The sequence below is a fragment of the Colletes gigas genome, unplaced genomic scaffold (assembly GCF_013123115.1).
Source record: "Colletes gigas isolate AHSC1104 unplaced genomic scaffold, ASM1312311v1 Colletes_gigas_Sc00012, whole genome shotgun sequence".
Lineage (NCBI taxonomy): Eukaryota > Metazoa > Arthropoda > Insecta > Hymenoptera > Colletidae > Colletes > Colletes gigas.
In genome coordinates, this window is record NW_025106641.1 from 9015583 (window position 1) to 9122986 (window position 107404).

The 107404-nt window shown below is 36.3% G+C and overlaps 5 protein-coding genes across 11 annotated transcripts; all 5 read left to right on the top strand.

Moving 5' to 3' along the window:
- Positions 1 to 11521: 11521 nt before the first annotated feature.
- On the top strand, positions 11522 to 71486 carry LOC122398780 (serine/arginine repetitive matrix protein 2-like). 4 transcript variants are annotated; one of them, XM_043398962.1, is made up of 10 exons: positions 11522 to 11643; positions 24585 to 24677; positions 54537 to 54737; positions 55724 to 56062; positions 57271 to 57599; positions 60891 to 66306; positions 67641 to 67952; positions 69143 to 69333; positions 69598 to 69784; positions 70178 to 71486. In XM_043398962.1, exons 2-10 carry the CDS (start codon positions 24636 to 24638, stop codon positions 70448 to 70450), a joined length of 7290 nt encoding a protein of 2429 aa, XP_043254897.1. In that variant the 5' UTR covers positions 11522 to 11643; positions 24585 to 24635; the 3' UTR covers positions 70451 to 71486. The 4 variants fall into 4 exon arrangements, with proteins under 4 accessions (XP_043254897.1, XP_043254898.1, XP_043254896.1 ...); XM_043398963.1 differs by lacking the exon at positions 11522 to 11643 and adding an exon at positions 23467 to 23566; XM_043398961.1 differs by lacking the exons at positions 11522 to 11643; positions 24585 to 24677 and adding an exon at positions 45208 to 45443.
- A 317-nt stretch (positions 71487 to 71803) lies between these two features.
- Positions 71804 to 76917, top strand: LOC122398797 (probable Dol-P-Man:Man(7)GlcNAc(2)-PP-Dol alpha-1,6-mannosyltransferase). The gene is made up of 8 exons (XM_043398997.1): positions 71804 to 72069; positions 72512 to 72644; positions 72793 to 72966; positions 73240 to 73393; positions 73725 to 73869; positions 74142 to 74368; positions 74468 to 74716; positions 74831 to 76917. Exons 1-8 carry the CDS (start codon positions 71944 to 71946, stop codon positions 76593 to 76595), a joined length of 2973 nt encoding a protein of 990 aa, XP_043254932.1. The 5' UTR covers positions 71804 to 71943; the 3' UTR covers positions 76596 to 76917.
- A 1377-nt stretch (positions 76918 to 78294) lies between these two features.
- On the top strand, positions 78295 to 89808 carry LOC122398799 (transcriptional adapter 2B). 4 transcript variants are annotated; one of them, XM_043399001.1, is made up of 10 exons: positions 78295 to 78616; positions 78707 to 78804; positions 79121 to 79180; positions 79257 to 79398; positions 79744 to 79961; positions 80898 to 81127; positions 81217 to 81439; positions 82353 to 82402; positions 82561 to 82924; positions 83159 to 89808. In XM_043399001.1, the coding sequence occupies exons 1-10, from the start codon at positions 78610 to 78612 to the stop codon at positions 83261 to 83263; spliced, it is 1497 nt and encodes a 498-aa protein (XP_043254936.1). In that variant the 5' UTR covers positions 78295 to 78609; the 3' UTR covers positions 83264 to 89808. The 4 variants fall into 4 exon arrangements, with proteins under 4 accessions (XP_043254936.1, XP_043254935.1, XP_043254937.1 ...); XM_043399000.1 differs by having other exon boundaries at positions 78297 to 78616; positions 81208 to 81439; XM_043399002.1 differs by lacking the exon at positions 83159 to 89808 and having other exon boundaries at positions 78298 to 78616; positions 81208 to 81439; positions 82313 to 82402; positions 82561 to 82827.
- Positions 89809 to 92858: 3050 nt separating this feature from the next.
- LOC122398956 (protein sneaky-like) lies at positions 92859 to 104496 on the top strand. Its single transcript, XM_043399226.1, has 10 exons — positions 92859 to 93010; positions 93319 to 93522; positions 94829 to 95019; positions 97982 to 98197; positions 98714 to 99015; positions 99274 to 99461; positions 99706 to 100232; positions 101018 to 101654; positions 103446 to 103727; positions 104285 to 104496. The coding sequence occupies exons 2-10, from the start codon at positions 93324 to 93326 to the stop codon at positions 104479 to 104481; spliced, it is 2739 nt and encodes a 912-aa protein (XP_043255161.1). The 5' UTR covers positions 92859 to 93010; positions 93319 to 93323; the 3' UTR covers positions 104482 to 104496.
- On the top strand, positions 95930 to 101995 carry LOC122398798 (protein sneaky-like). The gene is made up of 6 exons (XM_043398999.1): positions 95930 to 96518; positions 97982 to 98197; positions 98714 to 99015; positions 99274 to 99461; positions 99706 to 100232; positions 101018 to 101995. Exons 1-6 carry the CDS (start codon positions 96237 to 96239, stop codon positions 101663 to 101665), a joined length of 2163 nt encoding a protein of 720 aa, XP_043254934.1. The 5' UTR covers positions 95930 to 96236; the 3' UTR covers positions 101666 to 101995.
- Positions 104497 to 107404: the final 2908 nt, after the last annotated feature.

Below are 107404 nucleotides of genomic sequence, written 5' to 3' on the forward strand. Positions count from 1 at the left end.
CTATGTGTTTGTTTTTATAGAAAATACTTATAAAAAAGGTGTAAATTGTTAGACTTGCTTGATGGCTAAAAAGAATCATTTATACTCGGTTACGTGATATGAAATCGAAGTCTTATTGATCTTCGATTTCACTAATTCCGCGTGAATAATTGATCAGCTTTGAAGCTTTCGATTTCCAATTATCTTCCCAAATAGAGTCTTCTCGGGGCTCGAGGAGGTGCTCGCAGGGGCTGAAAGTTTTCCGCGATTTATTTTGTGTTGCGCACTTTGCCCCAGCCATCGTTTTCTCGAAGATTGCTCCTCCCGTTCATTCTGATGGCGGATTTAAATCTCCATTAAGGAGGCTGGCCAGTGAAATCGTTCCCAAATAAAGTCTTCTTCGAAAATGAATTCCAAGGGAATTAATGTAACTTCAAACTTTGCACATTGTACATTTCTATCTTCTTTATTAAATCAAGATAAATTTTCTATAGTCTACTTATGCTTGTGAAGCAAGTTTTCAACTTGAATATCTCCTCCATTTTTAATAATATTCGCAAGAAAGAACGAGTTTGTAGACTGGATATTTCAAATATTATTTTAAAACGACTTTCCAATATCGTACTGTATAATTCTACGTCGGAATAGGAAGAAAAATGCGAAAGAAACGCAATTTTGTTCGTTTTAAGGAGTATGGCCAAGCGTTTGCTCGGACGTAAGTAGAATAAGTGGAAGAAACACGTCTATGGTCAGACGTCATCACTTACCGCCATCTGAACAGCGAATGACGAACTACAAAGACCGTCTGTCAGAGCACGAACTGTTTCCACTGTTCTATCGACTTTACATAGATGAAAAATTAATGTTAAAAATTAGTTACTACCTTTGGACAATTTCAATATGTGTAAACACGATTACTTGACGAGCATCTTCTATTTGTTGTTGAAATAATTATTTTATGTACAATCGTCATCGTTAACGGTAGAAGAGAATATTTTCTTTTTTCTTTTTTTAATTTCTAGCGATTAATCGCTTTTTAATTTCCCGTTTTTCTGCTGAAGTTGTCATATTTTGTTTTTATTTACAGAGGTAGACATCACGAATTGATACTTAAAGCATATACGATTTTACTAAATATTCATTCACTTTTTCGTATTTATTTTATAACAGTACGAAAATATAATTCTCATTATCAGTAAAACTGGTGTATAAACGCAATTTAGAAGCAGAACACTGCAACATAAATCTATCGCGAACTGAATAAAATATATTTATAAATCGCATTACTTATCGAATACAAATAGAAAATACGTTTTCGATGATCCTACTTTCATGCGTCGAGCGTTGATAAAAATCGACATATAAATCGGACCAAATAAAAAAGGAATTATCGTTTATCTCTCGTACGGGATATTCTAAATACATTTTCCTCTGTCGGTCTATGCTAGCTTAGAAAACAGTTTGTCCCAGTTTCGAAAATCACTCCGTTGTATTATGCTTTCGGAAACTATTGGCTCTAAAGCATCGTGTACGCGTATGGTCGTGCCGTGGGGGTCCGGAAAGGTTAGAAAAGTTTATCGAAAACTGGCGAACCGTGGCGTCGGGGCGCCCCTTATACGGTTTTTCTCGTATCGCGCGCCGCGGCCCCGATATCGAGTAACATTTTCGTAAGTTCCGAAGAAATTTCGGAACAATGTATCCCCCGGACCTATTCACGGAAGATCAGAGATGGCCCAGTTTCCACGATTTCGATCGTCAGGACTCCGGAAAGCTGATTCGAGGCGACACGGTTCGTTCCACAAAGGCCCTCTCTCCGTGCCTCGACTTCGTTTTCGGCCCCCGGGATCGAATAACGCGCGACGTGACTCCGAAGATTGCATTTTCGCGAGATGAAAACTGCAGAAATAGGGATAAGCGGACGTCATTCGTGCGAATAAACCGTCGGGGCGTGCGTGAATTCAAATAAACCTCGCCGAGAAAGCGATATGACGTGCTCGAATGGGATCCCGATGATATTACCGTAGTTTTTCTCGCGGGCTACGGAACGATTGAAAATAAAGTCAGTCCTGCGACAGAGGCGTTACGATTCCCGCCTGAAACCGTACAACCACCATCGTAACCTATGGCGACGCGATATGCTTCTCTAAAAGAGATTTCGATACGACAAATGTAAAAATTACGAGCTGAGGTGAGAATAACTAGAAACTACAATTTCCTTTCGCTCTAAAATTATCAATTTTTATGTGCTGTTAAAGTAATGAAAAACAAAGTGTACCATATTTGAAATTGCGTTGAGAAACGATATTGAAAGCTGAAAGCTGATTTATTCTTAAACATTATTAACTAAATTAATATTAGCACATTTCCAACACACTAGACAAAACAAAACTGGCAAAATATCGACAGAAAACAGCATTCGAATGGTTCTATGGCAATAAATCAGTTTTCTGTAGTTCATTTTTTTAGAATAAATATAATTCAACTGTTTTTAAGGAAATATAAGTTACTAACGTGATTTCAAATATGGTATGTTCCATTTCTTCAAATTTCAACGTGTATATAAAATTGAAAATTTTAGGATGTTTCTATAGATATGAAACAGTAACAAATCAGTTTTCTGTGGTTCATTCTTCTAGAATAAATACAATTCAACTGTTTCTAAGGAAACATAGGTTGCTAGATCTCAAATATGGTAAATTCCATTTCTTCAAATTTCAACAAGAGTACATATAAAATTGAAAATTTTAGAATGGTTCTATAGATATGAAATCAGTTTTCTCTACTTCTTTTTTTTTTAAATAAATATAATTCTACTGTTTTTAAGGAAACATAGATTGCAAGATCTCAAATATGGTATATTCCATTTCTTCAAATTTCAACAAGAATACATATAAAATTGAAAATTTTAGGGTGGTTTTATAATTACGACACTGTAGTTTACTCGTCAAAATGAGTAACGTTTACTCTATGAAAATGCATCCAACTTGGGCTGACCTAAACAATCATGAAAACTAGATTTAAATCGAAAGCATTACAAGTTTCACTCTGATAAGGTTACTAACGATCTATCGATAAAAGATGAAATAAAATAACATTGACATTTTAACGTTTCTTAAAAGTTCTTGGCCCTTCTGACGTAATGGATGTTTCAAAGATGGCGCGTTCCGAGCGATTCATGCGTACGACTCGTTACGCAGAGCGATTCTTTAACGGTCAATTTGTCTCTAATTGCCGGTCAAGTCCAGCAACCAAGCACGACGACTCCGTGGGCGTAAAATAGTAGCAAAACCATCCAATTATCCAGCGCATTTGCATACGTTTCCAATCGCGAAACACGACGCGGTGGAAATCGAACTTTTGATCGGCTCGTAATCAGACACGAGCGCGCGTTTATAATATAACGAGCTGAAAACACTGCAGTTCGAATCGGCAGCGAAGTGAAATCCACTCAGCGTCGATTACGTAAAACGGTAACCATTATATAAGACGTCGAAACGAACGAGTCGCTCGACTCGCGTTTCCTGCCACCCACGAAACACGTAAATTAGAATTTTACGAAGACGATGAAATAAGCGCGAAGCCTCATTTGTTATTGTAATTTTACTCAAAGGAGACGCATTAAACACACGCTATTTATACACAAAGCTGTTCAAACACTCGAAACGTTCGAGCATTTCGGTGGCTTCTGATATGTATTTGCTCTCTAGTACATGTGGACAAATTAAATTGCAATTTCTAAATGTGAAAGACACTAAACAAATAAACAAATAAGTCAGTAGTGGATCTGGAAGAGCTCGAAGGGTCAACGAGAAATTAGAGAACTGCACTCCCTCCCAGAAATTATAATTAGAGATAGAAGTATTTAAGTTTCGAATCATGAATTTTCAAACTTTTTGGATAGTACACTCCTAAAATAAATAGACACATTTATCATAACTCTATTAACTCGATTAAATACAGTTTTTTATAAGACAATTTTAGTTTCTAAAAAGAACAAAAACAAGTCGAACAACAAGAACCATTTATTGATTATAGGATTGATTGCAATTTATAAATATTAAAGACTACTCTAAACAAATAAACAAATAATTCAGTAATGGATCTGGAAGAGCTCGAAGGGTAGAGTCAACGAGAAATCTAAGAATTGCACCCCCTTCCAGAAATTCTAATTAGAAATAGAAGTATTTAAGTTTCGAATCATAAATTGTCAAATTTTTTGAAATATTTTTGATAAATTTTCAATTTTAGTTTCTAAGAAGAAGGAAAACAAGTCGAACAGCAAGAACTATTCAGTGATTATAGGATTATTATACGAATTGTAAAAGGTAATACTTTCCAACGAATCGTGATCTAGTTTGGTTTAAGCATTTTTAGATTTTTGAAAACGGGAGTTCGGTAAACCCTCGACTTCTTTTACCGTTTTCCGATGAATGACTTTTCGGTACGCTCGAGCACAAAACGCACCAACATCCGGCGCTTTTAAAAAGCGAGAATTTTGTAATCAGGAAATGGACCTTTTCTCTTCTTTCCCGTTCGAATGGATTCGTTTCTTCGGTAAAAAAAAAAGAGAGAGAAGCGAGGTATACTCGGGGGGTTCTCGTTAAATAGATGTGTTACCATTAACGTCGTACTGCGAGCGAGGAAAGTATTCCTCTCGGACTACGGTACAGATTAATAATGAAATAAAGTTTGAGCAAACAGTTTTGAAAGCGTTCAGCAGCCTGGAAACATGGAGTCAACGTAATGTACAAGTTCGTGACAAACTCTTTCGAGCGTACTAACATTTTGTTTGAATAAAAAAAATTCTTGGAACAAATATTTGCATCGCAGAAAAACTACTCAGTTTCGAAAAATTGAAAGAGTACTCTGTATGCACGGAGTATTTACATGTATCGATCACGATACTGATATTCCACGGAATAAACCAATAACTTCATATTCAATTGTTTAAATTTCCATACACGCTGCGTAAAATAATTAAAGAACCGCCACCTGGAAATATACCAATCGATACTGCGAAAGTCCCTCTGCCACGATTCCAATAAGAATCCTGGATGCTAAATTTATATTTTTGATTCATTCTTCAGGGCGTAAATATTTAATACGTTAAAAATTCCGATGGTCCAAAGCTATAACAAGTAAGTCAAGTTTAAATATAAATTGTTATTTTAATGTTTCAATATTATTCGAGTCGTTTGATATTCTAAAGTTGTATTTGATAAATCATGAAAGTAAATTACATATTACTGTGTGATAAAAAATGCAGGGAAATTAATTTGGTTATATTTCTTTATCGTTTATTATAAACGAACCTTAAAAATTTCCTTAGTCGAACAGTTCTACTCTATTTGAAATTGAAGGTTTCAACATTTTCTTTAAATACAAATAGAAACATATACAAAATCCAAAAAGTCTTCGCGGTTTTCTCTGCGTGACTTAGTTCGAAATAAAAAATTGTAGCTCCTTCACGTATGAATATATTATTATAGAAAAATAATTAAATTGTTATTTTAAAGTGTCAACGTCATATTATTCGAGTCGTTCGATATTCTGAAGTTGTATTCGATAAATCATGAAAGTAAAATACATATTACTGTGTGATAAAAAATTAATTTGATTATGTTTCTTTATCGTTTATTTTTTAATACGAGTGTCTCGTGTTTCTGGCTGCTGGAAGAGCCTGGAAAGTTACGCGAGCGCTTCTCGTCGGTTTACAGGGGGCACGAAAGTCTCGAGACTTGCGCCGTCTTTGAAACGGGACAGTGGGCGGAGCCAAGGGACGCGAAACGACGCGAGTGGGGGGGTCGGAGCGAGTGGTGGGGACAGTCCCGCAGTAACCTTGAGAGGCCAATTGATTCTCTTTTGGCTGTCAGCATCCTCAAAACGGTCTACGTGTGTGCGTCTCGTTAGCCTGCGTGCGAGCTCGCTTTCACGTGCACGGACGTGCGATTACTGGGAGCGCTGCAGCTACAGAATGTCTCGATTTCCCCTAAATAGAGACTTCGAGCACCGTAAGCTCTTACCGCAGGAGCGTTAATTCGATTCCCTTTAATTAACGGCCCTCCGCCATCTGCGCTTAGAGCTCTTTCTTCCGCGTCCTGGGATGTTTCTAGCTGGAAACACTGTACTCGATGGCAGGTCATTTCGTTTCATTTGAAGCGTCTTTTACTTTACGTTGGAACAAAAACCGATGAAAGGAAGATCAACTGTGTATTACACAACTCCTAAATATCTTTATTATATTTCTTTTACGGTTCGATTTGAATTTTTGTTCTAAATTTTTCCACCCCCTTTTTCTCGAATCTCGTTAATTTCACTTTGAACGATGGTTCTATAATTCTGATGGAACATTGAAACAAAAACAGATGAAAGGAAGATCAATTTTATATTATACAACTCCATCGTCTTCTTGTCGTATTCTAAGTATCATTATTATATTTCTTTTACGGTTTGATTTGAATTTTTCTTCAAAATTTTTCCACCCCCTTTTCTCGAATCTCGTTAATTTCACTTTGGACGATGGTTCTATAATTCTGATAGACACAATAACAAATTTTCATATAAGCATATGTTCTATTTGACCCCATTTTCAAGTTATAGCAAGTTCTGTGTTGTGGAATAATTCTTTCGAAAAATGAGGATAGTTGGACTGATTTCACTCAACTATTTGGGAATAGAGCCCAGTATTTGACGATCAATCTTGTATTTTAACTCTGTAAATACATCCTGTAAACATTAGTGTACTGTGTATCAGATTATTGGAATAAATCATGTGTGAAAATGGAAGTCTAGTCAATAAATAGCAGGTATGAACCATGAGTATGGGTTTATTATTATAAATAATACCTTGAGAAGAGGGTAAGACAGCCAATTATAGAATGTCTCCAGACTTATGTTTAGCTGCAAGGAGGTCACTTTGAACACCCATTGTGAAGGTAAACAGGTAACAGGGCACATGTTTATATGAACTTTTGCTTTTGTCTTCTTGTGTACGTTTTTTATTTTGAATCGTTGTATTAAAAATGTACACAGTCGTTATTATTTTATAATTAACCTATCGCTGTGCGTAAAGTCGATCTGCGTCGTCTGGTGGCTCATGAAATTATTAAACGACAGTAACGGATATCCTTGGCGGATTAAAGTAACCGTAATCCATCCAACGGCGTGGGTGGACAGGCGCAAGGAAAGTGACTTATTTCACCGAAGGAAGGGAAGATTATCTCGAGCATGTCCTGAGCAGAAACCTCCGGTTTCCTGATTCATAGGCTTGCTTCGTGTTACAACCACTCCCCCCCGTTCTACGAGCGAGCATCTTACGCCGCGCTAATTAAAATTACGCTCGGCTGAACTCGTCGCGCACCTATGGCTATCACGATGATTCCGCTTATGTACGAAAGGATATCGTAATTCGTCCTCGTTATGGGGGATCGTAAACGTGTCATTATGCTGCTGATTCGTGGCCTAGTCTTCTTTAATCCCACGGTGAAAATACATCCAGTTCGTCAACTCTATGTCCGCGCCATATTTGACTCGATCGAACGATCATCCTTTGTTTTATTTATTTTTTTTGGCGACTTTTCATCAAGTACAAATCCAACTGTACTTTAGGTGTCATTACGTTTGTAAATCCTTGAGGATCTTCATTTAAATCATAATTTAGGAATTTTAATTGTTTAAACAGGTTAATTTTTACTGAGAAGCTCGACGTTTCTATTCTTCTTGGAAATCTGTTTTTGCAGTTTCTTCTTCTGGAAAATAATGATATTACAATGATTTCATTGTGTACTATATGAATTTTACACAGGAAGGTACACACTTTATTTTAGAATGAAAATTATAATTTTAAATACAAGTAATCGAAGAGATTTTTTGAATTGAAGTTATCAGATTGGTACGTATTGCTCAAAATTCCACCACGAGGTTGTAGTTTATGTTCATTTCTTTGGTTTCTCTGAAAATCAGCTTTTTTAATAATGTAACTTTAAAGTTAGCAAATCTCATCCTTATTATTCCTATTTTCTTCATTATTTACACACATTATATAATTAAAAATTTCATGCAGCAGTGAAACTTTCATAATGAATACATTTCATTTTCTTCTTTAATTAACATAAAATAATATAAAAATTATTAAACAAAATTACTGTTAACAGTATTAATAATCGTTCAAAAACTTATTTTTAAGGATTTGTGTACTCTTAAGGTGTTTTTCAAGCACTGTGCAATGCTTAAAATTAGGGGAGAGTCACTAAAAATAAATACAAAAAATGTTGGACGTAACGTAACACGATTTTAATTTGCCTAATGGAATTGCTTCTTAAATTATTATTTTTATACTAGTTTTAACTATTACCATCTCAATTAGGACTCCCTTGGTAATTTTAAGTTTTTCGAGTTGGAGAAAACGAAAGACAGAGGTTTGCTAATTCAACGCCCATAATTACCAATCAAAAGCAATAATCGTCACCGACATTGACTGTCGATCTGACGCCACAGAGGTGGGTGTACGTTAAGCGAATTAGAAATGGAAGCTGCTCGATGACTCGCATGCTTAGTCACCTGATGAATATTATAGCTGAATATTAAAACGACATCGACGAAGCACATGTCAACAAGACCATTGTCGTGGCATTTTTTCTCCTATAGGGACGCCTCGTTTCTTCGCCGTTATTATTTCCAGGAAATTTCCAGATGCATGCTGCTACCTCTCGTTAATCATTCTCATTATTATCAATTGTATTTCGTTTGAAAAATTAGTCGAAACGCAGTAAGCACGGTTCTTTGAGATACACTTACTCACTGTAGCTAGAAATTTGTTCCATTATTCCCGCAAAAATTTCAACCTCGTTTAACAATCCAACGCCTTCTCGATCATTTTTTTTCTGACACAACGTAAACGTGCGTAACTTTAGTTCTAGCAGACCGTGAGACGTCCAACACTACTTTATATTCGATATTTCACCCAGTCGTTGAACGAGTTTGGCCAAAGCGGTTGACATTTTTCGCGTAAAAATAAACGCAAGAAACATTCGTTTTCTAACGTTATATAACTTATGCATCTAAAATCGTGTGCCTGCAAATAAAAAGAATGGCTACACTAAAAAAGGTACTTATAATTTTTAGATCGTAAACAAATGGAATTGGGAAGTTCTGATAAAGAGGAGTCGAAAAATTAATGTTTGCAAAGTTACAGTTTGTTGTATCCGTGAAAGTTATTTACCATGGCTTACATTTATTATTAAATTATCAAAAGTAAGAAAACTGGTTATATTCCAAAACTAATACGATCCATGGATACTCTTTGAAGGATACCGTCTGATGAAATATTGAAGAAGCATCAAAGAAAGGGCGTAGAAAAAGAAACGCCCGTTTTTAGAATCCTTTTTCCTTTCGACGGAAAAAGAGACTGAAGCTTCTGGATTCCCTTTGAATCCGTTTCTCGTCGCGAACGAAAATTAGACGAGCCTTTAAATCGTTAATAATATAATACACTTAACTGCTTGAACGCTCAACAGCTTTTCGCCAATTAAAATGGTATTGCCTGCTGATTCTAAACCGACGTCGCACAATAACCGATGAAAGAATGAACAAATAAAAATTTCTCCGACGTGAATCACGGCTAGCAATAACCGAAGATTTGACGACTCCTTATTTAGGCTGGAATATCGTGATTTTAAAATTCTCCGCGTCGAGTTTCGCGGTTTTGCTTCCATAAATAATCGTTCGTCCAAACAACGAAGATCTATCCGTAAATATTTATATGTTGCGTATCTCCATTTTTTTCGAACAAGAAAAAAAAAATACGTAGGAACACGGATGGGGGGCCATTTAAACCGAAACAATGTAAAAATATTAATTCTCTCGCTCGTTCTTTGTTCCGGCTCCCCCAATTCTTCCAACAATGAGATACAAATTCGGTGCTTGTTAAAATATAATTATTTCCGTGAAAATACTTTCTCCTCGTTGTTGATTCTTATTGTTCGGGAAATCCGTAATTCGTAAATTATTTCGAAACCATCGTTTGCGTACATAATTATTTTCTGGTTGATATTTTTAATTATAAGGGCGAAATAAGAGTGATCGACAGCTGATATCAAAGTTCGAAGAATAAATTATTCTTACTGTTGAAAAAAATTAAATTTAAATGTGGCTACATTTAAACTGGAAAGAGACAGTTGGTGTATGAAACAATTATTTTCTGTTTAATATTTTTAATTATAAGGGTGAAATTAGAACGATCGACAGCAGATATCAAAATTCGAGGAATAAATTATTCTTACTGTTGAAAAGAATTAAATTTAAATGTGGCTATATTTAAACTGGAAAGAGACAATTGGTGTATGAAACAATTATTTTCTGTATAATATTTTTAATTATAAAGGCGACATTAGAGCGATTGATAGCAGATATCCAAGTTCGAAGAATAAATCATAACTTTCTGACGAAAAGAATTAAATTTAAATGTGGCTATATTTAAACTGGAAAGAGACAGTTGGTGTATGAGCTCGTTACACGTGGAATCCGTTGCAGATTCGCAATCGATCATTTCGACGAACAACCTGTCCGTCTCTTACACTTGAGTTCCTAGACGAAGCCTTATAGGAATCGTAGTGTGATTTATGTCATAAGTCTCTGTGGGACTTTAAGTCGCATTCACGACTCCAGTTCTGCTCTGTTTTATCAGATACAATTTTCTTGCACTTTAACAAAATTTTGTGTTTTTAAAAATACATTCACTATTTGGAACAGATAATTTTCTATTCTTAACTGCACAATCAATTGGATGGTTTAAAATAATTTTGAAAATATTCTTGTTACTGTCGTGCATTGATAACATAAGAATATGAATTTTCTAATAGATGGATATTCAAGGGAAAATCGTAATATAATTTGTAGTTATTTTTAACCCTCTGTAATCCAAATTATAGCTATTGATGGATAGGTATCATGAATCAGAAGGTGTATTAAAAGTGATTCAAAAAGAAAAAATTTGACTTTAGATGGAGGCTTCGAGTTAATTTCCTAAAAATAGTAAACACCTACATTTTAACTACTTTTCATTTCGAATTCAACACACTATGAGCCAAGGCCAAACGACCAAATTTAAGCTTCGATGACCTTGATTCGTAGTACCTCAGGTTTCGTTTAACCTCGAAGCTTCTAAGATCAAAATTTGTTGAAACCCCTGAGAGCAAAAATGTCCAATATTTACGATTGAACATATATTTTTTTTTTTTAAGTAAATTTTGTTGACCTTTTCGCGCGAGAGTGGCTTTTAAAGGAAGTGTGGGAAAGAGCAGCGGATCATCGACGTGAGACTTAAAAGGCTCGGAAGTCCATCATCGTCGGTGTAAGGTGACCGCGAGGAACGTTTGACAGTGTTTGGCGAGACGTGACGTAAACTTTGCACCCCGATACCCGTTCCTGTTTCTCTGTTTTGATTCCATTTGACAGACGCTCGATCCTCGTCCCGCCGTTCGCGTCGAATTGGTGGGAGAAGGACGGAGAGAGGGAGACGTAGGGCTAAGCAGAGTGGGATTTGGTGCCGGCGAGGAGAGAGGGATGGCGGAACTGTCAGTGCTACATCGGTTCTCTTCACGTAAGGACGAGCCACGAGGGATCACCTGCGAATTATCTCTCGTCGAGACACCTTTCCTCAGCCAGGTGAGTGTACTTTTAAGCTGCCCGGCGGTTGTTAGCCGCCGGCTCTGCTCTGATCGATAACTCGCGGCTGGATTGTGCAACTGCTGCTTTGTAAACACCCACCATCCCCCTACGACGCGAATCCTTCGAACAATTTTTATTATTATTATATATACGCACGAAGGAAATTTTTAGTTGCTATTGGACGTTTGATGTATTTACAAGTTCGAGTAAAAATATTGTATCTGTGGGTATGGGATGTGACATGTGGCGCATTAAGTTGTTTACATTCAAATTGGCGTGGATTAGGATTTTATTTTGGCAAACCTGTCGAACTTTGGTGAAATTTTTTAGTGATACAATGTACACTACAATCTGTTCTTTAAATTGGGATAGTTTTGTTTACGTAAATCAATTTGTGTTATTGTTCTGCATATTGAACAAGCTGTGGCCATTGACACGAAAGAGTATTTCATTAAACAAAATTACATATTGATAAATTTAAATGTTATATATTGATGAATGATCTATTTATGGAGAAGAATGATTTGAATTTTTGAAAATTAAAATCAAAACAAATTGAGGGTGTATATCTGCTTCGTAAATTGAAAATATAATAGGTCGAGAAATAAAAAATAAAATTAATCGTAAAGTATCACGTTTTGGGTAATCGTAACACTTTTATATGAAGAATTGTGACAAGCTTGAATTTATGTAAACAAAATTGCATTTTTTCCAGTTTCTAGAATCCTGTGATTCTTCTAGTGTTTTTAATTGTTTCTAGACGCTACGAGTGACAAGGCACGAAACTATTTTTTAAACAATACACTCGCCACTCTGTCTAATAACTGGAGTTGCCATGTTTCGAGAATCTATCGGGTTTAGAAGCAGACTAGAACAAAACACCATCGAACGAGACAGCATTAAGCTGATTGCGAGTCTCACTGTTCAGAGATCATTTATAACAATAGTTTCTGAGTGCAGCACGATTTGCAACAGGTCCTAAGACCAACGATCGAGGAATCACGTGATCTGTACCTGGCTCACAGAATCAGAATTGATCCTCGATTATGCAATTTTTATTTTATTGATTAGCAATTAATCAACACGTTGATTGTCAGTCTAAAACGGTAAAATTGTTTACGAGACCAAGAAACTTTGATTTTAGACAATTATAAAATACATAATTTAAAACTTGTCATAGTACTTATATTCGTAACTTCACTAAAATTTATGAAGCCTATTAAAATTTATTTTCTTTAACATTTCAACTTGAGAATTAATTGTTTTAGACAATCAAAGTGTATTTTCCAAATTTTAGCTCATCGATTTCACGAACGATCATTCAAAGTTAATATTTCCATTTCCAGTTCTGTTTATAATTTCTAAAAGGTACAATTTTTGAGTTCTCAACATTTTGTTGTTAACCAGGTCCTAAAGCTAACAATCAAAGAATTACGTGAACTGTACCTGGCCCACATAATCAGAATTATTCCTCGATTATGCAGTTCTTAAATCAAAGTGCAATTTTACAAGCAATTAATTAACACGTTGACTAAAACGGTAAAATTGTTTACGAGACCAAAACTTTGATTTTAGACAATTGTAAATTACATTACCTTAAAACTTACCATACTACTTATTTTCGTAACTTCAGTAAAATTTATGAAGCCTATTAAAATTTATTTTCTTCAACATTTCAACTTGAGAATCAATTATTTTAGTCAAAGTGTTAACAAAGTGTGTTTTCCAAATTTTAGCCCATCGATTTCACAAACGAGCATTTCCATTTCCAGTTCTATAATTTCTAAAAGGAGCAATTTTTGTGAATTCTCAAAATTTCATTGTCAACCACGAACGACAGTGATAAAAAAAAAGATCGAATGAAACGTAGACCAAGAAAGGGTTGGTAATTATTGTCTAAACAAATCTGAATCACCGCGTAATGCGCCAATATTTTCTAAATTTCATTCACGAACGATTGTCAAAACTTTGATATTTCCATTTCCAGTTCTATAATTTCTAAAAGGAGCAATTTTCGAGTTCTAAAAATTTGATTGTCAACCACGAATGACAGTGATAAAAAAAAAACGATGAAATAAAACATAGACCAAGAAAGGGTTGGTAATTATTGTCTAAACAAATCTGAATCACCGCGTAATGCGCCAATATTTTCTAAATTTCATTCACGAACGATTGTCAAAACTTTGATATTTCCATTTCCAGTTCTATAATTTCTAAAAGGAGCAATTTTCGAGTTCTAAAAATTTTGTTGTCAACCATGAATGACAGTGATAAAAAAAAGATCGAGTGAAACGTAGACCAAGAAAGGGTTGGTAATTATTGTTGAAACAAATCTGAGTCAGCGCGTAATGCGCCGATGGCGTCGTTTCTCTGGCCGAGTTCGCCTAAGCGATTCTCTCGAACGCACATCGTAAATACACTCGCTACGATATGCGCCCACGAGGACGTACTTACTCGAGTGCATCGTTCGCACGCGTTGCGCCTCTCAAGAATACCTGGCCGCGGTTCATACATCATATCATGATCGCCCGCAGACGCGTTTAATTGCCCGAGTCGACGAAACAGCCGCGAGTTTTACTATCGCATCGCGGTTAATTAACCCCTTCGTTCCACGATCGTTAAAAAAAAAAAATCACAGGGAAAACTATTTACCTGCGTTTCCGTGCACGCCAGGCGACGAATAAACATTCTAAACTCTCAACATCTTATTTTTTAGGCATCGAATCTTTTCATGGGACTTGTAACAATATTTCAAGCAAAGTTCTTTGATTTTTGATACGATGATACTTTAAAATTTTATTTTTATCTACCCTTTGACATCAAGAACTTGACACGAGTCACATTGTATGACAAATTTCACAATCATGAGGCTACTCACTCGTCATCAAGTCCCACATATTAAAATCAACACATTGTTACATTCAATTTATTATTCCTAAAACAAATCTATTCTTCTTTGCGGCCATTCCTTTTAACCTTTTAATTTAAACAAAATTAAATAGTATACGAATTATTTGGAATTAAATCGTACGTCAAGGGGTTAAGAGTATGCTTCCGTTTGACGACCAAGTTTCCCATTTTCTGTTGGTCGCCCTGAATCAGTATGCCTTCCCGACAAACGGGAGGAATCTCCACAACAACTTCGAAACATGTTATTCGACGCATTCTCTAGGTGCAAAGGTCGGTTTCCCGCAAAGTCCACCCGCTAGCTAGTCGCTAAGGGCTGGGATTAACCCTTTCCCAACAAATATTCCAGTGTACGTACAACCCAGGAACAGCAACAAAGAGGGAGATTCGGTACAAATTCTGCAAGCCCTTAATTCGCGTCATTTCTCTGTTATGATCAAAACTCTCGTTGCGAACAGTGTAACAAACCTGTTCGAACAGGTAATTATTCGATTACAGGGTTAATTAGTCGAATTCTTTCCATGATAGTAGGAATTAATTCTCGGAATCTTTGGTGTAAATAATAATTATGTAATGGGAATTCGAGTATTACAGGTACTTTATTGACAATCTTTGAAGCAGTCGTAATATTAAATAAAGGCACAAGAATTTTGAATTTTTTAAAAAATCGTTTGTTCTTACATTTTTTGATCATTGTACTTTAGAGTCACATCAACCTAGATATTAGCCAATGTTAATTATTTTACACTATTTTGAACATTGATGTAACTGTCGTTATATTATTTCTTCATTTCCAAGAGTATCGTCTTTGTCATTTGACTCCAATATGAAATAATTAATGTAAGAGAAATAAGTATTATATTTCCTATTTCTATTTAAGAATTACAATGGAGTATCAATCATACATATTTCTAACGTTTCAACATTTTTGTTTAAATACAAATGGAAACATATACCAAATCCAAAAAGTCACCTTTTGTCAATCTCGAATCTCTTTGCTAAAAATTGAAGCTATTTTACACATGAACATATTAATGTACAAAAAAGATTAAAGTACATTTCGATAGATATTTTGCATTTATTCCGTAAAATGAAGGGTGAGAGATTCAGTTTTGAGCCATAATTCCGTGATTAAAAATTATAATTCGTCCATCGTGTAACCCAGAGCGTTCCCCGTGCGACTGTCACCTTTCCCGAGCAATGGCACACTTTTTGAGTGGGAGATGATTCAACAAGTATGAAGACATCAAACGTGGATGTGCGTAATTTTTTGCGGCCAAAGAACCGGCATGGTGATGCAGAGGAATGCAATTGCTTTCAGAACGATGGCAGAAGGCCACAGGTCGACGTGCTTGAAATTATACTCTGCTATACTTGTCGTTTAGTAAACCTTCCAAACACGCAATTTTTGGGAACACCCTGAATCTCGTAAACAAAAACACAAACAAAGCGATTCTAATGATTCCAGTGATGATTCTTTCAAATCTCTGCGTACCCTAATCAAACATATTTTTTCATTTTAACGAATTTGTCAGAGGATGTATAATACATTCGATACATTTGTAAATAATTATCAGACAATTTCTTTGCACGATCTCACCAACTTTTGCATAAATCTAATACAATTTTAGCTTCCTCGACGTTTCCTTAATTATTGTAAAAATCGTTCCCTGGATCAATCGTTGTATCAACATCGAGGCAAACAAAATATTTTCAAAGATTGCAATGGTTCTCCAAGTTGATAGATCTTGTTTTCAAACATAGACACACTGCATAAAGATGCATATAAGGAACAAGAAGTATAAACTATAAAATGTTTATATCCGCCACTGGAGGGAACCTCGATGTGGAGAATTAAGTACAGTGGAAAATGGGAATGATCTCAAAGTGTAAAAACGTCCTAACTTGGGTCTAGCTAGCGTCGAGGAGGATTCTCCGTTGATGCACGCGAACAGAAAAAGAGACAGTGACGCGGAACCGTAGAAAACTCTCGGTTGAAAAGAAGCGCGGACTGCACTCGAGGTATGCAAAGCCCGGACAATGAGGGACGCGGAGGCCCGTAGAGAATCGCGTCTGCCACGCGTCTGGTTTATGCGAATCAAGATGAAAGATTGCAAGCCCGAGGACCGGTCTCCGAACGACCGAGCGTTCTCGAAATGCAGCTACCTAATTGCACCGTTACGCGCGCACCGAACCAACCGTTAAATCATCCTGCACTGTGTTTCTGGGATTCATAAACAATCCCACAGAATTTTAACTGGCCTAAAAAATCCGCTTTATCGCCAACTGTTACGGTCAACGTGTCCAAAGAAGTTAATTTTAAAGTAACGACTACGCCTAGCGATCTTAATTAATTTTGAAACAGTCGCAAAGTGGTAAATGATGAATCTTCTTGTTTTTTTTTAATACTGGAACTATCGAAGTGGTCAAAATGACCCACTCGTAATTTGTAATAAATATTGTGCAAGATTTACTGAACTGAATTTTCCATAAGAGAATGAATAGACACTTGAAGTATATATCGTTTTAAAATACACCATAATTGATTGACCATAATGATTGTAATGATTTTGTGGTGATTTGTATGTATATTTATTATGGTACTCGTTGATTTAAGCAACTCGATGCGTTCTTTTGGTCTTGAAATATATTTTGTTTCTTGATAATCTAGTCTTTCTGATTATTTTGAAACAATCGCAAAGTGGTAGATGACGAATCTACGTCTTGTTCTTTTTTAACACTAGAATTACTGAAATAGTCAAAATGATCCATTCGTAATTTCTAATAAAAATTGTACTAAATTTACTCGACCAAATTTTCTATAAGAGAATGAATAAACACTTTAATATCTTTGGAATAAATAAATATACCATAATTGTCAGTAGTTCTAGTGTTAAATATTTCACAATGATTTTGTGGTGATTGGTATCTATGTTTCTTGTGGTACACGTTGATTTAAGCAACTCAATGCGTTCTTTGGATCTTGGGTTGACTGAAATTATATTTTCCTTCTTGATAATCTATTGTTACTGGGATTCATAAACAATTCCTCAGAATTTTAACTGGTTGAAGACTTTATCGTGGATTGTTACGGTCAACCTGTCCAAAAAAGTTCATTTTAAATTAACCATCATCTATCTAGTAATTTTAATTAATCACGAGAGGAATTTTGTAATATTTTGAAACAATTGCAGATAAATGACGAATCTCTCTAAACGTTTCAGAATGATGTTAAAAATAGTGTAAAATAATTTGTAGTCGCCTAACATCTAGAAACCTGATGTGACTTTAAAGTACAGCGATCAAATGATATAAACAAACGTGTTTTTCTCACAAATTTGTGAATTTTTGGGCTCTTATTTAAACCTATGACTACTTGAAGCACACAACCTTTTATTTTTAATATACGAATTCTCAAATTCCATGATCATTATTCATACCAAAGATTGTGTGAATCTCTACTATTATTTATAGTATTTTTCTTGATAGAAGAAAATACTTATGATCAAAAGGTTAACTTCCACTTCCACTCTGCTTTCTACTCCGTTGCAGCTGGGTTCGCGACTCCATGCAAATTCTTACCTCACTTTCTCCGCGATGAATCGATCATTTTTTTTTTACACATTCTGGTGCAAAGGAACAATGGATCCTACGGTATTTCGATGGTTATCGAGTAACCTTTCGAGGAATTAATTAGACTAATTGGGTGAGAAGTGGGAACCCGACGAGACTAACGTATCAATTAAGAGTGGGGGTAGAGTAAGATTAACGACTCTGCGAGGCGACAGCAACGTTTTCTGGCTGCTTTGGGCAAACACGTGCGTGCCATATGCGAATGCGTGGTTAATTGCACACGCGATGCACGAACGTTGCGTTTACAGTGTTTACGCGTACGTGCCTTCAGTAGTCGTCGTTGGGAACGGCGAACGGTTCGTAGACCGTCGTTTTGTGTCTTTTCCAAGTTTCCTTCGGCGAACGGTGAGTTGTCTACGAAACACAGTGACCTTTAGTAAAGAAACTGGCTCTAAAATAAAACTCCACTGTGCCTGCATTTCGAATACAGAGCTTCGAAACTCTTAAATTTCAAATCGTGTCGTAAATATCTGTGCTGTAAATGAAAAGATAAGTTAGATACTTCAACCCCTTTACGTACGATTTAATTTCAAATAATTCGTCAAAACGTATACCGTTTAATTTTGTTTAAATTTGTTCCTACAATGAACACGAAAAAGAATTTGATTCACGAATACGTTGTAAATCTAAAAATGTGTTGATTTTATAAGGAACTTGATGTCAAGGGTTAAGTTAGTTTCATCCCTCCAATTGTATTCTACAGACCAGCAGACACAAGTATTATCAATGTATAATTGTTACAAATTTTACATTAAATATTCCCACAGAGAACTGTACAGATCCAATTGAAAATTACATTAATCTTGCTCTTACTTAGACTTGTTTACATCGTTTAATCAAAAACAAAGATGAATCTTTCAAAATAAAGCACTCGTATCGTATTTATTTTCGAAGTCGCGAGATCGTACGCAGGAATTGTGATATCGAAAACCGATGGATCGATAAAGCAACGAAACAACGAATCAATATCACGAGTACACCTGAGAATCGGGGAAGCATCGAATTCCGTTAGGAATGGACCGCGCGTGTTGCACGTATAATTATAGAAACGAAGTCGTGTACCTGAGGTGACCAAACTCATGGGAGCAGCGTATGGTAATCCTGGCGAAGTAAATTTTAGTTAAACTATAAATAATCCCGGCAATAAGAAGAGACGAACACGGTCGAATACCTGGGTCAGCGAACGTTCTGGTTTAGGCGACCGGATTCAAACCCGGTGGGCTAGCTTCGCGTTAAATTTCATCGAATTTATGGTCGAAAATGCATCGATCGTCGAATTTTAAATTAAAAATTTGAGACTTTAATTGCAGAATAATTTGAGGCTTTATCGATTCGATCTTGACTCTTGGTTTTTTTGCAATACCATCTTGAAGTATCGCTCGTGAGATTTTAATTCGACGAATCGATCATGCTACAGGTGTCTGTGTTTCTGTCAATTTTCTATGAATATAGGAACGTAAGTAATTTGAAAAAATTAAAAATAAACCGATCATTAAGTATGGATTATCGTTCGGGTGTAATGCAGAATATTTTAAAGGAAAATTTACAATCAGCTATTCGTCGCTAAATCTTTTAGAACGCCTAAGAATCGGGGAACGAGAAATGCATTATTTACGAAGGAAAAATATTAATTCGTTCGGTTCACCTGAAACTTTTCTCAATACTTCAATGAATGGAATTTATACGAATGGAGAACATTAATAACGTATCATAAATAATTCTCGACTCTTGTTATATTTCCTGGAATATTCAGTCTAATGATGGAAAAACTGCAATATATGCAACCATGGAAAATAGAAAGATTTGGGTATTCAACTCCATTTTCAAGAAACTCGAAAAATGTGTTATTAGGTTAAAACACTGTTTAATTCGTGAATGAAACGAAGACAAATTCTTTCGTAAATGATTACTATAAACTAATAATAACAACAGGTGTTTAAATATTTAAATATCGTTTATTTGCCCCAAACAATCTTGTCGCTTCTAACGACTAGAAAAAATTAAATTTAATAGGGAGAATATTTTAAACGATAATATTTACAATTACAGGAAATTTTCACTTACGAATTCGCGTTGATACAATAATTTTAAAGTGTGTAGGGATCGTTGTACACAGAAAATCTGACGGTAGAGCAGGTCTCGCGAACGACAAGTTGCAATCAGATTTTCTGTACGACTTTAGCCTCGAAACAGAAGGGAAATTATTTCTTTTTACGGTCGAGCGTGTGCTACTTTTCGGTACAATTCGTTAAACAACAGTTCGTTACGTTCACGGAGGGGAGGGGAAAGCAACGTACGAAACTGTCTTTGAGCCTCGGGGTTTCGACTCATTGAATAATAAATCGCGTATTCGGGCTCTATAATACAGTCGGAATCAGCTTTCCAGCTGAATAAATAAATAGCGTGGAAGGAAATACGCGTGGCTATTTAGCATTGATCGCCTGGATGCGCTCGGTACTTTCTCCGTAAACGACTCTAGGAGCTCTAATTCCGCCGCTGATGACAGAAACGAGTTTCCAGCGTTCGGGGAATATTGAAAACGAGTAGCAGAAAAGTCGTGTCGCGCGGCTCTTAACCATAGAAGACCGTAGTGATTGCATCACGGAACGTGACTCACGATAGCCGTTGGCCTAAAAACGCTGCTGCGACGACAAACGATATGCCGAGTTAATAATTTCCTGCGGGGACCATCGGCCAAGGACAGGCACGGATTTGAATTTTAATCGTTCGATTTCGCGCCAAGACAGCTTATTACGCGCTTCAAATCGAATCAGAAAGTGTATTGGTATAGATAAGATAGAAACATTTGAAATCAAAATAGCTTCAAAATTAGTAACAATTTTCCTTGCTTTTATTTTTTAAAAACGTTAATTATTCTCGTCCTTATAGATTTTGAGTGATGAAGAAATGTATACAGTTAAAATTAAGTTGTTCGAAATCGTCTAATAAACAAAAATTTTTATTTTTTAAAAACTATCAATTATTCTCGTTCTTATATTTTACGATTTTCTGTGATTATATTTTGAGTGATAAAGAAATATATACAGTTAAAATTAAGTTGTTCGAAATCGTCTAATAAACAAACATTTTTATTTTTTTAAAACTATCAATTATTCTCGTCCTTATATTTTACGATTTTCTGTGATTATATATTGAGTGTTAAAGAAATATATACAGTTAAAATTAAGTTGTTCAAAATCATCTAATAAATACAGATAAGTAGAACGAAAGATTTGAAATCAAAATAGCTTCTAAATTAGTAGCAATTTTCCTTGCTTTTATTTTTTAGAAACGTTAATTATTCTCGTCCTTATAGATTTTCTGTGATTATATTTTGAGTGATAAAGAAATATATACAGTTAAAATTAAGTTGTTCGAAATCGTCTAATAAACAAACATTTTTATTTTTTAAAAACTATCAATTATTCTCGTCCTTATATTTTACGATTTTCTGTGATCATATTTTGAGTGTTAAAGAAATATATACAGTTAAAATTAAGTTGTTCAAAATCATCTAATAAATACAGATAAGTAGAACGAAAGATTTGAAATCAAAATAGCTTCTAAATTAGTAGCAATTTTCCTTGCTTTTATTTTTTAAAAACGTTAATTATTCTCGTCCTTATAGATTTTCTGTGATTATATTTTGAGTGATAAAGAAATATATACAGTTAAAATTAAGTTGTTCGAAATCGTCTAATAAACAAACATTTTTATTTTTTAAAAACTATCAATTATTCTCGTCCTTATATTTTACGATTTTCTGTGATTATATATTGAGTGTTAAAGAAATATATACAGTTAAAATTAAGTTGTTCAAAATCATCTAATAAATACAGATAAGTAGAACGAAAGATTTGAAATCAAAATAGCTTCTAAATTAGTAGCAATTTTCCTTGCTTTTATTTTTTAAAAACGTTAATTATTCTCGTCCTTATAGATTTTCTGTGATTATATTTTGAGTGATAAAGAAATATATACAGTTAAAATTAAGTTGTTCGAAATCGTCTAATAAACAAACATTTTTATTTTTTAAAAACTATCAATTATTCTCGTCCTTATATTTTACGATTTTCTGTGATCATATTTTGAGTGTTAAAGAAATATATACAGTTAAAATTAAGTTGTTCAAAATCATCTAATAAATACAGATAAGTAGAACGAAAGATTTGAAATCAAAATAGCTTCTAAATTAGTAGCAATTTTCCTTGCTTTTATTTTTTAAAAACGTTAATTATTCTCGTCCTTATAGATTTTCTGTGATTATATTTTGAGTGATAAAGAAATATATACAGTTAAAATTAAGTTGTTCGAAATCATCTAATAAACAAACATTTTTATTTTTTAAAAACTATCAATTATTCTCGTCCTTATATTTTACGATTTTCTGTGATTATATATTGAGTGTTAAAGAAATATATACAGTTAAAATTAAGTTGTTCAAAATCATCTAATAAATACAGATAAGTAGAACGAAAGATTTGAAATCAAAATAGCTTCTAAATTAGTAGCAATTTTCCTTGCTTTTATTTTTTAAAAACGTTAATTATTCTCGTCCTTATAGATTTTCTGTGATTATATTTTGAGTGATAAAGAAATATATACAGTTAAAATTAAGCTGTTCGAAATCATCTAATAAACACTTTATTTTCGTTTTAAATACTCTGCCCATTCAAAATATCCTTCGAAATATTTACGTTGCTTGTAATTATTTCTTTTTAGATTCTATATGTCCTCGTTTGAACCACGTGAGTTTAAACCTAAGAAGATTCGAGTTTACTTTAGAAAAATCGATCTTTTCTTGGGAAGATTCAGGTGGATATTCGACATATGCAATGCTAAATAAATAGAAGAGCGATTAAGTAGTATAAGGAGTTACGGAGCCATACTAGGTCAGACGTTTCAGTCAGCCTTCGCGAGACTTGGAAAATACCAATATTTCACATTCGTACCTTCATAATCCTTATAGAAATGTCATCCATTTTAAAACTTATTTTCCCCGCGAAAATCACGAAGTACCTAATAGTCATTTTTATTTTCCTTTCGTAGAACGTGGATCGAGTAAGTGATTTTTCGATTGATTTTAACGCGTAATCGGCCCGCGCGCGGGTTACCAAATATTGTAATTGCAGTCGTTGTAGGTGGAACGGCGTCGTGGGTGGAAAGATCGCGCGAATCGTGACCGTTGTTTCTCTTTCGAGCGTACCATCCGGACAAAGATCGAATGTTCCCAGCCCGGTGGGTGGATCGGGAACGAGTGGGCGCATTCAACTTTACCGCAATTACGTTTCCTCGTCCGAACGTTTTCGTGCTTCCTTCGTCCACGGTCATTCGAGTACTTGACCCCGGAGATAGTTGGAATATCCGGTAAATGTTGCAGGTAGCGTTGCTTAGTCCCATAGGTATTCGGAATGTTTGAAACTGTCGTGGCATCGGAGGAGCTCGATTACGCGAAATTGTTTCGCCTTTTTCTTTTTACGGATTTTTACGGAAACACGCGACTTTGGGTCGCATACCAAGTTCGAATAATCGAAAGATCTCTAAGTGAATTTATATTCCAATGATACCATGAATTATTGGAATCATAAAAATTACTTGGTTAGAAAATCCTTAAAATGTCATTACTGTATTTTACTCGAAACTAAATGCCTATACTCAACTATTTTTATTATTTTATTTAATTTTCGTTCTGTAAAAAAGTTTTACAACTTTACTAATATAGATATGCAATAATAGATTCATAAAATGCTATAAATAGATACATTTTCTGGCTGTGAAACATAATTAATAAGCAAATGATCTGAACAGAAATTGTGGGCTAACGAAATATAGGATACGAGAAGCCTTCTGAAGAGTTAATTAAATAAAACTAAGAAACGTCGTTGCAAGGTTAAATATTTTTGTGGCTCCTCTCATTGTATATTTTACGAATTATCACGGGTGATGAATTTCTTATAAATTTTTGGCAAATAAAAAAGACATCGTCAGTATTTTAACGATTGCAGGAGTCTTCTGGCTCCGGATTTGCGTGCACCCGGACGCACTAGACTGTATCCAAGTAATAATAAGCGTTCAGGTAGTGGTACGTGTGTGCTGATGTTACAGGAACTCCGTTCGAAAGAGTCGCTGCAACAATATTTTGATTCGCCAAAATATCAATTCTCTTGAAATTGAATTTTAATCGTTTTTTTTACGCAGAAAAATGTTTCATTTTTTTTATCGTCGGGATAGAAAGAAGTTAACATTAATAGAAATTACAATTAAAAATTTTCTTTTATTTAATAAAAGCTCCAACCCTCTGATGGACCTAACACGTTATGTTTTAAAAATACTGACTTTCAAGTGTCTTGAAAATATGTAAAATTGTGGAATCATTCCGTATTCTCGACTTGTTTCAGAAAACACGGAGCATCAGCGATTGGTCACAGAAGAATCAGAGTTAATCAACCATGGCAGCACCACAGGCCTCCTCACGCCTCGAGTTGTTGCAGGTATTTGCAAATGTTCAGCTTCTAGTGTATTTTATTAGAACCATTCAGTTTACAAAAGTAGTATACAAAGTACAGAAATTGTATATAATACTCAGGATACAAAATTCCTCAAACATACGAGGCACTAAAAATATTAAATTTCATGCAGAGCAATTTAAAAAAAAAACAACAAAGTTGGACAAAATCTTTCAAATCAAACATTATTTTTCGAATAACTTCTCTCGTACAAATATTTAGAATAATTTTTATTTTTTATCCCTGGTTTCAAATTAAATCGTGGTTAGCTTAATTTAGTAACACTGAAACAAAAATAAGTAGACATAAATTAATAATTAAAAAAGCTAGGAATACAAGAGTCGAAAGATATAGAACCACAGTCGTGATCTATAATCGATCTACGTGGTCTTCGATGACCCAGCAGAAAATGGAGATCGACAGATTATTGTGAAATTAGGTTCTAGCTATACGTCAACGGAACGCTCGTGATTCAAACGTTCCGTAGAAAAAGATATCCACTCGCATCTTGCCATATTTGATCGATTGGAAACGCAACTTCTGATCTACGCAGCCTACTTAAACATTGCTTCCAAATTTCAGCCATACACTGTTTCGATATTGCTATTCTCATATCGAACATGTACGATCGACTCTCCTGACCTGTTAGCAATCAACGTTTCGATCCATTTAAGTTCGTATGACTCTCAATTGCCAATTCTACGAAATGTTCATTATGTTAGTAAACATCAATTACAATTAAAATGTGTTTTTTGAATTAAATTAAATTTTTTTTAAATTTCGTATATGAATTATCGTCTTTGTAACGTAACAAATATTTTTATTTTTCATTTCAATCGATACTTGGTTTCTTTTTGCACAAAATATTGATGTGATAAAGACATATTATTATTATGTGCCCAAGCCCTTAAAACGTTCACTGGAGGTACCTTTTCTCGAGGACTTTAATATTTGGCGATTTAGGTCAGTTACATTCCACGCTGGACTTTCACGCACAGCGATACGAGGCGAATAAGCATATAGATTTTTCAGTCAAACTCAGTGAATTTGGAGAAGAATAATGGAAAAATTATAAACGTGCTCGTAAACTAGGTTAGAAATACAAGTCGTACAGTTAAAAGTTAGAAATTCCATTTCTTTCGAAGACTCAAAACAGAAGTACGCAATTTTATTCGAGAAATCGATCTTTTTACCTCAATTTGAGGCTCAAAGCTCAAATATTGCCTGACAAGGAAAGTGAAAGGGTGTCGAAAGTGAAAAATCTCATGAAAATATTATAAAAAATTTTGCAAATAATATATAAATATCCAAGAATAATACTCTTGCAAAATTCCATTGAAAAACCCAAAACTTTTCATTCATAAACAGACATAAATCGCAAAGATGATCTTGATACCTTTATCGAGGTAAAAATTCTGACTTTTAACGGGGACTTGCTATATTCTAATAATTCTAACATATAAAACCAAAAGAAACATTGTATTTACAAAATTTAGGTACCTTTTAAAGCAGACAGGTTCCAAAATATTTGCAAACTGCTGACCCATGACATATTTATTTTACTCGATAATAGACAGTCGTAGAAAAAAATTTTACTCCACGTTTTCGATTCATTTTTTCCGAGTTAAAATCATTGAGACACCCCGTGGATGGAATCAGTTTCTGAAATCTCGTTGAAGTGCGTTACCATCTTGGCCCCCCGCCGTTTTTATAACCTTCCTATATTTCTTCCACCGGGTGCATAACAGGCAGCTCGCGGTTTAAGACTCGCGCCTAGAGATCAATGATCGGACGTCTATAGGCTCGCATTGAGATGGAAGGTGGTTATATTTAGCGCTCGATGGGAGGATAAGCAAACGAACGTTGCTCGGGCGCGAAACAAAGCGAAACAAACTATCTGTAATACAACTAAAATAGGTTAACGGGACCAACAGGCGTCCTACGCGATCTCGTCTTACGCGAAATTTCGCGCGACGAGTCTCCGTTGCGGCAGGAAGCGTTAAAAACCAGGATATATATTTATTTATGGTGCAACGCAGGTAGCGAAATACGTGGGACTTTCTTCCACATGGGAGATTAAAGTGATGCACTAATGAAAGGAACTTGCGTCGCATTCCACGCGACTAGTTCACAACGTGGCATGAACTTAGCCTCTAATTATGTGGGAACGCAAAGTTTCTCAAACATCCGTTTCTTCGCGACAGGCTATAGCGTGTGCAATTAAGTCTCACGACAATAATTATCGATACTGGTATTAGGGGTATACCGACCGCTGTAAATTTTTGGAATACAAAAGAATCTTGAATTTGAAATTCGTCAGTCACTGGCTCTTTGTGCATACGACTATTGCTAATAGGTGACGTCAGAAAGTGAATGCCTCGCTATTATTTCAATTTACATATCGAGACAAGAGTATTAGTGTTCTCTTGACAATGCTGCTCAAATTCGAATTGAGGAAGTTATAAATAGGACTTGTGGTCGTATGGAGTCATTTGATAATCGTTTCCAACAATTTATTGGTAAATAAATGTTACCAGACTATTCGAGCCTCTTAAAATTGTACAAAAGGTGAAACAAAGAAATTAATAGCAGACTTCATTGGAAAATTATATTATGGGGGCATAATAGTTTCTTTCCTCGTGTTTTGATCACAGAAATATGACATATCTTCAATTCCAGTTCTTCTCTAATTTAAGTAATTTAGAAGCATTCATAAATCAGATTTTATAATCGTTCGAACGTTATAGAATTTTAGTAAAATAAATAATGCATTTGCTTTTGGAGCAAAGTTTGGAATGTTCAATAAAGCAAAGGAATGAAGACGTCAGATAATTTGTGAATAAATTTAAAATTGTGGAAGAGTGTTTAAAAATAACAGTTGCTAGTTGAAGCACGAAGAAATATTTTTAACGTAGAATTATGTGGATAACATTTCTTTATCAGAGTTTAGTTTCTATCGTTTCAGAGTGTTTTAGATTCTATCGTTTGTTGTCATAAAATTTTGAACTGTCGTTCAAGTTTATGTTGAGTAAATTGAAGAGAAACTCACGATATCGAATGCAAAAGATTGATTTTATTTTATCATAAATTGTTCTTTTTATTTTAATGTCCTGAATCTGAACCGAGTTTCACAGTTCATATTTTTGTTACAACTTCTTAACAAAGCATTTATGGATTTTTTGTTATATAACATATTGGTCTTAGTTTTACTTGTAGAACACACTGCTGAATGTTTTCGTGCGAATAACAGTTTTCTTGGAGTTTGATGGGAGGGATGCTCGCGTAAAAGCGGGAGAGTGGAGGAATATTCGTTTCGATTACCTAACCGCGTTCACGGAGCACACGATCGCCTCGTAAGAGTCCTTGCCAGTCCGGTAATCTTGAAATGCTCGCGCGAGCTGGTTAAGGCGGTGTTGTATCGCGTTCTCCTTTGGCCCACGTACCTTGCGCGCCGACCGGACGCATATATGGCATCTTGTTCTTGGCTCGTGTACACGTAGCTAACGACCCACGTACAGATGTACCCAAAATCGACAAGCACGGACCATATGTTCGCAAGTGGCCATGCTTGTCTCCGGCCTCTCGCACAGGTGATTTGTCAACGTGTAGTTTAGGACAACCGCACTACTCGACATCGAACCTTCACGCGAAAATCGAAAACTGACTTCAAATCGAACGTATCACTCGATCGTTTCTCGGATCAAACTATTCGAAACGCCAAAATATCTGGTAAATTTCAAGCGTCACAAATCGAGGACAACGCTCGAAATTGGAATAATTCGTGCAATTTGGTTATCAGAAAAAAAAAGATTTATTAAGTCATCAAGGTACAGAGATTATTCTAAACTTTTGAAGTCACGTGGAAGAAAAAATTATCTAAATGTACAGAATTTAAAAGAATTTTCAGAATTTTCGTAAATTATCGTACCTTATGCATCATTTAAAATTGCCTCAAATCTTGACTAGCGTAGAACTTAATATTCCAAGGTACAGGGATTATTCTAAACTTTTGAAATCACATGATGCATGAAAAATTATCTGAATCTACAGAATTTCAAGAATTTTCAGAATTTTCATAAACTATCGTACCTTATGCATCATTTAAAATGGCCTCAAATCTAAACCAGCATAGAACTTAATATTCCAACTAGATTTTCTCGAAGAGATAGTCTCAGAAAAGCCCCTTGAACCACGATTTCTGAATCACTTAGTATTTCATCCAGAGTATGCATCTTGACTTTTGCAAGGATCCGAATGAGGAAAATAAATGGAGGGTTTCGACAAAGGGATCGCCAGCTTGCAGTTTCGGTTCCGGCAAATAGAATGACGGCGAACGGGCAACGTAAGCGCGCGTAATTAATCCGAGTTGGCCAAAGGGAGGGACGCGTGGGTGAAAAACCGCTGCAGCCCCAATTATCGTTCCGCGTATCGCGACCGGAATTCCAGTTTCGAGTACCACGGAGACGAAAGCGAAATCTCGAGTAACACAGAGGCTGCTCGGGTTCGAAAGAGAGAGGGGAAGGGCTTGAATCGAGGGAAGAATGGAGCCGGACATCGCGGTAAAGCGAGGGAAGAGTATCAAAAGGGATCGAAAGAGTACGGTGGACGCTTGGCTTGTCAACCGCGACCGGCTACCAAGACCCGTAACTATAATAATGTGACGTCATTTCCTTCGTCTTCGAACCGTAATTCGACCGACGGTCCCTGCACCTTCTTCTAGCCGCAGATAGCGATCATCCTCTTTGTTCTTGACCCCGGTGAACGTCGCTCCAAAGGAAACGCGCTCAACTTAACCCTCCGTTGCATACTATTACACGTCCACTACAATCAAACTTGTCTTTTTAAAAATAGAACTACGCTAGTAACAGTACGCTAGAAACTTGAAAATATTAATTCCAAGGGCCACATCGAAGAAAATAAATTTAAACATGGTTTGTGAATTTCGACATAGTCGCTTGTATTCGATCTTAGAATATCAATTGAAAAATATACTGGGAAATACCTGGAGAAAATTGTAATGGAAGATTCTAGAGGCTAAAATAAGACGAAACTCAAGAATACCAATTTGTTGATGGAGGCTTCGTTAAAAAGTTATTAACGTTTAAAGTTCCGTCCTTACTGAATTTTTTTCTAGAAAATGCGCAGGAATTCGGGGCAATGTCTATTCACCAAAAATGATTGTAATTGACCCCTGCAACCAAACATAATTTTTCCAGAACGATTTGAAATTTTTTTTTCGTCGAAAAATTTCAGCACATATCCGAATTTTTTTCTCGAAAGTGGGTAGGATTTCGAGGATATGTCTAATGATAAAAAATTATTGTAATTGACCCCTGCAACCAACCATAATTTTTCCAGAACGATTTGAAAAACTTTTTTCGCCGAAAAATTTCAGCACCTATCCGAATTTTTTTCACGAAAGTGGGTAGGATTTCGAGAATATGTCTAATGATAAAAAATGATTATAATTGACTCCTGCAACCAACCATAATTTTTCCAGAACGATTTGACATTTTTTTTTTCGTCGAAAAATTTCAACACCTATCCGAATTTTTTTCTCGAAAGTGGGTAGGATTTCAAGGGTATATCTAATGATAAAAAATGATTGTAATTGACCCCTGCAACCAACCATAATTTTTCCAGAACGATTTGAAATTATTTTTCGCCGAAAAATTTCAGCACCTATCCGAATTTTTTTCTCGAAAGTGAGTAGGATTTCGAGGGTATGTGTAATGACCAGAAATGAATGTAATCGACCCTCGCAAACGAAAAATAATTTTTTCTGAATGATTTGAAATTTTTTAATAACTTTTCAACGAAGCCTCAGTCGAGAATTTGATATTCCTGATTTTCGTCTTATTTTGGCCTCTAAATATTTCCCAGGGGTGGTTGAACACCCTGTATATTTGAATATTATCGTACGAAGCGTGGAACGTATGTAAGTATGTAATTACATGTTATTGTAACCATACAGAGATATGTTTCTGTTTCAGAAGTCAAATCGATTACGTCTGCTCGCACATAATTTGTTATTTTATCGGTGCACCGCGTGACGTTATTCGTCACAGTCTTAACTTATCGATGAAACGATAACTCGTTTAGAATTCAATAGATTCTGGAAGTGTTATGGAATGATTTTCGTGGGTGGACAAGTAGGAAAGGATTTTCTCCGTTCTTTCGATACATAAATAACGTGCAAAACGTCTGCATATCGAGAGCCAAGCGAACGTGGGCCGTTTCTTACCGTTTTTCAGCTACCCACGTTGGCCTAAATTTCATGGCACGTTCCTTTTATCCTTTAATCCTTGTCATCGACTTCTCGACGGATACTCCGATACGAAATCGACACGAGTGACGTCAGTCTGCGAAAATAGTGCACTCGAACCGATAGCGTGCAACAATCGTGTCATTAACGTTCCGTGTAATTGCACGATTACGTCGACTGTACAATCGAGAAGGATATTTCTACAGGATTCCGAAATCTGTAACAAAATACAAAGAAACAAATTATATAATAAATATAACCATCTTCACTGTGAATCATGTAATACTAAAAAGTGTTTTTAAAACTATTAATTATAATTTTCTTGAATCTTGAATCTTAGTTTCGATAGTTACTTTAACATCGAACAGTGTTGTTCGAAAGACGTTTTTATGAAAAATGATACGGCGAAAAAATTTTTTTCCCCAAAGCAATTTCGAGAAAAGATAACGCGTTTGAAACTCATCAAATTTTTGATCGACTAAATAATTTATTCATACAAAACCAACCGTCCGTTATTAATTCGAACGATACTGGTATATTCTATATGGGTATGTATGTATGTACAAGGGGTATGTACACTGGGAATACCGAACAAGGAATAATTTGTTGTGCAACCACATGTGTTGTAAATCACACAAAAGAAGCGTTCATTTAAATGCAACCTTCTGCTGGTTTCCTCAATGAATTTCCGACATGTTCGAAACTGACACGTTGATCTGTCAAGATATCGTCCTACAAAGTGCGAATCTGAATGCCTCTGGCGGAATTAGTCACATAACCATTATAAACTAAAACTATTCGCAACTAAACGTATATTTGTTAAATCTTTCCATTCTTTTTGCAATAAGTAATATTTACAGGTACAATAGACATACGAGCCTCTCAAAACGTTACATTTTTCCAAAATATAGTTGAATTTGAGACATTTATAAATTCATCAAACAGAAGAAAAGTAACCACTGATTGCATATATTTTAAGAAACTACAGAACTATGATAATTGTCTATCGTAACAATTTTTATATTTTTCATTGTATTTCCATGAAAATATTAGAAACGATTTTTCAAGTAGTATATAAACATCCAGGAATAATCTTGCAAAATTCCATTGAAGAACAAAACTTTTTATCCTAAGAATTATTAATATATTATCTTAATGTCTACATCTACAATAAACATACGAGCCTCTCAAAAATCAAACTATCGTTATATTTTTCTAACATTTTTTCTCAAAATATAGTTGAATTTGAGACATTTATAAATTCATCAAACTGTAGAAAAATGGCCCCTGATTGCATATATTTTAAGAAACTATAGAACTATGATAATTGTCTATCGTAACAATTTTTATATTTTTCATTATATTTCCATGAAAATAATAGAAACGATTTTTCAAGTAATATATAAACATTCAGGAATAATCTTGCAAAATTCCATTGAAGAACAAAATTTTGTATTCTGACAATTATTAATATATTATCTTAATGTCTGCACCTACAATAAACATACGAGCCTCTCAAAAATCAAATTAACGTTATATTTTTCTAATATTGCTTCTCAGAATATAGTTATATAGACATTTATAAATTCATAAAAATCGTTGCAATATCAAAGTAAAGAAAAATGGCCATTGATTGCAGATATTTTAGGAAACTCTAGAACTGTGGTAATCGTCTATTGTAAAATATCGCCTGAAAGGACTTTTTAAGCCAGAAGAGTCCTCCATTCTTCTGGACCATCATCCTCCGAGCGATGCATCGAACCTTGGGGAGGGGGAAACATCGTCGAGGAAAGTTAATTTTCGAAGCGGACAGGTGCGATGGATCGCTGTCTCGGGTTTCATTCGATGTCGCGTTCCCTCCATAAAAAGAAAATAGCATCTCGAAAATAGACAGCTCGCGTCCCTGTAAGTCGCGTCGCGATGGCAGCAACGGGCTGCTCGATAACGAGTCCACGCCGTAATTACGTTGCTTAACTGGCCAAGTATCCCGCGAAATTACAATTACAAATCCGCGCGATCCTCCACCGTGTGCCGTCTCATCAATTATTTATACGGGATCACCGTTAACAACGGCCCGGGGAGGACCTCGTTGCTCCAAACCCACATTTCAGATTTATTATCAAAATTCTGCGTGAGTCAATGGAAAATCATTCGCAGTTTTCACTCATTTCGATTTAAAATTCTAACAATTTTATTAGAAAATCCTATGCGTTGTGGGAGGAGTCGTGAAAACGTTTTCGAATGATGATAATTTTTTGTGAGTCAGTGGAAAATCATTCGTAGTTTTCACTCATTTCAGAATTCTTTTGTGAGTCAGTGGAAAATCATTCGTTGTTTTCATTCGATTTCGATTTAAAGTTCTGTTAGTTTTCTTAGAAAATCCTATAAGTTGTGGGAGGAGTCGTGAAAACGTTTTCGAATGATGGAAATTCTTTCTGAGTCAGTGGAAAATCATTCGTAGTTTTCACTCATTTCAGAATTCTTTTGTGAGTCAGTGGGAAATCATTCATAATTTTCATTTCGAGTCAAAATTGTCAGTGTTGTTAGAAGATTCTATGTGTCGTCTGAGGTGGAAACATTTTCCAACGATGGAAATTCTTTTCTTCCCAGGTAATTAACAAGGGAAGTTCCCATGGTGAAAGTCTGCCTTTTTAACGAGGTTTTTCACAGTGTTAAAGCATGATATCGCCAATGCTATTACGGTTTGATGATCGTACGCTTAGCGGTTTACGAGATATTTAATATTAAAATCTTGTGGCCGCTATTCTGGCGAAGTACAGTCATTTCGGAGTCAACTTTTTTTCAAATGGGAATCATAGTTCTTAACTAGATTTTAAGCACAATGTAAAGTTTGAAAGTTGAATTAAGAATTCTTCAAAAGTCACACGCGTTCTATAAACGAAGGTTTCCATCGACACGATTCGCCCACGCGTTAAATTGAACGCTAAATTGCAGCATAGCTCTTAACATACGTTCGCAACCGTAGCCATTGCAATGGAAATCCCAACCCTGAGAGATGTTATCTCCACGCTGGAGGTGGTGAAGTCAGTGGAAAATGGGGCTACGCTATCGAGAAAGCGCGCGGATCCTAAGAACTTAATCGTAGATCACGGACTCGCGGTTTCTCCTTCCATTCTGAAATATCTGGGCGAGCAGCTTCCAACGAGCCAGGGAGCCGAACACAGCTTCTTTTCAACTTGTTCCGTACAAATGGTCGATGTGAAGAATCCTCTTAGAAACGCGAAAGCGCCGTCGGAAAGGAAAACATCTTTACTTTCCACTCGTTTCACGGGAACGTAAGAAAAGACTTACTACGGGGTTGTTCGGATCGTTAGTGGCTCTCTGTAAAGCATAATGTAACAATCAACCGTACTTCGAGTCCACTTCAATTTCTGGCTGCTATTTTCGTTCACCGTAACGCGCGTTGTAATTCTTTATACACGGAAATGGTCGAGTACTTGCGAGAGATGTACAAGTTGATCGTATCCCTCTGCTGGCGAGTACAGAAAGTGTCATCATAATATAAAAAAAGCACAGAAACTTTACACGCATACAGTTCCAAAATTACTGATGTTTTCTGCATAAGTCAGCCATCATTGGAAGCGGTAAAGCCTCCCCTTTAAAGTGGTTTTTGGTTTTTGTCGATTGGACTTTCCGTTTTCGAGATATCGTAATTTATGTAAAAGACAATTTTTAAAATTCCGCTGTCTGCCTTAGAAAAGTCTATTAACGCGCATTAAAAATACTAAAACTTTGGACGCGTGTAGTTTCAAAACTACTAGCGTTTTACTGATTATTAAACTACTGTTGGCAGCGGTGAAGCTTCCCCTTTAAAATGGTTTTTGGTTTTTGTCGATCGGACTTTCCGTTTTTGAGATATCGTAATTTATATGAAAGGGTAATTTTTTAATTTCCGCTATCTCTGTCTCCGTCTGACGCGTCGGACCTCTCTCTCGCGCGTGCGTCGTGCTGACCTACCCCAAAACACTACGAGTGCGTGAGGTCAGTGACCTCGCGCGACGTCAACAATGGAATGTAAACAAAAACTTTGAAGCCTCATATCTCCGGAACTAATAACGCTATCGACTGGTTTGAACGCTCATTTTAAAGGGCATTTCATCCTCTATCCGATGAACATATCAACTATTATAATTTATGCTGTCTTCTATGTTTATTTTGAAATTTTCTAAATTCTTAAAATTGAATTTACTTAAAATTGAAATAACTTTATTGCATAATTAAATTCCATTATAAAGTCAAATCTATTTCGAGAAATCTCAAGCACTTCTGGGGTTCTTTTATTAGAAAGTCTATTTTCAAAAATGTTAACTATATCTGGAAAAGGTTACTAAGAAATTGATCGCCAATAAGTATTATATTTAAACATAGATTTCTGTGGCTTTATAACAATACTTCAATTCTTATATATTTGTTGTTTTATATATGGAACGTATTATTATACAGGGTGGTCCATTAGAGACAGAACAATTTAATACTTTAACTATTTTAAATAAAAGTTGTTTAAGCTAGGATTTTAAATAATAGTGGAAGTATAATATTTCAAAGGAACTGATGTCTTTCATGTCACCTCGTTGATACCCATTCAAAGCAATTAAATTGGCGACGCTATACGTATCGCGCGTTTGCATAATTGCATGTATTCCCGAGCAACAATGACGTAACGAGCTCTCCAGGCAGTTTTTTTGTTCCCTCACACCTTCCAGCCCGGGAAGGTCAAGCGTGGGCATCGAGAAGTAAACGTATCGTGCTTATGGTCAAGCAATTTTGCGCCGTTCCACGCGAGAATACGCGTCCAACTTCCTAGAAACGAACCACCTGCTCACATTAGGTGCGAATTATCAATCGAAACTGTTTTCCACGCAATTATCGCATCAATTTGATTTGCAAAATATTTTCATTCCACAAATCAAGAAGTTAATTGTGAAAAAGAAATCCTAAAACGTTCGTTCCAATTACAATTTTTATTAAATTCGAACAACTTCTTTTAAAATCGATGCACATTTAATCCCATAATATAACAAATCAAGAAGTTACATTTAAAAAAAAAAACAAACTTTAAACGTTCGTTCCAATTGCAATTTTTATTAAATTCGAACAACTTCTTTTAAAATCGATGCACATTTAATTTCATAATATAACCAAGCATATCAAATTCGACGCGTGCAAGAACCTTGTTTTATCTGAAATACGTTTAAATCGCCAAAAATTATGCTGTCGATGTGTGCTATTGCGCATCTCGGTGTTATGAGTCGATGTTAAGGTGAAATAAATATTCAGAAACGATTAGATAGGATAAGGACGCGCCTCCCTGACGAATGGAGATATCAATTTCGTATTCTATTTGCCCGATAACGTGCCGAAGCTTACGATATCTCGGATGCATTATGAAACTTCCGCCTCGCGCCGGGGCTCGGTTTCAATGAAGAGTCGTGGAACTTTCTAAGAGCGAGCCACTTTGCTTGCGTGCACGATAAGCAGAGTCGATAAAATTACTTTGCGTCCCTGCATGCGCCATTGCCCGTGCACGTCGGTGAATCGCGAGGCAAGAGCGCGACTGGGAACTCCGTTAGAGACGCTCCCTCGATCCTCCGGGTTTCCCTTATTTACGGTAACGTGCCGCGAAATTGCGTTCGACTACGTTACAACGCACGGCGATGTCCCTGTTTTGCATGCGAACGCGCTGCCTCCCCGTACGCCATCGCGAATCGACGACTGGTTTCGAGCACGCGTAACGATTCGCTCGCGTGCACATTAGTCGGGAATCGATGATGTTGACTCGTGCCACGGATACACCTATGCTGGACGATTAATAAAATATCGCCTCAACGTTGGTCTCGAGAGAACACGGAGCCTTCGATCTTGGAAGCTTAGGTGTTTCGTAACGCGTGACACCTATAACTCGATCGCACGCGAAAGGAATGGGAACGTATTTGACCCATTCGACTCGACCTAATTTGCTGATTTCTTCGTTGGAAACCGTGCAAGTCCAAATATCGGAGGTATCGAACTTTGTAAATGTTTTCGTGTTTGTGATATTTATTTAGGAACCTTCATTTAGGAAATAATAACTCGTGAGAATCGTAAGAGGTCAGAAAAGGAAAGGAGGGAGCGCTAGTGGATCGTCAGTAAGGCTTTCTAGCAGGCCCTGCCTTAGACGACTGGGATATTGGGAAATTTTGTTTTTTATCTCGTTCTCATGTTTCTTCTGCAGTACCCTGAGCTGGAGCCCTATAACCTGCACTTAAAATGTTTGTTAATGTCTGTAATGTATATGAGGATGTGTTATTGTTGTTTTCCTTGGGTTAGGGCTCGAGGGAAAAGTTTCAAAAACCTCGTTTACATGCACCATGCGATGAGTGTGGGTGCTGTGGATGGTTAGTTGATGATTAGTCTAGGAGTTTGTATTAGTATCTTTAATCTTCGGGGTCATAATTCCCTAGTGTCGCTACTAGGGGGTTTGGATGCTGGGAGTTAGTAGTAGCTTGAGTCAATTTCATGACATGCTCGCGGATATACTCGATTTTTGCTTCCTCATGCAACGAAGCGATTGTATGATAGCGCGTTTTGTTTAAAATGATACGGAGGTATTTTGGTTTTGTACAATTTGGATTTTGGATATGTGTGATGTTTTGATTGTGTGATTTGGATATGTGTGCACCATACTGAAGCGCCGTACGTAAGAATCATATTGAGAAGTCGGTCGAGGAGTGTATATATAGCAACCAAGGCGTCGATCGAGCGCTTGTGAGAGCGCGACCCCTCTGGTGGCGAGCATGAGAAGCAACAAAGTATCTCGTGGACTTAAATGAGGTTTAAATTAAGAGTGTACCATCGGAGGAATCGATGCAATTAATAAAATACTGCTTGGACGTCTGTGATACTCTCGAGGGAACACGTTTCTTTTATAGTATGACTTTTAGGGTCATTCGAAATCTTGCGTACACCAGCGTGCAACTGGAACATTTGTAATTTTGTGTCACTTAATTGCTTGTCAGTTTTGCATCGCGTGCTTAATAATTACACCGTGAATAAACATTAAATTATATCGATAATAAAGCCTTTTGCATTTTTCGAAATGGAAAAACATTTTTTGGAGCTTGTTAAATCTCTATTTATCCGTGAACTCGACTGTACTGAATTTAATGATTTTGTATCCTCGTCCGCGGATGCCTTCAGTAATCGTTGTTGCGCAAACAAAACTTACTGATGTGTAATAAAATAAAAGGGTCACGCGATTCTCATTAATTCTGTAAATTCATTTGCCTGACCCGACGTTTCGTGCAACTTTTATCTAAAATAGAAGGCATTCGGAAACAATATTCATATGTAGGAAAGTCACGACACGTAACAAATACTTGTTGCAAATTTCTTACTTTTGTTTCTGTGGATTGTAAGAAATATTTCTACTCGAATTCTAATTATTTATTTACGTTACATTGAATCGTATTTCCCGAGAAACGCGCACCAAAACGCGGTGGCAATTTTATGAAAATTCCTGAAACGTTCGAAAACATCGAGCAACCGCTTCGCGCGACAAAATGGAAGGGAATACCGCGTGGGGAAATATTCTGACCACTTTTACTAATTTACTTTTATCGTAATTACTTTTTCATTTCCCCGTCACACAAGCTGCACCGGCGGAATTTCTCCTAGGAGTCAGTCGCGTGTCGCCAAAGCGTTCCGTAAGATCAACGTGCTCGTTACTTCATCGCCAGCGACATAATTAAACAATCTGACAAAAGCTATTATTTTACAACATAAATTATTACTCGAAATTGGTGTTCTTTATACAAGGTGTTCGGCCACCCTTGGGAACAATTTTAATGGGAGATTCTAGGGGCCAAAATAAGACGAAAATCAAGGATACTAATTTGTTGATTGAGGCTTCGTTAAAAAGTTATTAAAAAATTAAATTGAAAAATTTCAAATCGTTCTGGGAAAATTATTTTTAATTGCGGGGGTCAATTACAATCACTTTTGGTGAATAGACATATCCCCGAAATCCTAGGCATTTTCGAGAAAAAAATTCGAGAATGTGTGGAATTTTTCGACAAAATTAAAAGACTTCAAATCGTTCTGAAAAAATTATTTTTAATTGCAGAGGTCAATTACAATAATTTTTGGTGAATAGACATACCCCCGAAATCCTAGGCATTTTTGAGAAAAAAATTCGAGAATGTGTGAAATTTTTCGACAAAATTGAGAAATTTCAAATCGTTCTGAAAAAATTATTTTTAATTGCAGGGGTCGATTACAAACATTTTTGGTGAATAGACATACCCCCGAATTCCTACGCCCTTTCGAGAAAAAAATTCGAGAATGTATGAAATTTTTCGATAAAATTGAAAAATTTCAAATCGTTCTAAAAAAATTATTTTTAATTGCAGAGGTCAATTACAATCATTTTTTGTGAATAGACATACCCCCGAAATCCTAGGCATTTTTGAGAAAAAAATTCGAGAATGTGTGGAATTTTTCGACAAAATTAAAAAATTTCAAATCGTTTTAAAAAAATTATGTTTGTTTGTAGGGATCAATTTCAATCATTTTTGGTGAATAGACATACCCCCGAAATCCTACATACTTTCGAGAAAAAAAATTCTTTACCGAAAATATACTGTATTTTCGTCTTATTTTGGCCTCTAGAATCTCCCATTAGAATTTTTCTCTGTATATGAGATTTCTGAGTTGTTTCAACGCGTAGATTCACCCCCCGGAGCACGGTAATGTGCTTTTAAGACATGCTGTACATCGTTAAAATCGCGACGAACGACGAGCCTCGCTCGTAACTAGAAACGGTATTAGTTCCGATCTATTTATCCGCGAGTTGCACGCGAAAGATTAAATTGTCTGTATCTTTCGTCTTAATCGACCCACGCGTGTATTCATTAACGCGTACTGTACATATCTGCGGCACACTGATGAATTACAGCTACAATTTAGCAGACTTTTCAATCGAGGCCCATGCAACTCGGTGAAATTGCTCGTCGAGCTTTCTATGTCGTGCCTTTAGTGACCGTATTTAGGAACCGTTTTTGTGGAACTAAATAGTCAACGCTTTAACAAGAAATCTAATCGGTCTTTGTTAACATTTTTATAACACAATTTCATACTAAAAAAAATAATTTTGGTAGATGAATTATGAATGAAACTATAAACAAACTTTAAACAATGTTGTAATGGGGAAAGATTCGGTCAAAAAATTAAAATTTCATTTCGTTTGGAAAGTTGCCACAGGACTGCACGGTGGAAAGATTAAAAGTGAACTGCGAAGTTGCTCGATTGCTTATCGAAAAGTTTTAGAAGACAAGCTGAGAGCACCTTCATCGTCTAACACTAACTCAATTAGACTACTTGTTGAGAAGCAATATCGAGCGACGGAGACCAGCAGAAAAGAAGAAAAGTTGATCCAGTAACATCTTTGAGCGAAACTGCTGGCAAAAATTGCCAAGAAATTCTAAAAAGAAACTGAATTTGAAGTGTCTGAGCGCGAAAGTTACAAGTTCGAAGTGATAATTTTCTTCTTCCTTTGTTTAAACGTAATTTCCACTACTGCGTGTGTCTGCAAATAAATTTAGAGAATCGCCTAAACTCGAGCAATTTGATTCAAAGTTCTGATCCTCGAATCCCGAATCTTTCTATCAATTTAATAAACTCTTTTAATATATCTTTCACGCTTTCTCGGTTAACCAGTTGCATTTATTTGCAATACCACCGCGGAATAACGGAACACACAGTGCATCGATGCCTCTAAAAAAAATTACATTTTTACGTTTCTCGAGACGGGACTGAATCTTCCAGCAGAAAAATACACAAATTTCGAGAGCGAAGGATCGACTTTCGTCTCGTTACACGATCGAAGAATGTCTGGGAGTACGAAAAGCGAGAGAATTAATATCGGCGAAAGTCTCGGAGCGTAGTTTCCAACGTTTCTTGATATTTTCTGACAAAACACGTGTCGGTCTCGCGACTTCTCGATGCTCGGTGGGCTCCTATCGATCACACACGACTCGTTGACTGAGCAATTCAGAAAATAACTTTCGTGCCTCGGGAGTGCTGCGATATCCCCCCATTGTTCATCGCGGTGGTAAACGAAAATGCAGAAATCCGAGTGCACGCGCATCACGAGAAGCCGGGGCTCCGTAGGAGTCGTTACGATGGTCGACAGACCGAAAACCAATCATCTCGCACGACCGACGACGCTCTCGAGGAACCTTGAACTCTGCACTCGGCTGACAAAGTTGGTATTTCTACGTTCCCGGGGACGAATGCCTCGAATTCCCTTCGAATTCATTCGTGGATTGCAGTCGCGAACAAAATGGCGCTCCGTTCGAATGGAACAGGATGTACAGTGGGTCACGACGCTCGAACATTCTCAGTTATGATGATGCATGTAGCTGAGCCCACCATATACACACAGTAATTAATAAAATTATTGCTAATATGAGCATTCAGAAATTTCAGGCTCAAAAAATTGTAAAAAATTTCTTCAAGAGGTTAGAAGTTTCAGTTAGGATGATACACGTAGCTGAGCCCACCGTATACACACAGTAATTAGTAAAATTATTGCTAATTTGAGTATTCAGAAATTTCAGGCTCAAAAAATTGTAACATTTCTTCAAGACAATAGAGTTAGATGTAGCTGAACCCACCATATATACACAGTAATTGATAAAACTATCATTAATTTGAGTATTCAGAAATTTCAGGCTCAAAAAATTGTAAAATTTCTTCAAGACAATAGAAGTTTCAGTTAGGATGCTACATGTAGCTAAGTCCACCATATACATATACACAGTAATTAATAAAATTATCACTATTTTGAGTATTCAGAAATTTCAGGCTCAAAAAATTGTAACATTTCTTGAAGACGATAGAAGTTTCAGTTACGATGATACACATGGCTTAGCCCACCATATACACACAGTAATTAATAAAACTATCACTAATTTGAGCAGTCAGAAATTGCAGGATTAAAAAATTGTAACATTTCTTCAAGACAATAGAGCTTGACGTAGCTGAACCCACCATGTACACACAGTAATTGATAAAACTATCATTAATTTGAGTATTCAGAAATTTCAGGCTCAAAAAATTGTAACATTTCTTCAAGACAATAGAGCTAGATGTAGCTGAACCCACCATATACACACAGTAATTGATAAAACTATCATTAATTTGAGTATTCAGAAATTTCGAGCTCATAAAATTGTAATATTTCTTCGAAGCGATGGAAGAAGAGAAAATATCTTTTCAAGAAATATTCTTCGAATGTCAGACGGAATTAGTTTGATAGGCCATTATGTTTTCTTATCGACGATCTTGATTTCCCTCGAGTTTGATACAATTTCGATACGTCACGTTACTAGGAGTATCGACGTGGCTTCGCCAAAGCCTTGGCGCGTTATCCTTGATGTCCTCGAACCTATAAAACACTTGAGGATCCATCTATATTATTAAAACGCTCCCTGACACGACTTGAGCATCGAATATTGACGGAGTAGCTGGTCCCTACATGTTGAATGTCAAGGTTTAAAGAGAGGCAAATACTAAATACTTTCTGAAGACGTTAATAGTCTTATAGAATAATATACAAACGCTTGAGAAAGATTGTTTCGTTTTGAAACGAGTAAAAATTCAAACATTGGCTCCTGAACGTTATATCGTCGAGAAATTTATTTATTAATATTCGTTCATCGTCTCGGTGACTTTCACTAATCATGTTAATGTAATATTTGAATCTAAATGTAATAATAAAGAAAAGGAACGCTGACAAAAGAAGATCGTCGTTATCAGAGTGTGAACTAAAAGCAGACGTGTTTCCATATAGAAAAGAATAGAAATCCACAGTCCCTTCACGTCTGCTGTCAATTAAAAATCTTATGAAAATAGTAAATAACGTTTTAATTTCTCAAGATAGAATCAAGCTGTTTCTAAAATCAAAACCAATCCAAACAAGGTTTACTTGCGTGTATTAAAAAATATTACTGAATTTACGAAACGTGCAACGCTGAAATTAAAATCAACGTGAAGTTGTTAATTGAATACCAGTGAAATGTAACTTGCGAATAAAAACAGTGTTTCGATTAAATCAAAGTGTTTCTAAGTTTTGAATAATGTAAGCACGGACAGAACGTAGACAAAGTATAAATTTCTTGATTTTCTGGAGATTGATATCTCTACGAATAAATAATAGCAACAAAAGCTGAATGAAAAATAGCGATAGCATTGGAATAAAGAATACAATAATTCTTCGATGGCAATGTTAAAATTGAAATATAGCAAATATTTCATTTCTACGCTTTTGAGATCGTCCGTATAATAAAACGTTCATCTTCTTTGCAAAGTAATTCTTTGCAAAAGCATTCTTTGCAAAATATATAAAATTGCAAATAATTATAGGTATGATATATAAATTATCAAAAATAGCATTATTAATGTAAAAACGTTTGATAGTGTTAATTCTTTATATTTCTCTGTGAAACAAACTTTTATTGTTTTATCGCATAATTATAAATATATTAGAATTGAATTAATCTTTCAAGTAATACATTCTTTAAAAAATATATAAAATTGCAAACAACTATAGGTGTGATATATAAATTATAAAAAATAGCATTATCAATGTAGAAACGTTTGATAGTGTTAATGCTTTATATTTCTCTGTGAAACAAACTTTTATTGTTTTATCGCATAATTATAAATATATTAGAATTGAATTAATCTTTCAAGTAATACATTCTTTAAAAAATATATAAAATTGCAAACAACTATAGGTGTGATATATAAATTATAAAAAATAGCATTATCAATGTAGAAACGTTTGATAGTGTTAATGCTTTATATTTGTCTGTGAAACAAACTTTTATTGTTTTATCGCATAATTATAAATATATTAGAATTGAATTAATCTTTCAAGTAATACATTCTTTAAAAAATATATAAAATTGCAAACAACTATAGGTGTGATATATAAATTATAAAAAATAGCATTATCAATGTAGAAACGTTTGATAGTGTTAATGCTTTATATTTGTCTGTGAAAGAAATTTTTGTTGTTTTATCGTGTAATTGTAAGTACATTAGAATTGAAAAATTGATATTATGACGAAACTAGGCCACGAATGCCAACAGAAACATTCCGTCGACGTAGTTTTCTTCACTCGATAATCGCAATTCGTAGTGGATACACTGTCAACATGATAAGGGTAGGAACGTCGCACATGCGCGTCGATGAAACACGAGCAAACTGACGTCGGTAGCAACGCAGTTGTGACAGTGACCCTCGTAGCGTAGCTGTCAATTGATAGTGAGTTGACAAATTACCCTCGTATTCGTCGTCGATGAATTATTGTCGTTACCAGTGAATTGTTGCTCACAAGAGAGGTCTCAAGAAATCGTTCACCACCAATCATTTATCAATTATCACGGAGAATTCACGTGCTACGAAGAAGATTTAATAAACACTCTACTTCGTCGAAAAGTTTTCGAATAAATTCTATAAACGATGCACTAAAAAGATTCGAACAATTCTCCAGTAAATTTTATAAATGAAATTTTAAATGAATTTATAAATGAAATTAGCGAGTTGTAGAAACACGACTCTATTTTGGTTGCTTTGAACGTTACTCGACAAATATGTGAACATTTTATCGATGGAAATACTTCTCGAAACTCTTCTTTTTAAATATACTGAAATTCTTCTCGCGCAAAGTGAATCTATTTGCAGGATGCAATCGAAAGAAATAGTTCCTAAAATTATACGAGACAAAGAATTTCTTGAATTGAGAATCAAAGGATTTGAAATTAAAATAGACGTATAATTGTGAATCGTTAATTTCTCGTCAAGAGGGTTGTTCGAAGAACGATCAAGGAGATTTTGCATATTTATTCAAAAGCATAGCTAATTTACGAAGGATTAATATCTCGAAGGCTGGTTCGCCGAATCCTCAAGTTCTCGCGAACTTTCACGTCGGCTAAGAGTATGAACTTGACACCCAGAAGGCCGACCTTCGAACAAGCGACGTAATAACGTGTCTCGTGTTGCGCGACAGCGGCTCTGTACTTATCAGAAGAAAGATACGAGGTCGCCATTTTAACGAAGTTTGACGTTACGCGAGTGCAAAGTTTCGACGATGAATTATCGCGTCGAGCGTACGATGAACCGCTAAACGGGAAGCAGCGTTGGATTTTATTTTCTTCGAGCGTAGAGTAGAAAATAGAAAGGTTGCAAGAGGCGATATCCTCTCTCCGAAAGGTCACGAAGTAGCATGATTCGTTGATGCAAGCAGACGCGCCGAGAGCCAACGATGAAACGCAAGGAAGCGACGACAAAACGAAAGATGCAAATCAAAAACGGATCCGTCCGATCGAAGGAACTGGAAGCCCACGGAGTCTCTATGGATATGGAAACGTCCTGGGCAGCTCAAGAGCTGACGTCCACGTACTCCAATCTGAACGACACGGTACTGTTTCTCTGAAGCTCCTTCTTACGCGAGACTTTTATTTCGAGCGACTCTAAGAACGTATCGAATGGCATATCGTGCATTTTCTTACGTTTTTATTTCGTTCTGGGATCCTACGGTGGACTCACAGATTTGTTTATGCGAAACTAGCATTTGGAGACGGAGCTTTATCGAAACCCTTCGCTTCTATTCGTGTTCAAATATTAGTCGTTTCGATAGCATGGATTTAAATATTTTGTTAGAATTTTAGGAGATTGTTTTCACTGAGTTGGACAGATTCTCGAGATTAAAATGAATAGAAGTACGACCTTAATTTTATATTTCGAGGTAGATGTAATTAAAAATGGTCTGAACGAGATCGTGTTTGGCTCTATTTTCGTTAAAAGTGTTTTCGCGTAGATACAATATTCAAATTTCGTTTTCCAATTTTCAAGTTTGTATATATGAAATTGAATATTTTTAACGTCGAAGAGTAACGTGTTTACTAAATTATTTTTTCCTAATTTAATACGATGATAAATATTATAATGTCGTGAATTTTTGTACTTGAAACAACGCAAGTTCAAATTTTTCTTGTTTCAAGACACGTTTCGAAGTAAAAATGTTAATAACTTGAAATACATTCGTACAATATATTTATGGTCTTGGATATATTCATATTTATCGCGTAAGTAATTAGTTTTATATACCACTTACAAACACATTTATAACTGTGATATCTACACTCATATTGATTAATTTATAAGAATATTGACAGATTATCTCTTATCCGTAGATTGTTTAAACATAGAGCATAATAATATAATATCTCGATCCAAACTTGAATTCAATTTTTTTAAAGAATTTCAATACAATTATGTTTAATTTGTTTGAACATAAGTACAGCTATTTTGATAAAGAATGCACTTTCAATGGAAACATTTTCACATACACTCCTGTGTAATACCTTCTATTAATTTATTCATACGAATATAGACTGTAATTTGTTCGAACATAAGTACAGCTGTTTCTTTAAAAAATGTACTTCCAATGCAGACATTTTTATATACACTTCTGTGTAATGCCTTCTATTAATTAATTCATACGAATATTGACAGTAAATTGTTTGAGCATAAGTATAGTGTATCAGTTTGCAACTGAAATTAGAGCAAAACTTGCTCGTTTGAATATCGACCTAGATTCTCGAGCTATAACGCCGACCTTCGTGAACGTATCGCGAGGCTCGATAACGTTTCGAATTAAATATGACGAGACGACCTTTGAAGGAGAAATTAAAAAATTCAGTGGACCAGTTCGCGTAGGAAGGAACACGCCAGCTGATCGTTCGTGATTCGCACTTGATCCCAGCATGGATGCCGACGGAGCATCGCGCTTCTGACACACATGACCATCTACAGAGCTGGCTGCGCTGTTCCTTTTGCTTTCCAAAACGCTGTTCGAGCATCGTTCGTGTGTCATTCACGCTCCGTGCAGCCAAGTCTCTCCTTTTCTGTTACACGATATTCATGACACTTCTCGAAACAACAGCGCTGGGATTTTCGACTTGTTCCATTCAGGATCGTTCTTATTCTCCCTGGTTTCACCTCCAACTTACGTTTCTCTAATTACTTCGTGCATCGAAGCATCTGCATCCTCGAACGCGCGATCCAAAGTATTTATTTAGTTATTAACCGTGTTATTCCCATTGCTTTGGGAACTGTTTTGTATTCAATATTTATTCGACTTTCATCGCTATTAATGCAAATCATCAAATTATTCCAGAGGTTGAAAATTTTTGAATAGGTTCAATTTGAACAGTTTAAAGGGCGCTTTTAACGAATAAAAGTTTCGATGCAAATGGGAATTTATAAAAAATAAATATAGACGCTTTTGTAGAATAAAAACACATATTTCGTTCAACGATAATATACTGTTACCAATACTCAATACGTTTCAGTTAATATTTACGATGTTAATGTGCGATATAATAAATATTCTGAAACAATTGTTTCCTGGGAAATTTCTATTAAAAAATCTATTAAAAAAGAAAATTAATTAAATTTGCAGGAGCAGGATTTTCGACTCGTTCTCCCTAGTTTCACTCTAACTTAGAGTTTCTCTAATTACTTGGTGCATCGAAGCATTTGCATCCTCGATTAAACTATTTATTTAGTTATTAACCATTTCCATTGCTTTGAGAACTGTTTCTGAATTTAATATTTATTCGACAGTTTATTTCTCGTTGTAACGAACTGTACGCCTTGTATACCGGCATTTCGTATGCCCCCTCTGTGTTTGTTTCGTTATTTTTGCTCCTCTCGTTGACCGTATCCCCGATATCAACCAAATTGCAGGGCATCGTGCGGTTTCTTGCGAAACATTCAGCGTTGACCTCCTTTTCGCCTTTTCTCCGCTGCTTCTTGTTTCTTTAATGTACCTGCAATTTTTCCTCTCCCCCTGTTCCCCATCTGCCTCCGCTCGAAGACTTACGCGGTAACCCAGCGTCTTATTTAAGAGCAAGTTGAACGTACTTATCCTGCGCGTCGTGTTTTCATCTCCACCCACGCGCGATCCCTTCCAAACGGAGCCGCTATTTTCGGACACAAAAATATCTTTACATCTGTTTTCGACCCCCTGCTTCGCCTTTGTCCTCCGTTTAGCGACGTTTATGCTACCTTTATCGTTCCCTTCAGTACTTGAGGATCCTTATACTATTTATTGAATCCCACGAGGGTTATCCAAACGGAAAATTAACTTTAAAAAAAAATAATTGTTTCGAGTTACAATGTGCTGCCTCCTAATAGCTAAAACGAGTGCCTAGAAAATTTATTTAAACTATTTTTAACCCAACATCGATGTCTACTATAATATTTTTAAGTGGCGTTTTGATGGAGGCTCTCGAGCATTTTTTATGGGGAGATATATGACTTCCATCGTGATAAACTTTAGTTATATTGATAATTGCATTTAAATTCGTCGAGAAATAATTTTTTTTAACCCAATATTGATGTCTACTATAATATTTTTAAGTGTCATTTTGATGGAGGCTTTCGAGCATTTTTTATGGGGAGATATATGACTTCCATCGTGATAAACTTTAGTTATATTGATAATTGCATTTAAATTCGTCGAGAAATAATTTTTTTTAACCCAATATTGATGTCTACTATAATATTTTTAAGTGTCATTTTGATGGAGGCTTTCGAGCATTTTTTATGGGGAGATATATGACTTCCATCGAGATAAACTTTAGCTATATTGATAATTGCATTTAATTACATCGAGAAATAATATTTTTTAACCCAATATACATGTCTAATAAAATATTTTTAAGTGTCGTTTTGATGGAGCCTCTCGAGCATTTTTTATGGGAAGATATGTGACTTCCATCGTGATAAACTTTGGTTATGTTGATAATTACGTTTAAATACGTCGAGAAATATATTTTTATAGCAAAGTAGCATGTGATGAGTGGTTAGATCGAGAAGTAGGCGATCCTGTATGCATAAATAAACCGAAAACGCGGAGGAAAATTCTTCCTTGCGTGGCTTCGTGTATCGTGAAAATCGATCTTGCAACTTATTGCCTTTCAAAGCCCGCCCTTGACTGATTTTCTGTCTTACGTTACTTACGACTGACCGAGGACACGCATTAAAGAAACTTTAATCAATAAGATACGTCGCCAATTAAGCGACAAATGTCATAGCTGCACAAGCCTTTCTAGACGATGTTTCCTTTAAGAATTTCTGAAAGATCACCATAAATTAAAATTAATTTATTTAATCATATAGAACTAATTTATTTAATTATATATAATTAATTTATTTAATTTATATAATTAATTAATATAATTTAATCGATCTGATTACACATTTTATCGTTTTTACGGGAAATATCAGTCGCGTTTTATTTACGCTAAAAAATTGCCAATAAAAAGCACCGAAAAATAATTATTCCAGTAAAAGTAAATTGTGTTATGAACGTGACTATTTTACGGTCTAAAAATAACAAAAATTCTTTTGCGCGAACACGCTATACTACGATTGCGTGCTGGTAATTTCGATCGATTTTTAACATTAGGTGCAATGTCGACGGTTTGTAAACGATTTTGTAATTGCGTCAGGAAATCACCACTCAACGTTAATTATAATTTAATAACAGTGCATAGCTCTGACTCTTTGCTTACATTCTTTTCACGCGATGTCCAACATCTCAATGGTCATTTTTGTTCAACGAACACACTTTCTTGCGAAATACAAACTATTTTTTAAATTTATAACGCTGGAACTACCACAGTCGAAATGACCCATTCGTAATTTCTGGTAAAAATTGTACAAAATTTAGTCGACTGAGTTTTCTATAGAAGACTAAAAAGATAACTCACGTATCTATCGTTTTAATTTCTTTGGTACAAATAAATACACTATAATTGTTAGTGTTAAACATTTCACAATGATTTTGGGGTGATTTATACAGGGTGTTCGACCACCCCTGGGAAAAATTTTATTGGGGGATTCTAGAAGCCAAAATAAGACGAAAATCAAGAATACCAATTTGTTGATGGAGGCTTCGTTAAAAAGTTATTAACGTTTAAAGTTCCAGCCGTAATGAATTTTTTTCTCGAAAATGCGCAGGATTTCGGGAGTATATCTATTGACCAAAAATGATTGTAATTGACCCTCGCAATTGAAAATAATTTTTGCAAAACGATTTGAAATTTTTTTTTCCGTCGAAAAATTTCACACCTTCTCGAATTTTTTTCTAGAAAGTGGATAGAATTTCGTGGGTATGTGTATTCACCAAAAATGATTGTAATTGACTCTCGTAACCAAATATAATTTTTTTTAAACGATTTGAAATTTTTTAATTTTATCGACAAATTTCACACATTCTCGAATTTTTTTCTCGAAAATGCGTAGGATTTCGGGGGTATGTCTATTCACCAAACATGATTGTAATTGACCCCCAAAACCGAAAATAATTTTTCCAGAACGATTTGAAATTTTTGAATTTAATTGTTAATAACTTTTTAACGAAGCCTCCATCAACAAATTGGTATTCTTGATTTTCGTCTTATCTGTATCTATGTTTCTTGTGGCACACGTTGATTTAAGCAACTCAATGTGTTCTTTGGATCTTGTAAAAAAAACTCGAATTTTTGAGAATTTTCTATAATTTTCTATAAGAGAACGAACAAACACTTATTTCCATTGCATTAAACATTCCTTCGCGTGTCCATCGTTTTAATTTCTTTGGTACAAATAAATACACTATTGTTGATAGTTCCAGTGATACTTAACATTGATTAAAGCAATAATCTCTTTGTATACCTTCAGATAGAACATTCGAATCGTTCGCTGGATTTTAGTGCAAAAAATCAATAATTATTCGATATCCACAATATTATTAATCTTGTGTAGATTTATAGAAAGGTTCAGATCGACAGATTTCCGACTTGCAGCTTCATTCTTGTTGCCAAACTGTCCCTTCCCACTTGAAAACAGACTGCACCGAACCTCGTGTTCGAGCAACGACGAAGAATGGGAAGTTCGAAATCGGTGGTCAGTCGGGCGACTAACGCGAAAATAATTGTGACGGATAAAATATTTGATCCCCCCTCCCCGTCGTTAATGCGTCCAATCAACGTCTCGTTATCATTACAAATTACGCACTCCGCGCTCAGTCTCGTCTCGAAATCGTACGCGTACGGGACACGTGTGTGTACAAAGCAAAGCGCCGGCGGTACGTGCTCATTAGGAATAAATCAATTAGCAGGCCGCCTGATTGCCGCCTCGCCGATTCGACGGATATCCAATTAGCAGTTTCCTCTTGATTATCAAACAATGCCTGATCTTTCGGTGAAGATGGATCCTCCTCGTTGACTGCTGCGCCCGATAAACGTAATTGTTGCGTAAACGCGATGCAATAGTCTACGATCGCGTCCGATAGCTTTCCGCGCCTTCTTGTTTCGAACTAATTTTTACTCGAGGGCCAATTTGCATTTCGCTGTTGCAATTATTTTACCGCGGTCGAAAATATTCTAAGGGCCCTTTCATTGTGTCGCGAGCGTGTGCAGGATCGACGAATAGAAAATGATCATTTTCGGCGAAATAAATAAAAAGATTCTAAAGCATGGAAATCGTTAACTTTTGGAGACTAGAGACATTTAGAAGTATGATTTGTAAAAACAATTCCACAGAAAAGAGAATTTATGAAAGGGTGCAGAATATATTGAAAAAAGATCATTTAAAACCTTTTAAGGAGATAAAAACATGGAAATCTTTAACTTTTGGAGACTATAGACATTTAGAAGTATGATTTGGAAAAACAATTGCACAGAAAGGAAAAGATAATTTATGAAAGGGTGCAGGATATATTGAAGAAAGATCTTTGTATTGTTTGTGACATCGTTTTGCAGGAAGAAAATAATATCGAGAATACAGAATAGTAATTTAAGATTTATTAGGAAACACACGGGGCATGGAAATTGCATTTTTAATTAGTCTTCTCAGATTCGAATTCCGGTACGATATACATCGGACGATTACTTTGCCGTGTAAAATATTCATTAAAATTATTATCAGGAGGAAGACACGCTTTGAAGGAATATTCAAAGAAACGGGGTCAAATTAATTTACTTAGACTTTTAATTAAATTTGTATTTGCCCAATGATCAAACGGTCTGACTTTCAAAGAGTATATTCGAACTGCAAAAGGAGCAACAATTATGCAAAACTAGAAACTGAAAATTTCGTATTTTTATACGTGCAATTTTCAATATTCATTATTACTCTTACTGTTTGCTTTCTGAGAGAAATATGTTTCTTTGTAAAAAAAACTGGATAAAATTTAGTATCAAATTCTGGTTAACTTCCGATGTAAATAGGAAATATATGAATAGCAAAGACGAAAGGAGAGAATCTTCAGTTTCCACTGTCTTAAAACGCGTATTAAAAATAGTTAAACTTTAGACGCATGTAGTTTCAAAACTACTGGTGTTTTATTGATTATTACACCACTGTTGGCAGCGGTGAAGCTTCCCCTTTAAAGTGGTTTTTGGTTTTTGTCGATCGGACCTTCCGTTTTCGAGATATCGTAAGTTAAGTAAAAGACAATTTTTAAAATTCCGCTCTCTGCCTTAGAAAAGGCTATTAACGCGCATTAAAAATACTAAAACTTTAGACACATGTAGTTTCAAATCTACTAGCGTTTTATTGATTATTACACCACTGTTGGCAGCGGTGAAGCTTCCCCTTTAAAGTGGTTTTTGGTTTTTGTCGATCGGACTTTCCGTTTTCGAGATATCGTAATTTATGTAAAAGGGTATTTTTCTGAATTTGACTATCTCTGTCTCCGTCTGACGCGTCGCGTTGGACCTCTCTCTCGCGCGTGAGTCGAGACAGTCACGTGACCAGGAAGTCGTAGTATTTCCAAGAATTTACTACGCACTGTTTACTACTGTCGCGCGCGCGAGTTCATTGATCTCAATGAAACGTAAACAAACGCTTCGGACCCTCGTATCTCTGAAACTAGCCACCGCATCGACTTGAAACTAAAATCCTCATATCTCCGGAACTAATTGAGCTATCGACTGGTACGAACGCTCATTTTAAAGGGCATTTCATCCCCTATCCAATGTACGTAACTACTTTTAGAATTTATTTTGTCTTCTATGTTTATTTTGCAATTTACTTTGACGCGATCGACTTGAAACTAAAATCCTCATATCTCCGGAACTAATAACGCTATCAACTTCTACAAACGCTCGTTTTAAAGGGCATTTCATCCCCTATCCGATGACTGGGCTAACTACTATAATTTATGCTGTCTTCTATGTTTATTTTGAAATTTACTTAAACTTTATACACCCAAAGAAGTTTCAACGACTCCTATTGATTATACGACCTGTGATGCGATAAAACTGTATCATAAATTATTTATTTAATTGAAAATGAATATAAACTTCTATACAGGATGTTTACGTAATTACTAGCCAGCATTTTTTTGTAAATAATTGTTTTCTCTGAAGGCAAGTAATGGGAATAATCAGTGGACTCCTATCGTACGAACTGTTCGTCCCTCGTCGAGCGTGAATAGAGTTCGTACGTTTAGATAAAATAGCAATCAGTCGTTGAAAATTTATTTTGACCGTTTCGAGGACCGGAACCCGCTAACAAGTAGGTAACAGCTATTCCGTTCGAGAGGACTGTTCGTGCAGTTCGATGGAAACTGGACACCCCGTACGTTTCGCGCAATCGAACGTAGAAAAAACGATCGGACGAAGGTTCGAACGATCCGTCGATACGTTCGTCGAATAAACGAAAAAGTCGTGGAAAAGCACCGCGCGTAATCGTATTGCGGGTGTCAAATTAACGGAGGAACGATCCGCTTTAGCGTGGCAACGAGTTTACTAACCCCTTCGTATGTAGGTTAAAACGAATCGATGAGATTGCACGTCGGGCAGCGTACGAGCCCCGCGTATGCCATTGCAACTATAGCGCGCGTGACTATGGTCGTATGAGACGCGATTAACCAGGAGTCGCGAGCCGACTCGCGTTAACTACGGTTGCGGATCTCGACTTCCTTTAATTAGAAAAATACTTTTCCCCTAACGAGTGGTCTGCCGATAATCGGAGATCGACAAATTCAGAACCCAAAGAACGATAATAGAAATCTGAAATCAACTTCCTTAAACGCTTCCACGCTCGAGTAAACTTAAATGGTAGACTGTGCGTTCCGAAAAAATTATTTTTGGAAACTCTACGAACTGTGTTTGTTCGTTTCGTGGACGATCTACGGTGAAGGAATAGGAGTGCATGATTGGATACACGAAGAATCTGTGTGGTTTTTTTTTTTAGATTAGAAACGAATCATTGAAATTCAAAATTCAGATATCGCGTATTAAATAAATTTATTTTAACATTGAACTACTGGACAATTTCAATCGTTTGAATCATCAGGGAGATCTATTATTCGTATCTCGACTAACTAAACTATCGAACAATTTTAATTTGTCTTAATTTGGATCCTCAAGTTTGAAGAATTCTAAATAAGAAGACATCGTTCGTGGAGAGTGTGATGATAAAAATAAAAGGAAATTTGCGCCTGTCGCAGGCCCGATTCCAGCAGAAGCAGCTTCAGGAGAAGGAACAGAAGCTGCTGCAGCTGTACGACCAGCAACAGCAGAGGGCTTATCAGGTGGTGCAACGAGGCAGCGCCGGTTCCAATAACTCGAATCATGGTTCCTCTGTCAGTCATACCGTCACAAGGACTTCGACCAGCAGCCACTCAACCTCGACCTCGCAAGGTGGTAAGGTGGGTGATTCATCGCAATGAAACGCGTTTTCACTGAAATTTCTACGAACCTAAACATTACTCACCATTCACAATTTATAAGTCACTCGAATCTCATCCTGAATTGCAATTGATAGATTAATTAAATTTTAATACTGGATAATTGAAATTCACATTATTGGTATATTGGTCACAAATTATGAACTTGCAATTTATCATGAGTCTCGTTAAATTTATCGTGAACTAAAAAAATTGTATTTTAGATTTATGTAATACAAACTGCCCCTTCAATATACAGTTTATGGAACTCTGCAGAGAGAATAAACAATTTTAAGTAATTCACAATTTATAAGTCACTTGAAATCTATCCTGAATCAGTTGCAATTGATAGACTACTTGAATTTTAATATTGAAATTCTTGAACACTTGAAATTCACATTGTGTATTGGTCAAAATTTATTATAGGCCAACTTGCAGTTAAAAAATCGTATTTTTGACTTATATAACGAAAACTACCCCATGAAAGTACAGTTTATGGAACTCTGCAGATAGAATGAACAGTTTCGATTAATTCACAATTTATAAATCGTTCGAAATTTATCCTGAATCAGTTGCAATTGATAGACTGCTTGAATTTTAATGTTGGACACTTGAAATTCATATTGTGCATCGATCACAATTCATTAAAATTATATTTACAGAGAGAATAAACAGTTTTGAGTAATTCATAATTTATAAACAGCTCAAAACTCATCCTAAATTGCAATTGATAAATATTTTAATTTCAATGCTGGACACTTGAAACTCACATTGGATATCAGTCAAAATTTATTTTTAGCCAACTTGCAGTTTACTGTGAGTCTCATAAAATTTATCATGTATTTAAAAAATCATATTTTTAATTTACATAACGCAAACTGTTCCCCCAAAGTGCAGTTTATTGAACTCTGCAGTTCTCATAAAGAGTTTTGGGTAATCGCGGGTATGTGTGGTTTCGTGGTGTTAAGGTGAGGCAGATGTTCGACGAAAGACGCCAGACGACCGTAAAGGGCATCGACAGGAGCTACCCGCTGGAACCGCTGGAGAACAAACCACGGAAACAAACGAACGGAAACGCGGTGCAGAAGAACGGAAATTTGACGGTGAACCGACACTCCGTGACTGTGAAGCGTGTGGCGCGGGCTGACGTGAACAGTAATTTGAATGGCGGCAAACCGGTCGTCTCGTATCACGAGGAAATCACTCGTGAATCGTTTGGACCTTCTGGACAGCAACACCCGGACGACGACGAGTTCGGGAACGAGAACCATGTGGCGCAATATGCAAATGGGAACCACCGAGACGAGGTATTTCGCTACAGGCCACGGTGATTTTCTTCGACGAGATAAAAACCGTCGGGATATCTGCTTGACGCGATTTCAAACTTACTAATTCATAAATTACGAGCAGATTTAATATTTTAGAATTTTACAAACGAAATTCAAAATTACAAACAACATCGGTCTTGCTCTAAAAAAATAGGGAAAATATGGAAATGACAGGGAATTAGTTAGATACGAATGAATAATGTAAACTCTTAGTTACTATGAAAAATCTTTTGTTGATGGAGGCTTCGTTAAAAAGTTATTAACAATTAAATTCAAAAATTTCTAATCGTTCTGGAAAAATTATTCTCCGTTGCGGGGGTCAATTATAATCATTTTTGGTCATTACATATACCCCTGAAATTCTACCCACTTTCTAGAAAAAAATTCAAGAAGGTGTAAAATTTTTCAGCGAAAAAGAAATTTTCAAATCGTTCTAAAAAAATTATTTCCGGTTGCGAAGGTCAATTACAATCATTTTTGGTGAATAGACATACCCCCGAAATCCTACCCACTTTCTAGAAAAAAATTCAAGAAGATGTGAAATTTTTCGATGAAATAAAAAATTTCAAATCGTTCTGGAAAAATTATTTTCGATTGCAGGGGTCAATTACAATCATTTTTGGTCATTACATATACCCCCGAAATCCTACCCACTTTCTAGAAAAAAATTTAAGAAGGTGTGAAATTTTTCAGCGAAAAAGAAATTTTCAAATCATTCTAAAAAAATTATTTCCGGTTGCGAAGGTCAATTACAATCATTTTTGGTGAATAGACATACCCCCGAAATCCTATGCATTTTCGAGAAAAAAATTCAAGAATGTGTGAAATTTTTCGACGGGAAAAAAAATTTCAAATGGTTCTAAAAAAATTATTTTCGGTTGTGGGGGTCGATTACAATAATTTTTGGTGAATAGACATACCCCCGAAATCCTGCGCATTTTCGAGAAAAAAATTCAGTACTGGTGGAACTTTAAACGTTAATAACTTTTTAACGAGGCCTCCATCAACAAATTGGTATTCTTGATTTTCGTCTTATTTTGGCCTTTAGAATCCCCCATTAAAATTTTGTCCAGGGATGGTCGAACACCCTGTATATTCAGCGTCTTTTAGTACTCTCTTTCAAGTAAATTTTAATTCTAAAAAACACTGTGTTTGTGGAATAAACTTGGTCTGAAATATTCGTAAAGACACACATCGAGGAGGTTCTGAATGATGACACGATAGAGAGGAATCGCATGATGGCGAAACTTCACTTGATGCAGTACGACGAAACGCTGAAACACCGCGTTAAAAACGATCTCGAAAGCGAGGAATTCCCGGAGGACTTTATGGTGGATGTTCCCGACAAGCTTCCGAAACAAAGTGTTACCAAGAAGCTGTCTCAAGCGGAAGCTAGGTTGGAGCGTTTCAGGAACGCGAACGCGAAACGAAATAACAGCATCGCGAAAAATACAAACACGATCGGCGCCCCGAAGAAACGGTTCGACCCGATATATCCGGTAAAGTCTACTCCCAGGTACGTAAAACAAAAGAAATTTTACCAAAGGACATCTCAAATATATTAAAACTAAAGTTAAGAACTCAATTTCCCATTTCGACTTTCATCGCTGCTAATGCAAATCATCAGATTATTCCAGAGGTTGGAAACAGTCGCGAACATTTTTTAACAGGTTCCATTTAAACAGTTTAAAGGGAGCTTTTGACGAATAAAAGTTTTAATGCAAATGGAATTTATGAAAAGTAAATAAATTCAGTTAATATTTACAATGTTAATAATGCAATATGCTATAATAAATGGTTCTGAAACAATTGTTTCCTGGGGAAATTTCATTGTACGAAATTTCTAAATACTTGTCCCAGAAGAATAGTTTTTAAAAAAGCTTCTGATACTAAGCATGTTCGCTGCAAAATTATCAAGAGAATATTCTATTAAAAAAGAAAATTAATTTGCTATGTTAATTCCTTTTTTCGACCTCTGGATCATTTATTCGTTTCAGCTAAAATGCACGCATCGCGTGTTGCAACTATTTTTCTGTTCTTTTCTTGGTAGTATGCAGAAATATACCTTTGAAGTGTTTAGAAATATTTGACTATTCATCGAGAAAGTATTAACGAGTTGAAAATATCGAGTAATAAGTTCGTTCGTATGTTGGGATGATGGTCAATCTCAAGTGTATTTCATTTACCTTCTTAAACTCCATTGAAATGTCTATAATTAATAATTTTACAAGAAATTTCGAATCTAGTGAATTAGATCACATAAGAAGCTTGAAAAGTCAGTCCAAAAAATTATTTTTGCCACTGATGTAATTCTTCAAATACATTTACAGCAAAAAAAGCAAATAAAAGTAATATTAATGGCTCTAGAAAAAGAAAATTGATAAATCGTTAGCCGATTCGAGCAATTTATTGTAGTAAAACGTTGTCGACCCGCTTTTTCGAGACATTTTCAGAACAATGTTATTTATTAGGAACCTGAAACAAGATCGACTTTCAATTTGTTAGTTCAAAGACGAATGTTCTTGTCACTGCTTATAGCAATCAACGAAAACTCAATTTTTCGTTTATTCTACATTTCGATCGTTATAATCACGCGTACTTTAACGTAATATTTATTATATTTATATTTAAAAAAATATACTCCTCTAAAGGATCTGTAAATCAAACGAGAACTCACAAATAACATTGCTGTTTATATTTACAAACAAGCCTCCAATTATTTATCGCGTACGAATTAATTTTAATAATACGAGCAAATAAATTAACTCTTATTGTAGTCAAAGCGCTATAAAAACAAGGTAAGGAATACATTAATGATTATACGTCGTATATATAAATAATAATCGTCGTTCCGCCACAAAATCCGAACAAACTTATTACTCAGACTCCAGTAAACATCGAATACATCGTGGGTGTCTCAGAAAATATTTCGTGCATCGAAGCCTCAATTGTCCAAACAATAATTACAACGAGACGTTGGAGCTCCATATTTAAATATTTCTTAATTCAATTCTAAACAATTTTCTTGCATGAAACTGCAAAACAAAAATTCTTGACAATACGTCAAATAAATTCTAATCTCAATCATGGAATTTTTTATTAAAATTTATTTGGCGTACTGTCCAGAATTTTTTATCGAATATTGAAAATTCTATGATTGAGACTAAATTTTATTTGATGTATTGTTTAGAATTTTTTTAGAAAATTCTATGATTGAGTCTAAAATTGATTTGATGTATTGTCTAGAATTTTGTTAGAAAATTCTATGATTGATTCTATGATTATAATTTTATAATAATTTTATTCTATGAATTCTATGAATTATATTATTTAATAATTTTATAATTTTGTTTCAAATAACGATCTAAAATTTATTTGACGTATTGTCTAGAATTTGCTTAGAAGATTCTATGATTGATTCTATGAATTATAATTTTATAATAATTTTATTCTATGAACTATAATTTTATAATTTTGTTTGCAATAACGATCTAAAATTTATTTGACGTATTGTCTAGAATTTTATTTAGAAAATTCTATGATTGTTTCTATAAATTATAATTTTATTTTATGAATTATATTATTAAATAACTTTATTCTATGAATTCTATGAATTATATTATTAAATAATTTTAATCCATGAATTATAATTTTATAATTTTGTTTGCATTAACGATCTAAAATTTATTTGACGTATTGACTAGAATTTTGTTTAGAAAATTCTGTGATTGATTCCATGAATTATAATTTTATAATTTTGTTTCCAATAACAATCTGAAAGCATCAAAGCTTCGATTGGTATAAAAGATATATTTTCGTAATCATCTGTCTAAAGAACCTTTCCAACAAAATACATCGCCATGGACAGTGTAAAAATAACCAGGAAACGAAACGCAATATTTTCTGGGACACCGTAATACTTTAAAACGCAAGTAGGTTAACAGTCCCGATGATCGCATCGAACCTTGACAAACGCAAACTCTCTGGTCGCTAATTGGCAATCAATGCTAACAATCTGTCGCTGCTTTCACCCTCCCCCTCCCAACCCTTGTTCTTCAACCAGCCCCCCTTCAGTCCCCCCTCTTGATTAATTTCTCGTCGCATAATTGCAATCGCTGACTAGACTCGACTCGTTTAAACCCACGCAACCGTAGTAGCCTAACAATACACGCTCCCTGGAAGCGATCGCCTTGAAAGAGCAACTAAACGACGCGTTTCCGGCAAAGCAGAGGCGCAGCGTCTCCGGTTTGTCACGAGGAGGAAGACGCTCTAATTTACGTCCGCCTAACCGCTATCGGAGAAAGGATAATCGGTCGAAGGACATTAAACACTCCATCAGCATAACAATTACTCGCCAAGCATGAAGCGTCATTAGCCCGAGGAGCCGTGAGAAAAAATAAAAGAAAAGAAACGAGGTACCCGCGAGGCATTAATCACGCATACGCGGCCAATAAACACCAGTCTCTTTTATGCCAACCAGACGAGAAGCACCGCGGTGGCTTTTCACGAGGCTTGAAGCTACCCTTTGTAACGCCGTACTTAACAAAATCGTTGATTCCGAGGATCGAGGATCGAGGAAGCTTTTATCCCGCTGCCAGAGGAGGAATCATGCAAAAATCATTTATTCTCGGCTCGCTTCTTCCTCATCTATCCTGTACACTTAACAGCAACGATCAGGCAGGATTAACACCGTCGAAGGGGGCGTCGTGGGGGCAAAGAAAAGAATAGAAAGATAAGGTTAACCACGGAATTTTTGTTACGATTGTTTTCGATCGAAAGTTAGGATATATTGGTTGTGATTTCGTAGCAACAGAGGCAACGACGGTAGGACGAGGATTGGTGAGAACAGAAGAAGGAAAGGATTCGCGATCGAGAACGTGGAAGAGACCGTGTCGTCGTCGGAGTCTGAGAAAACTCGAATGAGCGAGAGTCCAAAATTCTTTTGCAGAGAGTCTGAAAAATCTGCCACTACTTACGCGATAGATTCGAGAGCTGTTGGGAAATCTTCGAAGGATGTTAAACGTAACGTGGTGAAAATAGGACCAAAGAGAAACGAAGATTGGTTTTCAGAACCCAATGAAAACGAGACAGAGAGATCTGTGATTGTTGGTATCGATACAGTTGACAGGGATATTAAATCTCCTGGGCCTGGAAGAATCAGCGGAAGTTCTTCTCCGGATAGTTTGAAACACGACACAATGAGTTGCAAGAATATTGAAAGCAAAAGTCGCTTGAAATCGGTCAGTGTTTTCGAACGATTAACGAGGGACCGTGGTGCTAGTCCTCGATACGAATCTGGAACTGTGAATTTAAAAAGCGCGTTTAAATCTCCGGATCCTCCTGAGAAGATTGTAAGAAAACGCAGCAACAGTCCGATAGTTCTTCGAAAACACGATCGTCGAAGTGTTCGTACTGCTGCACCAAAATCGCCAGTTTTCAGAAAGTCCAGTCCTCGGTTCTTTTCCAGTGACGCGGATAGATCAGCCACCATTATGCTGGTGACGCCAGAAACGATAACAAAAATGAAGACAAGATCGCCAACGCCTGCAAGCAAAGATGGTCAAAGATCCTTTGGCAATAGGTCTGACTTGGCAGTCAAGGATAGAATTACTTGGCCAAGTAGAAGATCGTCCAAGGAGAACATCGACGAAAGCTCTAGATTTAATATACGAAGTTCGGTATCGCGATTCTTCGCTGAACAATGTGAAAAAGCTTCGAGAAATATCGATGCAGAAAACAGTATTCGATCGTTGCAAACTGATAGATGCTCCGACATGTCACGTAGTTCTTCGCCAGTGTCGTTAAAAGACGTAAACATTGTTACTCCAGGAAACAGAAATTTATCATTTTTAAACATTGAAAATGGAAAACCTACCAGGACGATGAAAGTAGGTGAGAAGCCTGGGACAACTGTTAGTTTCAAACCGAGGTCTTCTATAGATAAAAGTGATTTACGTCCTAAAAGTCCTCGATCAGGATCGAGAAGCAAGAGTCCAGAATTCTTTTGTTACGAGACAGAGAAATCTGGAACGACTGTTAGTCTCAAACCAAAGTCGACGATGAGTTCAATGGACGAACGTTCTAAAAGTCCTCGATCAAGACCAAGCAGCTCTACAGATGTTCATCTTAAAGGTAGATCATCAAAGAGTAGTCCTGACACGTTCAGTATACCTAAAGATGTAGAAGTAACTGGTAGTATCAGTAGGAAGAACAGTCGCGAGTCGTCACCAAGGTTACAGAAGATCGTAGACATCAGAAGCAAGAGTCCAGAATTCTTTTGTTATGAAACAGAGAAGTCTGGAACAACTGTTAGTCTCAAGCCAGGATCCTCTATAGACATAACTGAGGAACGTTCTAAAAGTCCTCGATCGAGACCAAGTAGCTCTTCAAGTGTTCCTCCTAAAGGTAGATCATTAAAGAGCTCTGATATGTTGAGTATCCCCAAAGATGTAGAAGTAACTGGAAGTATGAGTAGGAGGAACAGTCGTGAATTGGATTCCAGAAGCAGATCACCAGAATTCTTTTGTTACGAGACAGAAAAGTCTGGTACAACTGTTAGTCTCAAGCCAAGATCCTCTATAGACAAAACTGACGAACGTTCTAAGAATTCTGGATCAAGACCAAGTAGCTCTACAAGTGTTCATTCTAGAGGCAGATCATCAAAGAACCCTGACATCTTCATTACTCCTAAAGATGTAGAAGTAACTAAAAGTATGAGTAGAAAGGACAGTCGTGAGTCGTCACCGAGATTACAAAAGATCGTAGACATCAGAAGAAAGAGTCCAGAATTCTTTTGTTACGAGACAGAAAAGTCTGGAACAACTGTTAGTCTCAAACCAAGATCCTCTATAGACAAAACTGATGAACGTTCTAAAAGTCCTCGATCGAGACCAAGTAGCTCTCCAAGTGTTCCTCCTAAAGGTAGATCATCAAAGAGCCCTGACATCTTCAGTATCCCTAAAGATATCAAAGTAACTGGAAGTATGAGCAGGAGAAACAGTGATGAATCATCACCAAAATTACACAAAATCGTAGACATCAGAAGCAAGAGTCCAGAATTCTTTTGTTACGAGTCAGAAAAGTCTGGAACAACTGTTAGTCTCAAACCAAGATCCTCTATAGACAAAACTGATGAACGTTCTAAAAGTCCTCGATCAAGACCAAGTAGCTCTCCAAGTGTTCCTCCTAAAGGTAGATCATCAAAGAGCCCTGACATGTTCAGTATTCCCAAAGATATTAAAGTAACTGGAACTATGAGTAGGAGGAACAGTCGTGAATTGGATTCCAGAAGCAGATCACCAGAATTCTTCTGTTACGAAACAGAAAAGTCTGGCACGACTATAAGCTTCAAACCAAAATCCACGATGAATTCAATGGATGAACGTACTAAAAGTCCTCGATCAAGACCAAGTAGCTCTCCAAGTGTTCCTTCTAAAGGTAGATCATCAAAGAGCCCTGAAATCTTCAGTATCCCTAAAGATATCAAAGTAACTGGAAGTATGAGTAGGAGAAACAGTGGTGAATCTTCACCAAAATTACACAAAATCGTAGACATCAGAAGCAAGAGTCCAGAATTCTTTTGTTACGAGACAGAGAAGTCTGGAACAACTGTTAGTCTCAAACCAAGATCCTCTATAGACAAAACTGAACGTTCTAAAAGTCCTCGATCAAGACCAAGTAGCTCTCCAAGTTTTCATCCTAAAGGTAGATCATCAAAGAGCCCTGACATGCTCAGTATCCCAAAAGATATCAAAGTAACTGGAACTATGAGTAGGAGGAACAGCAGTGAATTAGATGCCAGAAGCAAATCACCAGAATTTTTTTGCTACGAGACAGTAAAGTCTGGCACAACTATGAGCTTCAAACCAAAATCCACGATGAATTCAATGGATGAACGTTCTAAAAGTCCTCGATCAAGACCAAGTAGCTCTCCAAGTGTTCATCCCAAAGGTAGATCATCAAAGATCCCTGACATCTTCAGTATCCCTAAAGATATCAAAGTAACTGGAAGTATGAGTAGGAGAAACAGTGATGAATCATCACCAAAGTTACACAAAATCGTAGACATCAGAAGCAAGAGTCCAGAATTCTTTTGTTACGAGACAGAGAAGTCTGGTACAACTGTTACTCTCAAACCAAGATCCTCTATAGACAAAACTGAACGTTCTAAAAGTCCTCGATCAAGACCAACTAGCTCTCCAAGTGTTCCTTCTAAAGCTAGATCATCAAAGAGCCCTGACATGCTCAATATTCCCAAAGATATCAAAGTAACTGGAACTATGAGTAGGAGGAACAGTAGTGAATTGGATGCCAGAAGCAAATCACCAGAATCTTTTTGCTACGAGACAGAAAAGTCCGCCACAACCATAAGCTTCAAACCAAAATCCACGAAAGATTCGATGTACAAACGTTTCAATAGTCCTCGACCAGGCTCCACGGGTGTTCAGTCTGGTAGATCGTCAAAGAGCCCTGACGTATTCTCTGCGCCCAAAGACACCAAAGTAGCCTCTCGAAGAGGATCTGGCAATGTCCTACGGTCGACCAAACTCATTCGTGACATTATAAAACACCAAAAACATAAGGATCACGGTGATCGTACTTTGGGAAAAGATACAAAAACTTCGCGTAGATCTTCCGTTGCGTTCGAAGACACGACAGAAGGAAGACACCATGCAATGGAGGTCGAAACTGTTGAACTCGGGGCGAATAGAAACCTAGAATACGAAACTCTCGCTCCGGAATCGAGTCCTAAGAGCTCGCTTTCCGTGGAGGTGGACGCGGAGATTCAAGAAATCACGATGCCCGATCAATACGTGGAACGAGGGAAACTTCAACAGGAGCAGCTTCGAACTTATTCGAGATCCTCCGATAAAACAACGCAAAATTTCGCGGAGACAAAGGCTGAGAACGCGTCCACGTATTCCGTGCGTAAACCGGGCAAAAAGAGAGGATCCCTTTTCGAGTCGAATATCTTCGAGCCGTCGAAGAAGCATCAGCAGACAACCGAGCATCGAAGAGTCTCCAAATCGAGCACGACTGTCAATTCGAAGCGTCTGGAACAAAATACAACAAGGAACGAACGCTCCAGTCCTTCTCCCACGAGCGAATCTGGATTTCGTGGCAGGAAACGTCAAGAGAAAACGTCCCAAAAGCGAGCTCAAGCTTTAGGGTCCATAGAACTGGTTCGAAGGATCATGAGAGAAACGCACTCGGAGCAGGAGGACGCAAGAAATATCGTGGGTGAGTTTATCAAATACGATGGAGACTCCGACAGGAATTATGAGAGAACGGATTCCGTGGAGTCGGCACTCAGACGTTTCGATTCTATTGGCAAAGAACTTGGCGCAGCGTCCGCTCAAAGTACGCTGGAACGAGGGAAAGAATCGGTAGCGGAGAAAAGACAAACGCTGGACGAATCGAGCGGGATTGAAGGCTCAGCGGGTGGCTCGAGGACGATTTCTCTGAAAGCACTCGATCGTACGAATGTAAATTTTCCGCGGAGCCCGGAGACGTCGAGGACGTCTTTAAAGAGGATTCCAATGACGATCGAGACCCAAGAAGGAGGACAGAAGAAGCTTGCGAGGGCCAGGGACTCGATAGAGATCGCTGAAATCGTCGTAAGATCGAAATCGCCCGCGTGCAGACGAAGGCTCTTCCGGGGCGAGGATTTGGGGGAGGGAACCGGAAACGGAAGCTCGAGGTCGACGAAAACTGCGGAACGTGTTTCGAAGCCCGGTAAACGCGACGCGATTGATTCCGTGAAAGTAACCTCGAAATTCGTGAAAACCGCCGCGGGCGACGGAACGTCGATGAAAAAGTCGGACGAAAGAAAAGAGGAGGCATCAACGGGTGAATTCACGTCCGTGAAACAGCTGAGATCGATCGAGGATATTCGGAAATCTATCGAGAACGAGAGTCCAGGTCGCAAAGCGCGGGAATCGTGGTCTAGGTCAGCCATTGCGAACGACGTTTCAAAATGGTCGAGCGCGGGCGAAACGCGTCGGGAAAATGGCGTACGCGTTGGAAACAGAAAGGAAGCATCCTTGCCAAAACGATCAGAGAATCTTAGCGCGGGCAATTGTTTAAGGGACTGGGATCGTTCTTTCTCCAGGGTTGCGAAAAGTCCGAGTCCAGATTCGAGCAGAGCGACGGAAACGCCGGGCAACCGTACAAGAAGAAATGTTCCACCATCGCCGTCGAAAAGCCCGGACACGGTGTCGAGGGTAAGCAGAATTCCATGGAAATGTTTACGAAATATTGTTATTTGTGTCCGGAAAATTTAACTGAATTATTTTGCCACTTTTTTAGTCGTTTTGCTAAGAATTTATTGTATACAAAAATAGGGAGACATAAGTATAGAATATATGTAAATATGAAATCATATGAAGTTATAAAGTATGTAACAATGAGTGATGACATGACAAATTGCAATTAAACGTAACTATAAGAGATGTCATACTTAGGTGTATTACTTATAAAATTATGTAAATTGTCTTAATCTAGCAGTATTATCTAATTTCTGTATGAATGCGGTGTGAGAGGAGAAGAAGTCTATATGTTCGCAGAATTTATTGGCATTGATTGTTAAATTTATATATTGCGAATATTAAACAAAATTGTGGAATTAATTTTCGTCTTTGTTTACGAAGTTTCAATTACTAGATAGCATGATTCACCAATTAAGTATACAGAGTGTTCGGCCACCCCAGGGAAAAATTTTAGAGATCAAAATAAGACGAAAATCAAGAATACTAAAAAAGTTAAAAAGTTATTAAAAAATTAAATTAACAAATTTCAAATCATTCTGGAAAAATTATTTTCGGTTGTGGGGGTCAATTACAATCATTTTTGGTGAATATACATACCCCCAAAATCCTATGCACTTTCGAGAAAAAAATTCAAGAAAGTGGACAAATTCGACAAAATTAAAAAATTTCAAATCGTTCTGGAAAAATTATTTTTGGTTGCAGGGGACAATTACAATCATTTTTTGTGAATATACATACCTCCGAAATCCGTCGCACTTTCGAAAAAAAAATTCAGGAAGGTGGACAAATTCGACAAAATTGAAAATTTTCAAATCGTTCTGGAAAAATTATTTTTGGTTGCAGGGGTCAATTACAATCATTTTTGGTCACTAGACATACCCCCGAAATCCTATGCACTTTCGAGAAAAAAATTCTTTACCGAAAATATACCGTGTGACCGGAAATGTTTCTATAACTTTTTAACGAAGCCTCAATCAACAAATTAGTATCCTTGATTTTCGTCTTATTTTGGCCTCTAGAATCTCCCATTAAAATTTTTTCCAGGGATGTCGGAGCACTATATACAGAGTGCCTCAGAATATCGAAAGTAACCATTCTACGGTTAATTTATCGGACAATGAGAAGAAATCGGAATTCAATCCGACACGCGACGCTTCGTTCTCCATCGCAGAGTTGATATTGTTAAATTAGTTGCACGCTATCTCGAACGATCGATCGATCGCGATTCAAGCGTAGACGCGTGTCGATAATTTTTCAACGAGTTCTGAACGAACGGTTTCTCATTATAGCGTCCCTCCACCGACTCGAAAGCTCAAGATACAAAATCGACGAAACGACCAGCGCCTATGAAAGGCACAGAGCCAATTGGAAACAGGAAGACGACGACGACGACTACGAGAAAATCGACGGATGTCGTCGATGGCCCTGTTCTCGAGAATGGTCTGCATTTACGAGACCAAACTGCCGAAACGAAATACGATAACGACTCGCCGACGACGAAGAAGAGCAACGCTTTTGTCATCGACTTCGACGAGCAACCGCCGAAGGAAAACGATGGGTCACTTCCGAGGAAACCGCGGTTAAGAAAACAATCTATGGAAGTGAGTCGATATCGATCACTGAAATACATAAATTAGACGATCCGTAATAATTTTTGATGCACAGTAATTATTTTATACAGCTGCTACTGGGGATAGGACCAGTTCAACGATATAATATTTTTGAAGTAAAGAAGAAATAATAATACGCAACTTAGATTATTTCACGACGTGAGTGTCGTGTTCGATATCTCTGCCAGCTTTTCTATTTCTGTGGCAAAAAATTCATTAGCTGCTTACGAAGCGAGAACAGTTGCACCGCTGCTTTCACTTTATCATAACACTGGGCACTATGAAACCAGGCGCGTCAACAGTTAATGTCCTCCTACTGGAACGTGCTTGAAAATGACATAAAAGTGGCAGTAACGAAACACCTACTGAGAAAACAAGTAATTAAAATGACTGTGTTTCGTAATGACCGCCCTCGTTCTGTCGGAATAATGGAAGACGTTACTGTTGTAAATAAAAGTGTTATTTTATCGTCAAATATTTAAACCGCTAAATACGGTATTAATAATCTCAGTATGGTAAGGTGAAAGCGTGTTTCTTTAAAAAATCATTAGAATTATTTTATCAACTATTCAACAAGTACCTTTTCGTCGTTAAAAAAAAATTTGAAGAATTTTGTAACAAAATTTACAATTTGGAATTAGAAGTATATAACCTGCATAAATAAAATACCGCATTACGTTCTCTTGCATTCTCTCGGAGCCTACTCCAAAGAAATAAAATAGAGTTTCCATTCAAATCTTTAAAAGATTTTCTGATTCAACGACCCACGATACAATGTTCTTATTTCCTATTTAATTCCAGCAATATTCAAATTGACTTTTCGGTAAACTGTCATCTGAATTGTGCCAATCGAGCATCGCGCGCGATTTTTCCACGACGACTCGGAAGTTGGAAATGACAGAAAGTAAATAGAAGACCGATTGGTATCGACGGAAATTCGGATGATAAAATGTCTCCAGTTCTTTGATCCCGACCTGCCCGGGTATTCCAAGCGTGGAACCACATGGATTCCTATTTCTACGTTTTGTAAACAATCGGGACCGTATCGAGCGAAATTTTCGAGTTCCGGTGCCGCAAAATTTCCCATGAACCTGACGTTTAAAAGTCGCCGGTACCACGCAAGTTACTCTTATTTTTTATCGTGGTTTAATTGATATAAATTTAACGTTTGTTCTGCTCAGAAGCAAACACCTTCCACGCAATCTGGTCGGCCACCTTCGTCAGTTTCGTCCACCTCTAGCGGTAGCACCATGCAGAGCCACGTTTCCAGTCCCAAAAGTAGAATGGCGTCGAAAGTGCACGCGCCAGCTTCCGCTACAACGGCGTCGAAAAGATCAGCTTCCACCAGAGGCGGAGGAAACATGTGTGCCACGTAAATACGAACAGCTTTGGCAAATTTACATCGTAAAAGAAATGAAATTATATTTGTTTAAGTACCAAATTCAACCAGAGTATATTTAATCAATTACAATCGCAATTATTTTTTTATTTTTCTCTGGGACTTTGTCCTCTTCCTTTTCTTTTACACTTGGATTTAGTAATTTGTATTACTCGTAATTTTACACTGAATCTATTCTCTATTATAATCCTTTTCTGCGCAGACTATTTTATAATCTCAAAGAAAATATCCTTGCAGTGACCTTTTGGTCCCCTGTAAAATATGTGGACGCCGTTTTGCTCAGGACCGCGTGACCCTTCACGAGCAAATTTGCGCGAAAACGGGCCAGAAGAAGAGGAAACAATTCGACACGGTGATGTTCCGAGTAAAAGGTACCGAGCTAGAGAAATTCGTGAGAAAAGGGCACTGTAAAAAGCAGCCCGAGGTCAGTATAATCCAGTTTCATCAACATTCTCAATACTAATCCCTTTTGGAAGCATTTACTTAAACTCGTGGAACGTACTGATCAAATTTGGCTACCCTTTTGTAATTGCGATCAGGAGGAACAATTGCTGAATGTAACTTGTATTAGCAATTAACCCTTTTGCGATCGTATTAAGTTTATGTTTGCTTAATTACACTTAACGCTTTGACGGCCGCTATCACGTATACGTGACTTTGCAAGCTAGCAGACATTGGCTATTGTCACGTGTGCGTGATTTACTGTATCAGTCACCATTTTGTGGCGCTTTTACGACCGCGAAGGGTTAAAATCATCCAGTGGTGGACCTGGTTGGGCGGGTCCAGGATTAGAAAATGGTTGTTTGGAATGTTACAGAAACCACCGGAGGTGAAGTCGAACTGGAGACGCAAGCACGAGGATTTTATTAACGCCATACGCTCGGCCAAGCAGGTGCAGGCACACCTGGCTGCGGGGGGCAAGCTAAGCGATCTGCCGCCCCCGCCTGCCAGCGACACCAGCGATTACATTCAGTGTCCACATTGCGGAAGGAAATTCAACAAGGCCGCCGCCGAGCGTCACATTCCCAAATGCGAGCACATGTTGCACAATAAACCGGTACACTCGCGAGCACCGAAACCCAAACGCTAATTATCTCCGGGCGAACGATAAAACTTCATTATGTATGCATGTACATCGATCGAGAACAGGATAGATCGAACTGTTTTTGCATGATAAAAAGAAACAAGTTTTTTAACGAAATCAATCTCTTCGCGTAAATTGCCACGGAACCGTCAGACACTATCTCAATTCCCACCATTTTTGGCCTTGACGTTCGTATCCTGTCCACGATCGATCCGCCATTTTATACGAATGTAATTTCTGCCTTACGGACTTCTTATACAATTTTTTACGAGATTTTCTATACTCGACCCTCTATTTACATAACCGAATGGACTTCATGGATTCCCAATACTCGTAGAAACGCGTAGTAAACTAATAAAAAACGTGATATGCGATCATTTGGTAGCTGCAGCTTTCGCTCGAGCCATACGAGTATGCGTGCGTGTACATGGAGTAAATGTATTTTGCGATCACCTTACCAATAAAATACGAATTTTGTCTACACACTGTACATACTGTACGTAAGGAAACGAATTTTAATAAATTGATACGTAATTTGTTCTACTTAGCATAGAGACGAGAGGACCCACGGATCTTCTTTTCGTCCAGAATAAATTTAATAACTAGAACTTAACTTTTTTTGTTACAGTAATACTAGAGTTTACGAATTGCAAAGAAGAGGAGATTAAAGTTTGTAAAATTCGAGGGCGTTCCAATTCGACGATGGTCTCCAAGAAATGTTGACAATTTGGAATGCTAAACTTATACGTATTTATATTCTTTTATACTGTAGCGTTAGGAAATGTTACGAGTATTTGTAACTTTATAATCAATCCTCCCAAAACGTATAGCTTTCTCATAATAATCGTACGTGATTAGTGAAAATCGCTTGGAATACAAGGATTAATCATACGAAATACAGCTTGATTAATACTACAAGTATTGTGATTTATTTTATAAGTTTTCGTCGATATAGACCGTCTTATAAAAACGAACGTGGATTTTTATAATGATTAGGAACGTTAACGTACGAGAATGTTATAACATTATTGTTATAATCAAACGTCTGGATCTAATAAACTAACTTTATATTAAAAGAAAAAACAAAATACATTATCAACTGAGTAATTAAGAATAAATATCAGGTTGATTCCAAACAATATTATAATACAAACTTATTACACGCCTAAAATCTACGCTAACTAGAAAACTTCTTATTAAAAACATTTTAAATACAAACTAAATGTCTAGGCATTCGATTTAAAGCAAAAAGTTAGAAATAAAACGACAAAAAATTATAGTGAATTAATGCGAAATCCTAGGGATTATTGAGCCTATAAAGTTGGAAGCGGAAATGGGTTCGCGAACGTTCACGATCCAACGCAGCAGACGACGTGGTATTCCCGGTGTAAGAAAGGAACATTTAAAAAGTTGCCTGTGTTCGACTTGTTCGGCTTGTCATGATTAAAACACAAAGTCTTACAATGTTTCTGAATTTGATCCACATATAGGAGGAAAGTATGGATCACTTAATTATCTTAATTGCTATAGTACATTTACTGTACTGTCCATTCACAAAAGTGGAAGAAAGTTTCAATCTGCAGGCTATGCACGACATTTTATACCATGGCTTTAACCTGACCGAGGTAATTATTATAGCAGTTATCAAAGGTATGTCGTGTGAATATAAACATTTAAGGATCAGGCGGACACAGACAGGTTACAAAAGAATATTTATCTTCCTTGACAGGTTGTTGACACGTACTCGAACAGATATTACGCAAAAACTTAGATATTATATTTAGAAGCAGATGCATGTATTTATAAGCTCACGATCAGCTGATATAGTTTCCCTTTGCCTAACACTTTAACGACACGTTTATCTCAACTTTCCTCTAACCGTATAATCAAGACATTTGCATTACCCACCGAAAAATATTTTTTTAAATTAATTGTATTAATAATCTTATATCGTATTTAATCGAAAACTGTAATCTAACAGTTTATAATGTTTACGTGCTAAAATGTCTGTAAAATCATTAAAATTCAACACTAATCGTTTGCAACATATTTCTTATTCTGTGATAGTATGATCACCATGAATTTCCTGGAGTCGTGCCACGATCATTCGTGGGACCAATTATAATATCAGGCTTGGCATCGCCGCTAATAGCAACTATTAATTATTTGCGACTTAATAAATTCTTAGCTCAATATGTTGGTAAGTCGATCGATGAATGAATTGCATTTGTATTAGTTCACACCTTTGCTTGATCTGTTATTAATATTAGGCTTGAATGAGAAAACAGTTTCTTAATCTGTAAGATTTTATCTAATAACCGGTAAATAACCAATGGAATTCTTTCCAGTAAGAGCAGTATTGGGTTTGTTGGTAATAAGTATGTTAAAACTGTATAGAAATGCCTTACAAAACATTTTTGGCTTGCAATTTACTAAATGGTTCGTTGCAATTACTGTGACACAATATCACTTTATGTATTACTTGAGTCGTCCTTTACCAAATATAATGGCTATGCCACTAGGTAATTCAAGCATGATACAGGTATCTCTCGAGTTACGCGGAAAAAAATTGCAAAAAAAGAAAATATATGTTTTTAAATAAAAAAGACAATAGGTATTTCACAATAGTTTGCATATATTTTGGAATATTTCAGAGACTAATTCTGAGTCTCGACTTACACGGAACCAATTAACCGCGTAACTCGAGGGACACCTGTATATGGTTCTGATTTGATCTGAAAAATATTTATAAAAAAGAAAGAAAGTATTAGTTTAGTAATGTTGATATATTTTAGTACTACTGGCTTTATTTGGGTGGTTGAGACAAAATCACATCATATTTATTTGGTCATCTGCAGCAGCAATAATAATATTCAGAGCAGAGCTCGCTATGCTACTGGGGTTATTCCTTTTGTACGATATAGCCAACATGAAACTGACCATACCAAGGTATTTACATATTATATTGTGGACCATTGATTCCTAGTATGGCTGTAACATTGCAAACAGAAGTGATTAGAATCATCAAAGGACATTCTGCAAAACTGCACTGATTTGTAAGCTTTGTTTGCTTATAAAACTTACTAACATAATGAAACCCTTCTCTCAGAAATAACTAAATCAAGCATAGATCCCTTGCAACAAGATTTGCGCTACTATTGCAAATAGAAAAGAAAAGCAATTAAAAATAATAACTGTATTATGGGAAAAGTTTCATCCGTTTAAATGCTTTATAGTTCTTTTATCTGAGTAATAATTTCATAAGAATAATAATTTTTAGACTACTTAAAATTGCGGTACCAGCTGGTATATTTTTTTTAATGCTAACAGTTGCAATTGATTCTATATTTTGGAGACATTTAATATGGCCTGAAGGAGAAGTATTTTATTACAACACTATTCTTAATAGGAGCAGTGATTGGGGTGTATCCTTTATCAAACACTATACAGTAGTGCCCACTTAAATGACCACACTTTTGCTCACTTAAGCGTTCGCGGTTATCCTATTGTATCTCCTCTTTCCCTTATCTCTGTCGAATTCTGAGAAGTAACCATGCCCACTTAAGCGACCGCGACCGTTCCCGAGCGCGGACACTTAAGTGGGCACTACTGTAATTACTTGTAATATTGTGTAAGCCATAGGCAGGCTTAATTTATTTAAGATGAGAAATCTTTGCTGATCTTAACAGAAAAATAGACATCACCATTTTTTTGGTATTTCTATTCAGCACTTCCACGTGGACTGGCTTTGTCATATTTTCTAGTACCTTTAGGTATGTTATGGGATGCTCGAGTTCGAACATTAACAGTTCCTGGTATTGCATTTGTTACTTTATTCTCATTTCTACCGCATAAAGAACTGAGGTTTATCATATATGTCTTTCCATTACTGAATGTTAGCGCAGCAGTTGTTTGTCATAGAATGTAAGTACAGTGCCTACCAATTCAGTTCTTTAAGTTGCTTTTAAGATTTAGTTCTCGAAATTATAATTGTACATTTCTTTTTTTTTTTTTTGAAAATAGATGGGAGAATAGAACAAAAAGTCCATGGAATGGATTTATGGCACTGATCATTTTAGGGCATCTAGTTTTAAATGCTCTGTTCTCTATGTTTCTTTTATGCGTTGCTGGTTCTAACTATCCTGGTGGTTTAGCTATTGCAAAATTACACAGACTTGAAAAAGACTCTGTCAATTCGGTACATGTGCACATTGATATTCTGACCGCACAAACGGGAGTTTCAAGATTTACACAAACAAATGATTCTTGGATGTAAGTTGTACAATTAATTTTATTAATTTGAAAATTTATTAGTAATCGAAAAATAAAAATAGACGACGAACTTCCAGTTAAAAATAATTTAGTTTAATATAAACTATCTTCCAGTTATTCAAAGCAAGAAAATTTAACCATTGATAATCCTGAAATGCTTCAATTTACACATCTATTAATGGAAGCTAAGAGTAAATACTCGCTGAATATAAAGCCCTATCTTAAAACTCATGATATTCTGGATTCTGTAGATGGTTTCTCTCATATAGCACTAAATTATAACATGTTACCACCGATAAGAATAAAAACTAGACCTATTATATTCATTATGAAAAGAAAGCCTAATATAAAATATGACCCAAAAAGGGCAAAACCGCAACAAGCCTATTTAAAACAGTCAACTCAAAGTGAGATACATCAAAACAGAGACAATAAAGATGTAATAAACGACACTGTAAAGAATATGGAACCGATATTAGGTGAGATTATGGAGTCATTGGAGGAATTTGAAAGGCCGTTAAACATTAGTAATAAAAACGCATTAGACCTAGAAATGAACGAAACAATCAAAGTTAGCACAGAAAATAATTCCGACGAATACGTCGTACCGTTAAATATAGAACAAGTATATAATAACTTATCCGAAAACAACTTATCGCGTTCAGAAACATCGATTGAAAAAGAAAACGTACCAAACGTAACCAACATAGAAAACAGTATTACTACTGAAAGTAATAATAAGCCACAGCATAATATTAAAAATATTTCGATCAGCGACGAACAAAAATTAGATATAAAGAATGAAGAAACTGAAAAAATGGAAATAGGTAAAGAAAGACAAAAAGTTGCTAATGTACAGCAAGAAAGTAGTAGTACTCTAAAAGAAACTGTTAAAAAATTGATTCAAGAAAAGATGGAAGCAGTTAAACTCAGGAAAGATTTAATGGACGAAAAGAAAATATCAGAAGTTCCAGAAAAAAGTAATGTAGATGTAAAGAAGATAGTTCCGATAAAAATATTACCGCAAAAAATCAAAACCGCAATAAAACAAGAAATAAAAGAAAAGCCTACGATTATTCAAGAAACGACTAAGGAGCATAGAGCGATTAAAGTAAGAGAAAACATTAGAAATATAATTAATCAATTTAAAGAATTTGAGAAAGACTTCGTGCATGAAGATTCAGAGATAATTAAAAAGGAAACTATCCATAGTGAACAATTTACAGGAGTAAGTACAAAAATTTCTGAAGATTCTGCAAATATAGTAGATACTACGACGAAAAGTGAAGATCTAAGAACAATCAAAGATGCCAAAGAAAGTCTGAAAGATATAATAAATCAGTTTAAACAAATAAAGAGTGAATTAGTCTCTGAAGAAGATGACCAGTTTGACAAAATTGAAGCTACATACATGGACAGGCCAATTTCCGAGACACTGATGCAATTTAGCGAAGCTTTAAAAAATTTAATACAACGAAGAAAAAAATATAAAACGTTTGTTGGAAATAATTTAGATAATAGAAAAGACGTACTTAAACTGCAACATCAATCAAAAATAACAACAGAAAATTCCCCATTTTTAACGGAACCTTTGAAGGATATAAATGTCCAAAATAATGATAAAGCAGAAAAAGTGAATAGCAAGGAAAAATTAGAAAAAGTCGCGGAAGATATTAATATTAAAGATAATTTAAATTTAGGTACAAATAAAGTTATTCAAGACAAATATTTTACAACATACACAAACAATAAAAATGTCCCATTGAATGCTCAAAAATCTGCTGATAATGTGTCAAATAACATAGTAAAAAATTATGCTTCCAAAGAAAGGGATGACGAGATAATACAAAAAAATGTTGAAAATAATACAAATAATTAAGTGTTAGAAATAATTAACTGTTTTATGCTTTTTAATGAGGCAGTTATGTAATTATAGTCACATGTAAATACGTTATACTGTGATAACGAATATATTATATTTCTTAATTGATGCTCGTGCATTACCAACGCGGAAAAAAAATGAGATTTACTTTTCCTGTTTTATTGCTTGAAATTTCGAAGAATATTAAACAAAATGGGAAAGCATTTGTATAATGTATAGTATCACAAACGTGCCACAAATATGACTTTATATGTATGCTGTTATATAATATTAATTTGTACATCAATTATTTCACGTATTACAAAACTATCTTAATAATTTTTTATATATTTAGATGTTGAAATATTTATCTATATATTGTTTGATATAAAAGTAATATTTGTCAATGCATGTTTAAAAAAAGAAATCTATGCAATTTTATTATTGACCCTTGACTGTTATAGACTTGATAAGCTACTGTATAATAATGATTTTTATTTCCTCTTTATATTCTTGCATTTAGATTCTGCTTTTCTAAGTATAATTTTTTTTTTTATTTTTTTATTTTTTTGTAGAGTATAGAACATCTTATATTACCCAACATTATTTCATTATTAATAATTTCGTTAGAAAGAAATACAACTGTATCACAAGGAGAAAGTGCAATTATTTCCATATTGGTATTTGCAGAGCATTCAAGTGCCTTAAAATCTCTTCCAAATTCTGTACATTATAAAATATTTGTTCAAAAAATATGTATGTGTAACGTACTGTGTAGTAATATTTTATAATATGTAAAGATATTTAATATAAAAACATTTGTAAATTAATTCCTGTATTATTACTTAATTAATTGATAATCAAAAGTGCCAGGTTTCAATTAAGAATTTTATTGGAGAGTATTATACAATTTTTCATTGCTCAATTTCTTTCTAATTGTGATATTTTTTCTGTAGTATAATTAATGTTACATACCAAGTTCACGAGTCCAATTTAGACACGAATCTGAACGAACTGAATGTACAGTACATAGTTAATGCAATGGTTAACCAGTACAGTAATTTATCGCGGAAACCACATTTTAAATATGTAGGACGTCCATCTTCACACTGTTCAAACAAACGAAACATAATTAGAGACACGAAACGCATAAACCAGACAGTCAGATTCGTTTAATTTTAATTTAATTATACAAAAAAAATAATGTATATATCTACCTGCATTTTTGCTTGCTTGAATTTAAATTTCTCAAATGCTTTATCGGAAATCAACTTTGGGCATCCCGTGTACAATGATTGACGCAATAAAACGATATTCTTATAAAAATACTTCGATCTTTGAACCTATCAATTTCATTAATCCGAATTATTTATCCGTAATACTTTTATTTTAAACTTTACCCACGCTAATACATATTATTTGAAAAACTATAGGCTTGATAAGTTCGTAATGGGCCTAATTTGTACCATGTACAATGGTACCACTAATGGTACAGGTCGTGAACGTGTCAAGGGGATGATTTTAAAGTTCTTAACTTACACACAACATTTTCCAGCAGTTGCGAAGCTAAGAATTAGCAATCTCGTTTGGAATGTTACGATATGTTCAAAGAATGATAGGTTTTGCACGGAAGTAACTGAAAACCGTTTGAACGCGATTGCTTTATTTAAATTCGCGCGGACAGAATATATCCGGATTGCAGAACGGTGCGACCTTCTTTTGTCTTTACGACGTTGGCAATCCTGATGCGCAGTTTACCTAAGTGGTGGGGCAGGGAACGCATGCGTACTCGTTTCGCGACGCAACAGTCGTAAACAACATTTTTTCCATTCAGATTCATCACGAGTTTACGCTTGCACGTTAAATAGAGCGTCCTGGCTGACGCACCACAATTTTTCCGCGTTTTCGTACGATTTCGCGGAAAAAATGGGGCCGAGCTTGCTCGCTCAGTGTACGTGATACGTAAACTTATGGGTTTCTGGCATGCGGTGACGTCATCCGGATCGTTCTGGAAGAACCCTGCAGGACAATAATGGCGGGTATGTATTTACGTCGACGAAGAGAATATAGATTTCGACTCGAGCGAATATTCATCATTGTTCTAATGTACTGCGACCCTGCGGTTTCAGATTTGTATGCTAAATACAACTGCACCTATTGTCAAGAGGACATCACGGGTTTACGTGTAAGATGTGTGGAATGCCCGGATTTCGACCTCTGCTTGCAGGTGAGTCGAGTGAACGCCTGTTTCTCGGTCACGTGTCGCGTCTCTTCCCCCTCCTTGTCCTCCTCTCCGATTTCCTACACGTCTTCGTCTATCCTTCCGGTTTTGCTGGATTTTGCGTGTTGAGATTCCTTTTTCATTCCCCACCCCTACCATCCCCTTTTCGTCGGACAAGTTATTCTGTAACTACTCTTACTACTTCCCCGCGCGACTTGAATGAAACTGCTGATCATATGGAAACACGTGCATAGGCACGTCGGTTTCGTTGGTCTAATATGAAACGTGATCGTTACAAAGAAATATTTTCAAATGTTGACAGTGTTTTTCCGCCGGAGCTGAAATTGGTCCACACAAAAATGATCACTCTTATCAGTTTATGGTGAGTGGATGACAATATTTTTAATACGCGAAATATTCTTGTTGAACAAAGAAATAATCGATCTTTGTGTTCATAGGATTCTGGTACCATTAGTATATTTAATGGTAGAGGAAATTGGACTGCTAGGGAACAACTTAGACTCTTGGATGCCATTGAACAATTTGGTTTTGGAAACTGGGAAGATATTAGTAAACATATTGAAACACGTACGCCAGAAGGTATAACCTCACAAATGATAAAGAAAATACAGTAGTGCCCGCTTAAATGACCGCACTTTTCCCCATCTTGGAAGCCAAGCGGCTTCGAACATCGAGCGTAACTTGACGCCGGTCGTTATCGGTACTTTGTATACATAGTTTCGGGTGTCAGCTATTGTATCTCACTCGAACTTATCCTCTTTCCTTATCTCCATGGAATTCTGAGAAATAACCATGCCAACATAAGTGACCGCGGCCGGTCCCCAGCGTGGTCACTTAAGTGGGCACTACTGTACAACGACTGTTTTTGTAACATTCATTTATAAAATTAAAATAAAATTTACACGATTTCTGTTTTAATTGTAGAAGCAAAAGAAGAATATATTGCCAGATACCTTGATGGCAATATTGGTAAACACACATGGCCACCAACAGAAAGCTATAGACCAAATCTTATGGATCAAACTAAGTCAGATCATGGGCCTCTGTCACCTGATCTTACATCTCGGTTACCACCATTGGATATTACTCCCGAGGAAGCTGCACAATTGGGTTACATGCCACAACGAGATGATTTTGAAAGAGTAAGCAATAAATATTCTCTATCGAGCACACACGCGTCACGCATGTCCCCCTCCGTATATGGACCGCGCAACTGTGGCCTTTTTGACCTCCTTCGCGGTTTATAGCCGCCTGCAATACGGAAAGACTCCTTTCTCTTTCACGAAATCACCCCTCCGTCGTTTTGTCCTCGTACGTGGTTGAATTCCTCCTTTTGAGGGAGGATTTATTAAAAGTCTCGCCAATGTTTCACATTTATAATCAAGTTGATTAATCGTCCCTTAGCCGATGGTACCACATGTCCGGTAACGTCCTGTATACAGTGTTCGGCTAACCCTAGGAAATATTTTAATGGAAGATTCTAGAGGCCAAAATATGACGAAAATCAAGAATACTAATTTGTTGATGGAGGCTTCGTTAAAAAATTATTAACGTTTAAAGTTCCGCCCGAACTGAATTTTTTTCTAGAAAGTGGGTGAGATTTCAGGGGTAGGTCTATTCACCAAAAATGCTTGTAATTGACCCCTGCAACTAACTATAATTTTTTTAGTATGATTTGAAATTTTTTAATTTCGTCTAAAAATATCAATACCTATTCGAATTTTTTTCTCGAAAGTGCATAGGATTTCGGGGGTATGTCTATTCACCATAAATGCTTGTAATTGACCCCCGTAACTAAATATAATTTTTTCAGTATGATTTTAAATTTTTTAATTTCGTCTAAAAATATCAATACCTACTGGAATTTTTTTCTCGAATGTGGGTAGAATTTCAGGGATATGTGTATTCACCAAAAGTGATTGCAATTGAGCCCCGCAACCGAAAATATTTTTTTCAGAATGATTGGAAATTTTTTAATTTAATTTTGTAATAATTTTTTAATGAAGCCTCTAGAATCTTCCCAGGGGTGGCTGAACACCCTGTATATACGTATTACAATATTAAACATTTGTTCATAGGATTACAATCATGAAGCAGAGTCGCTCGTATCGTCGTTATTCCTGAATCCAGCAGAGGATGATGATTTGGATATAGCATTGAAACTTGCGCAAGTTGACATGTATACAAACAATTTAAGAGAAAGAGCACGTCGGAAAAGGGTAGTGCGCGACTATCAGCTTGTGTCAGCATTCTTTTCATCGTCGAGGAAAGACAAGGCGTTAAAAAGGAAGCAAACAAAGGAGGAAAGGTATGCTGTATTTGTTATCGATCAAGGAAGACGTTTTATTTGCTTGCAATATTCGAATAAAGAACTTACATTGTTTCTAGGGAATTTAGGGACAGAATGCGGGCATTTGCGCAGTTTTACACAGCGCAGGAGTACGAGCAGTTTTTAACGAACCTCGAGAGGGAAAGAGAGTTGCGTTTGCGTCTTACTGAATTGTATCGTTATCGGGAACATGGGATTTCGAGGCACGAGGAATGCGCTCATTTTGAGCAAGTAATTGCACAAACTCAGGGACAAAATGACGCAGCGGATCATTGGAACGAAAAAAAATCTGTAAGTATTCACTTCCATGTGCCTATCTTGTCCACATTGCAATGTCAATTGGAATTCTTTTAAAAGACATACCGATTCTGTACATTTTATATCATTTCATCTTTGAAAATGCTTTACAAATATACATTCGTAAAAGCTAGTAAAGCTCCTGTTTTCTTATTATTTACCGAGATATGTGTCTATGTAATTATGCATCTATATTTCTAAAAAATATTTTGAATGTTTTGCGCAATTTCTATAGTTTCTAAATACAAACAATAGTGTTTTTTTTAACGCGTGTTTGTTTTCTTTAGAACCCTTACGTTTTGCTCCCTAATTTGTACATTGCCTATTTTATTTTGCATTTTGAAATACAGTGTTTTACATACAGGGTGAGGTACTTATGACCTGAATAACTTATACACATGTAGTGACAGACAAATATGTTCAAATTAATTTTTCTTAGTCTTGAGGGAGACATAACGTGAGTACCTTTGTTTGCAAGTGACAAAGGTAAAGTTCATTTTTGTGGAATTACCATCTTTTTAATGACGGAATTAAATACAGTAATTAATAATAATAATAATAGTCTCTAATTAAGGGGGTGTGGGTTCCCTATTGGAACTACAAAAGTTTTAGAAAATACCACGACTTATGTTTTCCTTAAAACTAAGCATAATTTTCCTTTCATCAAATGATAAAAATAAGATAGTTTTGCCATAGATTAATTGGAAATTTGAAATAAAGTTTGGTAATTACAGTAACGCAATATTCGTATCGTTGAGCAAAAAATTGGTTTCTCTAATACGCAAGTCCAGTGCCTTAGTTATACCGTATGCGCTAGCTTTTACTTGTCCTTTAACTAATTCCATTGTTTGTGGTGCGTGTTGCCAGGCATTTGTGAACAGATTGTATCAGTTTGCATTTCACTTAGGGCAGCAGTGGGCCGTCCACACCAATACACCGCCACACCTCAAAAAAAAGGTACAAGAGAGAATTTCAAAAGTAAATGCATTAACCGCTTCATTTCGCAAAAATAGAGACGCAAAATCGTTAAGTGCAAAATCAGTCAGTGCATAATTACTAATTGACGCTAGCCCGTGCGATTTTTATCGCTAAAGTGTCGCGTTTCTGTCTTGCAGAGAAGAAGAAAAAAGTTACTCTTCCATCGACCGAAAGTACACTGCAAAAGACTTACCCAGCAGCAGCTCCTCAATCAGTCAAACCAGTCTCAATCGGACGACGACTCCAGCCAATCAGTGGGCGGAGCCGGATAACAATCTGAATTCTTCCAGCCAGCACTCTACCAGCTCCAGTTCTACCGTAGAAAAGAACTACACTGCGACAACTTCCGGGAAATCTTGTCCGGCGGCTGGGGACTCGGAGGAGCGAGACATAGAATTGGAAACTGCGGCTCATTTGTTAACAAAGCAAGAGAAATCGTTGTGTATCCAGCTTGATCTGAAGCCAACGCAGTATTTAACGCAGAAAACGTTGTTGTTGCAAGTAAGTTACCCCACGGGCAATATTAAACATTCTATACAGAGGCGTGATTCAAAAAGTATCGAACGTTTTGGAAGTCTTCGTTCAAGAAGAAGAATCGACGCGTGCTCGGTGATTCTAGGATAAGCGTCTCTCGCGATACTCTTACCAAATTAGCATCGTTGTTTCCTTTTTGAATTATTCCGTGTCGCCTTTTGGTCCGCGTGTTGACTGTACGCGATAATTATGTGGTTGCAGGAGTATCTAAATGGTAATAGGAGATCTGGCGTTGTACCTCAGTCGGAACCAGAGCGTAAGATACTACATTATCTGGTAACAAATGGCTGGATCGCGGCCAATTGATAAAAATATGTAAAAAGTTTAATGACCATTTCAACTCTAAGTCACCTTCTATCTTGAAAACTAAGTCTTAGGTATAATTGAAATTCGAGTCTGATTTAATTAACGTATATAATAGAGCAGGTAGAGAGAGAATGTGCGTGCGTGTATAGTTTATCGCGTAAAGATTATCGAATCTTATAGTTCTTCAGTGAAGTTACTAAATAGCGAAAAATCAGGTGATCGTATTGGAAGAGAAATTGTTACAAACTGAGAAGTTTGTTTAATAATTTCAACGTGTCTATAAAATCGCACTCATTATTTTGTTAAGGAAAACAAAATCGATTACTATCTCAGATTATTGTAGATATATCAGGAGCTTGTATGTTTAAGCTGATTGTAACAATTTCGTCGCCAACCATCGACACTGATAATTGCTTTCCAAGAATTCAGGTATTAAATTATCATCGCTGTTATGCGCGAAATGATTCCTTGAACTAAAATCGAGTATTTAGTTCAAACGAGCATCGTTGTTTTAGGTTTCGTTTATCTTTTAGTGTATAATTAGGAATTATTTAACACTATTCAAGAAAATCGCATACACTGCCTTTATAGAGCCATTGAAAGTATTGCTCAATTAATTCTTCCACTGTAATATTTTCTTGTACAGACTACTAGGTGCACATACTCCTTTCTATCTGTTTTGAATGTGATTTGTTACCATACTTGACAATAAGGAAATGTGGGGGGTACTCTGCATTAGTTGAAATTAGGTTGTTCAGTTCGTTGCGACAAAAAAAATCTAATTGAATCATAATCTCCAAGAAACCTATCAAATCTAGGTTTCATTTAACAGTGATCGAAACGACAAGTTACCGGATGGGTATGTATAAAAATATTTAATTGAATAAAAACAACACCGTAAAATAATTATGTAGTTGGGATTCACGGTAGTATTGAATATTAATTAGTTTAACGATAAATAAAATGTCGTTGATGATGGAAAAGCATGCAAAAACATAGGTGGTCCTTAACGTTCCGTTAAAATGTGTCTATTAAAACGTTTCTAATAATTTGACACGTACGTGATACGTAACACGGAAGTAAATATATTTTGTTCTGCAATCGTCGAATTTCTTTAAACAACGTGAGAAATTCCTTATTGATGAGGGATGGTACAAAGAACAGATCATAAGGACATTTGTTATCACCATGAAATATATGATATTAGGTAATTTATTTGTTGCCTGTGTAATATTTGTACATAACGATGAAAAAAATAGTACCTTTCTAGTGATACTACTTCTAAAGCACAAATTATGGTGGTAACCTAAATGAAAGCGTTTAAAAAGCATATAGTGTGATAATGGTGGTGTTCTAGGCCAAACTCATATTGCAGAAAAGACATAAGAACTTAAGACATTTTAAAGTTCTAAGTAAAGCAATTATTTTCAGTTGCTTATAAAATACTAGCAGTAAAACCATAGCTTCTAACTAAAAGAAAGGACAAAAAATAGCTGTGCCGTAGTGTGGGGTGTGAATGGGTGAGTTGGAGTCGGGTGTTCGAAACGGGAAAACAAGTCGATCGATTGCTAGGTTGCGAAGAAGACTAGTGCAGAATTCGTGCAGTTTTTGTCTCAAGGCGTGTGTGTATATGGGAGATCAGGCGAAGGCAGAGCGATTGGGAGCTTCAGAGCAAGCGTGTGCACAGTAAAGCGACTATTTTTGTGTTTTTAATAAAGTTTTGATAAGAAGTTCGTTACGATCATTGCTCTAGCAGTCAGCCATATCCTATAAATCTTGGATCATTGGTATTTAACAGATTTTATTCCTCTTGTCCTCTCGAGAATAGCATTCCTCCTACTCAGTGTCTTTTCTTCGGTGATCCTAACACGTAAAGAAGGGTTCGCTGAAATCTGTTGCATAATGCATACCAGATTAAAGAAGACATCCCTAGCCTGTCCCAGGATGTTGACAAGGTTTCCAAATTCCTGGCACGTTGTGGGAGGTTCAATAGAGACTAGTTCTCCCGCCAATACCTTAACATTGTATGGCCCTACGTATTCCTATCCTCTAAACCTCTCGTTGTCTTGACTCTGATAGAGAACTGGTCAAGCAATAAGGCTTTTCTAGTGTTTCCAAAGGACTTGGAAGCAAATCCATCCTAGTTGTCTTAATCAAGACCTCCTCTAACGAGCCCTCAAAGTTGGAAACGTTGTGAAAAGCAAGAGCCAGTTGTGTTGAGAATTTTACTGCCCCATCTTGATGAGCTTTCACGTCGTTAAGGAGACTTGTGCCGTGATTTTTGTCTCCAAATCCTTGAACGATGATGTGGAAAAGAGTTATCAAAGCCGCTAGGTCTAAGATTACTTCGATCATATTGTATCCTATTAAAAAAGGAGATATCTTCTCGATGGACGTCCAGAGATCGAAAGTGAGCCTCAAATAAAGTTTCTTTTTATCAAAATTTTATTAAAAACACAAAAATAATCTCCCCAATTGCTCTGCCATCGCCTGATCTCAAAAGCTGCATGAATTCGATCGATCTGTTTTCCCGTTTCGAACACCACCGGTCGCTCGCACATTCACACCCCACAGTATCTTCCGTTGAAAAACAATACTTATTATGGCGTATTGCTTAAATAGCTAAGTGATGAAATAGGGAAATAGCTGCTCATATTTTTTACGGAGAGTAGAAGACTATTCCCTTTTATTCGGTGTAGATTATTTTCTGCAGACTTGCGTAAACAGCGAATTGTTTATACATAGGCGTAAAAGAATTTTTGTAATGGACGCGCACTCATTTCTTAAAATACTATGTTTTTTCGTCGCCTGGGCGGCACAGAAAGGTCGATCGACGTAAGTTGAGTTTCATGTCGCGCGAATTTTAGTAGCGTAACAACTTTAATTTTATCTATGTTCCGTCGCGTTACTAAGTTCCGCAGTCCTTTGTAAGCCACTTGTGTCGTTCGCTTACCAAGCTTGAATGATAGTGACTAAGCTTGTACACATTTTTATGTTCTGCGCTGCGAGAAAACCGCAGAATCGGCTAGCCTGACGTGTATCGACTGTAATATTTGTATAAGAGATGGTCCACTACGAAATAGGCTGTTCAACTGCGCAAACACAAGGTGTCTTGTAACTCGCGAACGATCAGATCTGATCGTTGTTAAGATTTCACGGTACATCGAGAGTTTCGATTAAACATTGTTTTCGTTGATTTTGCATTTACGAGCGCAGGCGAAGCCATAAAAACACGAGTTCTTGTACTACATTTATTTACAATATTTTATATTTATTTATGCAGAGCGAGGCACAGAAGCGAATATCTCCAAAAGTATTGATAATACGATTAACGTGCCTTACGGGCTCGAATGTTCTCAACATATTATCGAACCATGTAAATACACATGTTTTTCTTGCATTCGTCGCGACAACGCTGTCAACCGTCGTTACTTGTCAAATCCACCTCGGTAATTCCATCCGAATCGTCAGGTTTCCTCCTCGAATCGACTTGTTCGCGTTACTGTAATGCAAGGTGGACCAATTAAACGGGGGCGCACCTAAATATCGACGTTGTATGAAAAAGTTCAATTGTTGGAAGGATCGAACAATAGGAACTTTTCTCCAAGGTTACGTTTTTGGAGAAATTTTATTGTCACTGGGTACATGTACACGTTCTCGACTTCAGCATTTTATTGTTTTAAATTAATTTTTTTTTTTGTAGTAGAGTCGAAAATTAGTCGACGTGTTTGCGTCGTGCCATCTTCGCGATGGTTTGTTTTTTCTTAGATTTCCCATTTGACCTCGACGAATCTCCACTTTGTTACACTCCATTTTTGTACAACTGTCTTTTACAATGAAAATGGTAATGCAGTATATCGATAAAAACTATTTTGTCCCTTTAAGTATGTTTTTTTTTACCAACCTTGTTGATTTTCGCGTTAAATCTCGTTTCAGGTAAGTTAAAATATTCAACGTCGACGACTACGGGTCGAGTTTCCGTTAAAATATCGTCGATTAATTAGAAATATACTTCGTTCGCTGCGTTCTCATTTTTTTAAGTAATTTATAAAACGATTAACAATCTTTTTAAATTTGTTAAATTTGTTTAAGCGATCATATGTTCCGCGCATACGTAAGTGTAGTTTACATCCAACAATGACTATTACAAAGCCCAAGGGGGGTTACAGAAAGAAAAACAGTTCTAGTCTGATTGATTATTCATTTTTCAAATATTCATGAGTCAGTAATCAGCACTTCATCATCTTAAGTGATTAAACAATTTACCGAATAATTATTATTAATGTATATAATTGTTGTTTTTCTATACCATTTATCACGATTGACCTTAAATTACGTCATTGGACACGTCAGACTGGTGATCTACAATTACGCATATTGGAAATCGTACTGTTTCATTTTTCAGATAGGAAAAATGTATATTTAAACTTGGCCTTACATTTGTTTCGTATTAATATTTTTAGAGATATTTACTTTGACAAGTTCGTTCAATAATTGTTAATGGAGACTGACAATACGAAAACCTCGTTCGTTGTATACTGTTGACAACTAAAGAGGGATAGAGCAACGAGTGAAATTGGAGTTGGGAGCAATAAGTAGTGATAATAATAGGTAGAGCGAGGATACTCTGTATAAATGGAGTTTCTTTTTATTGGATCGGTTGCCTTGATAATTTCCAAGAATTTCCAGCTCCGTAACGATCATCGAGATTCACGGGATCCAATGTGTTATTACGTTTTTACTTCTTCGAGGATGTGTACGTTTGTTTTTGTTTTTTTTTTTTTTTAATTGTACAGTATATTTTAGTATTTTTAAATTCGTCTGAAAATGTTTGTTATTTTAATTTTTAACGTACACTTTAACGAGAAATCGGTCCTCGTGTGTGTCGCGAGCGACGAGACACCTTGCGTAGACGAAGTTACCTTTAAACAAAGAAGTGGTCATTACGCCTTCCTGTAACTACTTCGAACAATAATATATAAATTTCTGAACAAATTCTGATAGAAAGAATCGCAGCAACTTTGTAACGAAGCAGACACTGTATTTTAACTTTTATAAAGTTTAGTAAAGTCATTCGCACTAATGATAATTTTCGTTGCGTTCGGAGATGATGAAGCGAGGAGAGTATTCGTGAAATTATAAAAGAACGATTGCGGATCGCCAAATTTGAATCATTTCGAAATCGATGTAACGCTACTTCGAGGAATCGGTGCGACACACAATGTGTTCGTTGCACCTAATTGTTTTAGAAACACGACGAAATTAAATATTTCGAAGCAAAAAAAGGCTTTCAAATCTCGTACTCGAATGAAACGGTCGTTAATGTATAAAATAAACTGTACAATAGGTATTTTCCCTTAAAGCAAACGCCTTTGTTTATTTCCTTAAATCGAACAAGCGAAATGGATCGATCAAATTGTTGAAGTCGCCTGTACTTGAAACGAGAATATCGAATAATGAAATTCGGAAATTTAATAGCTTAAGCAGGATTTTAAAAGTAAGCAGAGATCGTGTGGTCGTGGTATGTAGATTTTAGATCAAGACGGAAGTATTAATCAACGGAACATACGTGACTTCCAAGTCGAGACGGAAGTATTACGTTCCTTTGAGTTCGATACTTCCGTCTTGATCCACACGCCATTGATCTTGGATCTACATGTCTCGGAAGCCTGATTTTTATTTAGATTCTTGCTTTTTAAAATACGATCCGACTCTTAATAATAAGTTCCTTTAATTATTGATAATTTGTACATTTTTTTTTAAAGACACTCGTCTGAAACAATTAACACCTCGAGAAAGGAAAGTAACTTGTGCTTTTCCAATTGTTCCATGCGACTTAAATTATTATTTGTCAATTTTTGTAAGGACTTTCTCGACTCTTAAGAATTATTATCTTTTGTATTTACTTGCGTAAAACGTTTACAGTTTCGCGAGTCGCTACATTCCCAATATTGTGCATTATTTTATTCGCGTGTTCCCATAATTGTGTACAATTTATGTTAATTTTGTACGCAAACTTATTAATTCAACAGACGTTTTACACTCTACGTCCTTAGGCTATTATCGAGTTAGTCTCATCGTTTTCTTGCGTGGCAACATGTAGCAATAACTTTTCCTAAATAATGCATAATTTAAATTGTGTAGGAGCGTTCGCTTGAAACGTACGATTGTATCATCTTATTTATCGATAAGTGTGATTTAATTTATTATTGGCTTTGATTTCAGCGAGCATACGAGCACCATCGTTATTCAGTTTGCGTAGTAACTATCACGGTAATCAATCTCCAAGGCGTGACGCACGGCAAAGACAGCATAATCAGAACACTTTACGAATAAAATTACATATACAACCGAATACAATGACACGGTTACAATCGAAACAAATGCAAGCGATACGTTACGTCTAGACTCGTCAACATTTCTTGGATCGGAGGCCTCTGACAACACCATAATTTTTTCCTTTTCTTTTTTCTTACACTTATGCGACCTTCGTTGTTCGCTCGAGCAACGAGTGCATTTCCCATTGCCTTTTTCGATCTTATTACGATTCTGTAAATACGGCGTTGCAATTGCGTACGCTGCTCAAAACAATTCAAAATCAATCATTTTCAAATAATCTCGAAATTAAGTGTAAAGTTGGGAAAAATTTTAATGGAAGATTCTAGAGGCCAAAATAAGACGAAAATCAAGAATATCAATTTCTTGATTGAGGCTTCGTTAAAAAGTTATTAACAATTAAATTCAAAAATTTCAAATCGTTCTGAAAAAATTATTTTCGGTTGTAAGGGTCAATTACAATCATTTTTAGTGAATACAAATACCTCCGAAATCCTACCTATTTTCGAGAAAAAAAATCGGGTAGGTGGACAAAGTCAACAAAATTAAAAAATTTCAAATCGTTCTGGAAAAAATATTTTTAGTTGTGGGAGTCAATTACAATCATTTTGGGTCATTACACATACCCCCGAAATCCTACGCACTTTCGAGAAAAAAATTCCTTATTGAAAATCTAGGTGCCTAAAAAAAAAATTTCAAATCGTTCTGGAAAAATTATTTTCAGTTGCGGGGGTCAATTATAACCATTTTTGGTGAATAGATATACCCCCGAAATCCTAACCACTTTCTAGAAAAAAATTCGAGAAGGTATGAAATTTTTCAACGGAAAATAAAATTTCAAATCGTTTTGGAAAAATTATTTCTGGTTGCGAGGGTCAATTACAATCATTTTTGGTGAATAGACATACCCCCGAAATCTTGCGCATTTTCAAGAAAAAAATTCATGACGGCCGGAACTTTAAATGTTAATAACTTTTTAACGAAGCCTCCATCAACAAATTGGTATTCTTGATTTTCGTCTTATTTTGATGTCTAGAATCTTCCAATAAAATTTTTTCCAGGTAATACTGTGACTAATTAAAATGCTAAAATTGTGGAGTTTGTTAAAAACACGCTAATTTTTTATTTAAAATCATTTTCTATCTATATTAAAAATTTAGAATAAATTGCAGAGTGAAATAGTAGTATGAAGATTATTAAAGTTTTTTGTCAAATTTTATTTTATACTTTCTTTGCAAATTAAAAAGACAAATGACTCACATCTTTAACATTATGTTAATCGTGTTTTCCGAAAATACTAACTGTTCAGTTATATAAGCTTATTTGTACGACAAGATTCACTAATTTCGACACGCGATTATTAATGTCAAGGATCCAGAACTTTGGCTGCTTTTAGGATGGTCGGGACACGATGTTGACGTAATCCATTCGATTCGTTTTTAATATTTCTATGAAAGCGATTTGAAAGTACGTGATTTATACGCGCGGAGAAATTTAAGTAACGTCGCCTTCGTAACTAACATTGATTTCTGTATAAAAATTCCATACTTCTAAACAGAGAGATTAGGCGCAAGACAAGAAATATTTAATTTTAAATCTTAAAAAAATGCATTTTCCTTATCAAATAAATTATGACCAAAGATTTAAATGCATCTTAATGCATTTAAAACATAGCCATAAATTGTTTCGGAACCTGTCCTCTGCAATCTCATTATGCAGCTGATTTAGAACCACTTTGTTTCGGTAAAAACATTATTTTTCTTTTTCTACTTACTTTTAGATATGAATATAGAATCCCAATATCTTTATAGTAAATAAAAAAAATTCACTGCTCGTTAATATCGTATATAATTCGATATTTCACGTTCGATCCATTTAATATAATTTTTCTAACGTAAGAATTTCTCTAAACAATTCTTTTATTTAAATATTAATATACTTCGTTGTCTTACGAATATTCTGGAGGAAATCGGAGAGCAAATCAAACAAAATTTATCGACTACAAATTTGCTCTTATAACTGAGATCGTTTAACTTTATTTAAATATAATTACGGAATTATTTATATGCATGAGTCAGTTCTCAATTACCACGTAGGACATTATACGTCAAAGAAGACAATGATTCTTAGTACTACCGTGCAAAAAAGCAATTGACATTTGTTTCATTACGTATTATTTCGGTATGACGAATTTCTCGAATGCAAGATGGAGTTTTACAATCTTTCGAGTGCAGAAAAAAATGTTTACAAGTAAAAACGAATGTCAAATTAGTGAACATAATATTTTTAAATATCTATAAAACATGATTTTCTCCATAAAAGGAAGTAATTCTACTTAATTAATTTGCATAACAAGTATTTTTAAAGTTGGACAACTTTCATATAAACGACTGCTTCTGCGATCAGGTTTGGGCATTATTTGAATAAAATAATAACTGAAACAAGAAATGATCATGTTTCTTCGAATCTTTATTTCAGACATGTTACTTTATTCGAAGAAGTAATAAATTCCTAATCCAGCGATTATATCTAACTTTGTGTTTGAATGTCTTTTGAAATAATCTCATGAATAATTTCCAGTTCTCTTGAATCGTGTCATTATGGTTGTCAGACGAAATCCCCGAAATAAGAACAATACTCAGACCAAGTACAGGTTAAAATAAAACTAGCAATTTTATTTTTCATTTTTTAAATGTGTCAATAAGTTTATATCACACTATATAATATTTGTATTTGCTCATTGTTTCATTAATTTTCCAGATGTCACGTGGCAATAAGACGTGATCTCGTATTTTTAAGCAACAAAAGTTTCGAAATGGATTAAAAATGTAACAAAACGAAGAATAGAATAGTTATCAATAAAAACAAATTTTATTTAGCCTGTCTTGTAAGCACTAAATAAATCAGGTTTTTTTCCCCGGTTTTCTATAATTTTTCAAATATTTCTTAATATTTTTTTAACAGTATCAAAAATTCTCACCATTTTTCCACAAAATAGCAGTGTTTGGTATTTAAAAAAAATTCAATAGAAAGAAATCTTCTTTTGAACATTCTTGATCCATTCTCGATCCATTCTCGATCGTCTCGCGTACTTTTCCGAGGGTGCGTGTACGATCTCGTTCCACGGTCACACTGACGACCAATCGCGCGGACATTTGCACCCGGAAGAAGGAAAAAATGCATTAAAATGCGCGTCGTCGTCGCGTCGAGCAAAGAATTGAAATATTTTCCACGAAATTCCCCGCAAAACAAAGGCGAAAGAGTAAATTTCCAGGTGGGGTACGTCCGTATGAATCGTCTCGTTCCCACCTTCGACCACCACCTTGGACTACCACCGGAGACTGGGCATATATAAGTACCGTGAGACAGGACATCTCTAGAATTGCATCTAATCGCAGCTAATACGTTCAGGTGAGTTGAGTGTCGAACGCCTCAAACCGTTCATTTTCTTGTACCATTTGTCGTTGAACATCGAGACAAACAGAGCCAAAAAACGCGTAATCGGTAACTATAACGAGTCGATAATGTAACGAGCAATCGCGTCGTAACCGAATTTCTCTTTCGACCCGGGATTCCCGATTGCCTTGGGACTCGTATAATTGTCGCAATCGCGTTCTCGTGAGATTCAGTCGGCCATCGAAGTTTGACAGAAAAGCATCCAACGCGTTTGTCGTCGCGTTCGATCGTGTTCTAATTCGAATTTTTCTTTTGACACGCAGCAGCCATGAAACTCGCAGTGTTCTGTTTGCTCGCCTTCGCGGCGGTCACCTACGTGGCTGCCCGTCCCGAAGAGAAGAAATACACGAACAAATTCGACAACATCAACGTGGACCAGATCCTGAACAACGATCGACTGTTGCACAACTACTTCAAATGCTTGATGGACGAGGGAAGGTGCACACCGGAGGGCACCGAGCTCAAACGTGAGTCTTAAACATACATATGAAGAAATGAATTTAACTAAATTATATGTAACGTAGAAGTATACGAAATACTCTTCATTCTCTGTAAGAGAAAGGAAAAGTGAATGAAACGTAATTGAGTAATTATCAAGGAACGAAAAAGGTAAGATCGTTAATGAACACGTGGTGTTCTCCACGCCGCACAACCTGTTTCCGTTTGGAAATATTAATCTTGGATACTTTCTGCGGGTAATCTCAAAAGATAGTAATTACAAATAATGTAAATACCGTGCTTGGAACATATTTCAAACGTCATTTATATTATTATTCGAAACCCCCTGGCAGTGCACACATAATTAAGAAAGATATTCCCGGTCATAAATTACGAACGAAATGCAAATAGGTTGAATTAACAGAGACGGGAACATGATTTATTATTAATTGGAAATTATACGCGTTCGGTGTTTTGAAACGAGTCGATCCGGTATTAATGGAAATATAATCGCGTATTTAAATGTCGAATATTATTTTTTTGCACGTCTGTTTGGCTCGGTTGGCGCGCCTAACCGGCATTGAAATCTCCAGAGCGTCGCTTAGCCCAGCATTGAAATCTCCAGAGCGTCGCTTAGCCAGCATCGAAGTCTCCAGAGCGGCGCTTATATTCGTATCACAATTTAATTATTTAAGGAAGCTAACTGCATTATTTTCTGCAGTCATTGATATTTGCTCTTCAAAACATTATTAGAAAAGAAGACTTTGGTCTAAATTTTTAAGAATACACCACCACGAGGCTAGTAGGTCACTTAAACGGATTTCGCGACGCTGTTCGTTATTTTCTTCGAATTTTCTTAATCGACAAACCGTCGAAAACGTACTCGAGGTCGACCTCTCACCAAAGTAGCCCGAGGTCCTGAGCTTTCAGTCGCTTGAGCAACTGTCTTGCATAAGATCTCCAGTATTTTTACAAAAAAATCTCGAAAAGTACACCCACAAATATGAATTGAGTTTCTCGAACTTAATCGACCCTATTTTCTATAAATTTCTCTACTTTAGCTAAATATCAATGTAATACTTTAACCAGAACTACCAAAGCAGTCGAAATAACCCATTAGTAATTTTCTATAATTTCTTTGGTGCAAATAAATACACTATAATTGTCAGCAGTTCTAGTGCGAAGAATATGTTTTTAAGACCCGAAATTTTCGGTTTTAAAGTAGAAGACTAACAATAAGAAGAAGTCTGGTAGGAGACTAAAAAGAAGTATAACATGTTCTTATGTTTCTTCAGTAGTTTTTCTTGAATTAATTAGTTTCTTTTGAATATTCAGAGATCCTGCCCGACGCTCTGGCCACCGAGTGCAGCAAATGTTCGCAGAGGCAAATGGAGGTGACGAAGAAAGTGGTGAAGTTCCTCGTGGACAACAAACCAGAACTCTGGACCAAGCTGGCGGATAAATACGATCCCGACAGGAAGTACAGGACCAAATTCGAGCCGGAAGCGAAGAAGCACGGCATCAATGTTTGAGCAAGATCGAGCAACGCCGTAAAAAAACATTTAGAGTTGGATAGTCTCGACGTGATCTCTAGGACAGCTGAATCCTTCCAGATAATTATTCGCGCCCGTATTGATCACGTAACTCGACACGAAACTCGACGGGGCGATTAATGACAAGTTATAACGCGCACGTACGCGCTAGAAAATGGCAGCGGACAACCTTGCTAGACGACCGTGTATATCGCCTTTGTAATAAACAGTTTCAGTAAACGAGCCTGTCCAATAAATCGCCGCAAAATTCATGAGCTTCGTAATATTCCGCTTCCGTACTCTCCTTTTACTTTCATTTTACAATGCAAATGCACGCCGTGTACAGGAATAAACAAACGAAAAGGGTCATCATACCGTGTTCCTGTTCGTGTTCGTGTTCGTATTCGTCTGGCGTGCTCGAAGCCGGTCATCGTGTCATTTTCCATTTTAAACGACGCAGACAACGTGGTATTATAAACGACACGTAGAACTTCTCCCCGTCTTCCGTGTTGACTTGCAAAAATTATCATCGAACGATACTAGACTGGCCTATCAGTGTTTTCGTTCTGTTATTAGACTCTTTGCACGACTCTTTTAATCGACCACGTTTATTCTATTTGCATACGTGGACGGTCGTTTCGAAGATCTTTTTTCGATTCGTTTAAATAGAATTTAATATCTGAGCATCAAGACACGATTTCAGGGCAAAGTTTCTGGATCGAGCAGGGTTAATCCATAATGAAATTCATTGTTACAAGAAGTCAAAAGAAAATAATATTTGTAAAAATACGCAAGTCTTTAAATTAAATTAGCATGATTCGTTCACTGTCTATGGCCCATATACGGGTCATAGCACCGTGCTTTTGGATACGCCGCTAAGAGACCGGACAGTGAATGCGTTAATGTTCGAAAATAGTTGTTCACGATAACAGTTATCATAATATGTAAAGTATCGACGAAAAGAAGAACGTAAACGCGAGTCTTTTGTCAAAGTTGTCATCGAGCTAATCACTGTTTATCCTCGATCCATAACCAACTGTGGGAAGAAATTCCCAATATTTCGGGATTAAGTATGATTCGAGATTGAAGGGATTAAGGTGACGATTTACGTCGATATCGAATAGAAAGTGAGAAGAATAAGTACCAAGGATTGCTTTCTAACCAACGAGACGTCAGTCGCGATTAGAGTTCAATGATCTCGCAGAGAAACGATGGAAAACGCAACCAGCATCGGACGTCGGGTCGAAATATTTAAAAAACAGTTCTTCAAGTATTATTCGAGGCATTTTCCAAGCTTGTTTCGCCTCTGTTACGACCCGATAGGCACGCACAAAAAGACGCGCGCCTTCGGAGGCTTTTTAATGGGCTTTCTAATGGGCACCTTTTTGTACGAATTTATCATCGTCGACCTTCGGTTCGATCAGTATACTAGTTTCAGCCTCGCCGTCATCGTCGTCACGATGCTATCCATCGGATGCGCCTCGTCGATTCAGGTATGTGATTTTAAGGAGCGAGAACAGATCGTTTCACGAGGGTCGATCGATGTCTGAGATCTTCAACTCTATGGAAATGTATTTGAGACAAGAGTTAATGGAATTAAAATAAATTTATTGTGCTTCGTTCAGTGCAACACATTTTTCCAAAATCCATTTTTTAAAAGTAATTCAAATATTCAGACACTAAGATATTCTTGGATTTATTTATGTATAATTTCTAGGGGTGGGATTCTCAAATTCACAAAATCTCATATATTTGAAACAAGAGTTAATTAAATTAAAATAAATTTATTGCACTTCGTTTAATGCAACACATTTTTCCAAGATCCATTTTTTTTTAATTCAAATATTCAGACACTAAGATATTCTTGAATTTATATATAATTTCTAGGGGTACAATACTCAAATTCACGAAATCTCATATATTTGAGACAAGAGTCAATGAAATTAAAATAAATTTATTGCACTTCATTTAATGCAACATATTTTTCCAAAATCCATTTTTTAAAAGTAATTCAAATATTCAGACACTAAGATATTCTTGAATTTATGTATAATTTCTAGGGTAGAATTCTCAAATTCACGAAATCTCATATATCTGAGACAAAAATCAATGGAATTAAAATAAATTTATTGTACTTCGACACTAAGATATTCTTGGATTTATTTACGTATAATTTCTAAGAGTAGAATTCTCAAATTCACGAAATCTCGCATTTTTATCGCGATTTCTTGTCAGCCTTTTCTTTCAGACGATCGTAAATTGTATTAGATCAGGCCAGTCGAGTTTTTATTCACAAAACGTACTATACCTGAATGAATCGCGTTAATAGCGATCCCATTAAAGTTTCATCGATGTACAAGAATAATTTTCCAGTTTTTCAGTGCATATCTCGCAAAGATATAGCAAAAATAACTAATGTTAATTTTCTCGGTAACGTTAGTTGTTTACATCGAAACTGTCACCTTGGGTTTCTTGCTCTGAAAGATACGCGTAACAGAGATCGAGCAAAAATTCCTTCTTATAGCGATAGACAACCTAACAGATCGACGACAGGTTTGAATCTTGTTTTTATCGCGACAAACGTTCGTACATGATTACTGGTACGTTATGTCAATTTTTTTTTTGTCCCTCGTCTCGTGGTTTCTGGTATAATTTTAGTGCAAACTCGACCGAATTCTGGTTTTCGTATCTTCAGGCGTTGTTAGTACAACCGTTATCCCTCCGTTAGTCGCGTGAATGAGTTGTCATTCGTTTTTTATTTACAGCGAAAATATAATAGACTCTTTAATAAAATGCACAGAAAACTTGTAATCTGAAATATTGTCACAATTTACGAGCACACTAATTACTCGTTCTAAATTGGATCTTTTCCTTAAAAGATGTTGTCTTTAAATATTTAAAGACTGAAATAAGGAAACATTGCGTTTCATTTGTGACTTTTTTTTTCATATAACAGGTGAGGTGCATTTGCCTGTTGACGATTCCATCGTTTTTCGGGCGTTCGGGTCGCAGTATGCTAAGAGCGTTGGTTTTGGGATACGTAATCGCTGGACCGTTGTTTAATATGGTGTACAATGCGAAAGAAGTAGTGAGAACGTTCGCTTGCACTTCACAATTGACGTACAATCTCACCAAGACACGATTCGATTTGATGTTCAAACCGTTTCAACAGGTAGCCATTTCTGTTACTCGTCACAATTGTTTCAATAAAAAAAATATTTATCCAATAATGAAATACAGATAAATATTTACAGAAGCCTTTCCTATTATCTTTATACTCTAAAATTATGCCACAAAATTTTAATACAGTCTGTACATATAATAGCAATATTTTATTCGTTATTCCAAGAGTTATGTAAAGAGTTACGGAAGATGTACGTGTCTTCATAAATTACCATTTTTTTGTAGAAACATTCAAAATACAACGATTAAGAAATTTTGGAATATCGTGTTCGGTGTAATAAGAAAAGTAGAAAGTACGTCGCGATCGATACATGTTAATCAATCTCTCCAATATGTCAGGCTTGGCATCGTATTTTAAATTGATTTTCGAAACTGTTGAGTAATATTTCCCTGTTCCATTGAACCACTATAACCTATCGATAACTGTCCTATTTTTGAATATCACGTTCTAGATATTAGAATACAAAATTAATATCCTTTCTAATTATCGTGTTTTCGTTGACAGGCTGTTCTCGCCATGAAGACGAATGGAGAAGAAATAAAGGATACGCTGTCCTCGGTGAGAGACCTGATGAGTCCAATCGTGGAGGAAATCGAAGGAGAAAACGAGATGATGCGATTGAAGGAGGAAAACGATTACCTGGACGAATTGCAGGGCGACACGAAAAGGAGCAAGGAAATCGAAGAGAAGCACGAGAAGAAACTGGAGGAAGCAAAATCGGAGGCAGACGTGTACGAGGCGAAGTACAAGAAGAAGATCGAAGCTCGTTGCGAGGAACAGCTCAGTCGAGGCGCGGACAGGTGCAGGTACGATTTAAAACGTCCACAAGTACCTATTTTCCACCATTGTATGAATTAAAACTAACGAGAATTAGCAAATTTGTAATCCATTATTTTAAAAATTATTTTTAAAAGATCCCAGGTATCACTGATGATCCAAAATGTAACATATGCAATCTTTTTGTGTTAAATTCTTATAAAAGTTATCTCGATTTCAAATTTAGGAACTATCGATAGTCGAACAGTACTTTTTACATTTGCCAATAAATTCTTTCGTTTGCAAAGGGACATGTTCAGCACCGCTTACAACAATTGTTACGCAAAAGTAACCGTGTTCATTGGCTGGCTCCTGTGTTGGCCGATGAAATTGACTTTCGTTTGCAATCTGGCCCAAGCATTGGGCGGATCCAGCGTCTGTGATCCTGCAGGAAAAGTCGACAATGGTATCGGTAAAGGATACGCCGCCCTGAAGAGTACGTACACGATAATTAACATTTTCTTAACCCTCGAGTGGACTCTCAATCTCAACTGTATTATTTTACGAAATTGGTAAATGGAAACTTTCTTTTAAAGCGTTAAATAATGAACTAATGGCCCCAATAATTCACTTAAGGGTTAAAATATTTCCACGATTCATTTTTAGCTTTTGTCTTTCTCCTGAAAATTACTTTATATGTTGAAGTTCAACGGGGGTTGAAGTTCGATGCTTCTTCGAAGGTACCAGAGACGAGTTCAGCAGGAGTCTGAAGGACGCGAGGCTTCAGTACAAATTAAAACGACCCCCCGTGATCATGGATCTCAAGGATTCCGCCTACGCGGCCAAGATGGTGATCCGCGAGTTCACCGTACGAAGACAGATCTTCGAGTCCGTGATGGTCGTAGTGAAAAGATGCCTGTCGTTCGTGTTCCTGAAGATCATTCTGAACGCTCAGAGCTACCACGACAAATACCTGGACGAAATCGAGCACGACAACGTCTACGTGACGCCGTACTTCCGGCGGATCGACGCCAGGAGGAAGGCTCGGGGCAGCTCGACGTTGTTGCCATTGAAGAAAATCGAACGGAAGAAGTTCGTCGATCCGTACAGTTTGAAACCAGGGAAGGCTGAGGGGCTGCAAACCGCGGGACAAATGAGCAAGTTGTTCCTCGAGATAATCACGGCCACCATTTTTATCATTTTGGACAGTTTCTTTTACGAGGCTTTGGATCTCATCAGAAGACACGCTCATATAGAATACACGCAGGTAAGAGAGGTTCATTCAAACGCTTTTAACCCTCGATTGGCACAGCAATTTTAACACTAGATTTACGGGCATTGGTTGCATTTATTGATACCTTAAGATGACCTTAAAATACGATTTTTCTTTTAATTATGTTGTGTTGGAAAAAATAGAAAAGCAGAGAAGGAAAGGGGAGAGTTTTGTATTGGGACCTGCTAGTGGGACTCATCCTACCTTAAACGACAGGGTATTGGGTACTTTTGGGTGTGTGTACAGTTCCTTGGGTTTATAACTATTATAACTTGCATTTAGAATGTTCAATTAGTGTCTGTATGTAATTTTGTGTGGTATTTTTTCTTGTTGGGATTTCATGGTTAAAGGAAAACTTTCAAAAACCTCTTTATCAGGATATTGGGTTGTTTGTCAAGGAGTATGTATATGTAGAAACGAAGGGGTCAGTCGAGCGCTTGCGAGAGAGACGAGAGCGTAGCAGCCCTCTGGTGACGAGTACAGAAGATGACATAAATTTTAACATAAATTGTTAAAAAATAATATATACACCTTCTGTAATTTTAAATATGGAATCTGACCGTCAAATTGACAACTTTCATAAATCTAGCCTTAAACAATTTTCCCCCATTTTCAAGATTTGATAGACTCAAGTTACAAAAGAAAAACTTGAAAATTATTATTCGATACCTGTTTTTAATTTTGTCCAACATACTTTTTTTTATTTTTATTCGCGAAAGAGAGTGTAAAGTGAAGAATTATTACTCGAGTGCTCGAACCGAGATATTTCGTCCTTGCAGGAGGGTCACCACGACTTGTCGCTGGAAATCCGCGGGACAGGAGTGATAGCGTCGTTGATCAGAAGCGCCGTGCACGGCTTCAACGTGAAAAAGCACGTGAAGACCGTCACCTCGAACAGAGCTTGTCTACCTAGACCGATAAAACTGCCCGGTTACGCGCTACTTCAGATTTACGGTACGTTCCTCGGGATCTTCTTGCTGACCGTCGCGTCCGTTTACACGCAGAGGACGCGTCGCGGCATCTGCTCGTTCTTCTATCGAAAGAGGGAGAAGAGACGCGTCCTGTATCTCTACAACGAGAGTTTACGACGGAGGATCGGTTTCGCGAAGTTCATGAGAGCGAAGGTGAAGAGTCTGGTGAGGACGCGACGTTTGGAACATCAGGTCGACTTCTGGATGTCTCTGCGGCTGAAATGGCCGCGACGATTCGGCTGGCTGAAGTTTTTCGCCTGCGCGAGAGAGAAGTGTCTGATCTGCGGCGAAGTGGAACCCAGAAAAGGACCTAATCATAGACGATGCAACACGCCAGGTTGCCCGTTCGTCCACTGCAGCGAGTGTTGGAGGGACGTTGGGAAAATCTGTTACGCTTGCGCCGATTTACCGGAAACCGACTCCGAAGAATACGACACGCAACGCAGCGACTTCTAATGCTGACCAGAAAACGAGTTGGGGCATTATTTAAACAAATATTCGTGTTTTCCAAGCGTTTTTAGAGGAAAACTGGATAAGAAAATTTGTTTAACGCATTCACTGTCCGTACTTTCAGCGGCGTATCCAATAGCGTAGTGCTATGACCCATGTGTGGGGCACAGACAGTGAACATGTTGATTCGATGTTTCGTACTTCTTCTTTTACTACGATTTTTATTTTTAAATTCGTTTCCTTCCAATGAGTTTTGTCGACCACTTTAGTTCGTTGAATAGCTCAATCTTATATTTCTATTAGTAATCATCGAACGTTAACAATTATGGAAATATATTTTTCTTTTATTACAATTTTTATTTTTAGATTTCTTTTCTTCCAGTGAGTTTTATCGCCCACTTTAGTTCGTTGAATAATTCAATCGTATATTTCTATTAGTAATTATATTTTCCTCGTATCGTTTCGAACCCACCAACATTGTTGAGAATACTAAAAAATGAATCGAAAATATCAACTATTAGAGTATCAGAATACATCATCGAAGGATGAAAAGCGACTCCAAAACAGGGAAACTCGAAACGAAGATTCTGTTTATACTCTGTTGCATTTAATTGAAAACTTTACGGGGGTCTTGAAAGTTTCTGGTGGTGTCGGTTTCGTGGCCCGAAATTCTGACTGCTCTAGGCTCGGGCTGAGATCTAGGAGGATTTTTCGGGAAACTACGATATCATCAGAGACGGCGAGACCACCTCTACGTATAAATCTCACGTAGTAAAGTCGACAAGAAGTCTCGGATTTCACGGTGCCGGGGGACGAGAACTTAAAACGCGTACTTGCCACGTCGAATTTACGAAGCCTGAGACGCCTGAACGGAATACGAAACAACGACGAGGAAGGATCATTTATAGCATTACAATGTCGGCGTAGATCCTGAGGAATCACGCGTTCCTTTTAAGTATCCGGACGCCTCCATCGCGGAAACGACTACCGGTATCAAGGACAAATCGAGTTTCCGTAACTGTTCGAGGACGCGGGTAATATTCATGGAAAATCTGCGATTCCGTTGGAATACCACATGAGATTTCGCAAGACGAATTCTGTTCACGTAATAGCGTCTATGGATGCTAAATGTGTACACGATTCCTGAGAGAGTGAAAGTTACGAAAGAAGTCGAAATTTTTATTCGAGTCGCGAAGCTCTTTACTTAAAACAGGATGAAAACGATGACGAATTGTTATTTACAATTTCTACTTCCGTGAGAGGACTTTGACAAACTGATGATTAATTAGATTAGTCAATCTGTTTTACTGAGAATTTACAAAGACGACATTGTGTTCGATCATTTCTGTGCAGTTAAATTGTCGTCCATTATCGTGAATACGATTGCAAGGACTGCTACATTAATTGAACAATTTTGTTGGAAATTTTCCTAAGCTAACGCAGAAGATCGAAGTTTCTTCGTCTTGAGCATAAATTAAACTGTGTCACAGACTTAAAAGTTTCAATGAAAAATTCTAAAAACAATCGTTACTTTCTTAAAAGTGAAAACTAGAACGAAATAAAATTTCTTTAAAATTGGAACACCAAAAAATGATAAAGTTTCATAGATCGTCCGTGAATTCTAAATCGATCGGAACTGCGGGCTCGCGAAGATTGCCCTTTTATATAACGCGTCCAAGAAAATGATATCCGCTCATTTTTTATTTTTCTTCGACTTATTACGTCCGTATTACAATTTTCTTGGGACGTTGCAAGCAATTGATCGCGATTTCGTGCGACTAACGAGCCACGATGGAGGAGTATAAAACATCCATGGTAACGAGCTCGACGTTCAGTGATCGAAAAAAGCCAGTTCCGAAACTCAGCGGCAGGATGAAGAGTGTCATGATTGCTTTGGTACCTACGATCTGCCTGTTCTCGGTGGTTGTATGCGTCGAGGACAAGTACACGACGAAATACGACAACGTCGACATCGATACGGTGATCCAGAGCGAAAGACTCCTCAATGGATACGTGAACTGTCTGCTGGATCACGGTGCTTGCACCCCCGACGCTGCTGAACTTAAAAGTAAGGCCTCATTTTCTTATAACCCTTTGCACTCGAAGTTCTTTTTCATTCATATTACCAGCAACTCGAAGCAATTTTAGTGAAAAGATAAGTAAATGATATGTGCATTAAAAGAAAAGTCAACGTTGTATGTTATTATTTTCTTAATTGATTATCGATACAAATGTTATGATACATAAAAAAACAAAAAATTATAAAATTATTACATTTTGTAATCGTCCAAGGTGTGATACTTATTGTGTGATAATTATTTGCATTGTCTCCATAGCGGAGTCCTCGAGTGCAAAGGGTTAATCGTCTCTCTTCGTGTGCAACTCAATATACTAAATAAAATTAACCAATTTATGGTAAAGAAACTATGCTATTTATTCATACCAATTGTATACAAAAAAAAACGATTAATTTAAATTTAAAATTGAACAAAGAAACGAAATTAAAATGCACACGAAGAGCTGACAACACGATGAAATTTCCTTGCTTTTATCGCATTATTTTAAGAATTTAACAGCATCGATGTACGTGGAACTTATGTTTTATAATTGTCTATTTGTTTGCAGAAAATCTTCCCGACGCCTTGGAGCACGATTGTTCGGCCTGTAGTGAGAAGCAAAAGGAAATCGCTGACAAGATCTCCCACTATTTGATCGATCACAGATCGGAAGATTGGAGCCTCCTCGAGGCAAAGTACGATTCAACGGGAACTTACCGGCATCAGTATCTCGAGAAAGAAGCAAAAGAAAAAGCAATAGACTAAAGCTCGATACCTGCGATGTAAACGTTTGATTCCACGTATGAATATATAAAAATTCGACTAAATTAACGATGGAGGGAACTTTAAATATGCGAGCGTAATCGAAGCTTGTAATTTTCGGGCGATTTTATAAAATTCCTGTTACGTGCAATCGGAATATTTCGATCCAACGTTTATTTTCTACCTCTATTGATTTTGCAGATTATAAATATTTCGAGGGTGATTTTCTTAAAAATTATAATAATGACGCGTCTCAATTGCACGCGAGTTCATGTTAAGATACAAAAGAGAGGTACAAGTGGGGAACGAATAGAAATGATTATTTTTATAATTAGCGTCGAGTTATCGGGAACTAGCTTATTAAATCTGCCCCGAATAGGAGTAGAGATACTCTTTGTAGTGTTTTTCGATTCTCTGTGCGCCAAGTTTCATCAGAATCGGTGCCGATTGGACGATGTTCCTTATAAGTAGGAGCCCCTCGAGAAATCCTGTCATCCTTTAAAGTCGATTACTCAACGCGATCCTTGACACGGAACAACGTCTCTTTACATAAGGGAAACGAGCACAAGAACCTGCCCGCGGAATAGGTTAGCACGCCGCGGCGCGCTCGATGCAACAAACTGCAATCCCGGTGCATGCCTTATCGAATTACTTGTTACGGGCAGGCGCAATTTCACGTGACACTCAAGTCGGCTAATAGTCCCGCAGACGCGACGGCACCGGCCTGCAATTTACAATCAATTGCACGCCTGTCGCCGTAATAATAGCAATCAATCGAATTACACGCGCCATTTTTCCTATTTTGTTACTGACGGACGTCGGGCGAGAAGTTGATAGAAAATTGAATGAAAAGAATTGTCCGACAGTACAATGAAACAGGAGATAATTCGAGCTAATTCAGGACTATCGAGAGGCGATTTACATCGAAAAATTATGTTGGGACTCTCAGGATTATAAATTTAGAGATGGATCCAGGAAGCTTTGGAGGAGGGGCTCAATATGTGAAAATATATTTTTTAGCCCTTTTTGCACGACTTTAAATCTGTTAATAATTCAATTATCGATGTTTTTTTCTTCGTTTTTTTTCTCGATGCTTTAGCTTAAACGATCGAGTAAATGTTTATTGAAGGAAATAATTTTAATATTGTATGATCAATTTTAATGCACTATGAGTCTATGTCCAGTTTTATCTTCTTTCGAGTAAAAGTTTCGAATTTACGTAACGATGGAAAATGATAGCATGAATCGAGAAATCTCTGGAAACTTCTTACCGAATATTAAAACAATATAAAGTTTAAACAATCCACCTTGAAAGTGTATCGTGCATTCTTCTTTACCGATGATTGAGTATGCAGCTACCTTCGTTGAACGATAGGTCACGCTTCGCAATAGCGGGTGCAATCGAACGCAATAAATAACAGTTAAATAAATAAAAATTAAAGTTGAAAGAAGTTTCGTTTAAAACTCGTCGATTTTAAGAAATACTTTCAAATCTCAATTTCAAGAAAAAACAGGCTCGATCCTTCCGTTTTTTTCTGAAACAAAATATATAAACGAACTGTTCCATATCCATTTTAAATACCTTCTCAAACATAACATAACAGATTTCGCTAAAACGTGTAAATTGTATACGTTAATTTTAACTTTGTTTTTTCCTGTACAAATATAATTTTGGTATTCAAGGTCATTTCAAGGTCAACAAGATTTATAAATTTCTTCTTCGTAAAAGTTAGAATCCTCCTGTGTACGTTTTTTATTATTACTCATTATTAAACATTATTCAGGGTCTTTGGACAGTATTTTAAAACAAGATTTAATAAAATATCGCTCTTTGTTTTCGATTTATACGCGATCGTATTATACGACGCAAATAGTACCAATATTTTTGTACATTGAACAACGCAACAATCATTGCAACGTTGCATTGTGGTATTGTTTTTGTTGTGTATATTTTTTTATTATTACTAATCATTACACACTATTCAGGGTCTTTGGACAATATTTTAAAACAAGATTTAATAAAACATCGTCCTTTGTTTTCGATTTATACGCGATCGTATTATACGACGCAAACAGTACCCAATATTTTTGTACATTGAACAACGCAACAATCATTGCAACGTTGCATTGTGGTATTGTTTTTGTTGTGTACGGTTTTTATTATTACTAATTATTACACACTATTCAGGGTCTTTGGACAGTATTTTAAAACAAGATTTAATAAAACATCGTCCTTTGTTTTCGATTTATACGCGATCGTATTATACGACGCAAACAGTACCCAATATTTTTGTACATTGAACAACGCAACAATCATTGCAACGTTGCATTGTGGTATTGTTTTTGTTGTGTACGGTTTTTATTATTACTAATTATTACACACTATTCAGGGTCTTTGGACAGTATTTTAAAGCAAGATTTAATAAAATATCGCCCTTTATATTCGATTTATACGCGATCGTATTATACGACACAGATAATACTAATATTTTTGTTCATTGAACAACGCAACAATCATTGCAACATTGCATTGTGGTATTGTTTTTGTTGTGTACGGTTTTTATTATTACTAATTATTACACATTATTCAGGGCCTTTGGACAGCATTTTATAGCAAGATTTAATAAAACATCGCCCTTTGTTTTCGATTTATACGCGATCGTATTATACGACGCAAATAGTACCAATATTTTTGTACATTGAACAACGCAACAATCATTGCAACGTTGCATTGTGGTATTGTTTTTGTTGTGTATGTTTTTTTATTATTACTAATCATTACACACTATTCAGGATCATTGGACAGTATTTTAAAGCAAGATTTAATAAAATATCGCTCTTTGTTTTCGATTTATACGCGATCGTATTATACGACGCAAATAGTACCAATATTTTTGTACATTGAACAACGCAACAAACATTGCAA

Bases quoted from the DNA above. Each gene is read 5' to 3' on its own strand.
- LOC122398780 (XM_043398961.1), top strand. From the start codon at position 45,288: ATGAAACGCAAGGAAGCGACGACAAAACGAAAGATGCAAATCAAAAAC. The intron at 54,738-55,723 runs GTGGGTGATTCA...CGTGGTGTTAAG, and splicing joins CGACCTCGCAAGGTGGTAAG to GTGAGGCAGATGTTCGACGA. The intron at 56,063-57,270 runs GTATTTCGCTAC...ATATTCGTAAAG, and splicing joins ATGGGAACCACCGAGACGAG to ACACACATCGAGGAGGTTCT.
- LOC122398956 (XM_043399226.1), top strand. From the start codon at position 93,324: ATGAAACTCGCAGTGTTCTGTTTGCTCGCCTTCGCGGCGGTCACCTAC. The intron at 95,020-97,981 runs GTTTGAGCAAGA...TTCATATAACAG, and splicing joins CGAAGAAGCACGGCATCAAT to GTGAGGTGCATTTGCCTGTT. The intron at 98,198-98,713 runs GTAGCCATTTCT...TTTCGTTGACAG, and splicing joins TGTTCAAACCGTTTCAACAG to GCTGTTCTCGCCATGAAGAC.
- LOC122398797 (XM_043398997.1), top strand. From the start codon at position 71,944: ATGGATCACTTAATTATCTTAATTGCTATAGTACATTTACTGTACTGT. The intron at 72,645-72,792 runs GTAAGTCGATCG...AATTCTTTCCAG, and splicing joins ATTCTTAGCTCAATATGTTG to TAAGAGCAGTATTGGGTTTG. The intron at 72,967-73,239 runs GTAATTCAAGCA...GATATATTTTAG, and splicing joins TATAATGGCTATGCCACTAG to TACTACTGGCTTTATTTGGG.
- LOC122398798 (XM_043398999.1), top strand. From the start codon at position 96,237: ATGGAAAACGCAACCAGCATCGGACGTCGGGTCGAAATATTTAAAAAA. The intron at 96,519-97,981 runs GTATGTGATTTT...TTCATATAACAG, and splicing joins GATGCGCCTCGTCGATTCAG to GTGAGGTGCATTTGCCTGTT. The intron at 100,233-101,017 runs GTAAGAGAGGTT...TCGTCCTTGCAG, and splicing joins CTCATATAGAATACACGCAG to GAGGGTCACCACGACTTGTC.
- LOC122398799 (XM_043399000.1), top strand. The intron at 81,128-81,207 runs GTATGCTGTATT...CATTGTTTCTAG, and splicing joins AAGCAAACAAAGGAGGAAAG to GGAATTTAGGGACAGAATGC. The intron at 81,440-82,352 runs GTAAGTATTCAC...CATTTCACTTAG, and splicing joins ATTGGAACGAAAAAAAATCT to GGCAGCAGTGGGCCGTCCAC.